Source organism: Trichoderma gamsii, assembly GCF_001481775.2.
Source record: "Trichoderma gamsii strain T6085 chromosome Unknown Scaffold_2.2, whole genome shotgun sequence".
Taxonomy (NCBI): Eukaryota; Fungi; Ascomycota; class Sordariomycetes; order Hypocreales; family Hypocreaceae; genus Trichoderma; species Trichoderma gamsii.
This window is the reverse complement of record NW_020171339.1, coordinates 28,147-148,414: the sequence shown is the minus strand read 5'-3', so window position 1 is coordinate 148,414 and position 120,268 is coordinate 28,147. Positions and strand designations below refer to the sequence as shown.

At 51.2% G+C, this 120,268-nt stretch overlaps 35 protein-coding genes across 35 annotated transcripts; 20 read left to right on the top strand and 15 right to left on the bottom strand.

Annotated features, from left to right (window-relative positions):
- Positions 1-415: 415 nt before the first annotated feature.
- TGAM01_v200595 (hypothetical protein) lies at positions 416-3,193 on the top strand (the record flags this gene model as incomplete). The annotated part of the gene is made up of 2 exons (XM_018808205.1): positions 416-486; positions 562-3,193. 2 exons carry the CDS (start codon positions 416-418, stop codon positions 3,191-3,193), a joined length of 2,703 nt encoding a protein of 900 aa, XP_018658605.1.
- Positions 3,194-3,743: 550 nt separating this feature from the next.
- On the top strand, positions 3,744-4,968 carry TGAM01_v200593 (60S ribosomal protein L4-A; the record flags this gene model as incomplete). The annotated part of the gene is made up of 2 exons (XM_018808204.1): positions 3,744-3,948; positions 4,115-4,968. The coding sequence occupies 2 exons, from the start codon at positions 3,744-3,746 to the stop codon at positions 4,966-4,968; spliced, it is 1,059 nt and encodes a 352-aa protein (XP_018658604.1).
- A 468-nt stretch (positions 4,969-5,436) lies between these two features.
- Positions 5,437-6,903, bottom strand: TGAM01_v200594 (hypothetical protein; the record flags this gene model as incomplete). The annotated part of the gene is made up of 2 exons (XM_024548584.1): positions 5,437-5,648; positions 5,973-6,903. 2 exons carry the CDS (start codon positions 6,901-6,903, stop codon positions 5,437-5,439), a joined length of 1,143 nt encoding a protein of 380 aa, XP_024406595.1.
- An 852-nt stretch (positions 6,904-7,755) lies between these two features.
- On the top strand, positions 7,756-12,753 carry TGAM01_v200592 (hypothetical protein; the record flags this gene model as incomplete). Its single annotated transcript, XM_018808202.1, has 1 exon — positions 7,756-12,753. The coding sequence occupies one exon, from the start codon at positions 7,756-7,758 to the stop codon at positions 12,751-12,753; it is 4,998 nt and encodes a 1,665-aa protein (XP_018658602.1).
- A 4,416-nt stretch (positions 12,754-17,169) lies between these two features.
- TGAM01_v200591 (malate dehydrogenase (oxaloacetate-decarboxylating)(NADP+)) lies at positions 17,170-19,362 on the top strand (the record flags this gene model as incomplete). The annotated part of the gene is made up of 4 exons (XM_018808201.2): positions 17,170-17,347; positions 17,562-17,992; positions 18,065-18,390; positions 18,456-19,362. The coding sequence occupies 4 exons, from the start codon at positions 17,170-17,172 to the stop codon at positions 19,360-19,362; spliced, it is 1,842 nt and encodes a 613-aa protein (XP_018658601.2).
- Positions 19,363-24,083: 4,721 nt separating this feature from the next.
- TGAM01_v200590 (cutinase transcription factor 1 beta) lies at positions 24,084-27,439 on the top strand (the record flags this gene model as incomplete). The annotated part of the gene is made up of 5 exons (XM_018808200.1): positions 24,084-24,359; positions 24,458-24,486; positions 24,781-24,992; positions 25,281-25,765; positions 25,862-27,439. 5 exons carry the CDS (start codon positions 24,084-24,086, stop codon positions 27,437-27,439), a joined length of 2,580 nt encoding a protein of 859 aa, XP_018658600.1.
- A 3,834-nt stretch (positions 27,440-31,273) lies between these two features.
- TGAM01_v200589 (hypothetical protein) lies at positions 31,274-33,790 on the top strand (the record flags this gene model as incomplete). Its single annotated transcript, XM_018808199.2, has 1 exon — positions 31,274-33,790. One exon carries the CDS (start codon positions 31,274-31,276, stop codon positions 33,788-33,790), a length of 2,517 nt encoding a protein of 838 aa, XP_018658599.2.
- Positions 33,791-34,685: 895 nt separating this feature from the next.
- Positions 34,686-37,072, top strand: TGAM01_v200587 (nucleolar protein 2; the record flags this gene model as incomplete). Its single annotated transcript, XM_018808198.1, has 6 exons — positions 34,686-35,492; positions 35,576-35,898; positions 35,963-36,032; positions 36,098-36,243; positions 36,293-36,505; positions 36,574-37,072. 6 exons carry the CDS (start codon positions 34,686-34,688, stop codon positions 37,070-37,072), a joined length of 2,058 nt encoding a protein of 685 aa, XP_018658598.1.
- A 384-nt stretch (positions 37,073-37,456) lies between these two features.
- TGAM01_v200588 (hypothetical protein) lies at positions 37,457-39,459 on the bottom strand (the record flags this gene model as incomplete). The annotated part of the gene is made up of 2 exons (XM_018808197.1): positions 37,457-38,400; positions 38,460-39,459. The coding sequence occupies 2 exons, from the start codon at positions 39,457-39,459 to the stop codon at positions 37,457-37,459; spliced, it is 1,944 nt and encodes a 647-aa protein (XP_018658597.1).
- Positions 39,460-39,822: 363 nt separating this feature from the next.
- TGAM01_v200586 (hypothetical protein) lies at positions 39,823-41,106 on the top strand (the record flags this gene model as incomplete). Its single annotated transcript, XM_018808196.1, has 2 exons — positions 39,823-39,842; positions 39,900-41,106. 2 exons carry the CDS (start codon positions 39,823-39,825, stop codon positions 41,104-41,106), a joined length of 1,227 nt encoding a protein of 408 aa, XP_018658596.1.
- A 401-nt stretch (positions 41,107-41,507) lies between these two features.
- TGAM01_v200585 (hypothetical protein) lies at positions 41,508-45,890 on the top strand (the record flags this gene model as incomplete). The annotated part of the gene is made up of 2 exons (XM_018808195.2): positions 41,508-43,530; positions 43,621-45,890. 2 exons carry the CDS (start codon positions 41,508-41,510, stop codon positions 45,888-45,890), a joined length of 4,293 nt encoding a protein of 1,430 aa, XP_018658595.2.
- Positions 45,891-46,931: 1,041 nt separating this feature from the next.
- On the bottom strand, positions 46,932-48,413 carry TGAM01_v200584 (LPXTG-domain-containing protein; the record flags this gene model as incomplete). Its single annotated transcript, XM_018808194.1, has 3 exons — positions 46,932-47,761; positions 47,816-48,067; positions 48,125-48,413. 3 exons carry the CDS (start codon positions 48,411-48,413, stop codon positions 46,932-46,934), a joined length of 1,371 nt encoding a protein of 456 aa, XP_018658594.1.
- Positions 48,414-52,769: 4,356 nt separating this feature from the next.
- On the bottom strand, positions 52,770-54,311 carry TGAM01_v200583 (hypothetical protein; the record flags this gene model as incomplete). The annotated part of the gene is made up of 4 exons (XM_018808192.1): positions 52,770-53,566; positions 53,630-53,787; positions 53,858-53,939; positions 54,044-54,311. 4 exons carry the CDS (start codon positions 54,309-54,311, stop codon positions 52,770-52,772), a joined length of 1,305 nt encoding a protein of 434 aa, XP_018658592.1.
- A 271-nt stretch (positions 54,312-54,582) lies between these two features.
- Positions 54,583-55,191, top strand: TGAM01_v200582 (hypothetical protein; the record flags this gene model as incomplete). Its single annotated transcript, XM_018808191.1, has 1 exon — positions 54,583-55,191. The coding sequence occupies one exon, from the start codon at positions 54,583-54,585 to the stop codon at positions 55,189-55,191; it is 609 nt and encodes a 202-aa protein (XP_018658591.1).
- Positions 55,192-56,717: 1,526 nt separating this feature from the next.
- TGAM01_v200581 (hypothetical protein) lies at positions 56,718-59,215 on the bottom strand (the record flags this gene model as incomplete). The annotated part of the gene is made up of 3 exons (XM_018808190.2): positions 56,718-58,566; positions 58,655-58,994; positions 59,074-59,215. The coding sequence occupies 3 exons, from the start codon at positions 59,213-59,215 to the stop codon at positions 56,718-56,720; spliced, it is 2,331 nt and encodes a 776-aa protein (XP_018658590.2).
- A 1,913-nt stretch (positions 59,216-61,128) lies between these two features.
- On the top strand, positions 61,129-62,256 carry TGAM01_v200580 (nicotinic acid-5; the record flags this gene model as incomplete). Its single annotated transcript, XM_018808189.1, has 5 exons — positions 61,129-61,321; positions 61,373-61,510; positions 61,581-61,884; positions 61,948-62,038; positions 62,104-62,256. 5 exons carry the CDS (start codon positions 61,129-61,131, stop codon positions 62,254-62,256), a joined length of 879 nt encoding a protein of 292 aa, XP_018658589.1.
- Positions 62,257-65,466: 3,210 nt separating this feature from the next.
- Positions 65,467-66,480, top strand: TGAM01_v200579 (hypothetical protein; the record flags this gene model as incomplete). Its single annotated transcript, XM_018808188.1, has 1 exon — positions 65,467-66,480. One exon carries the CDS (start codon positions 65,467-65,469, stop codon positions 66,478-66,480), a length of 1,014 nt encoding a protein of 337 aa, XP_018658588.1.
- Positions 66,481-66,976: 496 nt separating this feature from the next.
- On the bottom strand, positions 66,977-68,183 carry TGAM01_v200578 (centromere/microtubule-binding protein cbf5; the record flags this gene model as incomplete). The annotated part of the gene is made up of 3 exons (XM_018808187.1): positions 66,977-67,438; positions 67,782-68,058; positions 68,134-68,183. The coding sequence occupies 3 exons, from the start codon at positions 68,181-68,183 to the stop codon at positions 66,977-66,979; spliced, it is 789 nt and encodes a 262-aa protein (XP_018658587.1).
- A 1,157-nt stretch (positions 68,184-69,340) lies between these two features.
- Positions 69,341-69,790, top strand: TGAM01_v200577 (hypothetical protein; the record flags this gene model as incomplete). Its single annotated transcript, XM_024548583.1, has 3 exons — positions 69,341-69,513; positions 69,579-69,701; positions 69,751-69,790. The coding sequence occupies 3 exons, from the start codon at positions 69,341-69,343 to the stop codon at positions 69,788-69,790; spliced, it is 336 nt and encodes a 111-aa protein (XP_024406594.1).
- A 117-nt stretch (positions 69,791-69,907) lies between these two features.
- TGAM01_v200576 (replication factor C subunit 4) lies at positions 69,908-71,117 on the bottom strand (the record flags this gene model as incomplete). The annotated part of the gene is made up of 3 exons (XM_018808185.1): positions 69,908-70,656; positions 70,721-70,941; positions 71,014-71,117. The coding sequence occupies 3 exons, from the start codon at positions 71,115-71,117 to the stop codon at positions 69,908-69,910; spliced, it is 1,074 nt and encodes a 357-aa protein (XP_018658585.1).
- A 418-nt stretch (positions 71,118-71,535) lies between these two features.
- On the top strand, positions 71,536-75,349 carry TGAM01_v200575 (hypothetical protein; the record flags this gene model as incomplete). The annotated part of the gene is made up of 7 exons (XM_024548582.1): positions 71,536-71,571; positions 71,638-72,165; positions 72,786-73,049; positions 73,118-73,285; positions 73,507-74,872; positions 74,952-75,112; positions 75,194-75,349. The coding sequence occupies 7 exons, from the start codon at positions 71,536-71,538 to the stop codon at positions 75,347-75,349; spliced, it is 2,679 nt and encodes an 892-aa protein (XP_024406593.1).
- A 5,177-nt stretch (positions 75,350-80,526) lies between these two features.
- Positions 80,527-81,912, top strand: TGAM01_v200574 (nitrogen metabolic regulation protein; the record flags this gene model as incomplete). The annotated part of the gene is made up of 1 exon (XM_018808183.1): positions 80,527-81,912. The coding sequence occupies one exon, from the start codon at positions 80,527-80,529 to the stop codon at positions 81,910-81,912; it is 1,386 nt and encodes a 461-aa protein (XP_018658583.1).
- Positions 81,913-82,744: 832 nt separating this feature from the next.
- Positions 82,745-83,493, bottom strand: TGAM01_v200573 (C-8 sterol isomerase; the record flags this gene model as incomplete). Its single annotated transcript, XM_018808182.1, has 2 exons — positions 82,745-83,109; positions 83,181-83,493. The coding sequence occupies 2 exons, from the start codon at positions 83,491-83,493 to the stop codon at positions 82,745-82,747; spliced, it is 678 nt and encodes a 225-aa protein (XP_018658582.1).
- An 830-nt stretch (positions 83,494-84,323) lies between these two features.
- TGAM01_v200572 (hypothetical protein) lies at positions 84,324-86,393 on the bottom strand (the record flags this gene model as incomplete). The annotated part of the gene is made up of 2 exons (XM_018808181.1): positions 84,324-85,810; positions 85,886-86,393. 2 exons carry the CDS (start codon positions 86,391-86,393, stop codon positions 84,324-84,326), a joined length of 1,995 nt encoding a protein of 664 aa, XP_018658581.1.
- A 582-nt stretch (positions 86,394-86,975) lies between these two features.
- TGAM01_v200571 (hypothetical protein) lies at positions 86,976-88,453 on the top strand (the record flags this gene model as incomplete). The annotated part of the gene is made up of 3 exons (XM_024548581.1): positions 86,976-87,335; positions 87,398-87,753; positions 87,832-88,453. 3 exons carry the CDS (start codon positions 86,976-86,978, stop codon positions 88,451-88,453), a joined length of 1,338 nt encoding a protein of 445 aa, XP_024406592.1.
- Positions 88,454-90,487: 2,034 nt separating this feature from the next.
- On the bottom strand, positions 90,488-91,158 carry TGAM01_v200570 (hypothetical protein; the record flags this gene model as incomplete). Its single annotated transcript, XM_024548580.1, has 3 exons — positions 90,488-90,588; positions 90,678-90,752; positions 90,831-91,158. The coding sequence occupies 3 exons, from the start codon at positions 91,156-91,158 to the stop codon at positions 90,488-90,490; spliced, it is 504 nt and encodes a 167-aa protein (XP_024406591.1).
- A 698-nt stretch (positions 91,159-91,856) lies between these two features.
- TGAM01_v200569 (hypothetical protein) lies at positions 91,857-92,578 on the bottom strand (the record flags this gene model as incomplete). The annotated part of the gene is made up of 3 exons (XM_018808177.1): positions 91,857-91,920; positions 91,987-92,345; positions 92,486-92,578. 3 exons carry the CDS (start codon positions 92,576-92,578, stop codon positions 91,857-91,859), a joined length of 516 nt encoding a protein of 171 aa, XP_018658577.1.
- Positions 92,579-94,401: 1,823 nt separating this feature from the next.
- TGAM01_v200568 (hypothetical protein) lies at positions 94,402-95,373 on the top strand (the record flags this gene model as incomplete). Its single annotated transcript, XM_018808176.1, has 1 exon — positions 94,402-95,373. The coding sequence occupies one exon, from the start codon at positions 94,402-94,404 to the stop codon at positions 95,371-95,373; it is 972 nt and encodes a 323-aa protein (XP_018658576.1).
- Positions 95,374-96,627: 1,254 nt separating this feature from the next.
- Positions 96,628-101,173, bottom strand: TGAM01_v200567 (ABC transporter; the record flags this gene model as incomplete). The annotated part of the gene is made up of 3 exons (XM_018808175.2): positions 96,628-98,965; positions 99,039-100,705; positions 100,772-101,173. The coding sequence occupies 3 exons, from the start codon at positions 101,171-101,173 to the stop codon at positions 96,628-96,630; spliced, it is 4,407 nt and encodes a 1,468-aa protein (XP_018658575.2).
- Positions 101,174-103,219: 2,046 nt separating this feature from the next.
- On the top strand, positions 103,220-103,905 carry TGAM01_v200566 (hypothetical protein; the record flags this gene model as incomplete). Its single annotated transcript, XM_018808174.1, has 2 exons — positions 103,220-103,675; positions 103,735-103,905. The coding sequence occupies 2 exons, from the start codon at positions 103,220-103,222 to the stop codon at positions 103,903-103,905; spliced, it is 627 nt and encodes a 208-aa protein (XP_018658574.1).
- Positions 103,906-104,935: 1,030 nt separating this feature from the next.
- Positions 104,936-105,721, top strand: TGAM01_v200565 (hypothetical protein; the record flags this gene model as incomplete). Its single annotated transcript, XM_018808173.1, has 1 exon — positions 104,936-105,721. The coding sequence occupies one exon, from the start codon at positions 104,936-104,938 to the stop codon at positions 105,719-105,721; it is 786 nt and encodes a 261-aa protein (XP_018658573.1).
- A 560-nt stretch (positions 105,722-106,281) lies between these two features.
- On the bottom strand, positions 106,282-107,820 carry TGAM01_v200564 (tRNA pseudouridine55 synthase; the record flags this gene model as incomplete). Its single annotated transcript, XM_018808172.1, has 2 exons — positions 106,282-107,693; positions 107,787-107,820. The coding sequence occupies 2 exons, from the start codon at positions 107,818-107,820 to the stop codon at positions 106,282-106,284; spliced, it is 1,446 nt and encodes a 481-aa protein (XP_018658572.1).
- Positions 107,821-109,044: 1,224 nt separating this feature from the next.
- On the top strand, positions 109,045-111,559 carry TGAM01_v200563 (hypothetical protein; the record flags this gene model as incomplete). The annotated part of the gene is made up of 4 exons (XM_018808171.1): positions 109,045-109,309; positions 109,375-109,658; positions 109,710-109,868; positions 109,922-111,559. 4 exons carry the CDS (start codon positions 109,045-109,047, stop codon positions 111,557-111,559), a joined length of 2,346 nt encoding a protein of 781 aa, XP_018658571.1.
- An 859-nt stretch (positions 111,560-112,418) lies between these two features.
- Positions 112,419-115,012, bottom strand: TGAM01_v200562 (hypothetical protein; the record flags this gene model as incomplete). The annotated part of the gene is made up of 4 exons (XM_024548579.1): positions 112,419-113,200; positions 113,273-114,353; positions 114,411-114,886; positions 114,955-115,012. The coding sequence occupies 4 exons, from the start codon at positions 115,010-115,012 to the stop codon at positions 112,419-112,421; spliced, it is 2,397 nt and encodes a 798-aa protein (XP_024406590.1).
- A 1,536-nt stretch (positions 115,013-116,548) lies between these two features.
- Positions 116,549-118,032, bottom strand: TGAM01_v200561 (CMGC/GSK protein kinase; the record flags this gene model as incomplete). The annotated part of the gene is made up of 6 exons (XM_018808169.1): positions 116,549-116,682; positions 116,743-117,141; positions 117,202-117,550; positions 117,604-117,687; positions 117,745-117,917; positions 117,987-118,032. 6 exons carry the CDS (start codon positions 118,030-118,032, stop codon positions 116,549-116,551), a joined length of 1,185 nt encoding a protein of 394 aa, XP_018658569.1.
- Between the last annotated feature and the right edge of the window lie 2,236 nt (positions 118,033-120,268).

Genomic DNA, 120,268 nt, shown 5'->3' with positions numbered 1-120,268 from the left:
AAGGTGCTGTCAGTTACTTGGTATAGCACTTGCCTTAGGCAGTTACAGCGCTCGGGACCCCTCAAAGCGGGCCGCCACGCCGCTAAATGAAATACAGCCCAGACCCCACTACGATGTCATCTGAATCATCTCAACCCAAACACCACTGACGTCTTGTGGATTTTTCTTGTTTACTCTCTGGAAGCCCTTTGCTGTGGGACTTCACTTGCCAGCTTGGCCCTGGGACGCCTCTTTCATCAGTCAATTTCGACAGTGAGCTCTATTGTTAAGCTCAACCGAGGGCTTACGACACGGCGCACATAGGGCTCTGGCCGATTGACTCGCAGCGCGTCGCATAGGGCCGCTGTGACGCTCTATCCCAGCATCTCACAAAATCTAGACGCCCCGTGGCTTGACAGCCCAACGACGAATCAGGATGAGCAATCCCATAGAAAACATGCTCCAGACGGGGTATTTCACCACGTCAAGAGCCAAGCATGGGCATTCGTACGTCCCAAGACCTATGGATAGCTGCCTGGGCCTCTGATTGAGAACACAATAGCTGACCACGTTGAACCTTAGAGCGTCTGTCGATTCCCCGCTGCGTCCTGTGCGCTTATCCACGCCACCAGAGCCGCCTATATCTCGCCTCGCACCGCGATATTACGACGACATTCCATATCGCCGCAGCTCAAACCCACCCCCACCCACTGTCGAAGATGAGGTTGATTCCCTTGCAAAGGAATTTGGTAGCTGCCTCAAGCCTGTGGCCGATGAAGAGCCGCAGGCAAGGGGGGAAGTTGACCAAATGCCAGTCATGGAAGAAGTTTTTGAATACAATCCAGAGCGTCGCTTTGTGATAGTGCCAGGCGCAACTCCGTCAAGCGCACCCGAAAGCGAGACTGAGCGTCGCTTTGTTATAGTACCAGGCGCGACTCCGTCAAGCGTACCCGGAAGCGAGGCTGAGGACAAGGCTTCCAAAGATAAAGATAAATTTCGGCAGAAGAAGAAGGCGCCGATATCTACGTCTTCTTCACCAGAAGCACAAAATAGAAGAAAGATTAACGAAGCCGAGAACGTGAAATCCAATCGTCTTAGCGCCTCTATTCCTCAGCTAGAGAGGCGGGGAAGCAGACAAGACCTGCCTCGGCTGGAGACAGACGTGAACGAGAACCGGACACCAAGCCATCATCGAAGCAAATCTGCCGTTAATGCCCCCCGCCCGGAGTTCACGCAGACCTCTCGCAAATATGGGGAGGAATATCTTTCGCCGCAAGTGACAAAACATGGATCGATTGGCCGGGACAAGACCTACAATGGATATGGCAAACCGCCTACCCATAGTAGCGCTAGCCTGGGCGAAGCAAGCGAGAGCAGAAGAGACGAAGACAGGTATCATAAACGAAGCGCAACAGCGACGATGGAGGGACGACCGAACTCAAGTTTTGAGCCCTTGTCAAGGCCTATGTCACACGATCGAGTCAACGGATCTCGTCCTCCAGACAGCAATCGACCCCTTCGAGATGACCTCCTGAGAGATACTTATGCTTCACATAAGCCATCCGTAAACGAAACCTTGAGAGCTCCATCGCCATCCAAATTCAAGGATCAAAATTCTCCGCGGAACGAAACCTTCAGCAGCTCTTATAGAAGAGGAAGCCCGGTTATCATTGATGACGACGACCATGCATCTGTTGCATCATCACGCAGAGGTGGCACTAGTGGCCGAAATTCTCGCTCTCCTTCTAGAGTTCCAACGATGCCAATTTCGTCGGCGAACTCATTAGGGTTGCCAGAGGATTGGGTGCCTAATCGCCGCATGTCAACTACTTTCCCGCTCAATCAAGAGAAGAAGCTCCAAGGCGACCGAACGCCCCCAGTAATTAACCTTCCATATCCAGATGATGACGATGCGATTGTTGCTTGGCCAGAGGAGTCAGCAGGAATTGAAGCTGCGCGGCAATCACGGGCAGATACTGCATCGCCTGTTCTGATGCCACCAATTCCTCGGATTGACGATGATCACGTGGCACCAGACGAGAAAATCATCAAGTCTCCAACATATAAAGAGCCATCTGTGACAACGAAAGCGTGGCAGCCACCTCCATTTGATCCAAATAAATCCGCAGTGCGTCCTGACCAAACAGTTGGATTTTACCGGCGCTACTCTGAGACTAGAGGTCATGATGAGCAGTCAGATTTTCCAAACATCCCAGAATGCAAGCGCAAAGAACCTGTAGCCGGGAAGATGGATTGGCTTACGCTCCCCAGGACAGAGTTCAATATCTGCCCTGATTGTTATGGCCATGTGTTTGCAGACACCCAGTACCGAACTCACTTCCATCCAGTCCTACGGCCAACAGGCAACGCAATTGCGTGCGATTTTGGTTCATCGCCTTGGTATCAGATAGCTTGGCTGCTCACGCTGAAACATAAGGTGCCCGACCTGCAGCTATTTCATCATCTTGCGAGGGTCATGTTCGATTCTCGCGACTATCCGTGCCCCGTCGAACGCAAAGTAACGCGGGTTTGGTACACCGTAAAGGACCCGTATACAAGGCGGCCGGTGCCCGAATTTGCAGTATGCTATCAGTGTGCGAAGACGGTGGAGACTCTATTCCCGAATCTTACAGGGGTCTTCATTCCGCTCGATCCCCGGAATGAGCCATCGAGAAACAGTTGCTCTCTACAATATACGCCTCAGCGGAAACAATTCGTGCTGTTCTTCGATGCTTTTGAAACCACATCGGACAAGAGCTATGTGACTAACCGGAAGGTAGACGTCGGCGACCTTTCCATGATGCTTACGCGATTGAGCACTCTGAATGAGTGTCGCGAGGACCGCCGCGTGAGCGAAGGATACTGGTACGTGATGGAGTATCTACCGGATTTTACGGTCTGCGGGGAATGCTATGAAGACGTCGTTCGGCCTCAGCGCGCAGAAGACAATGTGATTGCTCAGAATTTCTATTTGAAGCCGACCAAGCTGCCCATTGCAACGTGCCAGCTCTATTCGGCTAGGATGAGAGATGTTTTCAAGAGAGCTTGCAGGAACAATGATCCGCAGTACCTAGAGGAAAAGGCTCGAGAGAGGTTGAAGATTGAGAAGGACGTACACAGCAAGTTTCTCAGCCTAGTAAGAGATGGACGCAACACCGCATGGACGGACGAACAGATTGATAAACTTAGCAGAGAGTGGAAGAGATGGGAATAAAGTGGTAGAAAACTAGAAACATCTTTTATAGGGTCAGTTTATTGCGTTGGAAATAAGCATAGCGAAGCTCATATCATTAAGATGGCATACATGGACATGATAAATGAAACTAGCAATATGACATGATGACAATAGATACATGAATTACCCCTAAAATACTATGAGCTCTGACTTGAAGCTTCTGAAGTGCCCTATAAGACGAATTCCTTCGAACGTAACATTTCTCTTACTAAGCCGTCTCCTAAAGAGGAAATGGACCTCATAACCCTGTCACAAATGCCAAAAGGGCACTCACGTGAGCCCCGTTTCTACTCGCTAAGGTACGTACCCCACTAAACTAGGGTCCGCCCACCAAAAATTGCAAGGAAAATTCAGTGAAATTTATCGCGGGTCCAGCAGCCAGCAAACTTTCCACCTCTCATCGCCAAATTCGACCAGCCCGACGACCACGGTATGCTGCACCCTATCTTCGGCTCTGAACACAGCCTTTTCGCCTCTTGAAAGTTGCTAACTCTTCAATCCGCCATCAGGTCCTAGTCCTACCATCGCAATGGCTTCACGACCTACCGTCACTATCATCGGCAAGGATGGTGCTCCCTCTGGAGCTACCCACACCATTCCCGCCGTCTTCGCCAGCCCTATCCGACCGGATATCGTGAAGCAGGTTCACACTGGCATGGCCAAGAACAAGCGCCAGCCTTATGCTGTCAGCGAGAAGGCCGGTCACCAGACCTCTGCTGAGTCTTGGGGAACTGGTGAGTGTCTTGAAAATCATGGGGAGGCAAGAATTTGAGATGCAAATCGAGACAAGGCGGGACTATAAAAATTTTCCTTTTTTTCGTCCAGCCATCGCGAAGAGCCTCAACGCGCCCGCCGAAGAACTCTGTTTAGAACTGTGCTGACTGTATTGGAATTGTTCAGGTCGCGCCGTTGCCCGTATCCCTCGTGTCTCTGGTTCCGGTACTCACCGTGCTGGTCAGGCCGCCTTCGGTAACATGTGCCGATCTGGTCGCATGTTCGCCCCTACCAAGGTCTGGCGCAAGTGGCACGTCAAGGTCAACCAGGGCCAGAAGCGATATGCCACCTGCTCTGCCCTGGCTGCCTCCGCCGCCGCCCCTCTTCTGCTCGCTCGTGGCCACCAGATCATGACCATCCCCGAGGTTCCCCTGGTTGTCGACTCTGCTCTCGTTGAGGGCAGCTCCGTTGCCCGCACTGCCGCTGCCCTCGCCCTCCTCAAGGCCGTCGGCGCCGGTGCTGACCTCGAGAAGGTCAAGGACTCCAAGAAGCTCCGTGCCGGTAAGGGTAAGCTCCGTGGCCGCCGCCACCGCCAGCGCCGTGGTCCTCTGGTTGTCTACAACCCCGAGGTCGATGGCAAGGAGCTCGTCAAGGGCTTCCGCAACATCCCCGGTGTTGAGACCTCCCCCGTCTCTGCCCTCAACCTCCTCCAGCTCGCCCCTGGTGGTCACCTCGGCCGATTCATCGTCTGGACCTCTGCCGCTTTCAAGGCTCTCGATGAGATCTACGGCTCTACCACCACTCCTTCTGCCCACAAGCGGGACTTCCTCCTGCCTTCCAACGTCGTCTCCCAGGCCGACCTTACTCGTCTGATCAACAGCAGCGAAATCCAGAGCTCCCTCAACGGCCCCAAGGGCGATGCTGTTACCCGACGATCCGCCGTCCAGAAGAAGAACCCCCTGCGCAACAAGCAGGTCCTCCTGCGCCTGAACCCCTACGCCAAGGTCTTCTCCCAGGAGTCTCAGAAGAAGCAGGAGTAAATACTTTAACTTTCTGGGTGTGCAGCAAGTTACGAACAATGGGTTTTTGGAGGAGGGATATATCATGGTTTCATAACGAGGCGTAATGGCTTCTGGAAAGGTTGAACTCTTTGAATGAAAAAAAGACGAAAAGAGATTTGACTTTATTAACAGCGTGTGTCTAAACAATGTGATTTTACGAACAGGTCATCTTTTTTGATGACTTGAACCAATATCTTCTTCTTCCCCGAGTACGTATCATTGTTCAACAGTGCATGCTGTGTAAAGTAGTAAGCGACCTGTCACAAGTTTTCAGTAGTTTCACAGATTTTCAGTAGTAGGAAGAGAATTTAGATCATTCCAATCTATGTGCTATGTACATAGGTGCTCTGCAGTCTATGATTTTATCTTCTCAATAGTATATCTAAGAGCCGCTCTCCTTAAATCATGTTCTCTTTCCACCCCCCATTAGAATCACCCATCTGTTATTCATTGTTCCTTGCCAGGCTCATACTGGTAACCAAGATCAGCCAGTGTCTTGGCTCGACATCCATCCTCTTCAAATTTGGTCTTGGCCTGCGGGGCTAGTTTCCTCTGCCAAAACTGTTCGCCTTCCCAGTGCGGAGGTTGCTTGCCGACATGTTTCGCCTTATTTACCCAGTCATAAAACTCATTGATGTGCTTTCCATCGTCTCCTAATTCTGGGTATGTATGCAGTGCTTCTCCTCGAGTCTCTTCCAGCTCTTTGCTCCATTTGTTCATCTCGTCGTCAGAGGGTAAAGCCAGATCATTAGCCCATACCGCTGAGAATGCCGCTGCCTGTGCTTCTGCCAGGGGCCATGGAACAGATTTCATATTCAGAGCCGGGAAAACCAATGTCGGATGCTCGATAAGGAACGTGTGGTGATAGAGCCCATGAATGCCCCGCCCGGTGGTTATAATCTTGCGGCCGAGGTTGTTGAGGAAAGGGTAGCCAAACAAGAATCCAGTGCAGAACACAATGTAATCTATATCTGTCTCTTTACTTCCATCTTTGAAAAGAACGCCTCGCTGATCTGGCAGAAATTCGACTATTTCGGGGACTTCTTCACACCCGATGTGAGAGATTTTGTCGGGTGAGGTGGGATGCCGCACGGACATGAGCGTTCTATCGGCCACTTCGTTGATTTGAAGAGCTAAGTCAAGACCAGACGGCCCATTTCCGACGACCACAACCTTCTTCCCTCTAAAGTGCTCGTTCTTTCTATACTGCTTTGAGTGGCTGATGATGGAGGGATGGGCTTTGTTGAACTCTTGTAAGTTCTTGATGGAGGGTATGAAGGGCACTGAGTAGTGGCCATTGGCGACGACTACGGCATCATAAGTCTCCCGAATGACTTGGTCATCGTTCACCGTGGATGATGCTTCCAAATGCCACTGATCTCTGCCATCCTGAGATTCCAAGTTGACCTGTGTCACCTGATGGCGGAATTTGATAAGATGCCTCAGGTCCTCAGCATATCGAACAAGATATGCTTGGATCGCCTCTCTCTTGGGAAACAGCCACTCATCCGCCGGAAACGCCGTATCGTGAAACTGCATCAGGGATCCGGGAATATTCGCATGAAGCCTCTCGTACATGGGCGAAGGGAAGATGGGCGCCGGTGCTCCTTCAGGCCAGATGGAGGGCTCCGGGCCCCAGAACGGATCCTGCTGCGGCACGGGCACCTCCTTTGGCGCAAGGCCGCTGTAGTGCCAGACGCCGCCGACCTCATCCTGCTGCTCGAAGATGGTGATGGAGTCGACGGCGCCTTGGGCTGTGAGGTATCTGGCAGCAGCCAGGCCAGCCGGCCCTGCGCCGATGATGGCGACTTTCTTGACGTGGAAGGGCTGCCGCTGTTGCTGCTGATGCTTTGCTGGCACGGCTGAGCTGCTGGCTGCGGTGCCAACAGCAGGGCTTGACCAGATGCCGCCCATGCTATTGGTCGTTTCTCCTTGGACGGCGCAGGAATCAGTAGTTGCGATATGCATGTAATAAATATAGTAGATATAGATATCTCTAGTGCCCAATACAGAGGGTAAAGTGTTTTAGACAAAATCGTATTGAGGGAACCGGGCCAATGGTGCCCAAACAAGCGAGCGAGCGTCTGCTTGGCGGCATCGCCAGTTTATAGCAGGAAGATGAGACGATGCAATCACTCTACGGGATTTATAATATCGGCTAGGCGGGCACCTGGAGATCGGATCTGTCAAATAGTCGCATGAGAACATGCCGGCGTCGGATGATGTCAGCCACTTGGGGCTCACTAAGTGCTTTGAAGTAACTTTGTAGGTATCCGTATGGCCTGTTTTGGCGCTGGACCGCGGCTGGATGTATCAACGCCAGGTGCATCAGGTGCCTAGTCGGCAGCACACACCGCCTGCCCCTCTTGGCCAGCTCTCCAGTCTTCTTTCTAGCAGTCTTAGGCCTGTAGCTCACCCCTGCAACCTTGGATTTGTGTCGCTGCGAGATTGGGCGAGCTGCAGCCCAAGCAGGACAGCGCAGCGAGGCGAGAAAAAAAAAGTGAGCTGCATCTCACTCCAATCCAAGTTCATTCACGCACCGCACCTACGTGATAGGTACAACGCATCAGCGACAGGGGAAAGCAGGAGAACCGCCTACGCCAGAGGCTGCTTCTTTCCTTTCTTTTCTTTTTCTGAACCCTCTTTTCCTCTTCTCTCCTTCCTCTTCGATTCCCTATCATGAACCACCTTGAACCACCCTGCTATAAGCATCGCCAGAGCCGCCCCTCCACTAGATGATCGGCGCGCGCCACCAGTGAAGCCGCCATGGCAAAGGACGATGCCCAACTCGACGTGCTGCGCAGCACCGAAGCGACGCCCATCGCCAAGCTCAGCCCTGCCATACTCGACGCAGAAGCTCTCGTGATCGAAGGCGTCATCACCGTGACATGGCCGTACAGTGCTGTGACCAAGTCAATCGCCTTCATCCTCGCCGAACGCGATCCCCTGCATCGACGCGACAAGGGCCAGCTCCGAGTCGAATTCCAAGGTGCCGCGGCCAAAGCTCTTGCAGACGCACATTTGGGAGGAGGCGATGAGGTGCGGCTAAGCTTGGACGGGGTGCGGTGGGAGGAGAACCAGGCGTGGATGAGGCGGCCGGGCACACTGGAGTGGCAGATGAAGTTTACAAATCGCCTGCTGCTAATGATCCGCAGGGCCGAGAGCCACGATGTGGACACAATCAGCGTCGATGTGGGCGGTAATGAAGGAGATGAGGAGTCGATAGAGCAGCCCCAGACGATGAGTCCTTCGCCTTCGATCGAAATCGAGCAGACTCATTTCGCGAACCCCGTGCCACGAACGCCGCTTTCCGTCGTCCCATCAAAGAGATATGCCTATGAGACGCTAGGGCCTGGGGAATATACCTCTCCGGCATTCATCAAGAGAGCAAGAGTGTCGTATGGCTCGCTTTTTGAAGGTGGTTTTGATATCTTTGACGAAGAAGAGCCTCCAAGAAGCGCCAAGAAGAAGAAGAAAAGAAGGTCTCTATTCAACATGAATCCGACTTCCTGGAGATATGCCAGCCGGTCACCGTCACCCGAGGTGGAAGAGCAGCCTACCGAAAATGAAGAACAGGATGAAACCACGCTCGCGAATACGGAAACTGTTATGGCAGAAGATGGTGAAGGAGCCAAAGAAACCGAAAAGAGCGATCAGTTACCGGTTGCCCAACCACAGCCAGTAATGGTAGATCACGGATGCCAAACTAGAGAGATGAGCTCCAGCCCAGTCAGCGGTGTCCAAATCATTGCCGAATCCAAATCAACGGGAATATTACTACAACCTACGCCAACCAATCCATGGAAACATCAAGACATGGGCCACGTGCTCCAACAACCATCACCGCTCTCATTTGAATACGCAACAGCTCACAATGTACTTGCTCAAGTACACGAGTCAGAACCTATCCGACAACCGGAAATTCATGCGCCGCATAGTGCATTTGATCTGTCCATGAGTATAGACCCAAGTCTACAGTCGCAAGAAGCAGATGTTCATAACCACCAGCATTCGTACGATATGATGGCGGCTGAGATGCAACCGCCTCCACTGCAAGAACACGAAGCTCACAGCCCCCAGACACACGATGGGCTAGCTTGGGTAGCCGATACATTGGCGGCAGCGTACCCTACGATGCCCACTCATGATGTGCATAATTTCCCTCAGGGAAGCTTTGCTCGGTCATCTCACACATTAAGAGCTAGCCCTTCTGATGAAACGCATACGTTGGCATCTGCAGGATTTCCCAGCGTGGGAATGCAGGGATATGCTCAAGTAAATGAGGCACACACCATGCTGTCGTCGTCCTTTACGCAAAGCGGTGTTCCAAAGCCTAATCACAGCTATCTTGAACGCCGTGAAGATGATACCGAGACTGCTACAGTGACCGCTACGTTTGGCAGAGAAGGAAGGTCAAGCCCCCCGCAAGAGAATTCCAGCACAGATGAATCACAAGAGGAAGAGGAAGATAATCAGCGCGGTTACTACGGCTGGAATAGGCAAAACAGGAACCCTGAGGAATCATATGATGACGAACAGTATGTTGAACAGAGGTCTGGCGAAGACGAAATTATCGAGGAGGACGATATCACAGAATCCGAACTTGAGGAGTCAGGATCTGACGCGGACTACGAATCGGGATCTGAATATGAATATGAATCAGAGTCTCGAATTCATAATGAAGCCGCACAGCCAGCACTTCATATTCCAAGGCCATTTATTCCAATCCCGAGACCGGCCCCGGCTGCTCCTAAAGAGCCAGTCGTTATCAGCCTTTTGTCTGATTCTGAAGATGACGATAGTAACAAGCCCACTACTGCTGTACAGGCCAAAAGGGAGCAGAGCGAAGAGCCTACGCAGCCCGAGAAATATGAGGCTAATGAGCAGCCAAGTGAACGAGAAGACGAAGATATGGATGAGGATGAAGATGAAGATGAAGACCAAGATGGATATGAGGATGAGGATGAAGTTGAAGTTGAGGATGAAGATGAAGAGAGAGATACGGATGATTATGTGGAGGAGGGCGTGGACGCGGATGAAAGCGCGGATGAAAATATGGATGAAATCGACGACGTGTCCGATATTGGAGAGGCCACCAAGATCAAACCAGTAGTCAGCCAGTCATCCAAGAGATCCAGCATGGTGAGCCAGCTGGATGGCAATAACGAACTCGCTCTGCTTCAACATGACGAACTGGACAGGAGTGAAACCAGCCAGTTTGAAATGGACCATCCAAACTTAATACTGTCACCTAAATCCGACAAGCGCCAATATGTCAATATAGCGGAAACTATAGTCGAAGCCCAGAATACGGCGCCTATCGTCAGCTCCCCGCTCGCAGACAAGACCTCACCACAGCCTGAATCCGTTAACGCCAATGCCAACAACAAAGAAGAGATTGCTGCTGATAAGGAGATGCACGGTATCTCTAAATCACAATCACCAGAACCTATTACTATCGAAACACCGGCTGTTCTAGGAGAGACTGAGGAGGCGCCGATAGCTCAGCAGCAACAAGAGGGAGAGCAGGAGCAGGAGCACGAACAAGAGGTTGAACAAGAACATGAACGGCCAGAAGCTGCCTCATCTAAATTCATAGATTCTGCAGAACCAGCTGCTAAGCCATCTGTGCACAATTCAGATATACCAGCCGACATGGCCGAAGAGCAAGAGATTTCGATCCTGCGGTCCACTACCAACGATGACCAGCTTATGGAGGATGCTGAGCCTGCTGCTGGCTTGGAGATCCAGCCAATCAGCCTAGAATCGAAAACAGAGGACGATGCTGTTGCTGGACCGGACATGGAGATGCAAGATGATGTGCTAAATTTACTGGGAGAAGAAGCTGAGATTGTCGAAAATGGTTCGGAGAAGGAGATCGGCCAGGTCGACCAAGGCACTGGAGAAATTTCACCAATTACCACAGGAGAGCTTGAAGTCATTGCATCATCACCACCCCCGGCTACTCGGACTGCACTGTCTTCGCTGACATCTGCGGCTGTACCAGCTCTAGATGAGCAAGCGGCCACAAAACAGTTATCAATTCCACTGGAAGCTCAACAAGACGACCACGAGGTTTACCATGATGTAGCCGATACTGTCGTAACAGAAGAGGTGCCACTGGATGTAGATGAATCAGCTCAGGCGGTGGACGAAGACGCGGAGGAACCTGTTTACCACGATGTGGAAGAAGGCTTGGAAGAAGACACGGAGGAAGGCGTGGAGGAAGACACGGAGGAAGGCGTGGAGGAAGACACGGAGGAAGACGTGGAGGAAGACACGTCAGAATATGTGGAGGAAGATGTGGGAGAAGACGAGTATGAGGATGCAAGAGAGGATGGAGGCGACGGCGACGATGACGATGACGACACTGCTATCGAGCAGCAACTCATGGCCGAATCCCAGCTTTATTCCACTCCGCAGAAGGCACATGATTCAACAGCTCTCTCGCAGCCCCTTGAGGCAGTTGAAGAAATCCATGAATGCAATCATGCTCATCACCACCATGCTCATCATACAGAACAGAGCACACATGAACGTGGCTCTCGCAGGGCAGAGCCTGAGATGCTAATAACGGTGCAATCTCTTCGAAGCCACTGCCGTGCCAAAAGAGTCTCCAGTGGTAGTTCCGATAGCTTCCTAACTGATCCACACGCTTCGTTTGCCAGGGGCTCTCCCAATAAGGCGAGCCAATGTCTAATTGGAGATGAAGAATCGCTCCCGCAGCGATCACCGCGCTCGTCGCGGTCATCACCACGGAGTAAGGCCGAGCATTCAGAGGGTAATGCGGCACTTGCCAAGTCATCCTTCCAGGAGTCTAAATCGCCAAAGGAAGCCGGTGCGCCGACATCGCTGCGCGCAAGACGCGGCGTTAAGGGCCCGGCTGATGCCAGCATCCTACTAGCACAAGCTCTTTCAGAGCCACCAGAGCGCAGTCCTCAACAGCTAAACAGCCCAACAGAATCGCTGCGTGCTAGTCGTCACAAGTCTGATCAGCCGGATCCGAGCTCGCAGTTGACAGCCGATTCCAGCAAGAGTTCTCAACAGCATCTTGAAGGAGAGACTCCGCAAGACGCAGCTCATGACGCGTCAGCAACTCCTCGTCGGGATGTTACCCCAGAGTCAACGGCCACAGGACACAATCTGAGATCGCCCCGCAAACCGACCGCTGGCAGGCCATCTTCTGCTGCTAGCTCCGTGGCTGAGGATGTGAGCATCACGTCTCTGAAGCTCCAACTGACTAAGAGCCTAAGAACAACCCTGCCGGACTATTTACCACTCAAATTCCTGCGTGCCTCGTTAAATAAAACGGCCGATATATTAGCCGTTGTCACTGCCACTCCGCGCGAACCACACCGACCGAAGTCTGGGCCCCGAGACTACATGCTCGAGTTTAACCTGACCGACCCTTCAGCAGCACCAACGACAGTCGTCATTGCGCACATCTTCCGGCCACATAAGTTTACTCTACCTGCTGTCCAGGCCGGTGACATCGTGCTGCTGCGTCGCGTCCAGGTGGTGTCAGTGCAAGGCAGGGGATTCGGCGTCCGGGCCGGAGATGCCTCGGCATGGGCAGTCTACGAAAAAGACAACACGGAGATGCTACCGCAGATCAAGGGTCCGCCAGTAGAAATCACAAATGAAGAGGTTGAGTATGTACAGGGGCTGAAGAGGTGGTGGAGTCTTCAGGATGACAAGTCGTTGGCGAAAATCGATAAGGCGAATCAGCGAATGTCACAACCAAGCAAGGACGATACGAAATGAACTACAGTACCAGCGCCAGTAGGGTAGCAGACGATGATTATGAAAGCGATCTCGGGGGATGCAAAATCGGGAGGAAACAGCTGATGTGGATGAAAGCGACCTCGGGAATGCAAAGACTCGGGAGAAATAGGGAAAGAAGTCAAGGGAAATTCACTAAAATGAGGCAACTGGGATGAATTGTAATTGGGGAAACAAGTTTACGTGACTGACAAGCTCTTCCTTTGTTTTTACATGCTATTCTTTGGTATAAGAAATCTTTAGAAATGGGCAGAGAGAGGGTGGCTAACGATTCAACGAATTACTACTATACCTACCAACACACCATATGTAAGATTACTAGGAGAGAAGTCTAGGCTTTAAAATTTAGTGGCATCAAGCCATAGCCAATACATCAACTCTTTTTTTTTGTGTCGGCAGATGTTGTCTCCATCCCGAGCTCGGGATATGAAGACAACCCCCTACGTGTAAGCGAAGATCTCACATGTTTAGAGCAATCTAGGCGAGGGAATAGGGATAGACAAAGGTTCAACGGTTTGCAATGATAACGACAAGCTGAAAGTCGAATGTCGTAAGCGGAACTGCCCAGCAGGGAATGGTTGGCTCTCCATCGGCCGATCTGAGCTCGACTGACGTGAACCTGCCTGAGGCTCGACAAGCCCGGTGGGTAATACTACTAGATAGAATAGATCTGAAGATGGCGGCGAGCATGTGGTTTGCGGGGTTTCGTGGCTCAAAGAAGCTTGTTCGGGCCGGAGTGATTTGGGGATAGATCCTTATAGCTTGCTTGCCGAGCCGAGAATGGTGTGCTGGATAGCCCTGTCTTGTGATTTTGAGGGGAAAGGCCGTTCTTCTCCAGGATGGACGGATCTTGGCGGAGCTGCAGCTAGAATCTAGACCCTAGTAAGGAAAGATGACAGGTACAGGAGGAAAGCTTATCCGATGCCGGAATTTGTTGAGCGTGTACGTGTTTTGAGCAAACCTCCAAGCAAGACGAGATGGATCTGAGCTTGTTTGTTGGTTCGTTAGCTGCAGCGCTATTGTTAGTAGATTGTGGGGGACCATTTGCAGACAAGCCGAAGTATTCCGGTAGTGGTTTGCTAGTTGAAGCTAACAGGCGCGAGGCTGAACGGCATTAGCTAGATAGCTTCGCTGGAGTTTGTTTTGAGTGCCGTATATCGGGGCTGCAATGGCCAAAGGGAAGAGACGCAATTGAGTCACCTTGGTTTGCACATGAGCGTACCGGTACTTGTAACGTGCTAGCAAAATGGTGTGAGTGAGAGGAGCGTCTCATTGGTAGGAAGTGATACGTGTATGGTGAATATCCCATCCCCCCCGCGGAATAGCCCACTAGGCGGAGATGGATGGCGGATATACTTGTAGACAAAGCACATGCGAGCATATGCAAATTTGATACCCGTTGGTAGTCCACGGCCATAGTTGCCATGCAAACTTTGTAATGGAGATTTAATTATCCAGAGAGGGGCGAAGACGAGAAAGAAGAAAAAGAAACGGAAGCAGTGGCGGGGCAATATAACAAAGTAAATATGAAGAGGGTTTCATTCAATACGGCATAAGGAGTGCCTAATAGGAGGGCTGTAATTTATAAAGCAATTCTCCATAGAAGGTGCCAGTTTTCATATCGGCGGCTCCGTATCAACGGGAACCACATACAAGAAAAAAACAGCTGAAAAATCCGGAAGATGGAATAGGTTCGATTGGACATAGGAGTCATGATATGGATTATCGCGTCCGCGGGCTACCCGTGCTACGCTGCAGCTTGAAACAACAATTAGGTGATGCGAATGCTGCATGGCACGATGCCCAACATTGGCGGGTTTCTCTTACCTGTTTTACTGCAAGCCATCTATACGCATTCGAACAAACAATCCGTAGTCTTGAAGCATTGGGGGAAAAAAGTTCAGATGTGGCACTAAGGTGCCGCGAAATTGAAGTAAATAATTGATGGGGCGCGCCGGTGCCGATTCCAGGGTCCATAACGGGGCTCCGGTAAGGCCCATAGCGTGGCGTGCAGGGGGGGCCCTGGCTCTATAGACGGAGGCTTTCGGGTGAGATCGGAGCGGATGTGATGCTTCAAGTGTGTCAACTGGCAGAGTCAGGAGCATCAGCTGTGGCAGCAGAGGTGCTGGCTGTAGGTGTTTTTGACACGAAGGAGCAGGAGTTTTGCGCGAGCACCACCGGGGGGGCCGAATACTGGACACGTCGTGAACCTGACAAAGGCGTTTATTTTGTCTTTGCAGGCAAACGCTCCCTGCATGTGACAACCTTGATTGCTTGACAATCCATTGATCAGCTTGATAGAGGTACCCAGGACAATGAGCCTTGGTTGGGCCTGTAAGTAGAACGCACACGACAGAGTCTCGTGTACCAGCAGCAATAAGCCCTAGGCACCCATGATCGACTCAGCAGGCGCTCGTTCTCTTCATTTTGCATTTCGCATTTCTCAGCAGCAAACCGGCCCGGATCCGGGACTCTGCCCGGGCGGCGTCCTGAGTTTGTCGTTTTGCGTGCTGATTTGTTCGTCTCGAGAAGAGAAAAAAGAATGTCTAGAGAAGAAGAGGGTGGAGACCCTTACGGCAACGAAGCTGATTCGCCAGCCCTGGGCCGCTATGCCAAGGCAGGTAGTGATTGATGTGAGAGAGCAGGAAGGTGCAGCCGCAAAAGGGTGTCTAAGCGCAGCAGGAACGCCCAGGTGCCGTGACTTCTTCAGGATCTCATGCGACTCCTTATCTGCAGCCCCTATTATCGCAACTCCTGCTTCTCCTGCTCGTCTGCTCAATACGCAATTCATCCAACTTCACCCAGCGCATCAGTCCATTATCCCCTATCGCCAACTCAAAGCACCTGAGCAAACCACCACAGGAAAAAAAAACCACAGCGCCAGGCTAGTCTTCGTGTCCCCACCACCCCCCTGCGGATCCCGGAGTCCTGGCGCCGGCTGCTGCAGCTTGGGGAACCAGATGCAACCAGAGCTACCGCGCGCAATCCACCTGGGCGCAGCCCCTGCCACGGGCACCCTGCCGGCGATTCTGGCGATTCTCGACCGGAGGAAGACGGATGGCGAGTTGATGGACGGGCCATGTTGGGCATCGAGAACCGATTGATGCGATAGCGCGCCCGTATTTTGCAGCACACCACATGGAAGCGAATCTTGTGCGTTGCGCCAGCAAGCCCAGCAACGCCTACTGACCGGAAAGAGGCCGGAATCGCCTCACAATGATCCAACAACGCCAGCCGACTCTAGCGATTTAACGATATAATACTCGCCCGAGATCCTCTGCCCGTCTCTGTCTGTGCTCGCAATCTATCTGTCAATTCTGCATTCCATCTACCGTGCCTATCCATCCCATCGACCGTGTTAAATACAAGTCACTTATCGTTGTTATACTTCACGAGACGCAAAGACCAGGTAGACTTTCTTAGCCTGCCCCAACAGACAAGCCTCGTCGGTAAGTACGGAGTGAAACTCTGTTCTTTATCTTGTCTTCTCAGATTGAAATTGCTGCATCCCTTGATCCTTTCTTTTTACCTAATCTTTGTCGCCCTTCCTTTACAATCCTCTCAAAATTTCCCAACCGTTTGCAGCTCAGCTCTATCCCGGCCCGCTTGCGCCAGGTACCGGTACACCTCCGAGTCATCTTGGCTTTTACTAGGTATTACTGCACCATTCGCCCACACGTTTCACTTTTTTCTCGTTCCGCCAATCTTTGGTTCTGTTTCCCTACCTTTCTTTCATTTTTCTTTCTTTTCGTTTGTCATTTGCAACAGGACCCCTATTCCCCTGTTGCAAGCCAGTCCCTTGCCACCCCTCCATTGTTGGGTTTGTCGTTTCGGTCGTGTGATGCCCAATGCAATCATTCGCCTCCGCTGCGCTCTGAAACAGACCCGAATCGTCCCGTTCAGCTTCACAATCCCCTTCACCCCCCTTATTAGCTCCGCGCTCATCTTGTGTTGGGTCGCCAACCGATGGTCTTGCCGTCCTCTCTTCGGGGCGGATCCTGTGGAAGGCTGGGGTTATTAATGAAAAATCGCAACCCCATCTTCTACAGGGGTCTGAAGTCTAGGGCTGCCGCTGCTAGTATTAAACCACCATCGCCGTCCTCACTGACAACGACCTCGACTGCTTCGATCCTAAACCCAGCTAACTCTTCTTCTTCTTCCCCTTTGCTAAGCAGCAACTCTCACTCTTGCGTTTCCTCAGCCTCTTCGCTGAACACAAGCCCAGCTCTACGTCACCCATCAATGGCGTCGAGTTCCCGGAGTGCCGACAGCTCAGACGTGTACACCCCGAGATCAGCTTCGCCCACTCCGTCCGTAACGTCGGGCCGTTCCTCTCGCACTGCAGTGTCTAATAAGCGCATGTCCATTTCTAGTCGCAGGCTGACCGATTTCAACCCAATGTCTTCAGTCGACGTTTCCGCTATTGAGGAGGCTATGAAAGCCGCATCCCTCGACCAATACCGGGGCTACGCCCAGGACCACTATACCGAGGTTAAGCAGGACCACGAAACCGAGTATCTCAAGGAGTCCGACGCATCCGCCTATCAGGTTCTTCGAGAGCCATTGTGGAACAAAGGTATGTAAACGCTATTTCCCCATATCGATCTACATTGCTGCTGCTATATTTATCCTTTTTACTTTTGCCTTTGCCTCGGTAAACCATGATTTGTATTGTTTGAAGCTATTTCTACGATAAATTTCTTGTTTGAACGATCTCAACGATACAACTCTCTTTACAATCGAAATTTCACTGCAATCGTTTGGCTAACTTACCGTCTTCACCATGAAAGGTCTCTCATTCACTCCCGAACAGCGAGTTCACAAGAACCTGACCGGTCTCCTACCCCACGCCATGGAGAGCCTCGAGACGCAATGTGCCCGGGCCATGAAGATGATCAACACCCGCCAAACCGGCATCGACAAGTATCTATATCTGTCGAGCATCAAGGCTCAGAATGTTGACCTCTTCTACCGCCTGCTCATGGACAATGTCCGCGAGCTGATGCCCCTGGTCTATACCCCCACCATTGGCGATGTCTGCCTGCAATACTCTTCTCTATACACCCGACCCGAAGCATTATACATCTCCATCAAGCAGCGAAAGTCAATCCGAGCAATGCTCCGTAATTGGCCCTGCCCTAACCCTGATATTTGCGTCGTCACTGATGGATCTCGAATCCTGGGTCTTGGTGATCTCGGTATCAATGGTGTTGGTATTTCGGTAAGTCGCATTTCAGAAACACCTCCCCTCTGGCTCGTGTAGCTCCAAAAGCTAATTGTGACAATGCTGCAGATCGGTAAACTAGCTCTGTACACGGCGGCCGCGGGCATTCACCCTGCCAAGACTCTGCCCATCGTTCTGGACAGCGGCACAAACAACGAGACGAACTTGAAAGATCCTTTCTACCTGGGTCTGCGCCAGAAGAGAGTGTCTTACAAGGATCAACAAGACTTCATGGACGAGTTCATGGAGGCCGTCAAAGAAGTGTACCCCAACATGGTAGTTCAGTTTGAAGATTTCGACAGTGAAAAGGCTTTCAACTACCTGGACCGATACAGAAATACCCACAGGGCTTTCAATGACGATATCCAAGGCACTGGTGCCGTTGTCCTTGCTGGGTAAGTTGATGAACTCGGATCTAGCTCGTTCCGTTTGTCGTCATTAATTCGCTAACGCCAGGCAGATATATCAACGCCGTTAACCTGTCGAGTGTTCCTCTGGAAGAGCAGCGTCTCGTTTTCATGGGTGCTGGTTCGGCCGGTGTGGGTGTCGCTAAGCAGCTTGTTGAGTACTACACCCGTAGAGGCTTGACCGAGGCTGAGGCCCGTGATAAGTTCTACCTGGTCGACACCAAGGGTCTAGTGACTATGGATCGCGGTGACAAGCTTGCCGAGCACAAGAAGTACTTTGCTCGTGTTGACAACAGTGGTCACCAGTTCCGCACCCTGGAGGAGGTCATCGAGTATGTCAAGCCCAGCGCTCTTGTTGGTCTTGCAGCCACTCATGGCATCTTCACCGAGTCTATTGTCCGAGCTCTCAAGGCTTCCGTAGACGCTGGTGGTTTCGGACGTCGACCCATTCTGTTCCCTCTCAGCAACCCTCTGACCAAGGCTGAGTGTACTTTTGAGCAAGCCGTGCAGTGGACCGACGGTTCAGTCGTTTTCGCTTCCGGTTCTCCTTTCAATTCCTTCACCCTCAAGGTAGGCGGCGATGCGGGAGAAATCACCTACCACCCCAACCAGGGAAACAATGTATACGTCTTCCCTGGCTTGGGTCTGGGTGCCATCCTCGCCAAGGCAACTCGCGTCACCGATGATATGGTGTACACATCTGCCGCAGCGCTTGCTGGATCCCTCAATGCTGAGGAGGTCCACATGGGTCTGATCTACCCCAAGATTGAACGAGTCCGCGATGCCAGCGTCATTGTCGCCCGTGAGGTGATGAAGGCTGCTCGTCGTGATGGCGTATCTGAGCTACCAGAGTCGCTCTGGGTCGAGTGGGAAGAGTGGGGTGATGTTGCTTTGACAAACTACATCAAGCAGCGCGTATATGACCCTACCTCCTTCCCAGACGCCAAAGGTCGGTTATAAATTCAACCGCAGCGCAAGGGGCTAATCAGATGGAGGGGTGTGGGAGGAATTAATATCAGAGCAGAGGGAAAGGTGACGCTTGCCACGACGTAATCCGGTGATGAGATGAGGGAAAGACTGCATACACAGAAAAAGAGGGACGGCGTTCAGGGTACAGCTATATCTCGTGCCGCTTGACACTGATTTAGAAGGCTTCTATTTCAGGATATTTCAGCCTTTTCTTGTTTGATAGCTTTTTTTTTTTTTTCCAATACCTTATTTTTGTTCATCTTCAACCTCTTTTTTTTCGCCTAATTGTGTTTTGTGTGATGAAATGAGCTTGGCGTTCTGAGTGTAATAGCAGAAGTTATTTTCCCTTCTCAGGTATTGGTTTCATGGTCGATGGGCGAGAACTTCGTTAGCTCCTTGGCCAGCTTTCCAGATTGCATGTTCCATCGGACATTTTCTGCTTTTCCCAGTCATCGGTCGAAAGGACAGTTGTGGTAAAGGAGGGATGTTAAAAAGAGGAGTAACAGTGCATTAGACGGAAGAAGTAAAAATAACGATCAAAAAAAGACCATCTGTTCAAGAGAAAAAAAGAGGGGTTATCAGATAGATCGTCGACAGATCTTGTCACAGTAGTGAGCTTCAGATAAGAAGCTTTTAAGCTCGGAAAGCGGTTAACGCCACCGAGGGAGCTCGGAGGGCCGAGATGCTGTCGCGGCGACCGAACGGAGGAGCAGTGCATGGCGTCTAAGACTTTGAACTACGAGCTCTATTTTCCCTTAATGGTAGCATCTAGCTGTATTTTCCCATGGGCACTAATTGCGGTTTCCATGGACTCATACGGACTAGAGGACAGGCTACTGCGCAGTGGAAATTTCATTTTCCGGGGCATCGCGAACTATACTACTTTTCTGCCCATTTGGCTCGCCGGGATCCGGAGTGCCGCATCCACCTACCGGACTCACGCAGACGCTTCCACAGGGCAAAAGCGTGCTATATCCACCGCGCCGATCGCATCGTCATTCCATTGTACTGGTCACTCGTCCAAGGGAAAAAGGCCGTCTACAGTTCATCTACCGGCGTGGCAACTCCCGTCCATCTCACGGAGGCGGCCACTGAGATGCGCTGTTGGCAGATGGAGGGGAAGGGGCAGGAAATGCCGGACGGCCTCCCGAGGTAACGGGGGATCCACTCCGCGGTTTCTCCCGTGGAACCCACACATCGCCGATGTGCTCGTTGGCCTGCAGCGACCCAGCAGGGAGTCTTTAGCGGCAGCCAAAGAACGGTCAGGAGGGCACACAGGAATTAGATCAGAAACGCAACATTAGCGATCGGCAAATCCCATCTTGCGCTATTTGGGGCTTGGCTGGGGCTTGCCAGGAGAGGAAGAGAGGCGGGAAAAGAACAATGTCGGCTTTTTGAAAGGGAGAGAGAGAGAGATATTTGCAGCAAGCTCACTGGGGCTGCGATGAGTTCCCCCCTAATGAGCATGACGTGGGGAGGTATTTACAGAGCGAAACGTCTGTTGGTCTGCACATGTCTATTGCATGCGCATCCTTCTACCTCGTTTGAGTCCTCGTCCGTATATAGAACTGCCGAAGGTGACAGCCCTGTGTGTGGCAGAATTGGCACCCCGTTTCACTTTGCACAGTACACTTGCTTTATTCCCGCTGTCCGCTAACATTGCTCGGGCTAGCGGGGCATCGTTTGCTTTGGGAAGCATGCAGGAGACCCAGCTTTTTCACTCTCGCGAAGAGTCATGACCTTTGGAACGGAGCAGATGCTACTACGGCTTGGGGCATAGTAACAGCTGGGATCATGATTGATGAAAGCTTAAAAATAGACTGGCCTTTGTTGTGCAATGGCATCTTTTCTGAGAGCATCCAACTGCGTCGAACAATGCCGAGCGTAAACGCTAGTCAATAGTAAGAGATGTAAGAAGAGGAGTGTAAGGCTGACCAATAGAGCAGCAGACCTACCCTGTATTGCCGTATTATTTCGTCTGTGTTTTCAATGGGGCCCTGAGACGCAAAAAGGTGCTTAGTAGTATATACCCAAGCATAAGAACGCGCGCATAGTGGCCAATTGGATGATGAGATGAGTGTTGCTTGTGTGTCGCATCAAGGCCGTTCATGCAGAGTAGTCGCCGTCGATGTTGATCCTGAATTACCAGCCAAAGTGGCTTAGGAGAGATAATTGGTGTCTCCACACAATCTACAGGGCGCGAGATGAATAGGGAGTAAAATGCGAACCTGCTTCTTTTTCCCGCACTTACCAGATACTTGTGACTTGTATATCAAAGTTGCGAGAGGAAGGAGCGCAAAAATTTTCATTCCCCCAAACAGAGACAACTTCGACAGCATTACCTAAGACAATCCAACATAGCAGGAGCAGGGGTCAAGCGCGATCGCAGCTACCACCGTCTGGGCGCAGGAACTCCATCAAGGTACAGGGTTGTACTGTAGAGGAATGTGTCGACAATACATGCAAGGGATAAAGCATCGTGATGAGCTGCCTCTTTTAGCATGAATCATGTGTTCTTGAGGCAATTCTAAAAGAAAGGTTATAATGTGCAGGCAGGCATCTAACCAATGAGACAACACTCAATAGCGAACATACAACCGATAAACACACATGGCCCGGTGGTGAAGCTGTGGTTTTGCATCCAACGGGCTTCCCGAAGTTGTTATGCCCCAGTGCCCATGGAGCGGACACCGTACACATGCAATAGGCGCTACGACGGCACTAGCTCTTGTAGCCATGGCGTACTAAAACAACATCACCACTTTTTCACCATCTTCGTACTTGCTGCCCCACTTCAACAACGGGTCTGGCTGCTGCTTGCGCTACAGGAGAAACGACCAGTCGGGCTCGTTGCAAAGGAAATTGGTAAGTGATTAATACTTGCGAGTGATTCGGGGTTTGCTGTCCGTCGTAAGAGTTCCCAGGTACATAGTGCCACCTTGGTTTGAATGTAGCGATGAGGTAAGAGGATGATGAAAGAGGAAGAGGATGATGACAGGCAGGGCTCGGCAGTACACGGCAGTACCAGCTGGTACCTGGGCGTACATATCTGGGCGGCATGCAGTGAGACGGTTACCCTGCCGGTACGGAAGAGAGACATTGGCTTCTTTCAGCGGTCCGGGGTGGTACTTCCCGCAGCTGCAGAGCGTCATCCTACATCATGGCAAATTTTCAATGCAGTTTCATCAGGTAGCTTGATCCAAGTTCACCAGGCGATACTGCTACTAGGTACAGCAATAGACACCAGACTATCTCGTGAAAGGGCTAGACCAGAGGCTGCAGCCATGGCCCTAGCCACAGCCAGCCATTTGATACGTTTTAGAACTCAGTAGCACGTTCTGCGCACGCCGTGCTGGCAGCAACAACCAGGTATATACGAAGCACAATCTGAGGTGATCCATCCAACTCGATCCGCTTGACGTTTCCAGCGACTTCTTTGCAAAAAAGCATCGCCGCCCGTCTCGCGTGCCCAACTCGCTTCCTCCCTTCAATACGGACATCACATGGGCGGAACAGACGGATCCGTCACAAACCTGAAGTCCAACCGATCCGGCATTTCAGGTTCACATCAGCACAGCCAACCAGACCGGCCAACCAAGCCAGAGCCTTCCACGGCTTGCATGGCGTCTGCCATCCCTCCAAGCCCAGCTTGTCAGCCCGAGTCCCGTGGCGTCGCCCCGGCCTCGACGACATCCACCGTCGTTATTCACACCCGGCGCTCCACTGCTTTTGTCCTTCACCGTGGCTGGCCATTCATTCCTCGCCCTTGGTCCCGAGAACGGTGTCTGGCCCTAGAATAGCCATTTGTTAGACAGCGCTAGACGGACGCACAAGCTTCGACGCTCTGGACTGGATCCGTACCGCCATCACCGATCACGCATGGAGGATACACGCCTAGTTCCATCTAGCAGCAGCTGTAGGCATGGCTGGAGATTGGTAATGGGGAAACGAAGCAGCCACAGCCACCAAGCGCTTTCGGCCCCGGCGTGCGCACAAAGAGTCAAGAGTTGTCAGGACTGACAGGGCCAGGTCGTAGAGAATAGCCCGGACCGTGGGAACCCACACGCCCCTCTTGGCTCTGGCCCCGTTTCCGATAATCCACCCCCGGATTCTTCAAACAATTCGACTGATTCTTTTCTTTCTTTCTCTTCCACGATCCTCTTCTACCCCACGCTTCCAAGCTTGCTGTGGCTCCTCCTCCTCCTCCTGCTTGTTCCATGGTCCATCTCGTCTCGGTTCCTCGACCTCTTCGACATCACAGCCGGCACAGCCGTGGACTTGTCTAGTTCCACAGACTTTTCTGCTGACGATCTATACATCAGCAAGCTGCCGTGACCAGTGTGGAATTCAGCTCTCCTTCCAGCCTGCGTGCGACGTCACCAGTCCAGCACCTGATACGGACCTCTGCTCGCCACTACCATACCTGGCTCTTCTAGAATACATGTTTTGAGCTATTCTAGCTTCATTGCTCTCTGGTTATCAGCTCGCTCGAGACACATGCGCTCTGCGGCTCATCCCAAGAGGCTCTGAGCTCATACAAAGTTTACAAGTCACAAAGGGGCTATTTTTCTCAGGCGCGTGCTGTCAAGTACACTGCGACATCCACATACACGACCTGGGGATACATACATAGAGGCCCTCTCTTTTTAGAACCTCCTTTTTTTTTATCCATCCGTTATTTTCACTCTTCGTCAACGTCACTGGCCGCCACAATGTCGTCACAAGGAGCCCTGGATGATTCTGCGGTAAATGCAACCTCGCCGTCAATTTCACCCTCACCAGAACCGGCCGATCATGCTTCCTCTACCAATGGGCGGCCCAACGACAAATCGAAGAAACGAGCCTCTGCCGACGACGGCTCTGAGCCTCCACACAAGGTTACAAAGCGACGTGCCGCCCGGGCCTGTGTATCGTGCCGCGCGCGCAAAGTCCGATGCGATGTGGTTGAGGGGGCTCCTTGCGGAAACTGCCGCTGGGACAATGTCGAGGTACGCAGTCTATGGCACAAATGTTTTGTCTCTTTACGGGAGATTCAGCATCTTATCACACCCAGAGTATGGCTAACGTTTTGTTTTTCTTCTTTTAGTGCATTGTTCAGGAGAGCCGCCGGAGAAAGTGAGTTTTCCCATCTGCTCCAATGCAATCCATTCAGCCCTGTGTATTTACATCCTATACACATACACACAACTATCCCTTCCCTTTCACAGACGGCCACCGAGCTTCTCCGCAGCTGTCCTAGGCTATGTGATTCTCAGCGAATTTCGGCACCGACGCTTCGCACGTGAGAAAGCTTGGACGGCGGTGAGGCGTGTCCGGAGGAGAGCCGACAAGGGACCCGGAGTTGGATCATGATTTGCCATCATTACCCCAACCAACGAAACGCATCCACTGACGCGAAATCTCTTCTAGAAAGAATCTCGTTACGCCTAGCATCGTGGGGCAGGGCCAATCAGCCGAGGCTCAGCTGCGCAGCAAAGCACCCCCGACTAACCCGATTGCCATCAACAGCGCAGATTTGCGACGAACCAGCGGTGGCTCCTCTCTCTCACCCGCAAGCCTGGACCCTTCGAGCGGTCTGCTTCCCAATACCGGCATCGAAGGCCATGTGCCTCACATGATCTGTAAGCCATACTCTTTATTGTTTCAATTTTTTTTTGGGGTTCTCTCCAATTTCTCCGCACTCAGCATCCCTTCCCCTGACCCACCCGGCTCTGCTAGAGCCTTTGGCGTGCCCATTCAGGAATCGTCACGGGACAAGGTATACTTGGTGTTGTCACATAGTATAATGACGGACATGCTCTTTCACATGCAAACAATCAAGCGATTGACATGTGCAACGAAGCTAAACTGAACATCACCATGCTTTTTCGGATGAAACCCATGCTGACCGCAGGACCACGGCCCGTTAGATCAACGCTCTGCGTATCGCAACGAGCCAATTTTGCTCAGTAAGGGTCAACTATCAGATGCCAGCCGATCTCCCTGGGCGAACTCGGCCACTTCCGTTCGCACCTCACAGTCCATCAGCCTCCTTGGCGATGCAGAGGCGAGTGCCCAGCTGCCTCCGTTCGTGCGGCCGTTGCCTAGCAAAATCTCACCAGAAGATGTTCGCTACCTGCATGCAAAGGGTGCGCTAAGCATCCCTTGCCTCTCGCTGCAGAATGCGCTCCTGCGGGCTTACATTGAGTTTGTCCATCCCTACATGCCTCTGATGGACCTTGTGCCCTTTCTCAGCACCATCAACCGCTACGATGGTTCAGAAGGTCAGATCAGCCTGTTTCTCTACCATGCCGTCATGTTCTCTGCGACGGCTTTCGTCGACATGAGACACTTGCGCGAAGCGGGTTATGCCACCCGTAAGGCTGCCAGAAAGGGCTTTTTCTTAAAAACGAGGGTAAGCCACTTTGCTACATCTGCACGTGCAGTGCACACGCTCTGTGCGTGCAGATGATGGAACTAAAAATAGAGACCCGTATTCACATGTCAATAGCTCCTCTACGATTTCGACTACGAATCAGACCGCCTGGTCCTTGTCCAAGGGCTTTTGCTGATGACGTATTGGTATGAGACACCCGACGACCAGAAAGATACCTGGCATTGGATGGGGGTGGCGATATCCCTGGCTCACACCATTGGGCTTCATCGCAATCCAGATGTTACCACCATGGCCGTGTCGACCCAGAAGCTCTGGAAGCGCATATGGTGGTCATGTTTCATGCGCGATCGTCTCATTGCTCTGGGCATGAGACGCCCGACGAGAATCAAGGATGAGGATTTCGATGTGCCGATGCTTTTGGAGAGCGACTTTGAGCTGACCGTCTTGCCGGACAGAATCACCGTCGTTCCTCCGGAATGCACGCTAATGCGCGATATAGAGATGCAGCGGGAGCTTGCCACCATGTGCATTGCCAAGGCGAAGCTCTGCATTTGCATTAGCCACATGCTAAAGGCGCAGTACTCTGTTCTTATTCGAGACAATATGAAGCCTGAGAACACCACAAACAGCACCATGATGCTGTTCCCCAATAAGAAGCTGGACAACCTGGACAACGTCAAGATTGTCGATGCAGAGCTCAAGGAATGGGTGGCGAACCTCCCCGAATGCTGTCAGTATCGCATGCTGGTTCCTGCAGACACCAAGAACGGCAGGCCGACTATTGCGGTTCAACGAACGCTGCTCCACATGGTATACCACACTACCATTTCTGCTCTGCATCGTCCTCAGTTCCTACCATCGTCCCCCACGCAAGCACCGACTGTATCTCGGCAGGTGCAGGAGATGTCACGCCTCAAGGTGAAGGATGCGGCGACACACATTACGAGCATGGCTACGGAGCTGCACCACCTCCGCCTGGAGAGATATCTACCTACCACAGGTGTGACAGTGATACTCCCGGCCATGATTATCCATCTCTTGGAGATGAAGAATCCAATGCCAGAGGCTCGCGGGCGAGCAACAAGAGGCTTCCGCCAGTGCATGCGTGTCATGGAGAAGCTGCGCGAGATTTATGCTGCTGCAGACTATGCCACCGGGTTCCTGGATGCCGCTCTCAGGAAGGCAGCTATTGATATCAATGCTACGGTCGAACCGTCGACTTTGGCAATGATGAAGGAAGTCCCACCAGAGTTTGGCACACACACGCCGCCACCTGAAAATGCGCCGTATATGACGGCTTCCGAGACACTTTTCAATCAGAAGCCCAAGCCAGTGCAGAAGCCAATGGGGCCTCCTCCTACTGCTCAGGGGACCGAGGTGGTCAACTCTCCTCCACATACTGAATTTGACACTTCCCACTTGACTCCGAGTGTTAGCGGCGGCTCGGATGAAATCCACATAGAAATGGACAGCATCCTGGACGTGGACTTTATGCAGGGCCACGACCAATTCGATTGGAACGCGGTGGCTGGCACGGACTTTGATGTAGACCAGTGGCTGCAGTTTCCTCCTGAAGGCATTACCGCCAACGACGAGACGCTGATGGCCTCTGCATTCACTGGTGCTACAGGAACGGAGGATGCGCTGGATTGGGTCTTTAACACCGCTGTGGATGGCACTCTTCCGGCATAATCTAACCATTTGAATCAAACCAACAAACAAACATAAAGCAAGCAAGCAGTAAGCTTTGCTCGCCCATTCTCAGGATATATAAAACATGGTTGGGGAGAGATGAGGGTTTGGGCGTTTGGGCACATTTGGGTTTTATTATAGGATTGCTTCCGCTAAAAGGGGTAAAAAGCCTTTGGGTTTTGATTTCACGACAGCTGCTTGTTGGATTATCATCATTTTTTCGCATTCTTGGTTACTCTTCTTTGCCATTTTCTCCCTTTTCGTTTAATTGTTCAGTTCCTTCCTTTTCTCTTTCATTCTTTGCAGTCATACAAGACTTGGCTAGGATTTTCTGATTCTGTTTATTGTTGTCGTTTGAGGATGATGATAATGATAATGATAAATCGAAGAAAAGGTTTGAGTGTTTCAAGCTTGTCAGACGAAAAAAGGTCCGGGAGGCGGGCCGCTGCCTAGCTTGCTGCACTCAAGAGTCGACAGGGGTTTTAGAGAAAAAAAAGACACGGATCTTGATTTCATGCGGCAGAGGGCGCTTAGCAGTGTCAAGAATTATCGGTAGTTTTACATCTTCACATGCGTTTCATGTGCATTGAACGAATAAATGCGACGCTGTTACAGGATGATTGTTTGTCCAATGCAGATTTGCCGAGAGTGACTTAGTAAGCGCGTGTATGCAGCGTGTCACGCGCGGCAACAACATGGTTGACAGTAGTAATAATCAGACAAGGTAGGCCTACACGATTATGCACAGATGCGCAGCAGACAAGACGTGTATCCTTACCAGTCTATCTACCGGGCACTCATGCAGCAGCCATTCCGTCACCTCGGACGCATTAACTTTTGCGAATTGCGGGCTGATCCGCCGAGAAATTCAGGCTTTTTTTTTTCGGGCCTTGCCATGTTTATCTCGCAGGGGCACACCCGGACCAGCTGGTGGGATGTGGACAGGACAGGCTGTCGTGCATGGCATGGCGTGGCGTCGGCATCGCATATGTGTGTGTGAGGCAAGGTAACGGTAAGCGTGTCCATGCCCAAGGCCAATCGATGCGTGTCATGATTATGGCCGGTACCTTGCCGCTTGGCCCTGCAACTCTTGTACGTGTGGTAACACGTATCTTTTATGTGTATGCAGGCGGCATTTTAAGGCGCATGCAGGAATCCTGGGCATTCACGTGCGCGGCGGTCGGAGGTGCTTATGGTACTGTATGGTGCTTGAGTCGTATTGAGCATGTGCTTGTACTGAGTACTAGGTAAGGAGTACATTTAGGTACGGAGTACGAGTATGTGACGTCTTCTGTCTCTCTCTCTGTCTGAACTGATTGCTGTGAATCTAGGCCCGAAAAGACTGCTAGCTGCCTGGTGAGTAGCCAGGCTAGGCAAGGGAGGCCAAGACAGATTGGGCTCCACGCCGCCTCACAATGGACGGGCGAGGTGAGTGTCATGTTTTGCTTGCTTGCTGGTCGGCCCTGGGAAACGCGCTATTACGGGGCTGCGGAAGCGCAGAATCTGGCATGGCCGGGGTAATCTTTTCTTTGTCTCAACACTTGGCTCTACATGCTGGCGTCCTCTTTTCGCTTGTCTTATCGGTGAGGGTCGTCTGGGGACGAGGGGTCCTTGAGAAAGCAGAGAGAAATTGAAAGAGGCTGATGGCAGAAAAGAAAGTTAATGATGTCTCGGTTGGGCTGGAAACTTGGAGAATTCTTAGACAGTACCGTCTGGATGGGAGGTGTGGAGACGCGACTTTGGTCGAGCAGACAAAAGGAGGAAGAGAGGGAAAAAAATTCTGGTTTTTGGTACCTCGTCATGTATATCATCACGAACGGATGAGCGGTGTTGGATGCACCAGCGCATAGCGCATTGCGACTTACAATCTCTCCTTTCCCCCTCCATTTTTGCCTTGTTTGTTTCGGCATCATCTCTGCTCCGCTCCAAGTAAATATTGACTTTCTCTCTCACTCAAAACACACCGCGACTTGAAACCCGCAATACGAGTACGTACCCGAAGTAGTACCTTAGCCCAGGTACCAGGCACGAGATTCAGCGACACTAAACTTAGCCCGTTGAGAATAAGATTGTCCGCCTTTTTGGTCAAATGAGGAGCCAAAGCGGGAGGGCGGCAAATGAAAGCTGCCATGGGAGAGCATGGCGCTAATAAGCGTTAGCGAACAGCGCCGGGGGGAGGCTTGACCCTTCGGAGAGGGGCGGCGTTGGCCCAGTGCTTTGAGCACTTACAGCGGACAATCTACAGGGCCTCCGCAGGGCCTCCAGCGCAGCTGCAATGGCGTCAAAGCCGCTGTGGCCCGCTGTGGTTCCCGCTGGCCCCGGGAGTTCATAGAAGCGTAGAGTCCGGTTTAATGAGGTCTGGGCTGCTTGCTAATGTTGATTTGACTGACATGATCAAATCTTTGTTCCCATTTTACCGCTGCCTGTCGCGCGGCGCGCCAACCGTCTGCGAAGGCTCGGGGTTCTCTCGTTCACGCTCTTTCTCTCGCTCATTTCTCTTTCTTACTCTCTACAAGTCCATCGTCGCCATTTTGCTTGCTCTGTTGCGCATTTGCTCGTCACTCGCTTGGTTTGCTCCCCTTTTCAGCTGTGATTTCTGCCTCTACTGTCCCCCAATTGCTCTTGCTGTGGACAAGGCCCGTCATTCTTTGCCCCCTTGATTCAAAGTCTCTCCAGCCGCGCCCTGGTCTCATTCTCACTCGCTCACTCACACTCACTCTCTTCGCGCGCGCGTTTTCACCCAGTCATTCGCTCCCGTCCTTCTATCAGGCCTTGGGCCGCTTTGCTTCGCGACTGTCGTTTCCGATTGCCTCTTTTTGTTGATTGTACAAGATTTTAATGTAACAAATCACCCAAGAAAAAGAAAAGCCCAAAAAACAGCCCCCATCCCAACAAACCAGATACATCCCCCCTGTGGCAAACCTCCCTACTTGCGCGTGCGCGCCCCATTGCATACAGACACCAAGCCTGGACTGGATCGGATCCCACGCACGCATAAAGTCGCAAACGCATACTCCGTACATCGAGCTCCACGTCGTTCGCCAGCAGCTCATTCGCCGCCCGCTTATCCGGCGGCCTTGCCAGCGCAGCAGCAGCACTGAGGTGGCACCATCCAGCGAGCCCAACCGCCAAGCCGAAACACTCTGGACGCCGTTACAGGCCTGTTGCCTTTAGCATCTACTGCAGTCGTGCAGCTGTGCAGCTTTTAGCATCGGTGCGCTGGAGTCTGGCTGACAACCCCGTCATTCCTTGCTCTTCCGCGACACTCCGCGGCTTAGCTACACCAGGGGAAGTGGGAACAGACACTTGACCATTGGAGAGATTCCCCCAGAGCGTGGAGTCAGCCCGTCGCCTTCGCCTTCGCCGCGTCTTTGCTTTGCATTTATCTCTTCAGCGTGTCTTGCTTCTTCCTTCTCCTTCTCCCTGTCTCGCTTGTCAACCCTTCTTCTTCCTTTTTTCCCCAGAAAGCAAGGGAAGACCCAGGCAAGTGAAAGAGGCGAACGGCCTCCCTGCGCTTGCCTGTTGAATTTTTTTTGTTACTTGACGGCTTATAGCTTTGGTCGCATGGCTGTCACTTCATAGCCGCAAACCCGTGCCATCACCGCCGATCTCCGTCGACTATGGGCATCACCAACGAAAATCGAATCATCGCTGTCTTAATTCCGCCCGGTCCATGACGAAATATTCAGCTATCAAGGACACAAACACATCATACTTTTTCTCTTTCTTAACGCCTCGAGGCAGAACATGCCTCGGTGGAATCGCCGTTACATCTAGCCTGTACGCGCGAACAACCAAAACCAACCGCGACGCCCCACGACGACCTGCGCAATCATGAACGATTCGCCCGTCCTCGTCAAGCCCAAGCGGCTTTCGACTCCCACACCCGGCCAGCTGCTGGCCGCTCGACTGCGCCCTGCCGATGAATTTTTTACTCATCTGGAGCCCGCGAAACTTGTCGAAGCACTAACACCGCCCAACGGTGTTTTAAGGGGATGCCTCGCAGAAGCTTCCGCCATCGACCGGGACTTCGCAATGCGAACGGCCATGGCATCCCACGAGATCTGGCAATGGCTCGACGAGCTGAACCAGTGGAATTGGCCAAAGCATGGGGGGTCCGAGGGCTTCCTGGAGCCCAACAATACGCAAAGGAAGCTTTTTGCCCAGGCCCCGGCCCCTGGAGAGGAGGCTGACAAGAAGCAATACATGGGAAGCCTCCTCGCTGAAGAGGTGGAAAAATACGAATCAAGAATCAACCAGATCAACCAGGCGATGGATAGACTGGATCTGGAAGAGATCAAAGGTCACGTCATAAGCGACCACATCCTGCCGCTGTCAAGGCCGGGTACCCCAATGAACATGGATCCCCGTCAATCCATGTTGTCAGCCCTATCGAGCTATCATAAAATGGAAGACATCTCCGTCCTCATCACCGCCATTGTTATACGAACCCTGCCCAACCTGGCAAAGCTCTCTCGCCAACTGCAGCTGTGGCACATGCGCATCATTGTCCTCCGACATGTCAACCCCTTTTTGCAGGCCATCCAGGAAGTGGAAGCTCTTCTTGGCGAAAACTGGGAGGCCATTTCTCAGTCCCACTGGGAAATGGAGCAGCCCAGCAGAAAGGCCATTGTCCTGCCTGCACGCACTTTGACCGACAAAGACTTTGATACCCGCAAGCAGTCACTCGCACTCAAAGTTGCCGAGCCCGGCCGTACTTTGGATTATATGCTAGACTGCTTGGAGGGTGCTCCAGACACGCTGCCGGATGCCTGGCTCAACCGCTTGGAAGATGTTGAGCAAGGCTTCGGAGAGTGGGTTACTGCCTGCGAACGAATGATGGCCGAGGCCAAGCTGGCCCAGACAAAACCTTCGCCATCTCCAACGAGGGCCGGCTCGGGAAGCAACAAACTCTCACCACCGTTATTACTATTGCCGCCCACCGGTGATCTTGACCCAATTGCAGAAGATGAATTGTCCTCATCCGAGGATCATCCCACTCCCGAGTCTGGATCCTCTCCCGAAGATGTTGTAGTGGTTGACGACCACATGTCAGCCATCAGCGAAGAAGATGAGCTGGATCTACCCAACTTTGGCTCCCCCGCATCCATATACGCCGACGATGCTTCAAGCGATATGCCTGAAATCTCTGCATCTCCTGCCGGTCCTAGGAATCGACTCCGTGAGGCACTGTATGCTCATGGCGAAAGCCCCCCAAGCTCGCCTCCAGAAGTAGAACGCCGTGCTAGGGAAAGCATGGGTCTCCTCGACAGCCCCATGGTTGCGCCAATTGCCGAAGACGACGAGTCATTCTTCAGATCCGCGTACGATGAAGATTCATTCTTGGATGACTTTGAAGATTCGTATGCCCCCGATCTGCCCGACGTGCCCGCCCCGCCCACTCGCCGAGAAAGTGCGGGCGAGCAGCAACTTCGCCTGCAAATCACCCAGATTATTGAATCTATACCAGCTAGAATCAAGCTTACCAATGGAACGTCGGGCATCAACCTCAACCCGCCAGATCTCCAGCTCCCTCGGCTGAGGAACAAGGCCTCCAGGGAGCCGATGAAGCGGAGCACATCGGGCATGTCAACCCGAACTGCCACGCCTTCATTCATCCTGTCTCCTGTCAAACAGAGGACGCGCCCCAAGGGTCATTATCCGATCAGGGTTTATCATCTCTCTAGATCGGACAACGAGGCCCCCATTAAGCTATTCATCCGCTGCGTTGGAGAACACGGAGAGCGAGTCATGGTCCGCGTAGGTGGTGGATGGGCCGACTTGTCCGAATACTTGAAGGAGTACGCTATGCACCATGGCCGCCGATCGACTGGTCAAGATAGGACCAAGGTAGAGGTTCGCGATAATACTCGAACTCCTGGACCTGCCCACTCCACCCACTCCAGCCCTCCCAGCCGCTCCCCTACCTCTGCCGACAACCGCTCTGCTACCAGTCCTATGCCAACGGCGCGTAAGTCACGGAGGAGCAGTGTCAACAGCTCCTTACGACCAAAGACCCCAGTAACTCCGGGCCAGCCGGCGCAAGGTACACCCCCGTCTGAAGGCTCGGCGATCTCGAGGCCCAGCTCACGACAGAGTTGGGTAGAGGATGAAAGCTCCTTCTTGGGTCTGGCAGGACCAAGGGCTAAGAAGATTGAAATGAGCGAAGAGAGCAAGGCCTGGGTTGAAAGCATAAAAGAGAAGGTACTCATGGCCAGCAGCAGCGATAAGAAGCCAAGCGAGAAGAAGCCAAGCGAGAAGAAGCCAAGCGAGAAGAAGAAGCCTGGTGAGAAGAACTTTGGCGATATCGGAAAGGCTGGAGGCACCAAGCGCGTGTTTAGGAGAGCCTAGGTTGTTTTCTTTTGTCTTTTGTTTTATTTCTCATGTGTTATATTTCCCCTTGGAAACACGACGTATGCGTTCGTGCACGGAAAGGCGTGGTATCTATTTCTCCCTAAACAAGAAGGGGGATGGGCTCGGTTGAAGGGAGACGGAGACGATGGAACCGGTCATTTTATTTTTTATTCGCATGCTTGAAAAGACCATGCATGGCGTTTTTGTTTTGGGCGGGCATTGTTGGGCATAGCATGTCATAGGTTTTTTGTTACAGAAACGTCTGCATGAAATGTCCTTGCTGGAGCGAGTTTAAGGAATTGTCAGAGGATACCCCATATACATACAGATAGCACATAGCGGATTTACCATTTTGGTGGAATTAAATCATTTTCGTATTACTTTTCATTATCCGATCCCTATGCTTTGTCTGTCTCCATCATTGTTGAAAGTACGAGTGTAAGCTTTTAATCCGGTGTTATGCTGCAAGCTACTAGTACTACTTGATTATGTATGGTGGAGATGTATATGGATGAAATACAGACCCGCAAGCAGCAAGTTTTTGGCCTGTTTGACGAATCGATCAATTCCTAGAGACGACTTAAAATACTGCCATTCATAATTTAATATCGTCACTCATTTTCTTCTATGAAAATGGAGCAAGCAACATATCAGACAATTGCCGGGTAAGCCCATTTCTTACTCATCTACCTGGGCCCTAGTGGACTAGGGACTTGGCTGCTTTGGCGGCGCTGCTAGTAGCTTATCGATAAAGTGGCAGAAAAAAAAGTTGCGATATGGAGCCATTGACTTCGAAAAATTAAGACGGTACCCGCGCCAGTACATCGCATTCAACCAACACCCATTGGGATCGAAACCACAGTCTTTGAGCAAGCAAATTTCGGTCGCCACAATGGGTCAGGGACGTCGCATGAAGAGAAAGCAGGGCATGCCCGAAGCCCTGTCCGAGGAGCACTTTGCCAACCTCAAGCGAAAGGCAGGATTGCCCGTTGAGCCGCCGGTCGAGAAAGCGTCGCTGAGCAACAAGAAGCGCAAGACCGCCAAGGGCGCTGCCGCAGCGAAGAAACCGGAGCCTGCGCCCAAGAAGTCCAGTGCGAAGAAGAGCAATGGAAAGGCCAAGAAGCTGCCAGAGCCGGAGAAGGATTCTGAAGACGAAGAGATGGGCGACGAGTTTGACCTAGACCAGTTGGAGGACGATGCTTCATCGGATGAAGATGCTTCTTTAGGAGAAAAGAAGAAGAACATCTGGTCAGATGAGGAGAAAGACAGTGACGATGCGGAGGAGGACGACTCAGTGTTTGACTCGGACGACCAGGAAGATGGCGGCAAGAAGGGCAAATTCGTCTTCTCCGACGACGAAGATGAATCAGACGCCGAGGAGAAGCTCACTGCCGCCAACATTGCCGGTCTGTCGCGAAAACTGGACAAGAAGCTTGCCGAGGACAAGGCCATTACCGAGACGGAGATGCAAGAGTCTGCGATGCAGACGAACATTGACGGGCCCAAGATCTTTGGCGACGAGGATGACGAGGATGACGAGTTGGCGGATAAGAGCAAGTCTCTGCTGGCACCAGATCTACAGCTGCTGAGGCAGAGGATAACGGATACGATACGGGTGCTGGATGACTTTGCCAACTTGGCGGAGGATGGAAGATCTAGAGCAGAGTATACTGCTCAGCTGCTGAAGGATATCTGCGCTGTAAGTCATCCCGCACCACTTACTCCTCTCAAGTTTTACTTTTTGGTTGGCTCAAGGCGCTAACAATGGCGATGAATCTATAGTACTACGGCTACAGCCCTTACCTGGCCGAGAAGCTCTTCAACCTCTTCACCCCGCGCGAAGCCTTTGCCTTCTTCGAGGCCAACGAGATGCCCCGTCCCGTCGTCATCCGAACAAACACCCTGCGAACGCACCGAAGAGACCTCGCCCAGGCGCTGATCAACCGTGGCGTCACGCTCGAGCCCGTGGGCAAGTGGAGCAAGGTTGGCCTGCAGATTTTCGAGGCCAATGTGCCCCTGGGTGCTACGCCTGAGTATCTTGCTGGTCATTACATTATCCAGGCGGCTGCGTCTTTCTTGCCTGTCATGGCGCTTTCACCGCAACCGTGAGTATAAATGATGCTTATTCTTCGTCGTGTGTTTGCTTATACTAATGAATGCGTGTTATAGAAATGAGCGAGTTCTTGATATGGCCTCTGCCCCTGGTGGAAAGACTACTTACTGTTCGGCCATGATGAATGTAAGTCTTTTACCCACGACTCGTGATCCGTTTCAAAGAGTTGTTTGTATTAATCTTTGCTCTAGAACACTGGTATCGTCTTCGCCAACGATCCCAACAAGGAGCGTGCCAAGGGTTTGATTGGTAACGTTGCTCGTTTGGGAGTCCGCAACGTCATCGTCTGCAGCTACGATGGTCGTGAGTTCCCCCGAGTCATGGGAGGATTCGACAGGTAGGCTATGTCCACGCATTAATTGAAGTTGCACACAAGAGTCTAACAGGTTTATCAGAGTACTTCTCGACGCCCCGTGCTCTGGTACTGGTGTTATCTCAAAAGATCCTAGCGTAAAGACCAACAAGGATGAAAAGGATTTCATCTCACTGCCTCACATGCAAAAGCAGCTGTTATTATCTGCTATTGATTCAGTCAATCATGCCAGCGAGACTGGTGGTTTCCTTGTCTACTCTACATGCAGTGTCACTGTTGAGGAAAAGTAAGTCCCTTTTATCCTACATCGCTCCAATGATTCAAACAAATTTCTAACCTTTATCCTCCTATCAGCGAGAGTGTCGTTGCCTACGCCCTGTCCCGTCGTCCCAACGTAAAACTGGTCGACGCCGGCATTCCATTTGGTAAGGAGGGCTTCACCAGCTACATGGGCAAGAAGTTCCACCCCAGCCTCAAGCTCACTCGCCGATTCTACCCTCATGCCCACAACATTGACGGTTTCTACGTCGCCAAATTCCAAAAGATTGGCCCCACGGCGCCCAATGCCATTGGTGCTGCTGGCAAGAAGAACGGCAACGCCGCTGCTTCTGGCGATGAGGAGGTCATTGACAAGACACCCATCACAACCGATGAGGATACCGAGGTGGAAGACAAGTCTACCAAGAAGAAGAGCAAGGGCACTGGCAACACTGGCACTGAGAAATCTGACTTTAGTGCATTCGACGAGGATGAGGATGTCAAATACATGGAGAAGGCCAAGAAGAACGCCATGAGGAGGAGAGGTCTGGATCCAAAGTCTTTGAAAAAGCCCAAATCTCAGGAGAAGAAATAAGGTGGTAGTCTGGAAGCGTAAAAATTAGACGACTGTTAATAGCATAAGACAGATGAGAGGAGGGAAAAAGGGAAGGAGAACTGCTGGGGCATTTCCTTTTTTTTTCATTTTTGTTCTGGGATGAGCAATTGTGGATATTTCTTGGTCACATTGTGGGTTATATATTCAAACTTGTTACTTTTTCTTGTTCTTGTTTAAACTGCAGTTTCCATGGTGTTCAAGATAAATCATGTGTATTAGGCGCCAGCCATCCCTACGGCGTATTTACCTATGAAATGCATGAAGAAAAGTCACCCAGCTGATGGATGAAAATGACGATACATAAAGTCTTTTACTAATTTCATTCAGAGAGAGAAAAAAAAAAATTCGTTCCTTCCTTTGTGTCTAGTCTTCCATCTTCGGCGCCGTTCTCCTTGTCTTCCTGTGCTTACCATCTCGCTGACCTCCCTTGAAATGCTTCTTGCTCGATCCCACCTGCGCCTCCTTTGGATCCAACCCGTTCTCCAGGGCAACTACCGTTCGGGCCTTGCGGCCACTGAGCCCCTTTGCGCCGCCCGCGACGCTGCCTTGTTCTGAGTATTTGTAGTTGAACGGCATATTCACATGCCCTCGGACATTCTTTGGCGTGAAGAAGTTCTTGTCCAAGTTCTTCGATTTGGGGCCCTGTGGGAGGCCGACAAACTCTGAGGCGAGGCTGTCTTCGTCGCCTCCTATGGTGAGGGCCTCTGTGGCGGCTATAAAGGCACCACGACGGCGTTCGGGCAGATGCGCCTCGTCATAGAGCTCCTCGTTGAACTCGTTTCCATCCTCAATGCCAGGGGGAGGGTGGACGAAGAGGAGCTTTCCGTTGACGTAGTCTTTCAGGATGTATCTGGATGCTCGCGCCTCGTCTGGCTGACCAAGACCCTGCGTCTGGAAGCCACGAGCAATGGCGTATGCGCGAAGCAGCTCCTCGCCTGTCGGAACACCAGTGCCTCCCTCCTCGATTGGCCTTGTGTGAATCTTGATACCGTAGATGGCCTCAAGGAACGGCTTGGGGATCCTCTGAGCGACCAAGCCCACGGGACCCGTGTGCTCGCGCATCTGGTCAATGGGCAGCACGCCCTGGGTGACAAGATCGGCTTTTGTGGTGGCAAAGTTGGGGAAGACGAGGCCAGGGCAATCGCACAGGACGACTCGCTCACTGAGGTGGATGGTCTGAAAGTGTTTCGTCTTTCCTGGTGTTGAAGAGACGGAGACCTTCTTGGCTCCAATCAGGGCGTTGATGGTTGAAGATTTACCTACGTTGGGGTAGCCGACTAGACCAACTTGGAGTTTGCTGTCCGCATCTGTCCATAAATTAGCATCCCAGTTATTATGTTTTACCAGTTTCTTTGTATAGACTTACCTCTATCAGATGGAGCATATCTTAGGAAAATTTCTTCAAGCTCCTCAACTGTCAGAATCTGGGTATCTTCGTCCTCGTCCGCTTGGTTTCCTGAGCTCTCTCCTTGTTCTTCTGCGGCATCTCCTTCACTTTCATCTTCGCTCTCAGCCTTGGACTTCTCAGCCTGCCTTGAGGAGACAGCTGGCTCCTCGTCTGAGCTGTACTCCTCGTCCTCTCTCGCCTCGTTCAACTCCTTTGCAAGCTGCGCAGAGAAGAACTTGTAGGCAATGCCCGCTTCTCTCAGGTATTTACCCCAAGCCTTGCGCTGCTTCGCGGACATCATATCAGCCTTGTTAATCAGAAGCAGGTTCTCCTTCTTGGCATCGACGGCCTTGACGTAGTTTTCCAAATCTTCGGATCGGAAAAGCAGAGGGTTTCGCGCATCAACGATCTGTACGATGATATCTGATCTTTCAATGACTCTCCACAGTTGTCTCCAGACTTCGATATTCCGCTCAAAAGGTGTCATGAGCAGGTCGTTGTTCTCTTGTAGCTCGGCCAAGCCTCTTCGCCACTGAACAAGAGCTTCTCTTTCGCGGATATCGAGCTGTTCTCGAGTAGTCTTTGCATCCCAGTGAGGTCTTCGCGGCACCGTCAGTCGGTTCCTGTGCTCCCGGTGCTTTCCAAGAACAGCTCTCTCTTCAGTAGAAGACAGCAGATACGGGTTCTTCTGATCAGTGTGGATGATCTTGACATTGTTGACCTTTTCGGCCGTGAAATCGGTACCGGCGAGCTCGGCGGTTGCCAAGAATTCGTCGAGAGCGCCTTGCTCCGTAACGGAGCGCATCTTGACCCAGGCCGCATCTTTCTTGTCGTTGATGAGATACTGTTCGCCAGTTGTGTGGTTCGTTCGCATAAGAGACGACGTCTTTCTGTTATCGGAGCCTTTGCCCTTGCCGAAGCGATCGTTCATCAACGTATTGCCCAGCCCCTCATTCTTCTTCGACTTTGCCAACACCATTTTGGCGACTTGTCTTCGGTCAAGTCAGATTCTGGAAATATGTAGAATATCGTGAGATTTAGACGTCCCGTCTGGCTGACCAAGATGTTCTCGGATCGCTGGGCGGAAAGAATAAATATTTATTGTGGAAGGTCGCATGTCCAGGACTGGGGCTGAATAATACATCATAATTGGAGGGGCAAAATTTTTAGATAGCCATGTGAAAAGTTCTTCGCACTGTATTTGTCTCAATATGCACACGAAGACACACAGTACTATCAAAAAGGAAACTGTACCGGCGCTACCAAGAAATTTCTTGAGCGCTGTCGAGGAAAAGTTACTGTCCATGCTCATCTGATTCATCGCAATCGCAAAATCGCCAAAATGCCCAAGGGAAAGTGGATGTATGGTCGCCCTGCTGCCTTGTATCTTTATGAGCGCCGCTGACAATTTTTTTTTAGCGACAAGAAGACGGCGCAGCACTTTACGCTCGTCCACCGCCCACAGAATGATCCGCTCATTCACGACGAGAATGCGCCATCCATGGTGCTGAACCCAGTTCAGTCCAAGCCTGGATCGAAAGTGAAGCATTTGGATGACTTGGCCTCTGAGCTGGGATCAGATGCGGAGCATATCCGTGCCAACGAAGGTGAAGCCGCAAACTATGGCGTTTACTACGACGACTCCGAGTACGACTACATGCAGCACTTGCGAGATCTCAACAGTGGTGGCGGAAACGTTGTGTTTGTGGAGTCGGATGCCACCGGAAACAAGGGCAAGGGCAAGCAGAAACAGTCACTGGAAGACGCTCTGCGGAAAATGGACCTGGAGCAAAAGTCTGACGACCTTTTGGACGAAGAGATTCTACCTTCCAAGAATCTTACGAGATTAACCTACCAGGCCCAGCAAAATGTACCCGATGTCATCGCTGGATTCAACCCTGATATGGATCCCCGACTACGAGAAGTTCTGGAAGCCCTGGAGGATGATGCGTATGTAGATGACGATGAAGAAGTGTTCAACCAGCTGTCAAAGGACGGAAAGGAGCTTCTTGATGACGATTTCGGGGTTTTTGATGAGGAGGATGACGATGGGTGGGAGTCAGATGCTACGGCAAAGCCTTCCAAGGAATACAAAGACCAAGTACCTGAACTTGTAAAGGTACAGCCAGAGCAACCAGAGGAAGGCCCTGGAAATGATTGGATGGAGGACTTCAAACAGTTCAAGAAAGACCAAAAGGGCCCCCGTGGGCCAATAGCTCCGTCACGATCTGGAGTCGAATCCATGTGGACGACGACTACCAATGGAGGCAGAACCAAGAGGAGAAAGGGTGCTATGACGAATCCCTCAGCCTACTCCATGACATCTTCATCACTCGTGCGGACAGAGCAGCTTTCAATCCTGGACGAGAGGTTCGAGAAGCTGGAGGAGCGCTACCATGAAGAGTTTGACGACATGGGTTCCGTATCAGAAGTTTCGACAGCTTCTAGCGTGACAGGCCCCATGCGATCAGATTTCGATGGCATCCTTGATGATTTCCTGGGCTCCTACACAAGGCCCGGAAAGCGAACGTCAAAGAAGACAAGACCGCAGACAGGATTAGAGCAGCTCGAAGAGATTAGACGAGAATTGGGGCCTCCACGTATTCGGGGCCGCGTTAAATCATGATAGGTAGCTTTGAGAGAATGGGTTACAGTAGATGGGCAAGAGGACGGCGCAATCAAAGATGATAAAATCTAGGGCTAGCGAATTCAATAGTTTATATTTTTATGACCGCAAAATCAAATTTCTCTTCTGCTTCACAAATATTTCCGATGTCCAAACAAAAAGCAGCTGCTATTCAGATACTTTGCCTATTGTCTTGAAGCAAATGCACAATAAAGCTGCTGTTGGGCAACTCGCATCACGTGACGCTCACCTTCAATTTACCGCGAAGCTCAATCAAGGTACCCGGCCAGCTTTGGCACCGCGCATCAGCCAAATATCCTGCGCCACGGCACTTCTCACTATACCTTCAGTAAAGCGACTCTCAACAAAACCCTCTCCTCCATGCGCAAATCATCACGTAGATGAATGCGACGTCCGTTGCATCATCGAGCCAAATGTTTTCCCCATTCGGCCAGAAGACGCAAGGCTCGTCGCAGGCTTTCAATCCTTTCGCTCCTCGGCAGGCCGGCGAAGGAGCATCATTTGGCCCTGATGGTGCAGGCGGCTCTAATGCATTGAAGAACAATAAACGAAAGCCTGGATTTGCCACGGATAGCGATACTGAGAGGAAGTCGAAGCACAGCAACCCGTTTAAAGGCAAAGATGGGAGCCTGAGCGACAGCGGAAAGCAATGGAAGAAACGGGGCGAAAACGCAGACAAGAAGGCGGCCGATTTCAAGAACACCAAGAAGCCGCGCAGTGATGCAAAGGGGCTGCGGCCGCCGAAAACAAACCATCGCGGCAACCGTGCGCAGCCTACCACGAGTGCTGAGGAAGACAACACGTCACGTCCAAGTTCGTCTTCTAGTGCAAGCTCTGTCGACGAAACACCCGAGGCTACATCAATGCGCACCGCCGACCCGTTCGCCAAGAAAGTATACGATCGACTCCGAAAAGATGGCATCAGCCCTCCGTCTTGGCCGTCCCAGCCAGGGGACCCCGCAAACAAGGCCGAGATGGCCAAGTTTAGGGACAAGTACGAGGAGTATCGCCAGAAAGTGCGCGCGTCTCTAACGAAAGCCGCCCTGATCGACGATCCCGATAAAAGAAAAACGCTCCAGAATGCTATCGATTTCCGAGGAATCTGTGAAGATATGTGCCCTGAATATGAAAAGATCACACGAATCACCGAGGCCGACGTCCCCCAGCATGAAAAAGATACAAGGACAGGATTTGCAAAGACAAGTAGGATGGTGAAGAAGCTGGCGCGTTCAGCCGCCGGACAGGAAGCTCCTCTTCCTATGGATGTTCGCTCTTTCGCAGCCCTGCGACGAACAATGGATTACCTGATCGACGACTTGCTTCAAGACGACGAGAACTTACCGACGTTGCACGGCTTTTTATGGGACCGAACACGAGCTATTCGACGAGATTTCACCTTCTTCTCATCGCCCACAGCCGACGACTTGAAAACCCAAACCTATGTGCTGGAGAATATTGCTAGATTCCACGTCACAGCCCTCCATCTGTTGTCACAGCCAGGAAAAGCTGGTGAAGACTTTGTGGAACAACAGGAACTCGAGCAGCTCGGCAAAGCTTTACTTTCACTCCGGGATCTCTACGACGATTGCAATGCTCAGGGAATTACGTGCGAAAACGAGGCCGAATTTCGCGCATTTTATCTCCTCTTCCATGCTCACGACTCAAATACCATCGAGATGCTGCAGCGACAGTGGAAGCCGCAATTCTGGAGAGATTCAGATGACATTAGGACCGCAGTATCACTTGTTGAGGCTTTACAAAATACTGACGACTTTCACGGCCCATTAAGAGCAGCCCCATCCTTGGCTGCAAGCAACGCTTTTCATTCATTTTTCCGAATCGTGGAGGATCCTAGTGTATCATATACTATGGCTTGTTTTGCCGAGTGCCATTTCCCCCAACTTCGCCGATCGATTCTGCGTGCCGTAAAGCGAGCATTGGCCAGGCCCAAGGATCCATCAAATGACTTGACAGCTGCCTCTTTGAACAAGTTTCTACGATTCGACACGGTTGAACAAGCTATTGAGTTTGCGAAACTCCATGGCATCGACGTGGTTCCAGATCCTCAGGCCCCTATGGATGTTGCGCAACAGCGTCTGGTATTGACTAATAGAGAACCGCTATTACACCCCCGACTAACCCATCAATTCTCGCAAAATCTCGTGGAAAAGAAGAGAGGAAGTCGACCACTACCGGATGTTATCCACACAACAATCCGCGAGGATTCAACTGCATCTTCACAGTTAGGACCTGGCGGCTTCTTACAAAATGAAGGATCTCTTTTTGTACAAGATTCAGCACCGACCCAGCCCCAAACGACGGTAACGCAACCTTCAACGGCTTTCCCTGCCTTCAACCAGATTGCATGTGGTCCTGGCACCAACTTGGCCACCGCATCTCAAGGTAGAGACTTCTTTCCTTGCCCGATACACCAGCACCAGCAGCCTTTGCACATCTTTGTTTAACCATTTCAATTCACTAATTCCGGTCTAGCTTCAGAACAAACTCCCAGTGTATTCGGCGCACCTGGAGGGCAAAAACCTGCTCCTTTTGCAAGCCCCTTTTCATCGATGTCGACACCATTTGGCAACCCTTCGGCTTCGAGCTCTGTTCCACCTCCCTTCTCTACTACTAATACACCTGCGACGACTAATCCTTTTGCACCCGCTATTACGACAAGCAATGCGTTTGAGATACCTGCGGCACCACCACCCCCACCGCCATTTGGAGGAAATACGGCTGTGAATCCATTTTCACAAGGTACAACAGCGCCTTCTACGAGTTCTCAGGACTCTCAGAATACAATATCACCTCAACCGCAAACTCAGTCATCTGGCTTCTTCTCATCCTCTTCACCTACGGCTCCGAATGGAATTACCGCTACGCCAAAGATATCATTTGGTTCGCTTGGGGAGTCAAAGCCCGCCTTGTCAGAGCCCTTTGCTTCCAACGTTCAGTCATCAGAAGGAAGCAAGTTACCCATGTTTCCTACAGCTACAGATGTTGCACAGGGATCTTCAAGCCAACCAAAGCCCAGTGTATTTGATTCTCCAACGCCGGCGCTTGCTCCGTCAAGTACGAACAAACCGGTGATATCTACAGGTATACCGGGATTCCCGGCCTTCTCTACTTCAACAGGGACAAGCAGCAGTAGCATATTACCCTCCGGTACAAACGCAAAGCCTTCATTAACTGCGCAAGAGCCGCCCAAGTTCATAAGCAACTCTACGCCACTGTCGTTTCCCCAGACAAGTGGAAGCTCAAGCATTTCACCACCAAATTTTCTTGGCACTCAAGTGGCCGCAGGAGGGGTGTTGAGCTCACCATTTCCTGATTCTTTGTTAGGATCAGAGAACAAGCAGGCTGTTGAGCCATCCGTCCAGTTACAGCCAAACACTTCGCAGCCATCTTCAGCCGGCTTCCCGGAGTTCAAATCCCGGACGACTAGTCACTTCGGAGACAGTGCTCTCAGCACTACCCCTACTTCAACGCCTCCGGCTTTATTCTCTAAGCCTACTCTACCCCCTGCCCCCACCCCGGCACCCGCGAGCCCTCAACGAGATCCGCTAGGCGACTTGACGAAGTGGTTTGTGAATGGAGATAAAGGGCTAATGAATGAGTTCGAGACTTTCATGGTGGAAAGTATAGTCCAGAAAGTCTTCAACAAGTTCCAAAAAGATGAGGAAGAAAGGTTACGAAGAGAAAAAGAGGAGCGGGATAATGCGGAAGCTAAGAGATTCCGGGTATATAATCTTTCCTTGAAATACTTTTACCGGTGGAAGAAAAATGCCCGCGAGAAACGTCTAAGGCAGCTTCGCCGAAGCGGACGCGAGCAGTTCCGAGCATTTCGCGAAGCTCAAAGAGCGGCGCAGATCAGAGAAGAGCAGGAAACTGCCCAACGAATCGCTACTCAAAAAGCCGAGTTGGCCGCTCTTAATCGCCCAGATGAGCTAGCAGCTGTAATACGGAATAACCAACGAAACAAGAGGAAGGCAGAAGAAGCCCTCCTCGCATCCGGTGTCTTATCTGGCGTCACAAACGAACGAAGAGCCGTTTCAGCAATATTCCGCAACGAATATAGACGGCTATCGCCTACTCCATCAATGAATGGGAGCCAAGGGATGCGGTCTCGTTCTGGGTCAGTTGCTGGGTCCGCGATGAGCATCGAAGGCGGTTCAAAAACACGAGCTTTGCGCGAGAAGCTTATGGGAGAAAGGCCGGGTCGATTTCAACGTGCCCTGCCTTCTATATCAGGCGATAGCTCTCCGCCAGAGAAATCACGGACCAGCAAAGTATCTGAGCGCTGGCGGTTGAAGGCCATGGGTATCGTGCAGATGCCTGACGGGACTGCTTTGCCAGAGTCCATGGCGGATGAAATTCGTCGCGGTTTCAAGAAGGATACCAGCAGCAGGGCAAGTTCGTTAATCCGACGAGCATCAATCACCAGCGCGGCGTCTGTGCGGCCGCAAAGTCCTCTGGCGTTCAAGTCTCTCGGTGATCGCAACTTCTCGGATAACGCGCTTACTATGCACCATAAAAGAAAACGATCTATGGAGATTGACGACGAGATAGCCAAAGAGGGCATGGTGGATGCAGACCCGCACAAAAGCGTCATAAGTGACGCTGATATTCTATTACAAGAACTTAGAGCAATGCGCCAAGAGATGGAGGAGGGCACGACGTGGTTCAAATCACAAAACGGGAGGTTACAAAGTGAGATAATGAGCAGAGGAGGAACGCCAATGGACGAAAGCGGTATATGAAAGGAAAAACAGAAGAAAAAAAAATTCCTTCCGACTTTGAGATTAAGAACAAGAGGGCAATCACAGATTTGTTTTGGGGTTATTGTTTGGAGGCACAAATTCATCACAAAGTTTTGAAACAAACATTTTTCTTTCCAATTATGGTAATAAAGGCATCTTTTTCATTTCAGCTTTCCCTATCAAAAGAAAACAAGCGACTTTCGGTTTCTCATTTTGAGCTTTGCAAGTTTTTTTTTCAATCTTGCTCAAGTTCTTTCTTTTACCCCCTTTTTTTTTGGACATTGATCTCTCTTTTTCCTGTGTGTGAAAGAGAGAGGAGAGAAGCGTGTGTGTGTGTGTATGCGAAACACATCATCGGCAGTTTGTCAGACTGATGTCCACAAATTTGGATCTGTCATATGAGGAGCTTGGAACTCTTCTCTTGTTTCTACTGTTGCAGTTGAGTTTGGCTGAGATCAACATCACTGCCTCGGTGAAGCTTCATATAGTCGTTTTGCATTTCTGTGCCCTTTTCCCTTAGGATATGTATAGTAAGATGCCCCCCTATTTTTGTTTATGCACATTAGTGCGAAGGAGCCGATTTCATACTTTTGCTTTATACTCGTCTCGGCTAGGGTAGTAGGGATATATGGCAAGCGTGTTTTCTTTTTCATCCTGATCTTTTTGGAATTGTTTACAGCATTGCAGGTAAGAGGGTCGGAAAGATAAGGGCATGACATGGCATGGATTGATCTGCTAGCAGATTTTGTGATTCAGCGTTTATATATATATTGAATTTTCAAAGCAAAATGATTGCTTGGCTATTCACGATGAAGACATTGCGATTGAATGATAGTGACCTTGAAACATTCTTTTCATAATTCATTGTGGATATCACTAATACAGACCCAAACCCTCCCATACATGCACCGCCGATTCCCTTCCCATTAGACGTATTGTACAAAAAAAAAAAAGAAAAAAAGAAAAAAGAAAAGAAAAGCAGTCCAAAACAAGCTTTGATAGATATCGCTAAATAATATGACCGTTCAACAGCTCCCGATGTTACCTCGTAGGAGGTGGCGGGAAAGATGTCTGAATAACCTCACTCTGGACAGGGCTTGCCGCGTTCGTCTGGTTCTTCTTCTTGCTAACAAGCCCAAGGGCATTACCAAATCCTTGGTTTTCGTCTTCCCACCTCTTGTCGACTCGGTTTGGCCTTGGGCTTAGCGACCAGCTAGACTGGGCCAAGTGAGGCGAAGGAGAGTACCCCCGCTGCGGAGTGGCAAGTAGAGGAGCACTTGACCGAGTGGAAACAGCAGAAGCAGGAGTCGAGTAGTCATCCGGCGAGCCAAGCCGAGGAGAGATGTGCGCCGAAGGAGGTGGTGGCAGGCTAGTGATGACGCTGGGCCGCATTATCGCACTATCCTGTCGGCTAGTAGTGACGTTTAACGAGCTCTGGCTATTCCAGGGATATTGGGCCTGAGGATACGTATTTGCGCCGATGGGAATACCATTGGTAACCATGACATGTGCCTTCTCGTTGCCTTGAAAGTTATCATCGGGCTGAGCACTTTCTGGAAATCTGGGGGTGACGGGAGTCACTCTGGTCTGGCAGCGGAAAGAATAGCCGGAGGCGCGGTCTTGCTCTTTGGCACGATTCTTGCGTTTGCGAATGCAAACAAACGTGAAGGCTGCAATCAAGGCCAATAGAACAACACCGCCAACGACGATGCCCACGATTGTCGGAGTGGAGATTGCAGGCCCTTGGTCGCCAGAAGATGGAGATGAAGTAACAACTTGGACGGTATCATTGCCAAAGAGTGGCTTGTTCAGCACTAAGACGGAGTCTGACGCAGGCTTCACCTGGCAGGCCCCTTGTAAGGCAAGAAGGACTAAGAGCATGCGTTAGCAACGTATAGAAGAGAGATAGACTTTATACCACGTACAGTTGGACATGTAATCGTGCTCTCCATCCGCCTGGATACACTGCAGGCATCCCTGAACTTGATTGCTGGTGATGGCGCCCCCATTGACATCGCAGTAATCATAAGGGGTCAAGCTCGTCGGATTCTTAATGCTTAGCTCGAGGGCATCAGAGAGGCTCCCGCACCCAACGGTCGTCGTGCAAGGGCCCGAGTCAAAGCCAGTGCTGTTGGGATAGCCAAATATGCAGTAGCTGGCAGAGTACCGTAGGTTGTCTATATTACATGTAAGTCACGGCTATTAGACAGGAGTTGTAGAAGTTGGGAACTAACAGAGGAACCAATCCTGATCACTCTCGCTGCCATGGGTGTAAGTGCTATTCTGTAGGCACGTGAAGCAGCTCTCCAGCTTTTTCCCCTGTGGCGTACTATCCAAGGCTGTGTCGGTGCAGACGATATCTTTCCACTGCTCATCGAAGAAGGTTGGGTCCGATTGTGAGATGTTGGAATCGGTGCAGACGCTTGTGCATGGTGAATTTGGCGAGACTTGCAGGGCTTGCGTCAACGACGGAGCAGCGATGAATAGAGAAATGGCTCCACGACGAATCGATATGTAACCCATCGTGTCCGATATAAAGAGCGCCGGTATGTTGGAAAATGAATGATAGGACTCGGACTGGATGCTGGCAAAGAAAGAGTCGAGTGCGTGTTGCAAGAGAGTAAATGCTATCGAGAGAGTGATCCAGCAGAAAAGTAGCGAATGGATTTAAAAAAAAAAATCTGTCAAGACTCCTTTATTTTAGATGGATACACAATTGCAATTGCCTCTCAACGGTAAATTGAAAGGTAAGACAATGTCGCCCTTTTCAAGTATTAATAGTATCCACACGGGTAGATGAAGCCGTCAGCCGCAACACAAATAGGAGAGACAGCAATGAGAACAAAGATGATGGCAGAGGTATCTGCAAATCAAGGCTGTAACGAGAGTATATAACGAGAGAATAAAGGAAAGGTTGAAACAATCACACTCAAAGCCAAGATGAAGGGGGCAGACACCGCTCATAATATCCTGGTCCACGGCGGTTGAAAGCTTCCTGAACCCCAAGGCGCCGGTGACGAGACTATCGTGACGGCGGCAAAGATACTCTGGCAGCATAGCATGACGGTAGAGACGGTGGCTTGCCGCCCATGGCTATGCACCCAAACACCCTCGCTTCCGCCTCAGCTGCTCCATCACACGCATCCATCTCCGTCCGTAAGCTCTCTCCGTCTCTTGCTTGGCGCTTGGGCACCATCTGTCGCCATAGCACTAACTGTGCAAGTTTGCTTGTCTCCCTTGCCCGGCAATCATCGCTGCCCCAGCCCCTTGCATCCCTGTTCATCGTTCATCCCATCATCGCATCGGGAAGCTTCACTCGTGCCTGCGGCCAAGATTGCCACCAAACAGGCGTTCCTCGTCGTCGCTCCGGCCCAATGAGAGGCGGCAGACGCAGAGTCTCGAGCAAACTAGTACTTCTCTAGCATGTGCGCGCGTAGCGAATCGCAGCGAGCGGCACGAACCAAGAAAGCGGGAGATGCAGATGCAGGTTTCAAGGTGTGTGATGGACCCGGGAAGTGTTCGGCGCTTAGCAGCTGCACGTGAGACGCCCAACCCAACGGAGGCTTCCCATTCGGCCAGTGTTTTGATGCTACTGCCAGGCACAGAGATGCGATTGAATCTGTTACGATTTGCTAACTGGTCGATCAGTACGGATAGATCACATAATGACTATCTACTGCACTATCATTTTCTAGTTGCGAGTTTATCTGTTCTCTAGAATAATGCTCCACCGCAAATTAAGACACAAGCGCCTTGAGCGGCTCAAAAGTCGCTCTATCCCAAGCTACAAGCAAATAGCCGGGGAGCAAGACTGTTGGATCCAGTAAATTTGCCGCTTATATATTGCTTACCGCTCGATCGGTGGTGTGATGCAATCAACAATCGTCTGTTTTCCGCCTGGAAGCGCTACATACACGCGCTGAAAGACGAACCTGCTTTCAACCCAGAGCAAGCTCTACTTGAGCCACGCAGCGGACAAACTCCCCATTGCGGCATCACCCCAAGCGCTTTGCAACGCAACACAGCTCAGCTCAGCACAGGTCAACACACACATCTTGTTTAGTAAGAATAATCATGTTTGAATTGATACCTATAAACGCCGATTACCAAAGAGCCACTGGTGGGTAACTAGAAAAAAGAGAAAGGTACAAGGCACGACCATTTCCATATCGACAAAAGACTCCCACGCCAGGACACTTCACGTTGAAAAAGAATCCTCAGTCTTAATTTCCCCACTCTTTTTACTTTTAATCACTGTCCTCATCGTCTTTGCCGCCCTTCTTCGCTGCCTTGGCAGCCTTCTTCTCGGCCTTCCGTCGTTTCCGCTCAGCCTTCTCCTCAGCAGTCTCACCATCGTGCTTCTTTCGCTTCTTCTTGTCCTCATCACCAGCAGGGGTCTCTGCGTCATTCATCTTGGTATCAGCCTCCTTGGAGGGTGTGGAAGGCAGGACAGGGATGGAAGTGGTGGCAGGAGCAGCAGCAGCCGCCGCGGCAGAGGTATCTGACACGCTGAAATCCTTGTAGTCGGAGGTCCACTTGGCAGGAGTAGCATCGTTGGGTCGGCCAAACTTGTCGAGCTTGCCATCAGCCTTGAGCTTCTTCTTCTCCTGGGCGACAGGGCCGAGGCCCCATCGTCGTGGGTAAAGGTCACGCTCCATGATGCAACGCTTGACCTTTGCGACGACACCATGGTCGCATGTAGACATCTCCACCGTAGACATCTGGGCGATACCAATGGCAATAGCCTCACCCTTGGTGGTCATCAAGACAACTTCTTCGTGGTGCTCAATGCCAGACTCTGTAAGAAACAAACTTGTTAGCGGCAGGTCCCTTAAGGGTAGCTAAAGGCTTCGAAAGCCATTGCCAAAACAAATCACATACCATAACGCAGGAGACCGGGCAGCATAAGCTTAGCACCGTAGCAGACAGCGTTGACAGCGCTGTCCTTGACAACAAGACGCTTGTAACCAGTGAGCAGAGTCTCGAGAGGAGCAATGACTCTGCGGAGGTAGGACTCGTCGCGGGTGTTGTCCATGGTCCACTGAGCATCCAGAACATCGTGCAGGGTAACGAGGTGCTTGGTCTCGTCCATGGCACCACTGCGCACACGTCGGAGCTCCTGCATGTGGGCACCGACACCAAGCAGCAGACCCAGGTGCACACACAGGGTTCGGATATAGGTACCAGCCTCGCAGCTCACCCAGAACACACCCAGGTGGCGGTCATTGTCAAACTCAATCAGCTTGCTCTCGTGGATGGTTCGGATACGAAGCTGTCGCTTGACGGCGGAAATCAGAGGCGGGCGCTGGAACAGGGCACCGGTGAGGGTCTCGAGAGCGCGGGCGAACTGGGCCTGGCCGCCAGGCAGCTTGTCGTGGAGACGAATGATGGCAACGTACTCCTTTCCGGCTCCCTGCTGGGACTTGACCAGTCGAGTCGCTCGATCGATACAGACAATCAGACATCCCGTGACCTTGGGGTCGAGGGTACCGCTGTGGCCGGTCTTCTCAACGCTAATGGTTGTGCGCCGCAAATGGCATTTGTTAGCTCAATGATTCGATTTCAAAATGGCAGCTGATTGAAGTTCCAAATCCATTCAGATTGGACTGTAGGCGAGTACGAACCGAAGAATTCGCTTGACCCAGGACACAACCTCGTGACTGGAAGGGTTGGAGGGCTTGTCCAGGTTGATGACACCAGAGCTGATGTAAGACTTGATGTCACGCTTCAAAGGCGCAGATCCATTGGGAATGGGGGTGAAGTGGCCGGTTCGCACAAGAACTAGAAGAGAGAAGAAAAGAGGTCAGCGCAAGGCTCGAGTTCAGATACTATGATTTTGCGTCTTGTTCCCATCTCTTCCTCGCTTCCATGCCACTTTGACACCTCATTCTCACTCAATTGAGCGCTACAATTCCATTTCAATGTGCCAAAGACCAGAAGAGATGATTCACTCACGATTGTCATAGTTCTTGAGAAGCAGCGGCCACTGGCTGGTGTCGACGGCAGGAGTGGTGGCCTGGGGCTTGATGATGTGCTCCTGCTCCTCCACCTTCTTCTTGTTCACGACTTCGGTAACCATTTTGGCAGTCTCTCTCCGAGTTGATCGTCCGAGTATCCGAAAGCCTGGAGTAAATTGGAAGGTGCAAAGGCTGGTGGTTCCAAACGACGAGGGCGAAACTGGGCGCGCTTGCACTCGTGATGGATTTTTTTTCTAGTTCTACCACCGGTTCGAGCTTCCAGATTTTTTTTTTCTTTCGCTCTGTGGGGCAGAAACTTTGCATGCAAAGTGTGGCGCCAATTGACCGCTAGCCCTGTTATGGATAAGCGTGTATATGCACGCCACATCTCAAGACGCACCAGCCACACTCACCTCAACTTGTCTACCGCGGCGTAGTCTGAGCGTCGATTTTCTGTGCATAATCTGTAACTACCTGACGCTTTACACAGATTTTAATCTAAGCCATAGCAATAATTGGAGCAAATGACACTCAATGCTATTTCGAATAATTTTCAATAACTATCCAGATGCTTCCATCAGTCTTCTCAAAAAAAAAAAAAAAAAACTCGAATATTCGTTCAATGCATATTCAATGTTCTGGTCTTATATATTCAAAGAAACAGGCACCATCAAGGCGCACTTGGGTATCCCCAGCATCCTCCTTCCCATACATACGTCCGGTTTTTCTCCCTAGGTTGCGCTCACCGCGCTCCAATATCAACAAAAGAGTTATATAGATATATACATGTGTGTTATAAATCGCTCCAAAACACCACCGGGGTAAAGAACAAAACAGCAAGGTATCGTCAACTGCCTCCGCAAAACCCATAGACATGTTCATTAATTCGTGAGCATTATTTGGCCATATAAAAGCCTTGCCCCTATGCAGAGGGCCCATTCACATCATATTGTCTGGGCGGGCTATCAGAGCTTCTCCCGTAGCCGGGATGCCCCAGAATTGGAGTTTCAACTTGGAGAGCGCGCGGGTCTGGAGCGACGCTGCCGCCAGCACTGTCGACGTGCTGCATTTCGTAGGACTCGTCCTTCATCTTGCCCTTATCCTCAGGCGACAAGGGCCATCGCTCGTTGCCTCCATGACTAGCTGTGTTGTTGACATCAACGGCCGAACCAAGAGCGAGACCAATTTCCCGTAATGTGCGAGGAGAGCCCAAGGCTGGTTCTGGCCACGGCATGTGATTCACGTCCGTCGCGCTGACGGGACTGTTGTATTGAGAAGAATACGGCGAAAAGTATCGAGGGAAGTTCTTCTCGGTGTTGATGGTCACGGGGGAGTCATCCCAGTTCCGGAGAGGACGCTGGCTAATGGGCGTTTCGCCAGTGTCATGGCTCATAGGCATCGACGGCCAGCCGCCATGGTTGGAACCCATCTGTGGCATATTGATCTGCAACTTCCTGAGAAAGGCCTTTCTTCGTCTCCTGCCTCTGCAGATGACGGCGGCACCGGCGAGGATGAGCAGGAAAATAAATCCTCCCACGGCGATGCCAACTTTCCCACCCAGACCCAAAGGCCCATGATCAAACCAGGCTGGGTTTACCTCCGGCGTCTGTGTGGGAGTAGTGATGTTGACGACGTTGCTTGAAAAGAGGTTGCCCTGGAGTCCCAGCTTCTTTCCAGCGGCCGGCTTCTGTAGACATCCAGCCTCGAGAGCAGTAACAACTACATGGCATGTTAGCAAACGTCCACATCGTCATCGGGCTGGATACCCAGGAGGCATCGTACAATTTGCCAAGTACTTATCCTTCACTTGGAGGCACTGTACACAGCCGTTGAAGTCGACGGTGTCGCCCGTGGGCCATATGTCGCAGTAACCAAAGTCGTCATACTTGGCTGATAAGTTATGGTACGCAATAGCATCAGCAAAGACGCCACAGGCCTTGCTATAATTCGACATGTCAGTCGCCGCATATACACATGCTATTTTGACACGCCTAAGACGTTGCTACTTACCTCGTGGTACACGGATTGTTGATATAATCATCGTGCTTTGGCTCATTGAAGACGCAGTATGATACGGCATACCGCAGATTATCTAAAGGGCAAACCGAACGTTAGAACTCTTGCTTACCACTTTCGACACGCCATCGTATAGATAGTGAGGCCAAAGGTACATGGGGGGGAAAACAAGATACATACAGAGCGCCGCCATGTTGTCGGTATAATTGCTGTCCGTGGCATACCCGCTGTTCAGCTCACATTGGACACAGCCCTGGAACACGGTGCCAGCTCCATTGTCATAGCCGCCGGTGTACTCATCCGGCTTGCAGACAACGTCGGCGGGGGTCGTCGCGTCCAGGACGTTGCCGCAGTTGACCGAGCACGGCGAGTTTGGCGCAACGATGACGGCCTCGGCCGCCGGCAGCACGGCGCCTACGGCCGCGAAGCTCGTGAGGAGGCGTAACATGTTTCTTCTTGGGAAAAGAGCGTTGGGGAGGTTTGGAATAGCGAGCGTGGGATTGGAGCGAAGGAGCTGTAGCAAGACACAGTGCCGGCCCGTGCTACATGCCACGCCTTTTACTATTGAATGTGAATGGTCACGAAGCAAGAGACGAAAGGCATTCCTCAGTTCGAGGGCTAATCGAGATTGATATATCAGCGCCGGGAGACGCGTCCGTCAGTGAAGCCAAGCGACCAGGAGGCTGCCGAGTGATTGTTGGATGGCAGATGTGATGAAGATGCAGAGTCGCACCTCAGGTGCTTCCCTCAGACGAGAGGACATGGGAGGTCCTGATCCGGACAGCAGTTCTCTTGGTCTCTTGGTTGGTGCTGGTCACATTCTCCACCCCAAGTGGACGTGCGGCTCGCCCGCCATCTCGCCGCTCAGTCCAATCTGCGTCGTCCCGTCCATGGCGAGCTCCAGGGCTAGGCCAGGCGAGGCCAGGCCGCATAGACTGTCACGTCTCGTTCGGGGAGGCCTCGAGCCCACCCCGAGCTGTGAACGGCAGCTTCAAGCCCGTCCCCTTGCTTGTGGCAGCTGCACCACCACCCTCAAAACGGCTGTGATGCCGTACCGTTCAGGCAAATGCAGGCTGCCAATGCCCAGTCCCAGTCCTTCTTCCGCAGACAAGGGCTCATCTCATCTCGCCACTAAGAGGCGGGATCCCCTGCGTGGCGTCAAGCCTCTGCAGGGATCCCTGCTCGCACTTCACATCGCATCACCGTTGCGGCCCTCCGATTGGCAGCCCGCTGGGACCCGGGCGCTTAATTCGACATTCTGGATGGCCGCTGGCCGTTGTTGTCGGCTTGGAGCTGCTCGGGCTGCTGTGTTCCGTAATGAAAATTGAGAGAAAATTGTCTCTCTTTGCAAGTCTTTGCCCTCCCCGCCCGCAAACAGGGCCGAGATCCGTCCAAGAGCTGTTGGTTCAGATACTAGACTACCTAGTGCTGGTGATGATCACACCGTCGCTCGTATCCGTTCCTCAAGCTGACAATGTACCCTCAACAGCAACATCTGATTCGCAGCATCCTCACGTCATCCACAATACGGCACATACTGTAGGCACAGTACACTGCATCAGTTCATGTATACATGTATGCAAAAGCTCTCTCGCACTCTGCTCTTGCTGCAGGAGGAAGCCTTACTGCTACCCTCTGCGTCTCCTCTTTTCATCCTGCACTCCATCTGTGGCGGCCAAGATTCTCCGCCCGATTACATCAGTCTTGGACCAACATGCGTTTTGCGTACAAAAGTCCTCCTCCTACCGTATCGTTTTCTCTATAATTCCATCACCGGATGGAGACGATACCGTGTAAATATTGCCATTAGCGCGAGATGCCCGGAAATGCCGCTTGTTGGCGGCTGTTTTCACACACAAGTACCGTGAATACAATCTCTGTAGACTACTTACTCACATCTCATATGACAAAATCGCCGCGGCTCATACACAACCTTGTCTCTGTGGATAAATTGATAAATTGACATGCAACTGACATGCTCGGCAATGCATACACTAGCAATACCCTTGCTCCTTGCGCGCTGCAAACCTCATCACGTTTTCTCACACCAGACTCTATGTGCCCATAACCGCCCCCAAGCGCCGCTTTATGATGCCACGGATATCACATCTTCATCACGCTTTGGTGATGTTGGTCGAGCACAAACTCGGGGATGATGCAGAAGAAGAAAGAAATGGCCTCTTTCCTTTTCTTCACTCTGTTAGCCGCTCTGAAAATCCCGCTCGAAGAAACAAGGGGAAATATTTAAATATATAGCCGCTTAATAATGGTTAATTGTAACATACTTACATCACTCTACTCCGTGCATGTATGTTCTTCTACATCGGCACTAGAACCAATGACATACCGCCATGGCGTCGCAATTCCCAGGGTGATGATGGCGTGGTGCGAATGGAATGGGCCCCTATACGCGACAGGCGCTGAATATGAGTGACAATTACATGTAAAAATCGTCATCTCAATTTCTTCATCAATGCAATTAATTAACCGTAAACAATATCTTTTAATTAAAAATACTGAATTCTATCCTAATACTTGTTGCCGGCAAAAGACAGCAATATACTGGTAGCCGAACTGAAACTCCCAGAAAGAACTCCGTCTATATGTGTCTATCCAGAGTAAAACTTAGATTAGAGTAACCAAAACAATAAACACGTGGATTAACGCCATTTTTTGTTTGGCCATGTTGGTTAGTGCACCCATATCGTGCATTAACACATACAAAGCCACGTCCATGCCATCTGTTGTTCGTCTATTAGATGAAAAGGGCCGTTCTTAAAGCCAAAGATACTCGCTAAATACAACCAAACTAAAAACAAAGGATTCCATTTGCTAGCCAGAAAAGTAAAATCCATTACCAAAATGAACTCACGCGCCGTCTCACAATGCGTTCTGGCACCTTCTCCACACATTTGAGCAAAGAAAAAGTTTTTTCAAGGCCATCGGGCAGTTCCAAATCGGGGACCAGTCGCATAGCAGTAGGAGTCTTTGGGCCGGAAATATGGTCAGCAGCACGTTCCTCATAACTCTCCCTCTCATCTCTCTTTCTCTCTCTGGTCAAGTGCTCTAATTCAGGTCTTGTCGAGTGAACGGGTCGATATGATAAGCCTAAGCCGTATTCACCCCTCTGATTCTCATTTTGCGATGGCACGCGCCGGTTGGACTGTTTCCTAGCAGGTTGCGACTCTGGTACTTGCTGCGAGCGACTTCCTGACCGACCCCTGGCCCTCGAATGGTTCTGGCGCCTAGTTCCCGACGGAGGACGGCTTCCATGCACAGGGCAGCTGGCAGAGGGGTATTCCTCGATGAGAGTGAACTGCGAAAGGTCGATGGGCTCCTTTTGAGACATTTGTGTGCTTCGTGACCCTCGCCGTCTATCTTTTAGATGCTTATGAGAAGAACGTCGCCGACCTCTCCCAACCTCCTCCGGGGTAAGTTGTGATGCTGTGTGAGACTCCAAAAGGTGGAGCGGTAGTACAGCGCTGCTCGAGTAGCTTCGTGCCATTTCATCAATCTGGCCCTGACTGTAACGTTCTTGAAGATGATATTGAGACGATTGTCGCGATATCGGCTGTCCATATTCACTACCACGCCGACTATTCCAGTCTGATGATCGCCGCTGGCTGAGGAGCGACTTATGACCCCCTTGCCATCTGGAGTTATTCGCAATCTCAGTAGTCCTAGATCTCTCATGAGTTGCCACATGCGATAATCCAGAAGGGGCCACCATCGAGACGGAAGCTTGACGAGGTCGACCTGATTGGTTGTTATAGACGGAGACGTCCGATCGCATGCTGAATCGTTTATCATCTTCCGTATTATCAGGATAAAATGCTACATAGTCGTCCCGATCTTTCCGTGATCCTCGAAATGGCTCTGGGGATCTTATCGCGGAATGGATCGAAGAGTTGAATGCGTCTACATGTACCGGAGATTCTGATTCAAGATATCTTCGGAGCATATATTGGTCGGGCGGGATATCCAACTGTAAAGATTCCATGTTGAGCTTGGGACTTGATGCTTGCGGTGCATGGTCGGCCTGTTGTTTATGTGATCTGTAGTAATAATGCTCCTCATCATGTCTTGAAGATTGATGATGTTTTTGCTCATTGGCATTATTCGTATCATTCCCGTACCAGCCGTGTAAGCCGACTTCTTGTTGATGGGCAGCATCGGGGACACGATCTTTGGGCCTTTCCGGACTTCCCCATACTTGCTCCTGAGAGTCATGAAACTGGGTTGTATTGTTGCGTGAGCCTGCATCTAATTCGGGTGAGCCGTTGTTATCTGATCGGACGACTGGCTGAAGCGGCTGATACGCCAATTTCGCGTACGGCTCAGAATCCGTATCAACCACGAGGAGGCCCGTCTCTCCACGACCCATTATGCCATAGACATGAATTTCACCAGACTGAATACCAATCACAGCACTTGTGCCGACGTACGTCGTTTCGCCCTCCGTGCCACAACGGTTGGCAAAGACGACAATGACTTCTTGATTGGAGCGTGCACGAATCAGCGGCTCAAAGCGTGATACCCAGTACAGTAAACTCATAGTGTCGGGATCCTGAAGAGTGCTCAAGAATTCCTGCTGCTCGTCATTAGTGAGCCACGCCATAGGAACTACAACGAGTCGAGCACCGCTGTCCAAGACATGCTGCCCGAACTCAAATTTGCTCCATGGAGCTTCAAATTTATATGGGCTAGAAGCGTGGATCATCAGTCAGTATGGTCATGAGAACACGTAGAGAAGGAGAGAAGGGGCCATGTCAGTCCTATGAAACAACTCACTTCAAGTCCATGCAAATGCCCATGGCAGTTTGGCCCAGGCCAGGGATCCGCTGTCCAAGAAAGCCATGGGAACCCTCCAAAGCCCAAGTCTCATCGGTGTAATAGAGGTGCACTTTGCGATAGTTGGCCACCGTCTCACCATCGCCGTTGACAGTAATAGCAGAGTTGTAATACTGGGGGTCCGTGGGCCAGTTGAGCGCTGGATCTACCTTTTCGGGGTAGCCAACGACGACAGTGCAGTCATGCTTGAGGGCCGTGTTTCGAGCCCAAAGCGAGCTAATCCCCGTGCTGCATTCTTCGAGATAGGGAGATATATGAGCTAGAGACTTGAAGTTGTAGCCTAGACAATAAGAAGAACTATAAGTTAGAAAACCCCACAGAGCAGATGGAAAGTGCCGTAGAACTTGATGTGGGCGTACCGGTAAAGGCCAGCTCGGGGAGCACCAAAAGGTCTACTTGCAGGTCATCTGCGTCAACCTGACTCAGGATCTCGTCCGCCTTGCTGAGGTTGTTTTCCACATCTGCAACGTGCGGCGCAAACTGAAGGCACGCGATCCTCATCTTTCCACCGTTTCAAAGTCCAAGCGCCCTGGCTTAGCCCGTCTCTCAGAGCAAACCAGACGAGCAACTGCAAAGCTGCGAAAAGTCAAGCGTTGCGGGCAGCGCCCGGCTTTTCGTAGCAGCTCCTCTACAGCTCAGTACCGCGACAGGCAAGGAGCAGGCGACACTAATTCCGGCAAAGGTGTTTGTCGTTGGACAGCGGCCAACAGCAGAACGACTCTTTTGGGCGTAGAGGGCTGTCAAGAATGGAGCCCGAGACTTTGCGTGTTGGCCGTACGGTTATGGAGTATCGGAGTATCGATAGAGGGGTAGGATCAAGGTTCCTAGAGGTGGTTCGGTACATGAAATGGCAGGTGGCGTTCCGTAACTCTAAATGCCGGGCACAAGTCGAGTACTAGTAGTGACACACGCGCTTTTACCTGTTCAAGCTGCCAATAAAGCTGATACTTTTGACGTGCTGCGGAAGAAATCAAACGAACATGAAGCTTCTCCCAACTCATGGCCAAGGGAAACAGCAAGGCGACAGACCGCACAGTATATAAAGCGAAACTTCACCAAGTTGATACCTGTCAATTTACGCTTATAAGACGGCACAGCCTCTACGCATAAAGTACTTCGTACAGTGGCACTTCAGTTCTCTCCAGTCTTAAGCCCGTGGCTGGATTTTGTTTCAGACCCTGCAAGGGGTCTTTGCTTAAACAAAAAAGGCATATCTGATTGGGTGATGAGAATTCCCACATCACGGCTGACCAATGACGTCGCTCAGTTTGCCGCCACCCCGCCGCATTCTGTCGCAGAACAGACCTGGCTTTGTGAGTGCTACTAGTAGTGAAGACAAGCCAGATAGTATATGGCTGTGTATATAAGACAGTACTGGCATCTACGAGATTTCATACGGCTATCCAAATCTTAACGAGCTCTTTACACGCGACAAGACACAATAGTATAGATTTCATAAACACAAGTGGTATGCTGACGTTGGACTGATATAGGTGCTCTCTGTTTCCTCGCAAAACTCGACCGTGGTCTATAGCCAAGTACCCTGCAAAGTCCAATGCCACTTATACCTGTACGTTGCTGAAGGCTGATACACAGTTCCCAAGTGATATACTGCTCACAAGGCTATGACAAGGTGCGGAACTTTGCTACGGCTACCCTAATCTATACAATATTGGCTTCCATTGTCAAGTTTGTCTTGATTATTTTCTTTCAATTCCCCATAGTCCACGGCAGCTATATGCGCACTACTTCAGTATATATATCACTGCAGGACAGCAGCCATCGCCCTTCGCTACGTCTAGATCGTTTTCTTCTTCATTGTACTTTCTTACCTTTAATGGTGCCCCAGTGTGAAAATAAGCAGCTGACGTCGCAATGTCACACAGACAATGATCGACTGACAGAACATTGACGATGCATGTGAGACTTCGGCTGAGATAGACTGACGTCATCTTTGCCACATTCCGCGATACAGTAATGGTCACTCTTTTTCCGCAAATATTGATGATTGGTTCATATAAGAATTATCTTCATCACAGTCAATACTATTTCTCTTACATGGCTTCAAACAGCCACAAGCCTAAGAAGGTCCCAATAGCTGGTAAGCCGCCTGAAACAGACTCCTCCTAGAGAGGCTCACTTCGGCTAGCCCGCTGTCTTTAGCGGGAGGCTTCCCCCAATCCTTTCCGGGGCTTCAGCGTTATTAATAGCCCGCCCAGATAGGCATCTATCACCAATATCCCACTCTCGTCATCGTCGCAAACCTCTTTAGATCCAACAAGCCATTCCTGCCTGCCCACGCGACCATCCACGCCAACACCAGCATCACGGATCCCCGAAATCGATCCCGGCCGCCTCTCTTCTTCTCCTTCCGCGACACCCTCGGCCTTCCGTAATAAACGCCCCATCAAATCATGGTGGCCTCGGCGTCGAGCTTTGCGTCTGTCCCGCAGTCAAACGGCGCACCGATGCCTCCTCCCGAGCCGATCGCATCACCGCCCGGATACAAATTTCCAGTGCAGAACCTGAAGCGTCGCTTGACACGGCCTGACAAGGTGCCGCTGGTGCTCGTCGCCTGCGGAAGCTTCTCGCCTGTGACGACTCTTCGTAAGTCGGGCGCGGCGCTGATATAGATGACTCTCCCTAACGAGTCTGTAGACTTGCGAATGTTTGAATTGGCGGAGGAATATGTAAGGCAGAGTGACCCCGGCTTCGAAATCGTTGGTAATTACATGTCGCCCTGCTCGGATGCGTACCAAAAGGCATCATTAGCACCAGCCGACGACCGGATTCAAAGTAGGTTTATAATTGGCTTAAGATACAAGATAAAAGAGAGAGTCGAACTCTCGCTCACTGCTCTCCATAGTGTGTAGCCTAGCCGTCGATACAGACTCGACGGCCACCATCACCATAGACCCTTGGGAGACTGTACGCCTCGATGAAGCAGGCAAGCCTCTCTATAGCCCGACGGTGGATGTCCTCCGCCATTTCGACCACGAAATAAACAATGTACTCGGCGGCATTGAGACTCACGACGGCGTTTTCGTGAGGGCGCAAGTCATGCTACTTATTGGGGCTGATCTCGCCGTAACAATGGCCGATCCTAAAGTATGGGATCCTGCGGATCTTGACGTGCTGCTGGGCTACTACGGGGCATTTGTTGTTGAAAGGTAGCAAACCCTCGCCGGTGTCGACTCGTCTGAGCAAGCGCTAATCTCTGGAATGCCATTCAGGCCCTCACAATGCAGAACCCAGGATGCGATAGAGCCTCTCAAGAAATACGACAAGATCTGGGTAGTTCCAACAATTACCAACGAAGTCTCCGTAGGAAATCTCCCTCTTTTTAGTCTTATAGTCACTTCTATTGTGCTAACGAGGCGACTATCTAGTCAACACGAGTCCGTGCTCAAATACAAAACGGAGAAAGAGTAGAAGATATACCCGATTCCGTCTACAAGTACATCAAGCTACACCATCTATACCAAAAGCAGCCCACGTCCAATGGCACACCTATCGAGATACCCAACGGAAATTCAAACTAAAACACGGCTCTTGTCATATTCACTTTACAGCGTTGCATAATGATATACTCGATAACACACGTCTTTGCTACTGTACGTAGCAGTATCAGGAGCACTAGAGCTTACAAAGCTCGTCATGGTTAAGAAGAGTACGTTTATTTCCCCTTTTTCTTAGCACATGACGAAAAATCCCAATATTGACTATTATGTAGGCAAAAGAGGGATAACAGCAACAACATGTCTAGCGACTCTTGTTTCTTTATATTGCGAACGCTTTGGCTGCATTATTGGTTAAGAAATCATACACGGCATACCATTATTAGTAGAAGGCTCATTGCACAGTATAGAATGTTTATACCTGGAAAGATGGCAAGCGAAGCATATGGTTGAACATATACACGGCATATTACCAGTTGGAATAAGACATCAAGTTATCGTTTCTCCAACCATGATCACAAAAAGCTGTGGGGTGCAAGCCTGTGACTACATCATTCTTCCTACCGCGGCATTCTCCGCCAGTGAAATCTTGTTTGTTTCAACCTCCCATCAGTGAAAGACGAAGGCTTTGCATATGCTCTGTCAGGCATGGCTTTGAGGACTGACAATTGATAAGGAGGGGCCTCCAACGTAGCTACTTACTATATCAAAGGTCATCCCGTTGATCAATGGGCTCCCCCTTGTTTCCTCGGACGAGTGCCCCAACTCATTCAGGCAATGTGAAGAGATTAGATTAATGGAGAGGGGGAGAGAGAGAGAAAAGTCCATAGCTACAATGTGTGGAGATCGGTCCGACACGTCACTTTGTCACAACAGCGATTACCGGCTACAGTTAGGGAGCAACACCATAAAAAACGTGCAAGACAGAAGCGTGTTGATATCAGCTGTCATATCACAACTCACATCGACACAGCTATGCGAGATACTACCTACCTTACTCAAACATCCACGCGGGATGTCTCTCTACGCAAAACAAAAAAAAGATGGCACGAGATGCAAAGTAGCACATGTCAATCTCCAATGTCACCCACCAGCCTAGCAATCTCTCAACCCGAAACCGCGCACTTGTCCTGCAAGAGTCCAAAAAGGCCGATTCGTGAGAAGCCCGCCATCGCGGCTATCGGAAGGCTGCTTAGCGCGGATTATGACAAGTGACCGGGTTCTCGTGCAAGACGAACCGGAGGGGGGGATGACAAGCATCCTGGATATCGCTACTGCTAGTACTGCTACCCAGTAAGATTACAACAACCTGCTATCGGTCTTTCTCGGCCGGGAAGGAAAAGTAGATCAATAAGCTCTGCTTCATCATTGTTCAAAACCGCTCACCCTAGTCCAAGAGGAGAAAGAATGAAAAGAAAGAGAACAAGTTTTGGGGGCCACGGGATCGTCGACGGGCATCTTCCCCTTGCCGTGTCTTCTTAGCTTCAAAAGTCTCTACCCCTTCACTATCTTCATCTCTCTTTCTCTGTGGTTTGCAAGGTTCGCCATCCCCCGCAGACGGGATGATGCCCGGGGCCCATTCAACCAATTACAAAGCTCAACCGTACTCGCAAAAGTGCGCGTCTGTCTCTCTCTCTCTGCCGGCCCATGATAATCAACAGGGATAATCAATAATGAAAAGAGGCAGAAAAGAGAAGGTGGGTTCAGGTTGCAGTCAAGCCGTGCCGCGGTCATCCGCCCGCTTAGACGCAATACACACGAGTCAAAGTGGGTTAATTTGTCTCTCTCTCTCTTTTTTCTTTATACGTGAGACAGCACCAAATCAAATTGACCTCCGCTTCAAAAGATCACTGTCAACCAGGTAGGGTTGCATTCTGCGCGGGTCGTCGTCAAAAAGTGGCGAAAAGACTCATCTTTCCAGCCACTCACGTCTCTATCGCTTGACGTTTCTCTCTTGAAGCGCGGAAAACGGCGAGAGAGAAAAAAGAGGAGCCCCCCTGTTCGTCGTCCACACCCTTGATATCAGGCCATTCAGACGTTACACAGCGGCTTGGGGCTCCATCTCCGCGGCATCTTCTTTCGTCCAAGTGCGCAGCTTTGTTCTCTTTGCCCGCGCGTCTATGCCGCTGCTGATTGGATCGGCCGCCAAATACGAGCAGGGGGACGAGTTGTGGCGTCTAAAGGCACCATTCAAGGCCCTTGTTCTTGTTCTGTTCTGCCTGAAGCCCCCTCGTCAAGCTGGTGGAGAGAAAAGAAGCCTCGCTCAGCCGAGCCGCGATCTGGGCCGCCTCTTGTTTCGTTTCGTTTTTTTCTTCTCTGACAGCTGCCTCTATGCATCATAGCGTGCTGGTACCAGCAGCAGCACGGGCCAGGCATCATCACGGCTTCGACTCCCGTAGGACTTTGTCGTGTCTCTTGTCCCACTCACACCTGAAAGGGCCTTGCTCTGAGTCCTTGGTGTCCTGGGCTGGCTGATCTCCCGCTAGATCCCTCTTGCGTTTCTGCCTGCAAAAGCCGTGCTGGCCGTTCTGTTTGGCTGGGAAGAGTCCTCACAGCCCTACGTCGTACGGCAGACAGCAGCGTCATGAGTCGGGAGCGTCTCGACGAATAGCATCGCCATGATGGCATATTAAGCAGCCCAGAGCTCTTTCACGCTTACACCCCCCCATCCCCAGCTTGGCCTCGGCCTCTACTTCGAATACGCCTCATGGTTCCTCGGGGGCCCGAAAGGCGTCGGATTGCGTGCATGTGTCCGCTGCCCACCATGAGCGTAGCATCCATCGGCAGCAAAGTCCGCGCCATAGCCTCGTTTCTGCGTAGGCCTCTGCCGGCCCCCTGCTGCTGCTGGCAAGAGCCCCATATCTACATGTACATGGCCTGTAGCCTATCTGTACATGCAGTGTTGACGTTGGAACCAACACAGCGTGGTGCCGATGCCCTAATTGGGATGTATATCTGATTTGTGTTCTCTTGAAGTGGCGTTGCTCGTTGTTGCTGGCATTAGTATTAGTAGTCATATAACTGTTGCCGGCCCTTCCCACCGGCCGGCTCCTAGAGACTGCGTCTCCTACCCAGATAGTCACCTGTCTCGTCGCCTGTCTCGAGTAGGGTTGATCAGCTCAACTGTTGTAAGGATCTTTCTACTTGCCAGTGTCATGTCCTCCCGGAAGTGGTGATTGATACTAGCAAAAGATTGATCTGATCCTACAGTGAGCAGGCCTTCCCAGTAATAGACTCGTGTTAAACTCCCTTGTATATCTTCCCATCTTCCGTCAGTCGTACGCAGAGCCCAGCATGATCTCTTCATTACATCTCCTCCTATTGGCTCTGGCCAGCTGCCAGACTACTCAAGCTTTCATGGCCTCTCCAAGAGATGGCACCAGCGACGCCGATTCCACTTCATCCAAAAGCCTCTCTACATCCGCCATCATCGGCATCATTGTTGGCATTGTCATCATCTTCGCACTCGCCACTGTCTTATTCGCCGTCTATTTTGCTCGCCAGAGGAACGCCCCTCCTCCCTTTTACGAGCAACGCTACTATTATAGACAAGACATTGAGGCGTCTCCCAAAACTATGGTTGAGCCTTGGGTATATGTGGCCCACCAGTCTCATTACCCAGAGGTCTCCAGAGACGGCTCTGTTGGGACAAATGGCGAGTTTTACAACCACATGGAGAATGCTGCTCGTTCAGGCCACATACAGCTCACTCATGATCCGAGATCTGTCATCCATGGCCCCGATAACGCCATGCCTGCTCATCACGCCTATGACCCGAATGCCGTCTCCAAGCAAGCCAGAGACGCAATCTCAAGCCATTCTCTGCCGACTCCTCAGCCAATACACAAACGCAGGCCAGGCACTCCCGACTCGTTCATCATCCGAGCCTATAAATCCGCCGTAGAGAACGCTTCTCGGCCATCTGAGCCGCAGCCACTCCCTACACCAGGGCAGTCTGTGTTATCATCTCCATCTGAGCCCAGCTCTTCGCCAACATTGGTTGGATCTTCGTCCCGATGGTCCAGACTTTCTTCGCTCTCTTTGCCCAAGCTATATATTCCAAAGAAAGCTCCACCGCCGAGTCTCGTGCTTCAGCCCCTGGCTACAAGACCTGGAGACGCTGCAGATCATCAGCTGCACATCACACCTCCTCTCTTGAGCGATCCTCGGTTCATTGATAGGCCACTCGGCGCGGGCGTCGTTGTCCTCGAGCGAAACCGTCCAGCTACTCCGAACGACAGCGAGAAGTATTCTGCCTATAAGGATGTGCCATTAGCCAGCGGGAAGAGCATATTGTACGGGATGTGAATAGTGGACGCTGGGATGCTACCAAGATTACACTCTTTTTGCGCTGTCTTTTTTTATGTTTCCTTTGTCTTTTATTCTCTCTTGAGATTTACGTATTTGGGAGGCCAAGCGATGTAAAGTTCTTGAATGCTTTATTCAAGCTGTGATGGGATCTGGAGTGATCTGGTATGGTGGCTTTGTCTGTTTCAGGGGCGTTCGGTTTGTGCAAGGTATTTAGCCGCAAGGAAACGGCTGTCAATCATTTATACCCTGGGATATCTACCGAGGCGTTCTGGTTAGAATACATATAATTCATATCCACAAGATGTAATAACTTGATACTTTCATTGAGCATTCCGCGATGCAGCCGTCGTGGCTACTATAGCCTAGGTCCAGTGATTAGAATGAGCTTACTACATCGACAAAAACATGTATACTATCACGAAACATTTACTTGGAGTGTAGCAATAAAATTCAATTGTTCAACTTCTCAGTTTGATTAAAACTATGCTATGAATTAGCCCAGGCGGTGCCCTGGTCCTCTGGTGCGCCATGAGTCTGGTAATGGTCCACGTGAAGCACCACTGCTTGCACCGCTACTTGGGGCGGACGTCGTATTCAATCCTCTGCCCCCAGCAGATGGTTGCGGCGCAGGTGTTACTCCATTCACTGCAGACCGAATAAACGCAGGAGTCTCAAGCCAGTTCCGACCGCCGGCAACGTCAGGCCAGATTTTGGTCAGAAACAGATACAAATGCGCCGCGGCAAGCCCCTGAAGCTGCAGGAGCACAATACCAATGCCACCGGGGAAGAAAAGATTGATGGCCATCATGGCAAATGGAACGAGCTGAGACGGGATGCTAACGAACATATAGTTTGTTGTCTGGCCGCGTTGCTCTTGAGTTACGGTATACGCCATGGCGAGGAGGAGCGCCTGCGTCATTACTCCATACCCGAAACCCAATAGATGATTGAGTATCTGAAGCATGGGTCAGCCTCAATCAATATCGGGGTGGTTTAAGAGGATATTTGGGAAAAGCAGGCACGAGTGTCATCAAGATGAGGAAATGTAGGGAGCATATCAAGGCACCCGAGTGAATGGATTCACACGGGTTATAGATTACGGCATCCCACCATGCCCACACCGCAAGCCGTCCTAATGCGAATGAGGTGGATCGACTCGCAGTGCAGGGGTAATCTCCCTCAATTCCAGGAACCGTGATAGCAGTAGAAGCATCGCACTATCCGGGCAGATATTTTGAGGGGTTTTCATATATAGGGTACACGGGAGAGCACAGAAGAGGTTGAACTAAAAGACCTACCAGAATTGTTCCGCACACAAATGTCAGATACCAGACAAGATCTTCTCGTCTCGACAATCGCGGATGACCTTTTTCCAGTTGACTCATGTACATGTACATGTGGAAAGTGTCAAAGAGAACACCCAGATTTGGGAAGGTGATCAGGAAGCATGTTACAAGGCGCCATACTTGCGGGGGAATCCGCGCCAAGTAGTGGAAGTCATAGAGGAAGAGGTCCCCGGCAAGCATTCCCATGTGCACGGCGACAGACAGGCCAAAGGTAACAGTGGCAGCAGTTCTAAACAGAGGAGGCCAGTCAGTATGAGAATCTTCAAACCCTGTTATCTAAAGAGCGTTTGAATGGTATCCTTACCTAGCAATTGGCGGCGCCCGCCAGTACGCGTCCAGAGAAAGCTCAGCCATTGTATGCAACTATGCTCAACAAAAGGCAAGAAATCCCAGAGTGCATACGCAAAGGAGAGAGGAGGTACAGAGACCAAAGCGCTCGGCAGTTTATAAACAGGAAAGCATAGACTTGGCAGCTCCAGGCAACAATGGAGGCGCAATCATTGCTAGACTTTGCCGTGTCGAGCTTTTTTTTTTTTGTCTGCCTGTTGATGCAGAACGAAAAGAAATTGTGTCCTGAAGGGCTTTTGTCATCAGAGCTTTGACCGCGTCTGGTTAGATGCATATACTGCTTAGTAAGTTGTGTACCTGCAGGTCTGTACCCCACAGCTGAAGAGATAAAAGGCGAACAGTTGAAATCGGTTTGGTTCCACGATCCACCCGTTCAAGACCATTCGATTGCGGATTGAGAGGTAGAGGTACCGGAGGCCCGCACTTGCCGCATCATGCCGCACGTAGAATTGGACCAGAAGCGAGAAATTATCCGTGTTTGTGGTTCGACTAGTAGTGCTTGTGAGGAGATTAAGCGAATTGATTTGCCCTGATTTGACTTTCGGATGTTTTTGAGATGTGTGTATCATGTCAAATAGAAACTCTGATATATATATTTGACTTAAGATGGGAGTGCAGGTATATCAGGTTGGTAGGTAGGTAGGTAGGTAGTAGCGAGTTTATATTAGCGGCAGAGGCTGAATAGCGCAAGTTAGATGAGAGTTTCACTGTAAATCACCGCCAGCCTACGACTTTAGTCCCGTTGCATGCATCACCCATTATACACTTCACATAGAAAAAGACATGGAAGACTACTGTGATATTTTCGCCTTTTATTACCCATTAAAAATCGGGCGCACAGATTAATCGTACGAGGCAGGCAAAGCCATGTGGGGAAGCTCATAAAATGCTTAGCTGCTACCCTGAAGCTTTTTAATGACGTACCAATATTTCCCGAACTGTCAGCCATCCGAGATCTCACGCCGTCGATTTCGATGTAAACTTTGCTTTATCCCAGAGCGCATCTTCATATCAAGAGCTCCTCGTATATTAAAGATTGGCATTCTACCGTCCTCTACCCCCCCTTTCTACTGTCCCAGCTTAAGCCTCGACACCCAAAACGTCATTCAACCTGCCTCTTGTCTCATAGACTCACTCAAAAGATGTCTCCCCCTCCAAATAAGATGATCGCGCCTCACGATCCGTTAAAGAGCGGCGAGGCACAAAACGCCGGATGGGAAGCCGGCAAAGGAGGACTCATAGGAGCTGCTAAATGGGGTGTTGGAGCGGCAATTGTGGGAGCCTTGGCCCATCTCAGGTCGCCGCTCTATCGGAGAATGACCGTCCAGTTCAAAGTGTAAGTACATCAGGGATGAATATGCTTGCTACATCACTACATAAGCTTACTTATGTACCGAATAGCTACGTTCAGATATCAGCCATGACTCTAGGAGGCATGATTGCAGCAGACCAGCGCCTGAGAGATTATGAAGCTGAGATGAGAGCTCAAAGAAGGTGGCTTAAAGAGAAAGCAAAATGGGACAGGTATGAGCAAGAAGTTGCACATAACAATGGAAAGTAAAACGACGAACAGTTATTTTGCCCGTAAAGCCCCTCAAGGTCATGTGTCTTGATCATGTACATAGCATCATTTGATGATACCCAATTACCTCACATTGTATAGCATCTCCCCAGCTCCAACGCCGAAAAAAATCACATTCGCTGCCTGTATTCCGTCATTATCTTCTATCCTATTTTGACACCAGTTTAAATCTTTTGGGATCCATGTTCAGTTTACATAGCCGGGCAACACACCCTGATAGCTGGAGTAATGTCTGAACGCCTTCTAGAATCTTCATATGCGTGAAGCCAATCTCCTTGATAAACTCCAGCTTTGAGTGTTCGCTCAGCGTCGGCATTGTCTTTGTGACTTTGAACATTGTGCTGATAATATCGTGGCTCGAGTATCCCAAGTCCCACAGCTCTCGGAGGGTATCCAGAGCCGAGTCGACGTTTCCCTCGTAGCAAGCCTTCAACATGGCTTGCACCTTGATCGGATGCGGTGAATCGACCACCTTGAAGACATTGTCTCCTGAGACGAAGCCGAAACCAGCCCACGTCGACTGCAAGTTATTGATCGCCTGTCGCATATCTCCCTCTGCGCTAAATACCAAGGCAGCCAAGCCGTCATCGCTGTATTCGACCTTTTCCGCCTCGATGATCTGCATCAATCGCTTGACGACTTGTTCGTCGGTCAACTTGGCATATCGAAGGATTGCGCATCGTGACTGTAGCGGTTCGATGATCTTATTTGACTGGTTGCAAGCGAATGCAAATCTGGTGGTGTTGGAGTAGATTTCCATGGTTCTTCGAAGAGCCTGCTGGGCACCGGAGGTCATGCTATCGGCTTCGTCGAGGATAACTAGCTTATGTCTGCCAGCAGGTAGTGTGACCTTCTTTTGCGCAAACCCTTTTATTCTGTTTCGAACAACGTCAATACCTATGCGAGCAGGTTAGCAAAGATGATTTATTGACACTCAATCGGAAACCGGAAGCCATTTTACCTCGTTCATCACTGGCATTGAGTTCCAGGACAGCCTCTTTGTACGATTCCCCCAGTAGCTGGCGGGCAAGGCAGAGAACGCTGGTTGTCTTTCCGATACCAGGCATGCCCGAAATGATGACATGAGGCATGTTTCCTTCTTTTGCTATAATCTTCAATCGCTCAATAGTCTCCGTGTTGCCGACGACATCGTCCAAGAACACCGGACGGTACTTTTCCACCCTTGAAGTAGCCCGTTAATACCTGGACAGAAGCTATCGCAGCACGCTTGGAGGGGTTGAATCTTGGACGTACCATGGCAGCTCATAGTTGGGCGATCCATTGGAAGATGCCGCAAGGACTGCCTTTGACGTGGCATTGGAGGACTCGCCCTTTTCTTCAGGCTTTGCGGCAGGCATTTTTCGCTTGGGGATTTGGGAGCGATGAAATAATCACTTTACGCGATCTGGAGGGACGCGTCGAGATCGCTAGAGTTAGCAGGCTGGTGCTACATCTTTTAGTGGAATTGACTGCCTGCAGCACGTACAAAAGGGTACCTCCCATGTACCGCTAAGATGGACTAGAAGTGGCCCGTGCACCGCCGCCACCAGCGAACAGGTGCTGCAGCAAATCTTATCTATCCGAACTTTTTTTTTGGTCTTATCGCCATATTCCAGCAGCAGAAACGAAGTCGAAGCCTTTGGCAGCCAAGCTCACTTTCACTCAGGTTGTCGCGCCTACAATAGTCTCTTGTTCGAATTCTACGTAATTTCCGAGGAATTATTTTCTAAAGCAGCCAATCATCTTCAACAACTTAACGACTCCAACACCGCAATCATGGGTGTTGCGAAGAAGACTAGAAAGTTCGGACAGGTTCGTCACTTCCCTTGAAGGGAACCAATTGCATTCACCGGCAAAACACTGACTTTTCGACATCAGGTCAAACGAGTTATCGGACTCAAGGACACCCGCCTCAAGGAAAACCGACTAAAGGAAGAACTCAAGCAGAAGGAGAAGGAAGCCAAGAGGACAGTCGGAGGCGAGCTCGTCAAAGAAGCTGCCCAGCTGCCCAGCAACATGTTCTTCCTCCACAACGAGGCTCTGGTTCCGCCGTATAACGTCCTTTGCGATACAAACTTTCTCAGTCACACCGTCCAGAGGAAACTATCATTGCTGGACAACATGATGGATTGTCTCTATGCGAAGTGCAACCCCATCATCACCTCATGCGTCATGGCCGAACTCGAGAAACTGGGCTCAAAATACAGACTGGCGCTGAGGATAGCCAGAGACGAAAGATGGCAGCGGATAGAGTGCGACCACAAGGGTACCTATGCCGATGACTGCATCGTGGACCGAGTGAGCAAGAACAGGATATATATCGTGGGAACCAACGACAAGGCCCTGAAGCAGAGACTACGAAAGATCCCCGGTGTTCCGATCATGAGCGTTGCAAGGGGCAAATATGTAATAGAACGGTTGCCGGGAGCGCTGCCTACATGATGCAAAATCTAGGGGTTTGCGGTTTCAGTTGTTGATGCGTTTTTCTAGTCTTCCTCTCTTCGTGTCTTTTCGCCGCCGTCTTACACTTTGTATAACTTCTCGCGACTGGAGTTAGCGCAAGTCCGAGCAAAGTAAAAAGTATGCCGCTTAGGTAATATACGGGCATAGCCTTTGTTGTGAATAGATTTAATAGTATTCGTGGTCTCCGAGAGTTGACTGCGGTTCTTGTAATAAACTTCTTAAACGGCTAGCTGTTGCGCATTTGGCTTGCGGCTAGTTGTGTTATGCATATATACCTGCCTAGCCGGAAAACTGTTTGTGGCGTGTAGAGTTTCCGAGATCCTGTTCCGTCCGCATGTCAGCGCAGCTTAACACCATTGCCACCAGACTCATTGAATTACAAGAGTGAAGCAGCAACGCTGAGAGAAAACCTACACTAATTGTGATAACGCATAAAAATGGATTTGGACGCGGCTTCGAGGAACGCGGCGGCCATCTCAAAGAAGCGCACGCGGATTTTGCTCTCGTGCGCACCATGTCGAAACTCCAAGCTCAAGTGTGACCGCGGGCAACCATGCGGGCAGTGCGCAAAAAAGGGCCGGCTGGATCTGTGTGTTTATGCGCCAAAGCCGGAAAAGAAGAGGCCGGCAGCAAAAGGCGTTGCGGCCCGACTCAAGAGGCTGGAGGGCATGGTCCGAGAGATGATGGACGATGAGGGCGGTCCCAAGCCTCAAACGACTCAAGATGCGGGCGAGCCTGTTGCGCCGCAGGTGAAGGGGCAGGTCATTCACGGAGATCATGCGACGACGTATATAGGCGCGACTCACTGTTTGGCGATGCTCGAAGATGTGAGTGATACAAGATGACTGCTGATGGTTGATGGAGCATTGTGAATGAGACACTAACTATTGTGCAGATTGAAGATATTAAAGCGTATTTTGACGACCCCGGCAGTTCGGAAGAGGAGTTCGGGCCGGGCGACGAGCTGGAAGGGCCAGAGATGCTTTTGCACTCTAGAGGAGCGCCGAGCAATCGTCAAGAGCTTCTCGCTCAGCTACCCGAACGGCATGTGGTTGATCGGCTGGTAACGCGATATTTTTCATCCAAAAGCCCATCTCAACGTCAGTATCTTGTCTTCCGCTCCGTCTTTACGTCGAGTCTATGGGAAATTTTCTTTCTTAGAGGCTGACTTATGAGATGCAGATATCGTTCACCGTCCGACATTTACAAGAGAAGTAAGTTGATCCAAAAGAGCTTCACGTCAACCGAGAAGTATAATCGTTTCTAATCAAAGATGTGATCCAGTACGTGCAATTCTGGCAAAACCCCGACCAAGTCTCGCTTCACTGGATAGCCCTCCTATTTGCGGTCCTCACCATGGGCGTGTTTTTCAACAACTTTTCCGCTCCTGACGAAGTCGAAGGGGATTCTCCAATCTCTATAAAGGACAGAATCAGACAGTACCGCTCAGCCGCGGGATGGGCGTTGATATCGGGCAAATACTCTCAGCCAACGGCCGTGACAATCCCTGCCTTTATTCTCTACGTCGAGGCCGACTTTGTCCTCAATCGGGCGGCTCAGATGAACTGCTACATCCTGTCTGGCGTCTGCCTGCGGCTGATGCTCAAGATGGGCTTCCACCGAGACCCGTCCCACCTCGCCAACATCTCCCCCTTTGAAGGTGAGATGCGGCGGAGACAGTGGAACATGGCTGCCCAGATCGACCTCCTCGTCTCGTTTCACATGGGCCTGCCGAGCATGCTTGGTGGGATCGAGGCCGACACAGATTTGCCTCGCAACCTAGAGGACGACGACTTTGACGACAGCTGCAAGGAGCTACCGGCACCACGACCCGACTCAGTCTACTCAACCATGACTTATGCTATCCACAAGTCGAGGCTCCTCCGGGTATTCAGAAAAATCGCCCAGCAAGCCCATTCACTAACGCCGCCGAGCTACAGCGAAGTGCTACAACTGGACAACCTCCTCAAGGAAGCCTGGAACAGCGTCCCGTCATTCATGTACGTCAAGCCACTGGAAGAGTGCATCGGCGAGGAGCCCCACCAGATCATCCAGCGATACGGACTCGCCTCTCTATACCACAAGAGCCGCTGCGTTCTGCATCGCCGCTATCTCGCAGAAGCCGTGCCAAAGCCCGAGCACGACTACTCGCGGAACCAATGCCTGGATGCCGCAACAACGCTACTGGGCTTTCAGTATTCCTCTTGGTTGGGAACCAGGCCTGGAAACGTCCTCGGCCGCTCTGGGTGGTTCATGACCTCGCTTGCGGTGCATGACTTTATGCTAGCAGCCATGATGTTGTATCTCACCATTCAAAACGAAAGCTATTCGGACGATGGCAGTGGCTTCGGCACGGCGGGCAGACAGAGGGAATCGCCGACCAAGGACGAGCTGATTGACATGATTCAACGATCGTATGACATTAGCCGCCAAGTATTTAACAAACTGACGGATCTTAAGAAAACTGCGGATACGTTAGCCGTCATGCTGGCTAAAGTTGGAAGACCAGTTGACAGCAACTTCCCTGCACCATCAAGTAATCACCCAAGCGGAGGAGACTCGTCACGGTCAGCATCCAGCCAAGCAATATCATCATCTCTGGACGTAACTGGAAATATGTCTGATTATGCAACCACCAGTGGATTCGAAGGTTCGTATTTCATCATTGAAACCCAGGAAGCAAAAAGAACGCAAAACAAGTTATTAGATACTAACAAGGGGACATCTAGATTCCGCTTCAAGCTCTGGACCAACACCGTTCTCCCAAGGACACCCAGCCACCACTGCCGCCAATACGTCAACCATTCTCAGTAACAGCAATGCGCCAATGGCGCCTAATGTCGACCAATTTGATATGTCGTGGATGTTGTCTGCGAATAACGTAGACTGGGTAAGCTTCCGCCCCCAAAACAGTTCGCGTTCGAGTGGACTACGTGCAGCCTAGTTCAGCAAACTAACCCGTTGATACCAGAGACATCTTGATGCTTCCCTCGCCCAAAATGTGGTGGGCGACTCGGGATCCGGCGCTGCTCAGTCGTGGGCGGAGAGGCTGCAGCTTGATGATGTGGATATGATCACCACTGATCTTTGGAGCATGCCTTCAGGAGGGCGAAGCCAAGGAATCTAACAGCATGGGGGAAAAAGGCATACTATAATGACATGTTAATAATTATGACGAACCAAGGCGCTCGCTGCTACGATATTTCCTCAAAGGGATGATATTTGGATACTTATTAGTAATGAGGATGTAACTGAAGCACCATTACGCGAGTTTTAATTACCTACCAGCGCCCAGTGTCAATGATGATATAGCAACAACAACTAGCTGTAAACCAATATGCCTAGATACCTATCGGATCGGCGTCATTCATTCAAAAGGATGCGATTGCCTAATCTGTACATTGTAATATGCACCATGCCATAGCCAATGGTGAGAGTCGTCTATGGATGGCTGCAAATACAAAACTCACGGCCAAATGCTACACCACTCAGTGTGCCAACTTCTCCACAGCCTGGCTGCCCATTGGGATGGCAGGAACCGGGAAAAGCCACTTGGGATGCTACACCAGAAGGGGCTGGAGGGCGTTTTTCAAATATCCGTAGATAGCACCGTGCCATTAGAACGGAAAGGGAATACTGATACGGGTAGGAGTGACGTGGATGGGGAGAATCCTGGGGGTGCTAAAGAAATTAAACTCGAAAGCCAAGTAAGGCAAAGAGCCAGCCGTTCGCAGAGAGTTTACGGAAAGGCACCACGGTTCGTTCATAGCAGCCCTTCGACATTCTAGCCATCGCAGGGAATATTTCTCACTCTAATTTCATACAACGTCCTGTAATGGCCCTCAAATGAATCAAGGTTGATGACGACACGGGGTGATGGCAAATAAGTCACGCAGCACGGAGTTTTGCGACCGCATAGACAATAATTTCACCGTGATAGGGACCGAAACACAGTGAGGTTTGCAGCGCACGCGAGCTAATGCATGATATAGGCCGAGTCGCAGTTGCATACCCCCCCTTTTGCTCCTCGTGTTGTAGGTGCTTGTACTCTGTACATGTGCCTCTTCGTCCGGAAGCTCGCTTGACAGATCGACAATGTGGTTGTACAAGCATGCCTGGGGCGTCGTATGAGTGAACCTTTGCGCCAGAGCTGAGGCTTACCGTGTCCTGTACGACCCCAAGGCTGCAGTCAGTTGTTTGCTGTCTTTGCGTGAGACGGCACCAACGAAGCTCACGAGGACAGAAACTGAGCTAGCAAGTAGATGGAGCAGTGACATGAACAATGCCCTGCATAGAGAGGCGGGGAAACATAAACGAGAAACATGTAGGAGGTTGACCATCGGTTAGATGCTCTTGAGATCTGAGACAAGTGAAGACAACAGACAGCCCTTGTCACACATCTGCCTGCAGATGCAAGTGGTGCTTGCCGACTCCTGCTTCAGCGCTAAATGACAAAACTCCATTTTTGAAAAGAAGTTCCAAAACGCGATAGTGGCGGGAGGACGACGGCTTAGCATTTAGAATTGGTGCTTATGGGGTCGCCGCGTTAACGGCGTGGTTGCGGCATGTCGGAACGCAGCATCGTCTAAATGAACGTAGCCACTTAGCAGCCCATGACGAATGGGACCACACGAAATTGATGGAAGAGCAGAGAAGACACAGACGATTGGCTGTGTGTATTCTGCCTGCAACAATCACAACCAGTACGTACACGGACAAGCGTCAACGGCGCGCAGAGCTTCTGTCGTCACGTTACGGAGCACAGTATTCTGTACGGAGCACTTAGAAGAGCACCTAGACACCCAAAAGAGAGCGAGCGGCAAAACCAGAGCAACTGATAAGAACGGAGAGCAAAAAAAAAAAATTATCAACGAGTCTGGTGACTAGCCAGCACCCATGGGGCTCTGGATTGATCGATGGCGGTCCAGGCCGGTAGTGAGAAAAAAATTTCAAAGATGGACCAACAGTAATCTCGCGATCTTGAAGCACTGGAGGATATGAGCAATGGAATGAGGTTAAGGAAATCATCTGACTGGAGAACCGGGGCAAAAATTTACCTAATCCCAACTGCTGCCGCTGCAGGGGCACTGCGTCTTTCGAAAGGCCCTGGCTGGCTGGCCTTGTCGGACCTGGGACGTGGGAACGTGGGAAGAATCGCTAGAGAAGGCTAATGCAAATAGGCCGAACGCCGGAAAGGCGGGAGAAGCCCACATGGCGGTCATATTATCCCCAGTGATTCGAGCATGACCGAGATGCGACGTAGGAAAGAATTTTCTTTGAGGAAATTCCCCTCCAGACCCTTTTTCTCTCGTGGCGGCTCTTACTCGTACTAGCATCGCGTTCCGTAGCTGATCTTTCCCCCGTTCACTCTTAAGAGCCAATGGATAGATAGCGTTTTTGTTATCTCGCAGCCGCATAATCCAAACCTTTTTTTTCCCTTGCGATTTGGTCCGATGCCGCAATTCAACATCGGTATTGTCTCAACAGCATGGCAAAGGACAAGCTGCCGTAGTTGGACAGGGCGCACCGTATTGCGTCCAAGGCCACATGCACGGAGTACCTTCTTCGAGCCAGGACTTATAGTGTTGTAATACCTACAGGTACCCAGTAGCGGTGCTCGTATATCGTTCCGGCTCTGGGCTAATATGAACATGTATGAGCCACGATGGCTGCTCCATAGCGAAGAGCGCGTGACAAGCAATCTGGGGCTTCAAGCCCTGCGCTCTATGCTTATGTCGGTACTCAGAACGTATATCTCCATCCAGGCACTCGTCCACGTTGCTCAGGAGTCAAGTTTTATTAGGCTGATGCTGCGTGTCTCCAATATGGAGAACTTGTGTTCGGTAAGGGCAGGTCATCTAGCATCGCGCAGTACTATTGCTAGTAATATGGGGGCGGCGTGTAATTCGAACGTCTGCTGACCTCTGGTCTCTCTTCCGATGCCACAGTGCACTCGTAACCGACATCAGGATGAGTGTTGCTAGCACGGAGTAGCTTCAGGTTGTTGCATACCTGCCTAGTCCACATACCGGAGGGGAGTGTCTAATAGCATGGAGTAATATGTACTTGGTGCAGATAGTGAATCGCGCTGGAAGGCAGCGCCTCTGTGAGCCTTGGCGCCTCTTCCGCGGAGTTGCGTCGAGCCAAGAGACCAAACAAGAAAATCCTAGAGAGGGCGATTGTTTAGCGACGCCGCCCGATTGGCCAGCCCCAGACTATCTCCAGGCGGTGGTGAGAGCACAGCATCAAGCAGCCAGCCATCCGCTCAGCACCTTTGGCCCGATTGGCGGTGCATCTTGCATGGGCTGGTTCATTGATTGACCCTTTATGCGGACAGGACAGTACGAGCATTTCTGCGCAACTCACTGGCTGTAAACCCGTGGCTAGCCTTGCTCCAGTCGGGTCATCCGCTCGCATGGATCGATTTTTTGTAAGAGATTTTGGAGCAATCAGGCCAGCTCGCGAGCCGGACCTGTCTGACTGGTCCGCAAGACCCTGTGTGTTACGTAGCAGCAGCAGCACGGCATAGCTCTCGACGGAATCTAATCAGATGTTGCCCGGCGCGCTGTTGCTCGGAACTCCCTTGCAGGGGTCCATGATGGCGGAGATCGGGGCTAGCCAACCCCAAAAAAGAGTTGATACCACTCTGGGCAGAGTACCTGAGGGACCTGTTCATGCCTTTTGCCTTGAAGCCAATTCTTCTTCTTTCCCCTTGGCTGGCTCCGCCGCTGTCAATCACGGGACTTGCTGCTGGGATATTGACTGTCGCGGTCTAGAAGGAGGCAGTAACTTGCTCCCCTTGCTGGAAAATGCTGGCTGTGCAGCGACACTGCGTCCAAGTCCACCGCAGCAAGTTGATATGTACCTGCTTATCTCTCTCCCTGATCGGATCCTCGTCCATCAGACGGCATCGGTACAAATGCGTCGCGCAGAGGTACGGGCAACCCCAGGTCGCGACTGTATTGGTACCTGTGACGGTACCTGGCGGCTCCGACCTTCGCTCCTGCTGCTCTAGGAACAAGGGCTGCGACTGTACACTGTACTCGGGCAGTTGCGATGCTTGCATGTAGCACCTGTGCCAATCTCCATCTGTATCTTGCCGCAAAGTTTAGTATATTGGGGTACATCCAATCTTTCCTTAGTCGAGACATCATTTGCCTGAAGGCAGATTAGACTGGCGTTTTCAAGCTTTCTCCCCCTCCATCTTCTCAATTTCATTATCCTGACCAAGACAAACGCCCCTCCCTCCCATCATCCCTTATCGCCCTGCCACCCATAACTGGCACTTGCACCATTAGCATCTGACTGGTTTCGGCGAGCCGCCGCCTTCCAAGCAAAGTCCAAACGACGCGCCCATAGAATTTGGCGTGGCGAGGCCAGCTTAAACTAACGCCAATCGTTCTTTTGTCGAAGCTAGCCTGCTAATTCGCCCGAGCTAAGTCGACTACAGCCGTCGTCCTTATCGGGGGAAAAAAGGAAGCCCCCTCTGTTATCCAGGTCTTATCCCACCGTTGCTCTGATAGATAGCCTCTGGGATTTCTGTAGCCTCTGAATCATTCTTCTTCTCCTTCTCTTTCTCACTCCCATCATCTTGGCGAAACATACCACTGTGGTTCTTCTTCTTGTTTCTAACGTTGCTCCGTACACCGACTGCAACGACCCCTTTTGTCTCGCTATATCGCAGACTCGTCGTCCGCTGACAATCCCGGTTCCGGTCTCCTCTGGCCCCTGCCACCAGTCGCAACTCGCATCTGCAGCTCTTTCTCACCCATTCGCTCGCCGCTCTCGAGCTCCCTCCGCTACTGCTGTGCTGCCAGCCCAGACCCGACGACTCCTGCGCTACGGTTGATCCAGCCAGACACTCCAGGCTGCCTCGTACCCTCGTGGAATACTGCATTGGCGCAAACCGACCCTGTAGCAGCCTCCATCGCCGCGTCCAGCCGCCGGCACTGGCCATAGACTAACCACTACTAATACCGTGCCTGCTGCTTGTCCTCCCACGCCGGTCTACGGCCCACGACCCACGGTCCACGGTCCACTGTCATACTCTGCTCTTACGTACTGGCTATCCGCTCCGATCCATGAGCTGAGATCACAAGCCCTACTGTGACCTTTTTTTTTCTCCCCCACCATCAATCAGCAAATTGAAGGCGATTCTGCAGGCGGGCTGGCGCGTTTGGATAACGGTGGCCTCGCCTGTCGAATAAATACCCTGCGCCGGGACGTCAGTCTTCCACTTTCGGCCGACTTGCACCACCTCCACGGCTTCGGCCTGAAATCCAGCGAATAGAGGGCGACGGAGCCATGCCGGCACAATTCAACGGACCCGTCACGGGCAGCATTCCCATCCATATCGTGACCGACCAGACAAACGGGTTCCATAAGCAACACAAGCATTCGCGATCCTCCTACTCAGAGGCGTCTCCCCTTGCCAACTCCAGGAACAATTCCTTGACCTTTCGCCCGCCTAAGAGGCTCATGTCTACCCCAAAGACCATTGCCGTTATCAATGCCAGCGGCCGCCAAGCTGCGTCGCTTATACGCGTAGCTACGGCCGTTGGCTACCATGTGAATGCGCAGCTGAGGAATCTTGAGGGCGTCATTGCGACTGAGGTATCGACCAACCCAAACGTCACTGTCTTTGTTGGCGAGCTCTACACCAGACACCAGCCTACCGCGGAGAACAGGGACGTAACCAAGAGTGGTTCCTTACCGGGCGTAGGAGTCAACCACGAATTGATCGCAAATCTTTTCCGGGGCGCGCAGCTTGCATTCATCAATACCACCTTCTATGGCGATGAACTGGCAATCGGCAAGGCTCTTGCCGATGCAGCCAAGCAGACCAATATCCAACACTACATATATTCCTCCATGCCCGATCACGCAGCTTACAATAGTGGGTGGCCGTCGCTACCTCTATGGGCCGCCAAACACGAAGTAGAGGAATACGCGAGGCACTTGGGTCTCCCTGCCACCTTTGTGTACACCGGAATCTACAATAACAATTTTACGTCACTGCCCTATCCTTTATTCTGCATGGAGCTGCAGCCGGACGGCTCTTTTACTTGGCAGGCGCCATTCCATGAAGACGCCAAGCTTCCGTGGCTGGATGCTGAACATGACGTTGGACCTGCCATTTTACAGCTTTTTAAAGATGGCGTATCTAAGTGGGCTGGGGAGCGCATTGCCTTGGCATACGAGTATCTCACGCCGGTAGAAGCATGTAAGTTATTTGCTCGTGGCGTGGGTCGCCGTGTTCGCTATATAAGGGGGCCCATTGAGATCAAAGTTCGTATACCTACCGGCTATCGACAACAGCTAGAAGCGCTGGAGAAGCTTTTCGATCCTAATGAGGAGGACGCTAAGAAGCAGCCGCCATACTTTGGAGACCCCAAACTGGAAGCTAGCTGTCCGCGGGAGGCGCTTGAGTTGTGGGAGGGCCCCCGAGGGCTAGAAGAATATGCGAGAGAAATGTTTCCATTGGAGGAAGAAGCCAATGGCTTGACATGGATGTTTGAAGAGGAGGACGATGGCCACGACGCTCGAATCGAAGCTCGAATCCAGGCTACAACGACTTCTGTGGAGAACATGAAGATTCAAGATGATGCAGAGGACGACTCATCTGACGACGACGACGACGTACTTGTCATGCGAGGCCGCAAGCGTGCTGAGGAAGGCTGGCTTGCTTAGAGAGGGGATTTTGAGCTGCGAGACGCTATTAGCGTTGGCCGTGTCTGTGTGGAGCTCCCTTGTCATTGGATGAATGATTACTGTATTTTTTTTTAAAGCCCCGGCGTTATACGACATGGATTTGGAGCCACGGACTGAGTCAACTGGTGTATCTGGAGAATTGTTTCTTGTCTCTCTGTCTTTGTTGTCTTTTCTTGTTGGCCTTTGAAAAAAGAAGGCGCGGGTGTTTACTGCTTTATACGGACTGAATTTGTGGGGAACAAGGATTCCTCTATGCAACTCAAAAAGAGAAAAAAGTGTTTGGGCAATGGATGACGGGAGTTTTCAAGGTGACGATGCTTTCCTTCTCTTAGCACAACTGCACATGTGCGCGGCGTTGGTGGAAGAGTGGAAGCCGAGAGAAAATACATACATATATATCTACCTGTATACCAAAACCTGATGAAGGTGCGTGTCTTGGACTTGGTGGAGAATGGAGGATTCTGTTCGGGGTGATCTACATCCACTTATACAGCGGTACATAGCGATGCGATCCCGCGATACGCGTTTCTCTGCGATTGCGTCCTATCTTGCCATAGAGTAAGATAGTATGTTAGTTGTATGGAATAAGATTTCTTATCCGTGATGGCTATCCTTATGCGTACAATCATTCGATGAATATGTCTGATCCACCCATCCTATCTACATATTGCCGGCTCATCTCATCTAGCGTCATTAACCAGAGTGAACCAACTCTATTGGAGCGCAAACCTCCCTCTTCCTTGTTCCTCATGACAAGTGATGATTGACGATCCGTCCCTTCCTCTTAATACACCGCCCATCCCATTCCGTCTCAGAGCTTGCCCTTGAGCAAATTACCAATCATCTGCTGGCCGGTAATATACGTCGTCTTCCACAGCGTCGGGAAATCTAGCGTGCTGGTCAACCCATCGGCGAATCCAAAGAAGAGCATGGGCGGGATCCAGCCGCGCGCGTACTCGAGCGCGAAGCAGGCCTCGGGCATCTTGTACTGCTTGACGTCGCCGCGGCGCAGGTGGTGGACGCTGCCGGGCGGGTAGATTTCGGGCTCGTACTCGCCGGGCACGTAGGCCATTTGCGTGCCGGAGAGGATGTGGAAGTAGTCGTCGGCGGTGTGGCGCCCGCTGTGGCCTTCTGTGCCGACGGCGGTGCCGAAGATGATGAGATATTCAGTTATACCTGCATACACAGGCATTAGCAAACGCAAGGCAAAAAAAAAGGGGGGGTTTCAAGTATAAGTGAGTATTTACTGGCGTGAAGAATGTACATGCCGCCCATAGCGCCGCCCGCATTGTTAAACATCCAGTCCTCGTTGAGATTCACATATCCAGGCACCTTTTCGTTGAGCTCGTCGACAATGTACTTGACGATGGCCCTCGTGTCGTTGCCGTGCTGGGCGATGCCCCTCTGCGCCAGATCGTGCAGGTGGTCCATCTCGAAGATGTAGAAGCGGTCCAGGTCCTGGTCGATCACGTAGACGACTGATGCCAGCAGCGCGGTGAGGAGGCCTAGGATGGCGAGGAGGCGGCTGATGCCCGGAGGCGAGGGTTGGTTTTGAGGCATAACTTTGTTTTGATCTCTCTTTTTTACCCAATACCTACTGCTTGAATATATATATATATATATATATATATATAAATAAATGTTATTTATTCATATAAGGTACCGAAAGGCTATGTGGTATGATACGGTTGGTATTAGTGGGGTGCCCGATATCTAGAGGGAACGGCTGATGGGCAATTGGACCAATCAAAGAAAGGAAAGCAGGTATACAACCGGACAACACAAGTATGAATTGATTGTACCGAAAGGAAGAGTTATATAACCGATTCTCCCATCCACAAGCGCCCTCGGATTTCAAATGTTGGCATGTCATTCGGGGCCCGAGGAGTCGTCCCAGCTTTCTGCCGCATCTCACCGCTCGGCCGGATCGCCGTGATCCGGATGGCGCCCTCTTTATTTGGTGGAGAGCCCGAATTTCAAAGTCCCTTTCCGTATTCGTATTCGGTCCCCTGAAGTTCTAGTTCGTTATAATGTAGCCTACCATATTCATTATTGTTAGACAATACTAACCAACGCGGTAGTAACTGGTTGAAGAGATATAGATTATAGAGACCGTACTTTAAGCCTGTAGTTGATTATTGAATTTTGTCGTTACGGAGCACTAGCTCTTTAGTTAAAACGCCTCGACGCCTCCAGATATCTAATTCCCCCTTAAAGCCATACATTTGTGTACAAGATCCTCCCTGCGCACCTAAAAGATGAAGAGACAGATAACAGTTGAAAAGAAAAAGAAAAGAAGACTAAAAAAACAAAGCGACCCCAATATGGCCCTTTTTCGAATCTCCATATGACCTGATCATCATCACGTTCGTAGCTTTTGTTCGCACCCGCTACTCCATCTCCGAGTCTACCATGACTTCTGTCTTGTCCGCATCATCGGCTTCCTCATCTGCAAGTGCCATGTTGTCGGCCTCTTCCATCTCCACATCATCCGCAATCGCACCGTCGCCGTCGCCGTCGCCGTCGCCGTTGATGTCTTTGTCGTCGTCTTTAGATGCACTGCCGTTGATTTTGGGATTCGAGCCTTCGATAGCAAGATTGTCTGAGGCATCAGCCACAATTTCATCGTTGGCATTGTCGCTGGCTGTCATTGGCTTGGGCTTCTTAACTATAGGGATCACGCCAAGCTCGGCTTCGTGCCCTCTCCAGCGGGCGAGACGCCGTGTTGACCGTCTAATGGCAGCAGCATATGAGCTCACCTCCTCTCCGTAGTCGTCTGCGTCAGTGGCCAAGAGGCAGAGGCCGCCAACGCCCCTCTCTCTGAAAACGTTTTTGCCCTTGTCGCCATTGACGGGTAAGCTGCGTGGAGTATGGTCCTCGGCGTCGCTGTCCTCGAAAGGATCAGCCTGAGCCTGAAGACGCTTGTATGTCCTCACGATGGCGCCCTCTTGGCGCCTGAGCTTCCTGCTTTTGTGATGACGCCTTCGGAGGCCACGGTCTAGAATGTACTCTACTCTCTGGCTTCTATTCCGCTCAACAGCAAGCTGATGGGCTGTTGGGGGACGAGGCTTTCGGGCGACAACACCGTCGGCTCCATTACGAGCCGGCGAAGAGCCTTCAAAGATTTGATACTTGAGAGGGGCGGACCTGTGTCCATTCATAGTGGCAATTTTTCTGGCCAGCAATCTCGGCGGAGTTGATCGGTTGCTTTCCATATCAGACTCGTGCTTCGAAGGTCTAATTCGAGGCAAGATGGCAGGGCCGTCGTCTGCAACCGTTGGCCGCGCTTTCCCACGCTTCTCCCGTTCTGTCAAAAACTGATGGTCCATCTCCAAGATGGTAGCTCGAATTTTCTGCTTCTCGTGGCCAAATTCTATTTCGACCTCAGGGTCGACGTTCTCTGCAGCTTCCTGTTCTTCGGTCATTTCTTGAAGCTCAGGAACGCCCTGGTTGGCAACATCAACACCATAATCAACACCAGCTCCAAATGGGTTCTCTTCACATCCTTCTTCGGTGAAGTCAGATTCTAGATAGAACCACATTAGCCACAAAAAGGCCTTGGCTCTGGACATGCTGGTGTACTGGGTTTTCATGATGACATCATGAAACTCGCGATGGGGTGGAAAGTGAAGCTCTGCAACCTTCAACGCCGAGTTGCACATAACAAAGATGAGGTTGACGGGGTTGGTGCGCGGGATATCGTGTTGTTTGATCTTTTCCAGGGAAGTTGGCTCGTCTCTGTCTTCCGCACCGCCTTTTAAGATGGACTTGAGTCGTGGAGCATCCTGTAGCTGCTTGTAGGCGTGAGGATCTTGCTGTGCTTGCAGAGAAGGGATAGCGTGGTATGTCCGCAGCTGTGCTCGCATCTCGGGAAAGACTATACGTAAGAGTTGTGTTGGTTAGCTTCTGTATGCATACTATGCCTCGTTAAACCGGGTAGACGAAAGCTCACAATTGAGAGTAGTGTTCATGCGGCCCATGTTGACTAGCAAGCAGACCATGGCCATGCCTTTGGCAGCCTCTCGGTCATTCATCAGCTTATCCCGGAGTACCTTGCTTGTCTTGGAACTCCGTGCCATGGTGTCGATGTACAAGTCGGCGAAGCACTGTTTCTCTAGTTCGGGGTCATACGAGTTGGTGAAGACCTTTTGGTCATTGTCAAAGACAGCCCTGAGAAAGTCGTACTGGATATCCTTGCGCCAAAGGGGCTCTCCGTCTTCCTTCTTCAGATGTCTAATTTTGCCAATCAATGACTGCGCGTCCTTGTCTTTGTCCTTATCCTTTCCTCTGCCCTTGCCCCTGGAGGGCTTCTCAGCGGCCTCGGAGGGCGTTGCAATAATGGTGTTGTCTTCGTCGTCAGCATCGGCGCGTGAGGCGAACGATTTGCTTTCTGCTGGGGCGGGAGAGCTTGGCTGCTCTACATCGGACGTGGCGTCCACGGAGCTCGGCGAGGCAGCCATGGCGAGGGTGCAATTCGGCGCTGACAGCGACTACGCTGAGTTTGGTGAGAGAGAGAGAGAGAAAAAAAAAAGTTAAGAAGGGCAGGTATGCGTCGTTCGTTTGCTTCTTCGTCCTGGTGGTGTGGATGATGGTATTAACGCCGCATGATTCTGATTGACAAAGTATCAAGGAGGATTTCAACGCGGGCCGATAGCGCAAGTCGAATCGTTGAGGCCGATGGTGATGCTTGATGCTGGATGCGGATGGTGGTGATGAGAAGGTCGCGCGGTGGTGAGAGATGAAGGGATGGAGATACGGATGCAAAGTGGGAAACGGCTGGCGATTGGCGTTTCCACCGACAAAGCTAGGTCTACAAGTACTCGGGAGGCAAGAAAAGCTGAGGTCAAGCACGAGGCGCACGCACGCGCATCGCTAATAAGGCTAGCAGGATAAGCCAAAATCGCCCTGCGATGGCCGACACGGCCGTGGCCTCGCCCTAAAACTGCGGTTGTGGGAGGCGGACCTGCAATCTCCAGGTACACGGGCGCAGTTCCTTGCAGCCAGGTACCTGCGACATCTGGCATGCTGTGCTACAGCAGGCAATGGGCTTCTTCAGTGGGCGCGCGTGCTGGGGAGATGCCGCCAGACAGAATGAGTTCACTGGCCCCAGCCTTTGTGCTGCAGCCAGGCCAGCCACTCAGCGCAGACCCGTGGCCCCCTGCAACTGCCGGGCGGTACCTGGCCTGGCGTGCTGCCCCCGGTCATTTCTTCGCAGTTGCGCTCACGACGTTGCCGTGCAAATTGAACATAAAACAACCGCGCAGCGACGGGCATCACAAGCTCTCAGGCCGCTCCGGCCACTGCTCCCCCTCCCCGGCACCTCTGCTATACTAACCCATAGGACCAGCCACTTCGAGTATTCTTTGGAAAGCCTCGCTTTGGCAGCGAGAGTACGTCTTCTTGTTCGTCCACGTCTCCATCCCTCGCGCTCAAGATTTTTTCTGCCGCCCTTCTTTGCGCCTAGCTTCGAGATCGGCCTAAAGCTCACCAACAGCCGCATCAGGAAATCGAAAAGACACACTCGTCTTGTTTCACCGCCAGCCGTCATCTCCCCCGGCACGAATCATATTCTTCGCAACTCTACAGCACAATGTCATCGGCTCTGGCTCGGGTGAGCACACCCGCGAAGCAGGTCGCGACAGCCCCAGCGGCCAATAGCCCAGGCACATGGAGACATCCCCGACTCCACGAAATCGCCAGGCGCCGTGATGCCTCAAATTTCTCCGAGAAGAATGTGCGGCGCATTATCTATAATATCATCGCCTTGCTGTTGATGTGGTGCCTCCAGCTGCTGGCCAAGTTCAAGATCGACGCGCAAATGTGAGATAAAACAGGGCACAGGACCATGGGAGCTTCTCAGGCAACTGGTGTGTTTTCTAACAAAGGATCAACGATTAGGTTCCCCAAGCCGTTTCGACAATACTTTGGCTGGGCGTGGTTTCTCGTTCAGCTGGTGCCCTTCATCCAGATTGGCATGGCATGCCTGCCGCTTGTCCGCCCCAAGGACGAGCTCTCCGATATCCCGTTGACGGCTACGCAGCGGAAACTGCTGGGACTGAACCCGGCACTTGGCACAGTAACTCCCGACGCAACATTCAGCACCCCGCCGAGATATTCGCGAACGCCGTCCATGGCTGGTTCTTTGGGGAGCAGAGCTAGTTACAACGGCTCTCCTCTCGAAGGACGAGGAAGCCCGGTCCCTTTTTCTCCATCTCAGAGCTTTGCCGGCTCCATCTCCCAATTCTCCCCTCATCCCATGGGAAGTCCTCTATCACAGAGTGTTAATGGCATGAGCCATAGTACATCTTCTTTTGGATCACCAAGCGCCTTTAGCAGTTCCTTCAATGGCGGCAACTTTGGCGCGGGCGGCAACTTTGGCGCGAGCACCTCGTCAAATGTCTTTTCTGATCCCGCCTCACCAAGCCCGTCAGCAGGTAAGAGGACAAGCATTGGGCTCAACAGCAAGTGGCTGTACGAAAAGGGAAGAAAATCAACCTCAGGGAGCACTTGGGTTCACTGATACAAAGGAGATTATCTTGGCTTTGGAATTTTCTCTGTATCAATTGGCACTACTTGGGAGGGGAGACGCTACCATCTCTCAGGGCTGGACGTATCAAACAAAAGGGCGAGTGCCGTTTTGTAGGCTGGCGTGCCTGTGGCGGCAATGTATAGACCGGTCCGTCTTAATGATAAACGTACGTAACAACAGGTATTTGGTAATTGAACAATCTTTTCAACAGCTACATGGCTGCAAAGCAAAGCGAGCAAAGGGTTCCTCTGCGTTGACGTGCCCTCAAGGCTAGTAGCCTATTTACACTCACTCGACGAAACTGAGATTCAGCAGACGGAACTGATTTGGGTAAGTAAAAACGATCAACACACAAGGGAAATGAAAGAGAAGCCCTGCTGATGGAACCAAAAAGCAATTATCGTGATGGATCTTTCACAGAGGAGACTTACACAGAACAAAACGGCAAAAAGAGATGCGCGAACCGGGACTCGAACCCGGGTCGCGTGCTTGGGAAGCACGCATGCTAACCGCTACACTATCCGCGCCGATGATGTAATAGGCTTATCGCAAAAATCTGTACTCACGCATTATAAGAGAAGTATAACTCTTATCGTAGCTATAAGCTATAGCCACCTTGAGCCGCTCGCCTTTTGACCCCTCCATCGTTACCATTGCTCTCCCAAGCCACTTCTCCCCTCCTACAGCTTTCTACCCAGGCATATAGACCAGGTATTCACGGCCTCAACCTTTCTTCCTGCAAACCACCTCAAAGATACCCTCTCCACCTTCCCCGGAACTGTATCCTCAACCCTTCCCACCATGGCCAACAAAGTCGACCGCATCGTCGCCCGGCTGCAGGAAAAGATCACCGATGGCGACTTTTACGAAGCGCAGCAGCAGACGCGAGTCGCCGCCTCCCGCTACATCAAGACGCAGAACTGGTCTGCCGCCATCGACATTCTCTACAGCGTCGCGCAGTCGCTGCTCAAGGCTCAGCAGGGCGGCAGCGGAGGAGACCTGTGCGTCATGATGCTGGACGTGTATAAGCAGGCTGAGCTGAAGCCTGATGCGACGAGCAAGGGGAGGCTGTTGACGTGTTTGCGGCTGTTTGATCCGCTGGAGCCTACGAGGAAGAAGTTTATCACCGAGAGCGTGGGGTGAGTTGGCGATAAACACTTCTACCTCTCTTGGGCGAGCTTTTTAAACTGACTATGGACTGGGACTAGATGGTCTGCCAAGTTTGGTGAATACCCTGCCGGCGACCCTGAAATACATCATGTCGCTGGTTCACTATACGCAGAAGAACACGAGACTTACGAGGCCGAGCGACATCTGGTATTGGGAACGAAGGACTCTCCCGAAGTACTTATTAACATGGAGTACGCCTGGTACAAAGAAGGAGACGCCCATATGGCACCGCACTTTGCAGCACGAGCCGTTCTACCCTATCTCCTCGTCGGCAACGTTCGCGCCGCTACCTCAACCTACCGGCTCTTCATCAGCGCCCTCACAAACGACAACCCGGCTCTCGGCGTCCAAGATGTCTCCAGCAACACTTCCGACATTCGAATCTTCCCCAGCTTGCCGCTGCTCAACTTCCTGGGCCTGCTGCTCCTGGCCATCCAGCGAGGCGCTCCCGAAGTCTACAAGGGCCTGGTTTCCAAGTATGCGTCGCAGATAGACGAGGCGGAGGCGTGGGCGGAGCCCCTAGAGATGATTGGCGAGATGTACTTTGGCATTCAGAAGCCGAGACAGAGCAATCCCTTGATGGATATGATGAGCGGACTGTTTGGCGGAGGCGGAGCAGCGCCGCCCCAGCAGGCACGACGTCCGGGGCTGCAAGCTCCTGCTGCTGAGGGACTCGACTAGACAAAGCTTTCTTTGATTTTCTTTCCATTTTTTTTTGTTCATATCATGGGTTTCGGCAGCGACGAGTAGGATAAAAATGGGTGATGTATCATAGACACAACCGGCGTAGGAGGATAGAAAAGGGGGTTGGAGCTTTAAAAAGAATCATGATCAAGCACCGATTCTGCCGTCGTCTCATGGAATGCGCGGCTGTTCCTCTGGCTCGAACATCCAGTTATCTTCAGCTAAAGCGTTGACCTTGGCTCTATTGCTCTCACGCACAGCTTCGAACAGGGCTAGAGATTGGAAAATCAGCTCAGGCCTCTATTCTATATCAAGTAATGAATTCTGAAAAGGCAAAGTATTCATGCCTGTCGTGACTTACCGTCAGGTTGATCAGCTATAGAGCTGTGGCTAATTTGATAATGCCGAATCGCCTCTGCTAGACGCTGTTTCTCCCCTACAGATTCGATCATTAGCATGTAATGTTCCCTTCATATCTTAGCATAAGGAAATAGGGACAGATGCCAAACCGTACTTTCATTCTCCTGCTGATACTCCAACGCCTGCAACTCCTCCTCATCATCCACCACCGGCGTCGGCGGGTTCCCAATCTCGACTTCGCCGTGCTGGTCTCTCACAACAAGATCCGAGGCCTCACCCCGCGGCGTCCTCTCCGCGTCCAGGCGCACGCTCTCGGCCGGGTCTGCAGAGGGCGCATTTGGCCGTCTGATGAAGTGGCTTCGGAAGAGGCTTGTCTTGCTGGTGTTGCTGGAGCTACCGCCGCCGCTGGGGACGTTTGCGAGGCCGGAACTTCGGGTGGTGCGTGTCCCGTTAAGAGCAGCGCTTCGAGTGCGGTCCGCCATATCTCCCTGTTTTGCTTCTTTCTTCCCTTTGCTGTTTAGTTGGAATCCATTTGCGTGTACAGGTTATAACAGTACAGATAACGTGCTGTGTTGTAAATGTTTCTGGAAATGAATGAAAGGGATGTCAGTAGACGAAATGAAGAGTTATGAAATGGATGGGATATCAGGGTGAGGTTGTGTTTATAAAACAAGAAATCGCTGCTTCAGGCAATTGAGATCGGTTACAGGGGCGGCTAGCGCTGGCGGTGACAACTGCGTCTGCGCGCCTAGCGTGCCCTTCAACAATGGTGCCATCACTTACTTATAAGGCCAATTAAAATGTCACATTCCAACATTATATCTAAACTAGTAGGTATGGATAGTATGGGATATACGCTACGAGGTTATATGGCCTCATCTGAATGATGCAATAAAAGATCACAAAATATCAATGCATGGCCGATTCTTTTTACTGTATTATATAAACATGACTCAAGTTCAAATTGATACTGATACAAGAAAACAAGGGCTCAAATCATCATCGACTACGTTCCGAGAAGTGTGTGTGCTTGTTTGTTGCCAAAAGATGAAAAAGAAAATCCAGACCCTCCCTAAGAGCCCCCAAGTTACGCCCGTGATCCATAGATATGCGCCAACACTCGCCCCCCCCCTTTCGTTTGCGCGCTGCATAAGTTTAAGTTCGATTCAGTTCAGTTCAGTTACAGAGAAAGGTTGTAGGAGTACTCGTCCTCCATGTTCTGGCTGATCCATAGAACGACAGAGCTAAGTACACAAGGATTAGCTGATTCCAAACCAGAGTAGAAGCGGGCTAAGAAAGTTTATACATACCTGAAACCCACCAGAGCGTTGCTAACCAGATTCTCGATACCCATGCTCAGAGCCGGCATGCCGACGCCCGGGACGATGAATTTGAGGACAAAAACGGTGACACCTCCGGCCATACCGCCCGCAAGGGCCGCGAACCCCAAGAACAAGACCACACGCGCCTTCCATGCGACACCAGATCCGCTATAGCTGAAAGAGTCGGTGCTGAGGCGCTGTTTCTCGACCGAGTTGATGATGAGCATGCCCAGGCTGGAGAAGATGAGCGGCAGCCAGTCGACGAATTTTACGTGGACGTTGGATCCGTTCTTGGCCGACTTTGACCAGACGGCGGAGTCGAGCATAACGTAAAAGGCGATGGAGAACTAATGAATGAAGGAAACGCATACGTCAGCTAGCGGTTCTACGAAGTTGCGGCATATCGAGGCATTTTCAATCGTCGAACAAAGTCCGAAAGACTATCTCTGTGAAATATGAGTTGAAGACAATGCAAAAACAAACTCACCAGAGCCCCGGCGCCGTAGACGCCAGCGTTCCGAGCCCACATGCTGTTTAACCACTCGGGTTTCCTAAACTTCCAAAGGCGCTCTTCCTCCATGATGTCGAAATCGCGATGGTGATGATCCGATTTAAAAGTAAGGAGATGATCAGGTAGCGAGTGTGGCGGGTGATGGACGCGCTGAACGGAGGCAAAGCTGGCGATAGAACGGAGCGGCGTTGAGAGGATGGCTTGCTGAGGCTTCTTTGAATGGTGATGACGCTCTTGGAGAGACGCTGGGATCCGGCGGTAGCGCAAGTCTGGGCAACGTCAGAGTCACGTGCGTAGCGTCCTGGGCGGCGTCAGCTGGGCGGTGCCGCCGTCGTACGAAATTGGTTTTGAAACGAGGTAATGCGAGAGAAGATGAATTAGAGAGAAGCATTGGTTTCGGGTTCAATTAGAATCTTCTGATATGATATAGTAGGGGCGGTATATATGTTCGCATCATCTCTCAGACATTTGCCATACATTGACGTCCTTTTCCCCTCTAATTCATTGATCTGGATTATGTCCACTATCCATCATCTATCACGAATAAGGCATGTCGCAGACCTGAGCCATCAAGCCATCAAGCCCGCACTCCACCGGTAACAGGAACCTGCAGGACCCTCATGGCTAGCCTCAAAGAAGCATCTCAGCATGTGGAGAATTTTCGCTTCTCGCGCAAGGAGAGCCCATTCGCTATCGTGATGCTTTTGTGGCGCCTGCCAGACAGATGGTGCCTGGGCATCTGCACGTCCTGGAGGCTTATCATGTAGACAGGCAATTCTATCTAGCAACCCAGTCATGGCAATGTCGTGACTTTACAGCTATTCTAACCTACCGCTACTACTGCTCTGAGTAGTATACAGGTATACCTATTTTATATACCTATGGACCGACTGCCTGAAGAAAAGAGTGCTGAATAACAATTTCCTAGATAGTTATTTATCACATGTTGCGGTTGTATGTAATACAGAACCATTGGAAGCCATCATAGCCATGGTTGGAGTTTAAACCTCGCTGCATCGTCTATCCTTTGATATCAGTTTCTTCAGTTGATGCACCACCTCGTACTGAGCTGCCCCATATCACGATTTCCATATCCTGGTCTGGGGATCATCCCCAAGATAGCAGCCGCTAAACAACCTTGAACCAACCAAGAAACCATCCCCACGCACTGTAAGGACTCCCTGTTACCAGGCCGATACGAGCTTTTTCCCAGTGCGCTGAGGGCCCGTGCCCAGCCTCTCCCGCCGCCCTGCCGCCCGTCATTGGCGCTGCATTCCAGCGCCCGTACAGTGTGCCATGTGCGCTGACTCCAGTAGCGCCGCTAGCAGCAAATGCTAGCAGTAGCACAGCACCGCATTTTACGAGAACGGGGGGCCTCTCTCCAGCTTTTTTTGCTTTAGCTGCGTATGGTGGTAATATTGACTGCGTCTGCCCTTGGCCCAAAAGGAGGTCTGAAAACACGCGCAGGCCGTTTTCAGTCTGTCTCTCCCCAGCATCGCCAAAACCCTCGTCAGCGCCGAACTCCGCCCTGGGAGGATATATTATTTCTTTTTTTCTTTTTGGGGAGCCTGGCTGTCATTCGTTCGCCCTTTTATCGCATCGCATCGCATCTTTGATCGCATTCGTCTATTGTTTTCTTGGCTCGCAATATTCGTTATATCGAGCTGCGACAAACTCGATTCTCAGCCGCCGTCTCAACAGCAAAGCAGAAGCGACGACAATACACGCTCCGATTTTCAACCTCTTCCCAACAAGAGTTTCCACCCCGAATCGAATCGCATCAACTTGACAGCTCTGATTGCGCCTGAGTAGACATAGAATCGTTGTTCGCCTGCCTGCCTGCCATACTTCAGCTTGGTGTCCATTCTTGAAAATCGAAAATCCCCAACAACATGCGGGCCTCCAACCTCTTGTCGACCCTGACGGCCTTTGCCGTGCTGGCCTCTCCCGTGCTGGCCCAGAAGAAGGGCTCTTCCTCTTCCTCGAGCTCAGTGTCTTCTGCGTCTTCTGCGTCTTCCGCGTCCTCATCGCCCACTCAGTCGCCCTCCCAAACCGCCGACGACTCGGGCCCTACTGGACTGCCCACGCTGACCGGCCCAGGCGGCCCTGTTCCGACATACCCAGCGCCCACCGTTCCGCCCACCAAGAATGCGCCCTTCATGAAGCACTCCAGCGCGCCGGACGGCACTGTCTTCATCGCCGTTGGCGCCATCCTCGGCGCATTTGGCCTCGGCGTTCTTCTCTGGCGCGTCATCGTCAGCTTCCTGCTTCATCGCTCCGTCCGCCGCGCCGCTCTGGCCCAGCACGAGGCCAACACCAAGACTGGCTTCCCAGCACCGCCCGCGCCCTTCTACAAGTACTCGGACCACGCCTCTCCCGCTGCGCCTTCCAGCGGCCGCGGCGTCCGTCGCACCAACCGCAACACCATGACTCCGTCTGCCGCTCCCAGCCAATCCAATCTGTTCTTTTCGCCCACAGCAGCTGGTTCCAACGCTCCGGGCGCTCGCGGCTCGGCTTTCCTGCCCTCCGGATTCTACGCTGCCGGAAACTCGTCTCCTGGCGGACAGCAAGGCCCTTCCATTAGCTTGACCAACCTGCGACCTGAATCGACAAGCTACCCCAACGGCTCGAGAGGCTCGCTTATGGGCCCGTCGCCTCCCGACTCTCCTCACTTCTCCCCGCGAAGAGACATGAGCAGCAGCTCGGTCAACCTAAACACTCGCCAGCCGGGCCAGCGGGCTCCAAGTGCCTATCTCGAAGACTTGCTTGCCGATGAGCCTGGCAGCCTTCCTCCGCCCCAGATGCCGCGCGACAGAGCCAGCGGTAGCGGCAGCCCTCGAGGCAGCCCTCGAAACAGATACTAATTTTTCCAAAACATTTTGTTCTTAACATGATTATTCTTATTCTTTTCTTGGCGTATTTCTAATGTTGTTATTACTGTTGGTATTACAAAGTATACACAGTTGTTCTTGTCTTTGATATCTGTCTTGGAAGACTTGGGGTTCACGGCGTCGCTGATGATAGTTTATACGGTTTATTCACCTGTTTATCTACTTTGATTTCATCTTGTTGGCGTATGATGAGATCCCGTAAGCAGGGGGCAAATGCGGGCTGAAGGACGTAAGCTTTTGTCTTGTTTACTATTTTTCTGGATAGAGGATTGCGCGTGGCTTTGTAAGAAAATTCTGTAAAATCAACCAAACTTTCTTCATTGTGAAGCACTACTACTTTCTTTGAGTACATGTATCTACGTAGCTTGTGTGTTATGACTGATTGTCTGCTGCAGTATCTTGATGTGCTTTATGAATTCAGCCTTGAATTATATCACATAACATCTGATAATGCAGCAGTGAATTATTGATGCTGTACCTATTCCATCATGAAACTCGACTATGAGGGGACTGGGCGTTTAACAAATATGTAGGTCTTTAGTAAGAAAAGATGATTTACTAAGATACCAAGGATATTGTTATACCAGACCAAGGTTTAAACCTCGCAGATTCGACTTTGCTACATTGACCTCACGACCTCGACTGTGGAGTAAGCATTTTGTTACTATTTCGGATTTGCATAGATAAAATTACATTCATAAAAGCATTAGAGATGCCTAGGATACTACTATCAGACCAAGGTTTTCTTTCGACAGCTCAACTTTGCGACCTGATCTCGCCAACTCCACCATGGGGTCCTCACACACTCGAGTTTTGCTAGGGAATACTGCATAATGAATGAGAGTCACGAGATGCCTCGGATTATGAGATATGGGACTTGTAACCGCAAAGGCGCGTATGGTGGATTAAATATCTATATATAAAGCGTACGCCTCTTCGTACTTGAGACTGCCCATATGCTTGCAGTTTCCGTCTTCAAAACCATACCCTCCTTTCCCTGGTCTATTAAGTTGTAAAAAAGAGTAACATGAATGCCGTAAAACGTATACCAATTTGATCAAAACTTTTTGTAAGTGCTCAATTCATAAAGAAAGCACTTTTCCATTCATTGGCTCAACAGACAGAAAAGAACATCATCCTATCTGAAAAAGAACCAACGCGTGAGAGAAAAAATATATATATGTAGAGGGAGAGAGAGGATTGGAAATGGATATATCGCCATTCCCCTTAGGGGTTGGCAACGGCAGCGGCAGCGGCAGCATCCAGTTGGTCTAACTCGAGCTTCGCGTGCTCAATATCCTCTACGCGAATGCCACTCCTGTCGCACATGCTCTTGAAGATGCCATCCATCTTCCACAGCTCCAGAGGCGTGGCCAGCTCAGCAATGCGACCTTTGTCCATGACGCAGATGCGGTCGTAGCCAATGATGGTGCGGAGACGGTGAGCGATGCAGAGGAGAGTCTTGCCCTTGAAACCGGTAGCCATGGTTCGTTGGATCTTGTCATCCGTCTCCATGTCCACGCTGGAAGTAGCCTCGTCGCAGACAATGATTTGTGAGCCGCGGACAAGAGCACGGGCGAGGGCCATGAGCTGGCGCTGGCCGAGGGAAAAGTTAAGGCCGTCTTCTTCAACAACGCTATCAAGATGAATGCGTGAAGCATCAGCCTTGCGGTCTTCCATGTTAGCATCCGCGGGTACGAGATCGGCCTGTCGAAGGGCAGACCAAAGCTCCAAATCAGTATGCTCTTGGAAGGGGTCAAGATTGCTGCGCACAGTGCCCATGAATAGAGTAGGATCTTGAGGGATAATGGCAAGGCGGGAACGCAGGTCAAACAGACCGATGGTAGCGGTGTTGATACCATCAATTGTGATGGACCCTCCAGAGATCTCGACAAGACGGAACAGAGTGCTCATAATGGAGCTCTTTCCCGCGCCAGTACGGCCAACGATGCCAATACGCTCTCCACCCCGGATGTGGATGGACAAGCCCTTGAGAACCAGAGGTAGATTGTCTCGGTAACGCATCTCGACGTTGTCAAAGATTATCTCTCCCTTCTCAGGCCAAGATTCGCGAATATCAACAGTATGAAGAGGGGCTTCTTCTTCAAGCTCATTGCCGTAGTAGCGGAGACGTTCGACAGCGTTCATGCCGTTCTCGACTTCGGCCAATTGGCGGATGGAGAACTGAAGCAACTGCACAATGGACAGAATGTAACTGAGGACTAGACCACCAATGGAAGGATTGACGCTGAATCGTGAAGTAACAACAAGGATTCCAACAGTGAAAACAAGGAGGTTACCAATCATGTCGATTCGAAGGGATAACCAGCGCTGGTTCGAATAGGTAAGGAAGTAAGCACTATCCATCTCGTCAATCGACTGGCGAAGATCCTGGATAAACCGGGACTTGAGCCCGTAAGCGCGGATCGAAGCCACTCCCGAGAGACCTTCGCCAAACTTGGCAAAGACGGTGGATCGCAGGACTGATTCGAAACGCTTGACCTCTCGGGCCGATGCGCGGTAGTACGAAGCGGCGCCGATGAACAAAAAGTACAGGGGAACAAGAGCGATAGCGAAGTAGTGAAAGTATGCGATGATGAGCGCAAAGACAGCAGTGACATTGCACAGGGTGAAGAAGTACATTCTGATGGCATCCGTGAGATTGTTATCCATGACATCGACGTCACGCGAGAATCGATTCGTGATGCGACCTAGTGGCGTAGTGTCAAAGAATGACATGGGCGCGCGTAGAACTCGGAACATGGCCTCGCGAAGCATGACCTTGCTGGAGTTGGTTCCCAGGATAGACAGCAAGACGGAGAAGAGGAACATGAGCAAGGCTTGCACGGCGCCAAGGCCGGCGTAGATGCCAATGTATTGGCCTATTGACAGTCCAAACTTGTCCGAAGTCCAATACGACAGCCACAAGCTGGTCATGATATTGGCGCCTTGGGAGAGCACAAGGACAAAGATGACGAGGGGGGCGTTCATGATAGTTCCAGAAGCACGAACATAGGCACCGTAAACGGACCAAGGCACACTGGCCTCAGCTCTTTCCTCCTGCTGCATGAGAGCCGCGCCCTTCTTGTTCTTCTTGGCTTTGCGAGCTTCGGCGGTTTCAGTCAGGACGAGTTGTTTCAGCTTGTCGTCTTCTTCTTCTTCTTCTGCTTCTTCTTCCTTCTTCTCAACGGCAGTTGTTTCCATCAAGTCCTGGAAGCCCTTGTGGTCTCGCATCAAATTGTCAAAGGTATCAACGGCCTGGATCTTGCCGGCATCCATCCAAACAATTCTATCGCAACGAGAAAGAACCCAAAGCTGGTGAGTAGCGAGAATACGGCACTTATCCTTAAGGAGACCCAGAATAGCATTATCAAAGATGTGGCGACCGACGTGAGCATCAACAGCACTAAGGGGGTCATCCATGAGAACAATATCGGCATCAAAGTAAATAGCTCGTGCAATGTTGAGACGCTGCTTCTGGCCACCAGAGATTGTGATACCACGCTCACCAATTTCGGTAAGATCACCATGTGGAAGCATGTCCAAATCAGCTTGAAGGGCACATCTAATTAAAAACAAAAAAGAAAGTTAGCTGCTGAGAACAGCTGATACCATGTAGGAGTAGGGAGTAGACTTACGCTTGAATAACTTCCTTGTACCATTCACGGTCCATATCCTTGCCAAACGTAATGTTGTTCTGCAAAGTGGTGTTTTGAATCCATGCGTACTGAGGGCAGAAAGATCTGGATGCGCCAAAAACGACGTCACCTTCAGTTTTACGCATATCACCCGCCAAAGCGGCGAGCAGAGAACTCTTGCCACTGCCGACAGTACCAATGACTGCAATCAATTCGTTTCGACCAGCCTGTATATTAAGATCCTGTAGCTTGAAAGGTTCACGTTCTTCCACCAGGGTGCTAGCGGAATCCTCAGTAGCTGCAGGTTGAGCAGTAGGCTTGAGAGCTTCCTTTTTTTTCGTGTCCTTCTTGGTTTTGCCAGCAGCACCTTTGTCGGCTTCCTTGGAGGGTGTCTTTTCCCAGGTAAAGGAGGAGTTGACGAGCTCAATCGCATACTCTCCTTCAGGCTTGAGAATGACATCTTCCTCTTGTTCTTCTTCGAGAAGGAATTGTTCAATTCGCTGAAGGGAAGACCAAGCATCGGTCACTTGACTAAGAACAAGGGGCAGCAAGTTGAGCGGAATTCGAAGACCATTGAAAAGCGCCAGGGAAGAGAAAACCTCTGCGGGTGCCAGGCCGTGGTTGGTTAGGGAGTAAGTGATGAAGGCCAGCATAGACGCAAAGATGGGCATGGACATGCTGACAGCATTGATCGCATTACGGATGGCGAGCAATTTCTGTATAGAGAAGATCTCCCTAGCCCGAATCTGAGCAAGACGATCAATGAAAGACTTCTCCCAGCCAAAATACTTGACAAATCGAACCGACTGGAGAATTTCCTGGGTGAGTGATACACGTTCGTCGGTAATCTTGTTGATGTTCTTCCTCCGGCGGAAAAGCGACGCCATGGCCCTTGTGATGAGAGGGACACCAATAATCAAGAGGCCAAAGCCAGCCAGAGCACTGTAAGTCAGATTGACCAACAACAGGACCAATGTGATGATACAGGAAAGAGGAGAGGTCCAGGTCATGTGTAAGAGAGCTGAGGCTTGATCAACACGGTAGGTATCGACGCTCATCAAGCTAGTAATGCGGCCGTTGCCCCAGCCCAGGAGCTCCTCTGGAGCTCCCTTCTTCCCCTTCTTCGCCTTCTTCTTGTTGCCTTTGTCCTGATCTTCTTGTTCGCTTGTTCCAGGCGTTATGGCCGCCTTGGTGGCACCAGCTTTAGCACGACCCGAAATGACCATGGATTTCTCGTAAATCATGCCAATCAAGACCGCGCGAGTTTGACCACCCATCATCATACCTCGGTAGATAAAGTGGCTGATACATACGCTTTGGACGATCTGCATGAGAGTAACACCAACGGCCAACCCGACACCGCGACCAATATGAGGACCAGGAGTGTGGCTAACGTGGGCGACATAGGCATCGGTTGCAAACTGGATCAAGTAGCGAAGGACAAAAGGCGACAAAACTTGCATAAAGGATGCGATGAGTGAACAAAGTCCGCCGAGCCAGAATTCAAATGTGAAGCTATCGTGTAAGGCATAAAGCAAAGGTCGTTTTGAGCCCTTTTCTCTATGTTTCTTGAATGCCTCCTTGACTCTGAGCGTCATTGGTTCTGCTGCTCTGTCCGGGTTGACGAGCCAGATATCCTCTTTCTCTAATGGGCGTCTGTACCCAGCCTGTAGTTTACCGTTAGCTTTCACACAATTTCGATAACAGAGAGTTCAGCTGCACCATAAACTCACAGTCATAAGCGGGTTCACCCATTGGAACGTGAGTCTGCTGAAGAAACCGGCCTCATACTCTCTAGAGACTATACGCTCCTTGGGAACTTCGGGTATGGCGCCCCATCGCATGGGATTCAACTTCTTATACCAGGGCTTTTCCGCATATCGTGGGGCGGGTGTCGTGGCCACACTGGCGTCTGTAGCATAACTTCTAGTAGCCGCGAGCGGCTCTTTCGGTTTGTCATCTTCCTGGTCGGATCTAGATTCAATTCTTTCGATATCATCGCCGTGCTTCTCATTCAAGTGAACCGCATTCCCGCTCTCAGAACCACTGTCCGAAGGAGACTCAATGTTGATAGCGTTGCTGTTTGAAACAGCTTTGGGTGCCTGTGTCTCCTTTTCTTCACCGGGGTCTGCCATATCTATACGGACCTCAGCGCGATGGCCAAGAGGAACGGTCACTTAGACCAAAGCACAGATCTCGCCCAGCAAGGCGAGTGGCGCCACGGAGATCTTCTAGGTCGCTGCTGTGGAGTCTATCGTGGAGAGAGTCTTGGCTTTGTGATCCCGTCTAAACGAAATTTGATCTCGGAGAATATGAGTTCAGATAGCCTACCTGAGTTGGTATTATGGCAACTATCAAGACGAAAAAGCAAGACGGAGAAACCCTAACGAGATACGACACGGCACATCAGAGGCGACAAAACCCCGTAAAGGTAGATTGGAACGAGTCAACGCAAACAAGAAGCTGAGCTGGGGCGACATTCGCTTTAAAAGCGAGCGGAGCGACAGCCCGCCATCCATGGCTGAAGTGGATATTGACGACCGCCTACGGAGTAGTTCCCGTTTGTAATACTACACAGACAGGGCTGGCGAGAGCAAGCAATAGAATCCCGTTTCTGGGTATAACCCGTATGGATGGATATCGACGAGCAGGGGGTGAGGGGCACTTACAACTGGCACTAGGCAAGCAGCTCGGGGTCTATGAAATCCGATGAACTCGTAGACTAGATGGGCTAGTTAGCCATGCGATATCTGTGATGGTGGGTGGCGTATGCCCTTCCAGAGGGCGAAAGCTGCAAGCTTACCAATAGAACTAAACTTGTTATTAAAAACAATGGACCGGCACCACGTCCTTTTGCCAATTGGTCGCATCATAGACTGAGATGAAGCATGGCCTTAAGGCGCCGCAAAAGGCAATACTATCGTCTAGTAGATGTACCTAGTGCTAGCACGAGAACTCCGTAGCGTCTCCTCTTCGAGCTATGATGGAGAACTCGGCAATTCGTGCCCAAGCCCACTGCGTGCCTCCACAGCTTCGTTGGCATGCAAGGCACCTGGTTGCAACAGCTTCATTGCGCATAGGCACATATAATACGGGGAATTCCGTACAGGAAACAAAGGGTTGCTTGCCGTGGGTTCAACGATAACAATCCGGCAAAAGGGGCTCAATGCCGACATCCCGCATGCAGGTCTCACCGTCTAGTCGACAGGGTGACTCACATGGCGATCTATTTAATAATGCACCTCGCATTCGTTTCACTCAATCACCAGGCAGAAGAGTGAAAACTCAACTCAATGCCGCTGCAGGACAGATGATTGGTGCCGATACGGTGCCGGGGATCCAGAAGGCTGCCGGAGATAGCACCTCGGAGTACTTTTGCATAGAAGGGCCACAAAAGAGGCGTTGCTGGATTGCAGAATGGTCACGGATTCTGTGATACTACATGACCGGAATCCGTACGCGCCAGCCTCTCAGCTTCTGGGGCTCTTGGATCCTGCAGCAGCTCCAAGAGCTGGTCGCCAGTTAGCGGCAGAAGTTTTGTAAGCATTAGGCGAATCCACTCCGCCGGTGCGGATTTCGTCGATTCCGGCCGATCAGCATAGTTGGTTCCTTTGCTGTTTTTTTGCCTACAGTATCCTCGACTAATCGACCCGCCATTCGTACCGCGCGCGGAAAGGTAAGCACCTTACAGGGGACAAGCGTGGAAAGATGGATCTTTGCAAGCTGTCAGCGTCAACTCGGAGCATCATGGATCGGTTCTGTTGGTCTTACCAATGGTTGCAAATCAAGCAATATTAGAGTTTTTCCCGTGACGTTTCTGTGAGTAGCACTTCATACGGAAGATACCAATGAATATTCGTTTCAAAGAAAGTTAAAAAAAATTTAAGGAAAATTTCCAAGATGCCATCGATCCGAGGAAAAGGGCCTATTTGTACATGGAGTGCTAGTAGGCATTCTTGTAGAATCGAAACAACCCGCTCCGTGCGTTTTACTGTCTTTGCTCCGCTCTCCGCCTGGGAAAGCCCGATCCGGATCCGAATGCGGATTTTGAAGTGGATTAGATAATCAGAGCTTGGCACGTGACAGTTATCGCGATAAGCCTTTTTGCTGCTGTCATGACTGGCGATTTTTTGATGTAGCGCAAGAGGCGAAGCTGCTTCAGAAGCTCCAATCTGATTTCGATGGCGACTGACACTCTACCTTCTCTCGCTATTCCAGGCACGATCTTGGGTCCCGCCAGTAAATATGCTGCGGGCCCAGGCACACACGTTTACGGAGGCAATATCGTCTCGTCGCTGCTAGGCAATGTCAACGTCACATCACCAGCCAAAGCTCCTGGGCCGGCCAAGCGTCTAAACAAGATCACAGCTCCATCTGTGGAAGAATTATCGACAATCTCTGTTATCAGGCGCGGCCGCAAACGAGAGGTCTTGCCAGATGTCGGCAACACTGTGTTGGCGCGCGTGGTGCGACTCATGCCAAAGCAGGCCATTGTAGTCATTCAACAAGTTGGCGATACAGTTCTGCAGACAGAGTGGCAGGGCGTGATACGGGTACAGGACGTTAGGGCGACGGAGCAGGATAAAGTCAAGATTCACGAATCGTTCAAACCCGGTGATATCGTTCGGGCCCAAGTAGTAAGGAGATATTCCTCCATCACTGGTGTTGACAACAAAGACTGACAGATTGGGATTAGATCTCCTTGGGCGACCAGGCCAACTATTATCTCTCGACAGCGTCCAACGAACTAGGTGTTATCATGGCAACCAGCGATGCAGGGAATGACATGGTTCCCATTAGCTGGAAAGAGTTCAAAGATCCCGATACAGGCGTGAGCGAGCCGCGAAAGGTTGCCAAGCCGAGCTGAAGCAACTGCGAAGACACCAAAAATCGACTGCCACCTTTTGTACTATGCGCATCATCATAGTTTGCAGATGTCGTCAGCAGCAATCATTACGGCTCAGCTTCTTGGGTCGCACACACAAAAACAGCTGCGGGAGAATAGCTGTGCAAACACCTAAGCAAGAACTGGGGTTAATTAGTCAAACATAAGGTCGCTATTGGAACCGGACACTCAGAACGCCGAAATGGATGGCGAACAAATGAGGCGATACATTAGATGTCGAACAGCACAGACCCTACCAGGCACGCATTTGAATGTTACTGTGCTCCATCAAAATAGCTTACTGGTAGGCATGGGTTTGGACATGGAGTCGGGCTTGGATTTAGCGCGCTTTCCCCCTGATCTGTACCTGACTAGACAGCTGCAGCGTATGCCCTGAATTGCCGCAGCTATCCGTTGCTGCAACATTGGAGCTCTTAGAGGTGCTCTTCATCTTAGGCAGTCCTCTATACTATTGATACACGGGCCTCTGCGAAGCAGTCGCGCGGCAATATTATGGAAGTGTCTTGATATTATTTGTTTGCTCCTTGCTCCGTATCTGTGCGCATGTGTCAACTATATCTAATTATAGCAACTCTTCGTGTCTCGTGGAGGCTGTACAACGGCAATCCAGTTTTCAACACGATCAGCCACACAGACCAGCTCGTGGAATAGATAAAGCGGACCTTGCCGCTGTCAATGTCTCCAGCCCCCCCTTGCATTGGCGCTTCCAAGGGCATCTCAGCCTGTCTCCCTCATAAGGTTTGCGTCTGCCCCTGCACAGCGCTCCACTAACACACGCGACATTCCCTTAAACCACCCCGCCAGCGCACCTGCATGTGCTTCTTCAACCCTACGACTGCCCAACTGCTCTGACCTCATTTCATCATTTGGTTTTTTTTTTGGGTCTTTGAACGAAGACGAGAGCTCGGCGTATCTTGTGCCGAAAGCGGCTGGAAACAAGGCATCGCACAAGGAAAGGCACAGCATCATTCTGGCTACTATGTCGTCCACCATGGTCGTGACGGCCGCTGCTTCGAAAACAACATCCCTCTTTGTCGATCCCAGCCCATCTTGCTGCCCCAACTGCGGCGTCGTGATCCCCCCCCACGATGCCGAGCCGCCATCAACCCAGCTGCTCGAGGCCCAAGCCCGCATCGCCGAGCTCGAAATCCAGGTCTTCCAGCTGAACCAAAAGGCCACCGCCGCCGTCGACCGCTGGGCAGACTACGAGGCCGAGCTGACCAAGCTGCGAGCCATGCTGCCGTCGTCAACGCCCGAACAATCGCACAGTCCCACCCGCTCGTCCTTCTTCCAGGCCGGAGCGACGAGGATATCCGCGCTGATGTATTCGCGTCGACCGCAGACCGCGAGCCCCCCGGCGGTATCCAGGGCCGCGCCTCCCGTGACGCCGCCCCCGACTGAACCAAGAGTGACAATGACGCCGTTGACGACGACGACGAGATATAGTGGCCGCACAGCAGAAGACCTGCTTGAAGCTCTGAACAAGGAGCAGATGCTGCGTAAAGCGGCAGAGGGTCGCCTCAATGAGACGAACCGGGAACTCGAGGATCTCAGTGCGACGCTGTTTGAGCAGGCTAATGAGATGGTGGCCACGGAGCGACGCGCGAGGGCGGCCCTGGAGCAGAAGGTGTCGGAACTCGAGCAGCGGGATGTGGAGAAGAGAGTACGGTTGGATAAGCTGGAGCTAGCTATGCATCGAATTGAAAAAGTTAAGACGCTGCTGATAGAAGGATACGACGCAGAGGCTCTGACGTTGGCGTCTAGGGATATTGAATGAATGGATATATGAATAAATGAAGAGCAAAAGGAATAACAATGGGCGAATTGGATGGACTGGTTTAATGGGTTGGGTTATTACGGAATATCAGATATGGGAACTGGAAGCGTTGAGATCTATTTGTATTGATTCTTTCTCTTTGTCTTACACTTTTCTTTCGTTGGCGAATGGATAATGCGCAACAACGGATCATGCCCTGGCTTTTGACTTTAATACCGGGACTTTTGGGTTTGCACGACTCGAGGGAGTGGCTGGGGAATGTGTAGTAAGGTGTATGTAAAAGGTATCGGCTAATCACTGGGTGGAGGAAACATGAGAACTAAGAAGCATCTTTATGGTAGCATGGTGTAAGAGACTACACTCGTGGAAGTATTTGCTTGCGATTCTATATAATGCCCTCATGCCCCTGCGCCATTGGTTTGTATACGCATAGGCATGTGTTCCTGACCTCAACTGTCCGGAGCAACGCTGTCGTATTCCTCTCCTGAACAACAGAAAGGAGATAATCCGCTTTGATATACTAATGATTGTTTTTTTGGTTTGTTTTTTCCTCGTCCAATTCAGTCCTCAAATCCATTCCAGGATTTCTCGTCATCCGACTTTGTGGGTGGTTTGGCGCCAGTGACCTGTCGTGTAGGCTTCTCTCCATCGCCTTTAGCCTGGAGTTTGCGAGCGGGCGACGAGGCGCCATTCACAGATGGCGATCGCGATCGCTTTTCAGATCGAGCAGAAGCTGACGCGCCAGTACTTGGGCTTGGGCTTCTCTTCTCTGGCTTCTTCGGTGATTCAGCTGCCTTAGGGCCAGGCCACTGTCCCTCGGGCTCTCCATTCCATCGCGCCAGCATATCGGCGACCTTGGGTGCCCACACCTCCTCGCCCTTGGCCAGGTCTTCGTACTCAAGGCAGTTGGTGCCGCCGACGGTGAAATCACTCTGGCGGACACGGTCAAGCTCTGCCATGAGGCCTGCCGATCCCAACTTGGTGCCAAGATCATGACAGAAGCTTCGCACATAGAAACCTGATGTCACCTTTAATCGGATCCGGGCAGCAGGAGGACCTTCGTCGTTCCACGGCGGAGGGGTGCTCTCATCTGGCGAAGGAGGCACAAGATTTTTACCCTTGTTTGAGTGGATGGGCTGAGGCAGCTGACCGAGTGCGCCAGACATCATGGCAGAGTGCTTGGAAGGGCGCTGCTTCTTACGTGGCGCATCTCTGATGAGCTCGTCTTGTCGCTCTTCGAATTTACGCTTGAAACTCTCATGCGCCGCAACTGCTTGATCATCCTGCTCCTTCTCCTCTGGCGTGAGCTTCCGTGCAGTCTCCTGTTGCTTTGTGACCCGCCAAGCCTGCTCGGCAAGATTGCGCTCAGCGGCTTCTGCTTCCTCTGTTGGCCAGCGATGGGTGTGCTTCTTAGGCTCGTACCATTCCACAAGCTCAATTTCCAACACTTCGACCTCTCTTCCTTCAATCTCTCTGGGTATAGGCTTTCCTTCGCGCGCATATTCGTAGAGAGGCTTGCCGTTCATCTTGAGCGCGGAGTAAAGCGGTGGGATCTGAATCTGCTTGCCCTTGAAGCCCTCCAGCTCCTTTTCCACCATCTCTCGTGTGATGTGATCATATGGACGCTTGAACAAAATACGGCCGACTCTGTCGTAGGTGTCGGTACTCGCGCCGAATAAGACAATGGTCTCGTACGTTTTGGTGCAGTCGAGGAACTGAGGAAGCTGCTTTGTGGCAGACCCAATGCCCAGAATCAATACACCCGTCGCCAAGGGATCCAAGGTTCCTCCATGGCCAATCTTGACCTGAGACGCCTTCTTTTCAGCCCTGCGCCGATGGAACTGGCCGCCTTCTTTAAGTCGTCGGGCAATCTCTGCATCGATCATCGGTTTGAAGAATGAAGAAGGGTTGAAGGCTTGCTGGCATTCTCGTATAACCTGGGCAGAGCTGATGCCGCAAGGCTTGTTTATGGCTGTGAGGGCAAACCAAATCGCATTAGCAGAGCCAAAGGCATCAGCAAAGCAGAAGCGCAGTCGAAGTCAGCGCATAGAAAGACATTGCCTACCAAAAACACCATCCCGGACGACGTCCGAAGCCATTGTTGATAGTACTTTTCCAAGCCGTCGCATACGAGTTCAAAGCTGGATATGGGGAAAGAAAAATGAAGAAATACGAAAGGGACCGAAAGAAAAAAAGAGGAGAAAAGTCTGAGGATAAAGGGAAGCTGCAAATTATGTAGCTTTCACAACGATCTCACTTTCACCTCCAACAATCAAGTCGCGATTCAGGCTATGGGCGGCGATTGGAAAAAAAAAATTGACTTAGCGCAGCGATAAGATATCGCAGGTACAAATACCTGAGAGGCGCCGAGCTAGCAAGGCAGGAACACAAGATCCGGTGTTTGTGGTGCTGAATAGCATGTACAGAAGCCCCTCTTAGGCAGATGGAATGTGACCGGTACAGCGGAGTAGGGCCTGTTCAAAAACCGATGCAAGGGTCCCATCATACTACTTATCCACCGGCGTAACTCATGGACTTTTTCTTCTCAGCAGAATGTCAGCGTTTACTGACTTGGAGCTGCGCCAGACGTCGCATTGCGAAATCCCCCATCAAGAGTTAAATAGACAATGAGAAGTATAAACTGAATCTATAATTCATCGTCTAAAAAGCATGTGGTTTCTAAATGCCTAAACAGTATTTACATGCAAGTAATGCTTGCGTTTGTACAGCAGCCAAGCTGTGGTGGGGTCATGCCACAGCGCTGTCCTGCAGAGCCCTCCAGTGCTGCCAGTGAGTCCTTACAAGGCTTCTCCAACTACCGATTAGCTGTCAAAGCCGCTGACCCTTCCAAAGTCTCTACCGCCGATTGTAATTCCGGCGCATTCTTTAGTCGCGAACCGCCATGTAGGACGCCAAGTTAGCGCGTTGGCGTGTTCCACTGCTGCTAAAGCATTGAAGGCATTGCGAACTGCTTCCAAGTGCTATAGCCTTTCCAACTTCCACGCCATTTGCTTTGCATCTTCAACTGCGCCAAAACCGTCGACAGCTCTCCTGGGCTGAATTTTGTGCACGGTCATCCGGCTGTAACCAGAGAAAATCGTCGTTCCATTTCCTCCAACAGAAACCAGTCAGTTGGCCAGCAGTTCATCAAGTCAGCCCAGAGTCTTTCCCCACAATCAAGATCGACGTCACGACAAACATCTTTTCGATCGATTCTTCGCTCTCCTCCTGCTCCCTCTAGATCGAAATCTGTTATTTCTTGATATTCCCGATCTTCCATATCACCATCGTTCTATGGTTGCCAATCATCTTCTCAAATCACAATGAGCGGACGCAGGCGAAGGGCGTCGACATCGAGTGTCGAAACTGTTGATGGGGACAAGATCCGCTGGTTGCAAGAGTCCAATGTCGTCAGATCGCAACCAAAGGACGTCCACAAGGATAACTATCCTTGCCTTGAGCTGCGAAATGCCACCGTCTATGACAGGAAAGGCGAGGTGCTCGAGAATGCCCTCGATGTCGCTGTGAGAGGCCCGTATATCGTGCGAGGCTACCTCATCATGGAGGATGCTTCAGACAGGAGACTTCGTGAGTTGCCGCCACGCACTATGCCGCCCCTTCCGTCGTCGCAATAGCTTTTCTGACAATCACAGTTATCATGAAGGTCCGATCATCCACTCCCATAGAGATTCGCCAATGCATCGCTTATTCGATCGGAGAAGCGCCAGGAGCGCGCCCCCTCGTGTGGGCGCTGGGCCGAGGAGCTTGGTACGAGATTAACCCTTCAGAGGCCTATCGCCCAATATTCAACAAGATGTGCGAAGCCACGACCATGTACTATAACCTGGTGGATATATATAACTCAAAGCGACTAAGCCAAATTCCGAAGGCATCAGGTTCAGGCCTTCTAGAAGCTCTTCACGATGACTTTCTGCAGGTGAGTGAATGGTAGTATCGGTAACAAGGCCAAAGCTAAATGACTTTTTAGTATGCCATGAAAACTGGCGACGGGGCAACATTTAATGAGGTCTTGGAGCGGTGTGCTGAGCACGCCATTTTCTTGGTTTGTCAATTCACACAGGAATCTCTCGAACTCATTGACTGGAAACAAACCCCATTCTATAAATGGTTCACAATTGAGCATGCCGTGAGTCAACCACTTCGCTATAGTTGCTATCTCCGTGGCTAACGTCCATACAGGATGTGGTACATAAAACCATGGTAGCACTCAAGAATCCTCGAAAAGCGCGCAGTCCTTCACCACGTGAAAGAGCGAGTCCAGCACCAAGCAACAGGTCCTCAAGTCGCATTGCCAGGAGCGTCAGCATGGACAAAGTCGACTCTGATCAAATCCAACTGTCAAGGCGATCGAAACCAGCCTCAAATATGGATGTGGCTACTCCTAACATCACTGTCCAGCAACCAGCAATCCATACTCAATCTGCTGATGCTGCCACGACCACTGCGCACGAAGATCAAACTCCCTTTGCCTCCGTTCTCTCTGCAGTAGAGGAGATATGCGAGCAGCGAGTTGGGTCAAAACGAGGCATCTCTGGAACCACTACGCTTAATACCCTCTACTTTGATTACAAGTTCCCTATGTGGAAAGACGGTTCTGCGGGTTCCCACAAAATCCCTGTTCAAGAAGTACTGCACTATAATGCTGCTGCTTTGTTGCAGAATTTAGACAAGGACAGGTTCCAGGCGTTGCAACTTTGGTCATACCTAGAGGAATTGGCAGAAAAACCGTTCAACCCACGCGCTATAAAAATATCCGAGTTCCCTTACCGCTTGGTGCGACGCGATAAAACTCAGCGTTCATCAAAGCAGCCAGTGCCATCCGCTGTTGAGGGGGAATCTTCTCCGCGTGAAACCGACGACTCACCTCGCCCCATCGGGAAGACCGTGAAGCGTCCTGGCCGGAGACCAGGCAAGACATCTAGCTTGCGAACGGTGGCTTCTTCCAAGAAACGAACTTTCGCCGAAATTGGAGATGATAGCGAGCCGGACTCCGAATCCTCGGGCTTGAAACGATCACATTACTTCTCTGACCGAGAGGAAGAGCAAGAGGAAGATGTTTCCATGCAGGAATCAACTGTAGCACACATCCCCAGGGACGCTGTTCAAGCTGCTCCGCTACGACCTGAAAACTTAGAGCCCATCCAGATAGTGATTCGAACGGAGAAAATACCCTCCACAGTTCCTCGCGGGCCCGGCGACGCCTGGACGTGCGACCAGGACGACTGTACCTACGTTGTAAGAGGTGGCGATGCTGACGGATGCCAAGCCCGAATCCAAAAACACTTTGAAGAGCACCAGGAGCAAACCAAGAGGCTCAATCTAGCAGTCACTGAAAGCTCCCGCGGCCACATGCCAATCAAGTATGCCTACTTCCCACCGTTTCTGATTCTCGTTGAGTTCCCTCCTCCTACAGATACAGCAAAAACAGCTGCCCCCAATGTTGACCCTCGTCCTGATTCACTAAATTCTCTACCACCCTCATTATCATCATCATCCATCAACACCACTCACTCTTCTCACTCATCGAATCCCACAACAATCGAGGCCTTTCCATCCCCAAGCCCACCGCCCAACGGAATACCAGATCTTAGTGGATCGGCAAAGGAGTCTTTCCGTCAACTAGTTGATACATTTCGCCGCCGCCCTCAACCTGTATCTGATAGAATTGCGAGTCTAACACTCTTACAGTCATTTACTCGAGAAACTCAAACGGATGGGCGAAAAAACGCAGCCGCCTGTCATATCGGGCGGGACGATGCCGCAGCCGATCAAGAGGAAACTGATAGCATGACACTACAGCTCGACGACGACGAATAAGTCTCTTTATAGAGGCGAAAGGTTTATTTTCTTTCCTTTCCTTTAAGGCATCCTTTTTTCCCTTTTGATTGGCGAGTATTTGCGTGCCCGGATAGTATAGTCTGGTTATGACAGACTTCTAAGGAAACAGAACATGGTAACAAATGGAGTTTGGGGGATGGTAACGAATCTTGCTTTTTATTTTTTTCGCTATTACATGCGTATAATACCACGACGAAGACGACAGTAACAATAACGACAACGACTACAAGACTTGTCACTTGATTTTTTTCCTTCTCTCTCCCATAGACACAAGTCTTTTGTGGGAAAGTAGCTTTTTTTGGGAGGACAGGGTCATCGTGAAAACAGCTCACGATGGCGTACGATGAAAATTATCAACGATTGAGCATGACCTACTATCTATCTCATAGAGCATCTAATCTTTGAGAATAACAGAGGATTTCTTTAGCTGAGCACGACATAAGCAATATTTTTTCTTTCAGCATATCCCCCCTTCCTTGGGCGAAGTTGGAGAGGTGGACGGAATTGTAATAAAGAAGACGAGTGTCATATGTATTACTTTTGTAGGTAAAAATAGCTCTTAAATTCTGATTTTTCTAAACCTCCCGAATATTTCACTCTAAATTAGCCTATAAAAAGTAGAAAAACCTGGCAAAGATCAAAACGAAACCGTTGCTTTTAAAAAGCATGACCCTTATCAACCCTCTACTCGCAAGTACCTATCGGGCAAATCCCAATAGCAACTTATAAATTGTCCCCCCTCACTCATATACGAGCCCAACACGTTTTTCTTGTCACATACCTCTCCTTTGTCTTACAGTATGTCACCATAGTAGTCATAGTCTTCGACCCAGGTCTTCTAGACCGCATCGACTCCTCCATTCGATGAACCAGGCTTTACCTTGGCCGCCTCGACGAGGAAGGCCTCTTCAATTGCTCCCAAGCGCTTAAACACCCTGAGCCACCGCTGACCCCATTGACGAATGGTAGCCTCGCGCTCACTTGAGCCATCGCCAGTCTCCATCAGTTCATCCTTGCTGCCGCCCGCCCAGCTTACCAGCAAGTCATTGAGAGTGCTGAAAAGATCCACGATGGCCTTGGACTCAGCCTTGCGTGTTTCCTCATCTGTTTCCGGAGAAGAGACAAGCTGACGGGTTTTGAAAGAAACCTTGGTCACCGTGTTCAAGACAAGCTCAAAGATGTGAGGCTGGGCAAGGGATTCGCCAGCAGTAGCACCATCGGCAACAGGATCGGCCGTCAAAGCCCAGCGCACAATCGAGGTGGGCGTAAGGATAGAATAGTTCACCAGCTTGTCGACGATGGACAGGGCGATTCCGGGGTGTGCGGACCAGTAGGCCATGACGGCAGCTAGGATTTGATTTTGCGCCGCTGGCGATGAATTGGCAGCATCGACAAGTCGGCTTTTGCTTCGCTCAATGCACGCTATGACATGGCTTAGTGATTTTGATCCAACCCAGCAAATGGCCGTCATCAAGACATCAGTGCTTGCAACGACTGGATCGAGTGCTCTTTCGCTAGCGTCAGATTGAATCTTGTCAATGATGGGCTGGAATTCTTCATCGGGGGCTTTCTTTCTGAGCAAACCGCTAAGCTCTTGACCTTCGCTAGCGAATGGCGTATCTGAATAAAGCGACGTAGTTGGTTAGCATCAATGCGATGATGATACTTGACGTACAAGGAGTAGTGGCTTACCAGGGTTATTAAATTTGAAATCAGGGACATCTTTTTCCTTTTCAGGACCAACCAAGGGTTGATATGGTTCCGGAAGGGTCTTCTGAATACGCTGAGCGAAACTAAGTCGTACTTCCTTGTCCAAGGCGCCTTTAAGAAACCATTTGATAGGGTGGATGTCTGGAAGGCTGCAGTCGTCGCTCCACTCTGCCCATTTCCAAGTAAAACCAAAGTTACTCAAATGGTGAGAGAACCAATCGAGGAATCTGAAGCCCAGCTGCAAGTCCATTCGAGGAGAATTGTTGTAAAGATAGCGAATGGCTCGTCCTAGACTGGGCGCAATGGCAGCTGGGGCAAGTTTGCAAGCCTCTGTCAAAACGGAGTGGTAGTAGACCAATTTGTGCTCGGGCGAAGGTAGCTGGAACAGCTGCGCAAACACAATGTCAACAGCGACATCTTCCGGCTTCCATGTGGACTTTCCTGGCGTCACGTTGCGCAGCTCATCAAATGGGGTGGCTCTCTTGACAAAGGTATCATCGGCAAAATAGCAGTCCAAGTCGATCAGATATCTCGCTGTGGCGTTTCTATTGAAGTGAAGGCCGTTGATTGTGTCGGTAAGACCATCCCTTATTAAAGATGATGCCACGCTATCCGTCGAAGGCACGGATTCCACGTCCTGGTCGGAGTAAACAGAAAAATAGACCTCAGGGAAGAGTGGCCGAGGACCAGCAATCACCGTTGCGGGTATGGAGATTTTTGGCAGCTCGTGCTTTGGCGCATTGGCAAGCTTATCCTGAGATTCAATGTCTTCCAGGGGCATGTTCCAGGGCCGGGGGATACAGGTCAGCTCCCAGTTTTTGGCGGCTTCAGCTTGCAGCTGCTTTTGCAGAAGCATGCACAAGCTTAGAGAGGCCGATGAGCTTTCATCTTTGATATCGGGGTGATAGGGGTCAACCAAGGCCTGGAGCGCATGGGGCTCAGACGCGATGATATCGGTCTTGTCCATGAGATCCGCCGCCTTTTGCTGGAATTGACCGGGAGCAGCGGCCATGATGTAAGGAATCGTGAGCAAAATGATCTTGACAATTTCCGTGCCGATCGTCTAGATGGACAAGTGTTAGTTCGTGAACGAATCTGAGGAGAACAAAGGGTAGCCTACATCCTCGGAGCTTGCAGTCTGTAAGTCAGCCGCGCGGCTAAAGAGTTCTTCGAGAAGAGGGAATATTCCATCGCCTTGCAAGCACGCCTGAAGGCATGCCAAGAACTTCAAATACAGCTTCACGTGCTTCCACTCCCCCTTGGCAATCTTGCTCTCCGTTTCTTGGGTAGCGAGCGTCAAGATGGCGTCCACAATCTCGGGCTTGAGAGTGTTGGCTACCAGCACCACAGCTGCCACGAACGGAGTCTTCAGGGGCTGCTCAACAACCAGCTGCATGGCCAGATTCACAAAGGTATTGCGTAGGTTCTCGTCATCGTAGTTGTCGGCCACCAGGCGGGCAATTGACTGCACTTCTTCGCTCCATCGGCGCAGAGGGGAATCAGCGATGCTGAGGAGCTGCCTTCGAAGGCGCACAGGCGGTGGCGCTGAATCTATTCGCCGTCGCTGCTGGCGCCGGTCATAATGATCATCGTCATCTGGGTTGGGAGACGGTCGCATCAGCTTCTGCAGAGCGTGTGTATACACGTATAGGAATATGACGAACCTCTGTATCTCCTCTTGCGGTTAAAGCTGCCCTGCTGTCTTCGATCGTAGTCGGCCATGATTCGACGCTCGGCTGGAGCACAAAGCGATGGTAAGGCGTGCAATTGACTGTTTGAGATGCTGCTTAAAGCTCGGGAAAAGCTGCAACGCGCGCGACGGCTTCAAGAGGCTCGAGCTAAGCAGGTCCTCAACCGTAGCAGCCAATTCCCTGCTGGAAAGCGGATCTGCACATGCAAGCGCCCTAGTCCACATTAGTGCCTCAGGCCGCATTTTTGGCCTCGCTCTCACTCGCGTAGCCGCCCGGTCACCTATCACGCCAAGGCTATGCCGTATAGAATCACGAGCTTCAAGGAAACTCTTGATGTTTTGGTTATACATACTTACACTACTTTTCTTGTACGATGTTACCTGTCTTCTTTTCTAATATCCCTTTCAGGCCGGCTGCAGGAACTCGTGCTACCATCGTTTTTGATGCTGAATGGTAGACAGCAGACTGGGATTCTCAGATGCTCATTGGCCTTCACACATCCCAACATTGAATAAGCCCATTGATGATTCTAGTGTAAATGCTATTTATTATGTTTTTGTCTTCGTAAAAGAAAAATCCACTGCAAACAGGCCAGCATAGCTCCTAGCCCTCCTCAGACGGTTTGTTGTTTGGCAGCTCACCTGGCTCGCTGCACCTCTTTTTTTTTTTATGTGTGTCCATTCAAATTGTTTATTTTCAATCCCTTTGTTTTAACCACACCTCAACCAGGATCAGTAAACGTTTCCATAAGTGCTCTCATAGTAGTAGTTAAAATCCATCTCCCATTCCTTTTTTCATCTGTTTAAACGATGCCTGTCCTAATATCCCGCTAAAGCTCATTTTCCCCATCCACTGTCTGCGACATCCGGGCTTTGCTGCAGGGTTTCTATATCCCGCGATCCAAGATATCAAATCTGGTCCAGCAATTTCAACGTTTCCTCTCACCTCCCAGATTCCCTCTTCCTCTGTACGCCGATGCGTTGGAGGCGAAAAAGGAGACACCGTTGTCAAAGACACAAGGTCGACATCCGAAACCGTCGGCCCCCATAATCATCCATTTCCACTGCACTGAGCCTCGTAACACGACAACAGGAAAAAAGAAGAAAAGAAAACAAAGTAACAGCCAGCTCCATCATGCATCAAACGTGGTCTAAAAAAGCGATTCCCTGAGATGCGCATCAATGCAGCCTCCCTCGTACTGGCGGATGAACCTAGTTTCCTGCCAGGAAAACTAAGGTTTTTAGGGGACCAAAACAAAATAAAACGCCTCCATTCCTTGCCAATTTTGAGACAGTTTCCGAAGCCTTCCTTTCCACAACAGACAGCAAAAACCATCTCGCCTGTCCCCCGGTGCTGAGCGCGTAGGCTCCAACGCAGCAGAAGCTTTGGGCGTATATATCATCCTCCATTCTCTCAGCATGGCCTAAAGTATAACAGCGAGCCATTACCCTTGGCATCATCCAAAGCTCCGCACTGGAGCGAGAACAGGATTTAATCTTCCAGAGACACCAAGCGTTTCGACGAGTACAGCAGTAACCAGCCACACTCCATCTGGCCGACATGTGGCTCAGTCCAATTTGGCCAGCATGTCTTGCTTCGCCATTGGCGTGAGGTTGTCAATATCAAGACCTCGGGCGGAGAGAACGGGCTTCATGTGCGCTGGTACGAGGAGCTGGTTGAGCTGGGGAGCGATGGAGAGTTCTGAAAGACGTTAGTTCATGATCGAAATCAGATCACACCTCTTTGAATGGTTTGGCCTACCGTGGTGAGTGAAGTCAAAGAGATCGGGCAAGTCTCGCAGTTGACCAGTCCCATGGCGGGAATCGGGCAGCTTAGTGTTGGGATCCCTGAGTTCGTCGAAGAAGGGGTGTACCATGGCGTCGACGGCAGCTTGACGCTCGGTTGGTGTGTACTCCAACAATCGGGAGATGAGGTCGATGGCGTTAGCATCAGCCTTTCGGAAGACCTTGTTGAAGGGGTGAGGCTTGATCTGCGGGAACTTGTGCTCCATGTAGTTGGGGTTCATGGTGCGAATCTGCTCTCGAGTCGGCGTGCCGAGGACTTTGATGATCTCAACCAGCTGGTCAATACCAGATTCACCCGGGAACAGAGGCTGACCAAGCATCAGCTCAGCCATGACACATCCAGTGGACCACACATCTGCAGATAGAGTACGTTAGCAAACATATACAGGTCTTGATGGAGTACCGGATGTCGTACCAATTTTGGTGGTGTAGTTAGTAGCACCGAAAATGAGCTCGGGTGCACGATAGTACCGCGAGCAGATGTATGAGACGTTAGGCTCGTTCTCGACCAGGATCTTAGCACTGCCAAAGTCGCACAGCTTAAGAATTCCGCTGTTGGGATCGAGAAGGAGATTCTGAGGCTTGATGTCTCTATGGCAGATGCCCTGGGAGTGGATGTAGGCAAGAGCTCGGAAAAGCTGGTAAATGTACAGCTTGACCTCCAACGTGGGCATAGTGGTCTTCATTTTATTGAAAAAACGAGATGCCCGATAGACGGTCTCAGGAACGAATTCCTGGACCAGGTTGAGATAGACCTCATCTTTCTGAATCTTATGTCAGCTGCAATGCTTTCAGACAGCGCCAAGGTTATACATACACGTTCGCCGTTCGAGTAATAGAAAGCCTTCAGCTGAACGATATTCGGGTGTCGAACAATTCGCATGATTTGGAGCTCACGATTCTGTATAAAGACAATCAGTCATTGGCGGGGGGATGGGGAGAGGTGAGGAAATCATACCTTGAATCGCTTGTCTTGGAGGACTCGCTTGATGGCAGCATCTTCGCCGGATGGTGAAAGCTTGGTTTGAAAGACAACGCCGAACGAGCCATTTCCAACAATCTTGCACTGAGTGTACTGCAGATCTCTAGTCTCGCCGGTGACACCATCTTGAACTCTCTCGCGGATGACCTCTGCAAGTTGAACCGAAGAGTCAGTCTCATCCATATGCTAAGGCGTATAGAGTCGAATAGTGAGCTTACCTCCCATCCGCAAGCTATTGAAAGCATTCGGCCGGTGGGTTGACATTTTGGGCGACGTGTACTGTGACTAGAGCGCCAATGCTATCGTAGATCCGGTTTGAAACACCCAAGCGATAAGCAGGTGAGGGGCAACGAAGAAAGAGTCCTGGCGAGGGCCGTGGTGGGCGACGAAAATTAAGAAGCCAAGAGGCGGATTGCAACGCGACAAGTCGCAAAAGCTTCAGTTGCCGGTAGCGGCGAGCCGATGTTAATCGACTAGAAAGATTTTTTGCAGTCGCGGCGATGAAACGCGGCTGATCGAATTTCGTCAAGTTCCAGCTGAGATTGCTAGCGGAACTGTGCGCAGAGAAGCGGCTAGAGAAAAAGACAGAGAGAAGTCGAGAGTTAGCGACAAAAATCGGGCTTTGAGATCAGGAGGACCGCGAATCAAGGGTATTGACAGGAAAAGAATTGGAGACTGCAACGCCGGTTGAAACGAAGTCTAGACTGGCAGGTCACAAATTGTGGTGACACGCTCGCTGCCAGGGCGAACTGGGAAGTGCGGGGAGGGAAGGGGACTGGAGCTGAAGCTGGATGGGGGAAAAGGCACCAGCTAAGGCGGACGCGCAGGGCCGAAAAAAAAAACGTGGTAGCTTTACCAGCGATGAAATAATCAACAGGCGCGGAAAAAGCAGCCCCCAATAAACTCGATACGAAAGTGCAAAGATTGCTCGGTGCGATGGGAAGAATCCAGCTGCACCAGGCAGTATGACAGTAGAATGGGTAGGTGAGTGAAAGGGGAAAGGAAAAAAAGGGAAGAGGAAAAGAGAAATGGATGCCCCTCCTAGGAAGACAGCTGCTAATAAGGTGTAGTGTAAAAGGTACATGCAATCAGGACGTGACAAGCGGCAGCGGGTGTAGAGAGAATTCCATAGGTCGAAAAAACGCTACCTGGTAGTGGTTGGTGTAGTGGCACGAGAATGCTGGGCACAGAGAGAGAGGCGGGTCTTGGAGGGAGCAGGGCGGGGTGCTTAACGAGGTGGGCTCGTGACATGCAACAGGCGACGAGCAGGAAAAGGCCACGCAACGAAGGGGAAAGTGCCGGGGAGGACAGCGTTGGGGATTCAAGATGCTGCGAGCTGAGTTGCAGCCTCGGTGAGGCCAGCGGGAAAACTGGATACCGCGAGGAGGCAGAAAGGGCAGTGGGTGATGCGAGGCAGCATGAGTCGCTGGTGAGGGCTTTGCACGGCGCTGCGTCGCTGCTGAACGGGGACAGAGACGGTAGATGTTTGATGTACGTACCGGATGCAGGCTCACGGCCGATTCGATGCTAATTGAAGCGTCGGCGAGGCTGACGAGAGAAAGAGCTGCAGGAGCTTGGCAGTATTGGCGGTCGTCTTGCGAATTTTGTCGATGGTAGCGTTGGCGGCTCAGGAGCAGAAACGGGAGGCTTTTTGGTGGAGGAGGTACGTCAGGACCGGGACGGAGGCTGTGGAGCACGGCGCGATGCTGACGGCACGAATCCTGTCTTGCTGCACAGGCTCAACGAGACGAAACGCTGCACGGGGCTTCGACCAAATTCCGGTCTTGCACGAGAAACAGAAATCTTTTGTGATGCGACGGCCGATTACGAGATGCTCGCCCGGGAGATGCTCTTGACGATTAATCGCTATCTGTTGTGTTGCGCTGCTTGATTGACTTTGTGCTGGCTGCGCTCGAACTGCACTATTACACTTTGCGGCGATGCGGGGCACCTGCTTCTGCTTCTGGCTGTTTTCTCAGGGTCAAACTGCAGCACAGCTCTTGAGGGTCATTCCATCATCAGCCCAACGGGTTCTTCGTCAAACACAGAGGGGACGCCACGCATTCCCTGGAAGAGAGCTATCCACGGGTTGTTTGTGAGGGGAGGGGACAGCGTGGCCAGCGGTGGTTCACGTACACTTTGTGCCTTTGGTCTGCTCGGTGTAAAGAAAGATCCAAGGTGAGGTGGGAAAAAAGTCAAGAGGGGAGGGCGAGGCGCGGTAATAAAGTCTCTAGCGAGGGTGGACGGGGCGAGGCTACCTCAAGCAACCACCTGACCAACGCACGAGAGGTACCGAAAGCCAACAGCCCGGCGAAGGTTTTTACGAGGAGAGCGCCGTAAAAGCTGCACGCCGCAGAAGTGCACGCAAAGCCGACGATGCTTGGACGATTCTCTCCTTTCCCGCTGGCCAATGGATCAATCAATGGGCTGCAGAGCTCAAGGGAAGAGAGACGGCGCGAGCGTGCAGAGCAGAGGGCAGCACGAAGCATTACATACCGAT